Source organism: Stenella coeruleoalba, assembly GCF_951394435.1.
Source record: "Stenella coeruleoalba genome assembly, chromosome: 1".
NCBI classification, from domain to species: Eukaryota; Metazoa; Chordata; class Mammalia; order Artiodactyla; family Delphinidae; genus Stenella; species Stenella coeruleoalba.
In genome coordinates, this window is record NC_137169.1 from 106,800,749 (window position 1) to 106,916,435 (window position 115,687).

General features: G+C 43.1%; 6 protein-coding genes across 17 annotated transcripts in view; 3 read left to right on the top strand and 3 right to left on the bottom strand.

The window, feature by feature from the left end:
* Positions 1-33, top strand: part of CD160 (CD160 molecule) — a gene marked incomplete at its 5' end in the record, with an annotated part of 4,983 nt that extends 4,950 nt beyond the window's left edge. Inside the window, 1 exon segment of the mRNA XM_079942415.1 lies at positions 1-33. This exon segment is cut by the window's left edge and continues 182 nt beyond it.
* Positions 34-7,389: 7,356 nt separating this feature from the next.
* On the bottom strand, positions 7,390-66,120 carry RNF115 (ring finger protein 115). 2 transcript variants are annotated; one of them, XM_079902737.1, is made up of 9 exons: positions 65,986-66,120; positions 48,055-48,113; positions 44,122-44,164; positions 35,759-35,970; positions 14,797-14,847; positions 13,550-13,622; positions 12,520-12,613; positions 9,873-9,988; positions 7,390-8,672 (listed from the first exon to the last, which is right to left on the bottom strand). In XM_079902737.1, the coding sequence occupies exons 1-9, from the start codon at positions 66,085-66,087 to the stop codon at positions 8,541-8,543; spliced, it is 882 nt and encodes a 293-aa protein (XP_079758863.1). In that variant the 5' UTR covers positions 66,088-66,120; the 3' UTR covers positions 7,390-8,540. The 2 variants fall into 2 exon arrangements, with proteins under 2 accessions (XP_079758863.1, XP_079758864.1); XM_079902738.1 differs by lacking the exon at positions 65,986-66,120 and adding an exon at positions 65,448-65,725.
* Positions 66,121-66,457: 337 nt separating this feature from the next.
* On the top strand, positions 66,458-83,377 carry POLR3C (RNA polymerase III subunit C). Of its 6 annotated transcripts, none has more exons than XR_013824791.1 (15): positions 66,458-66,591; positions 67,598-67,764; positions 68,674-68,929; positions 69,040-69,225; positions 70,270-70,358; positions 73,745-74,071; positions 76,055-76,135; positions 76,371-76,422; positions 76,777-76,837; positions 77,274-77,424; positions 78,177-78,278; positions 78,393-78,442; positions 78,873-79,022; positions 80,520-80,659; positions 83,293-83,377. XR_013824791.1 is itself a non-coding variant. In XM_079902650.1 (15 exons), exons 2-15 carry the CDS (start codon positions 67,618-67,620, stop codon positions 80,599-80,601), a joined length of 1,623 nt encoding a protein of 540 aa, XP_079758776.1. In that variant the 5' UTR covers positions 66,458-66,591; positions 67,598-67,617; the 3' UTR covers positions 80,602-81,612. The 6 variants fall into 6 exon arrangements, 4 of the variants coding, with proteins under 4 accessions (XP_079758776.1, XP_079758777.1, XP_079758775.1 ...); XR_013824792.1 differs by lacking the exon at positions 83,293-83,377 and adding an exon at positions 82,249-82,510; XM_079902650.1 differs by lacking the exon at positions 83,293-83,377 and having other exon boundaries at positions 73,745-73,849; positions 73,961-74,071; positions 80,520-81,612.
* Positions 82,613-87,986, top strand: NUDT17 (nudix hydrolase 17). 4 transcript variants are annotated; one of them, XM_079902696.1, is made up of 8 exons: positions 82,613-83,054; positions 83,254-83,437; positions 83,681-83,706; positions 83,844-83,936; positions 84,172-84,270; positions 84,499-84,635; positions 85,004-85,156; positions 87,754-87,986. In XM_079902696.1, the coding sequence occupies exons 1-8, from the start codon at positions 82,866-82,868 to the stop codon at positions 87,755-87,757; spliced, it is 885 nt and encodes a 294-aa protein (XP_079758822.1). In that variant the 5' UTR covers positions 82,613-82,865; the 3' UTR covers positions 87,758-87,986. The 4 variants fall into 4 exon arrangements, with proteins under 4 accessions (XP_079758822.1, XP_079758823.1, XP_079758825.1 ...); XM_079902697.1 differs by having other exon boundaries at positions 83,290-83,437; XM_079902699.1 differs by having other exon boundaries at positions 82,613-82,910.
* PIAS3 (protein inhibitor of activated STAT 3) lies at positions 85,199-95,048 on the bottom strand. Of its 3 annotated transcripts, none has more exons than XM_079902631.1 (14): positions 94,903-95,048; positions 91,841-92,258; positions 91,597-91,681; positions 91,310-91,360; positions 90,983-91,073; positions 90,376-90,510; positions 90,051-90,156; positions 89,404-89,477; positions 89,109-89,269; positions 87,990-88,123; positions 87,741-87,909; positions 87,459-87,592; positions 87,178-87,215; positions 85,199-86,611 (listed from the first exon to the last, which is right to left on the bottom strand). In XM_079902631.1, exons 2-14 carry the CDS (start codon positions 92,253-92,255, stop codon positions 86,345-86,347), a joined length of 1,860 nt encoding a protein of 619 aa, XP_079758757.1. In that variant the 5' UTR covers positions 92,256-92,258; positions 94,903-95,048; the 3' UTR covers positions 85,199-86,344. The 3 variants fall into 3 exon arrangements, with proteins under 3 accessions (XP_079758757.1, XP_079758756.1, XP_079758758.1); XM_079902630.1 differs by lacking the exon at positions 94,903-95,048 and adding an exon at positions 94,212-94,295; XM_079902632.1 differs by lacking the exon at positions 94,903-95,048 and adding an exon at positions 93,801-93,942.
* A 4,090-nt stretch (positions 95,049-99,138) lies between these two features.
* On the bottom strand, positions 99,139-114,931 carry ANKRD35 (ankyrin repeat domain 35). The gene is made up of 14 exons (XM_079922856.1): positions 114,643-114,931; positions 109,188-109,318; positions 108,318-108,406; positions 107,882-107,946; positions 107,003-107,060; positions 106,740-106,810; positions 106,315-106,421; positions 105,486-105,670; positions 104,823-104,860; positions 102,603-104,657; positions 100,811-100,900; positions 100,496-100,561; positions 99,820-99,920; positions 99,139-99,279 (listed from the first exon to the last, which is right to left on the bottom strand). Exons 1-13 carry the CDS (start codon positions 114,679-114,681, stop codon positions 99,858-99,860), a joined length of 3,057 nt encoding a protein of 1,018 aa, XP_079778982.1. The 5' UTR covers positions 114,682-114,931; the 3' UTR covers positions 99,139-99,279; positions 99,820-99,857.
* Positions 114,932-115,687: the final 756 nt, after the last annotated feature.

Below are 115,687 nucleotides of genomic sequence, written 5' to 3' on the forward strand. Positions count from 1 at the left end.
AGAAGGGTGGAAAGGAAGCCCAGAGTGGGACAGGGAAATGCTCCTTAGGCCCTGGCTGTCCACATGAAAACATCACACCAGTATGAAGGCAAAATCGGTCCAAAGGGACTAAAGACTTCATACTAACTAGGGGATGATAGATGAATCAGACTTTCCATTGGGTAGGAGGTCACACCCATGAGGAAAGAAAGCCTGTGGGAGAGGCAAGCAAATACAAATACCTCTACTTACTGGATGAACAGAGGGCTACAAGTTGAGGCAAGAGATGTTTGGCTATAATGTGCTGAGCAAGGCAAGAAACAGACTTGGTCTGGAGGTGGGTTTTAAACAATGCAGCTCTTCAGCAAAGGTTGATGGCCAGATTGAGTATATAAAACCCTTGTAGTTGAGTCCTCTGAGCATCATTTATCAATGTCAATTAGTTTTCCCTATTAGATAAAAATGATATTGGAACTTGCAATGACACGTTTGCATAATCAGTAACTGATGCAGGTTTTTGCCTCTCCTTGGCATTCTTAATTCCAAGCCTTATTTAGGCCTTCCTCAATTCAGTAACTACCACTGTGCCACCAGAATGTAAGCTCTATATGTGCAGAACCTTTGTCTTGTTTACCCCAAACAAAAACAGTACCAGGCACATAGCAGGCTCTTAATAGATTTGTTTAAAGAGTTTGTATGACAGGTTAGGCTTTCCATATGGTGACTCTAACCTCATGCAATGCTTCCAGGTAAATATTCCCCAATTACTCACCAGCAAATGGGTACAAGGAGGTTAAATGTTGCCCCAGTGCATGGGAATTAATACAGGACTTTCTCACTCCAAAATCCGTGCTCTCAGTGATTATCTACTACATGCTAAGCACTTTCTCTCTCAACTCCATCACCACTCTCCCCATTCTGAGATTGCTTCCTCCTATTTCCAGAAACAGGACCACCTAACACTCCCTTATTCCAGCCCCTTAACTGCAAACTATCAAAGGAAAACAAAGACCACATCTGTGATCCTTGGCAAGCCCCTGACAAGTGTAAGCCTACTCCAGTTTTCAGGGAGAAACTGGTGAACATCAAGCAGTCTGACCCTTCAGACATAATTCTTTATTGAATCTGAATCTTCTCAACGGTTAGGCTATTTCATTGGCAAATTCAATTTTATTTCTTCATACATATTAAAAACTCTAAAGAGAAAAGGAGATTGGGTCTAGCCATACAACCTACTATTGACTCCCAAGTTATGCGAGAGGAAAAAATCTCTAAGCTCTTTTTCCTTTTCTAGTCAGGTGAGGAGAATGAACTTCTGATAGGTCATTCCTTTTATCACTCTTCCCACCTCAAGACTCAGCAGAATTATGGAAGTGGTAGTGTTCAGCAGTACCAAAGTACACACATTTTCTCAGGACCAGAGAAATCATGTAGGTCAAGTTATCATGCTTACATGTGATAAAATAAGGGAACTTTCCTGGATCTCTATGCCTCCCTCAGCTCATGAAACTAATTGCAATGAGTATCCCTGTCCTATCACTGTGCTAGCCACTCAGTGCTATACACGGAAAACCAACCTTGAACTTGTTGAGTGGCATCTATTTCTTCGATTGTCTTACCTTCCAGCAAGAAGAGATCAAAGGTTGGCTTCTTTCCCACTTGCATCAGGATCAGGTAGGTTTCACAAGATCACAACTGCAACTTTAAGCAGTAGACACAACACATACAATACCTCCCCTTCTTTCCTTTTCCATTCCCTCTAGTCATAAGGGCCTATCAAACACACATCCCAGGATGAATTACATCAGGTATTTTGTTACTATTCTAAGTTTGTAGCATAAAACAAACTTAGCTTTTTCTTTCTACAGCTTTGTAAGCCTTGTGCCAGAAGAAACTTAAAAAAAAAGTTATAGAGGGACTTCCCTCATGGTCCAATAGTTAAGACTTCGCCTTCCAATGTAGGGGGTGTGGGTTTGATCCTTGGTCAGGGAGCTAAGATCTCACATGCCTCGTGGCCAAAACACCAAAACATAAAACAGAAGCAATATTGTAACAAATTCAATAAAGACTTTAAAAACGGTCCACATCAAAAAAAAAAAGTCTTAAAAAAGTTACAGCAAGATAAATCTGACTCTCTTTAGCTTGGCATCTTTCACATTACAATATGCATAGAGAAGGAAATAACAGGGCACAGGGGAAGAGATGCTAAATATGCCAGGAATCTGGAGAACACAAGATGGGCAAATGAATGTGTTCCCTGACCTCCCCTCCTCATTGCCAGAGCAAACCTAACTTTCTTCCTACCTCAGTCACCAGTAAATAAAAAAGCAGCTCTCACAAAAGCAGCTGGTGTACAGTTCTCACTCAAATATTGGATAAGTGTGTTTTTGTACCCAAGAAGAACTTTTCCTCCCTCCCCTCCAACAAAGTAAAATAAACAAGTGAGTCAAATAAAATGAGAACACCAATGTTTTTGGAAGAAATTTTTATTTGACACTGTTAAGGGAAGAGAGAGGAAACAAGCAAAGACAGGTAGGATAGGAGAGGAAGGGCACCAGACCCAGTAACTGACTTGGCAGAAAATGAGGAAACGAAGAGACCCTGGTGTTGAACGGCATCCACATAACAGTGCTGGAGGAAGAGGAAGATTTGTGCAGACCAGACCAGGTGCTCCACAGATCTTAACTGTCTAGCTTCAACTAAGTACTTGTCAATCTCTCTGGTCATTTCTCTCTTTTTTTTTAAGTAAATGTCAAAGCAATTATCTGCAGCCTTTTCTTTTCTCTCTAAATTCATAAATCCTCTTGTCTCTTTGGACAGATAACCTCTTGTCTTAGTTAAGCAGAGAGGTGGGGGCAGGATATTCCTGCTAGGAGGAACTACATGAATAAAGAGGTAGAAACACAGACAATTTAACTGGGGCTAAATGGCAAGCCATCAAAGGGAAACAGACACCTTACCTGCGATCCTTGGCCAGGACCTGCCAAATGGGGGAGCTAAGGTTTGTGGGACCAGAGAGACAGAAAGCTGAAAGAGATGGGTAAGACCCTTATTAGTGATGGCCTTGAACCTCAAACTAAGGATTTTGGATTTTGTGTCTTATGGAGGTAGAAAGCTAGGCATGGAGTCAGAAGATCTGGATTTAAATTCTGACCCTGCAACGTACCAGCTACATGTCCTTGGGCAAATGAAGTTTTGAGATGCTACTTATCTGTAAAATGCGGTATTTCCTACTCTATCTTCTGTTTCCACAGGACTGCTCTGAGAATCAAATGAGATTCTGGATTTTAAACCCAGAACCACTTGAATTCTGACTCAGAAGTCTCCAAAGCTTTCTCCACTGTACTACACTCACTTTAATCTTTACCTGTTTTATGTGTTAGTTTTGTTTTTCTAACTAAATTTTAAGCTCACATGAGTAGAGATGTCTTTTACTTTTCACTATTCAAAGACTCTTCTGAAACCACTCAATATTATACAATCACTGGAAGTCTCACACAGAAGCCATGTCTAACTACAGAAAAGGTTTTATCCATTGTGCTATTATGCTAATTATAGTCTACATAAAAAATCTGCAGAAAGGACACATGATTGCTGGCCAAGTTTATCAAGACATTCAAGAGCATTAGACTACTAGCTCTGACTTGAACTAAGCAGAATAAACAAAGCAACAGCAAGTCAAGGGTCCCACTTCTAAAGAATTTATTTTATTTATTCTGCTTATCTCAAGATGGTTAAACAAAAATTTGAAATACTTATATCTCGGCTTTCAAAGTGTATTGATACCACTCCTTTCAAATAAGTCTATAAATTTCCATGCATGAATAGGTAGACTTCTGGACACACATCTTAACCTCAATCTATATGAGTGATTCACAACCCAAGGAATTTGAACCTCTGTGAGGCCATGTAGCTATTTTAAGAGGTCTATGTAAGCATTATCTTCAGTCTGAATAAATAATATATCTTACAAATATGTATATACTGTACTTCAACTGGATATAGATTCTGGTGTGACTAATAAAGACAAACTGATTTAAAAGCATTACTAAAATCATAGCAGCTTTTTGCTATGTGTTTTTTCCATCAAAAGATACTAAAAACACAACTATAATCTCGTCGGGAGCGAGTCTAATAATTTGGGGACCTTAAAAATGGTATATCTTATTAGAAAAGGTAAAGAACGACAAGCCTACATCTCATGATTTACAGATATAAGTGTTTCAGGTGAGAGAGGAAAGGCAACATATAGACTCCACTTCTGTGGACACCATCTAAGTATAATCTGGCAAAACACAAAGTTTATATGTATAAAATTAGAGAGTTGAGTGCCTGTAATTCCACTTATCTGGCAGGTATGAGAGATCAAAACCTCTTAATGTCCATGAGCTAAGACATTTTGATCCTGTCTCGATCCTGGAAAAGATCTCCAGTTGTACTCATTGTATTCTACACATTCCATTTTAAACCCATGGCGCAGACCTGGGGTTCCCAGCCTGAGTGCTGAGATGCTGACATTACTGCAAGCTATAATTTCCCACTGTAGGATAAACACCTGTGATATGTTTACCCCACCAAATCTTTCCCCGAACTCCCTACATCAGAACTTATGTTAGATTCATTTTGGAAACTCTCAGTAGGAGTACTCTCTCCTGCTAGTCCCCCCGCAAACTCCCAAATCTCCACTGGTTTATTCTTGTAAACAGCACCTTTATCTTCCCACCTCTCTACCACAGAGACAAAAGAGGGATTTTCCCTAACATCCAAATATTTATTCACCAGCCCTGTTCCTTCTCCTCCTAAAAATCTGTTTTCCTTCACAGATGTCAGTGGCCTGCCTAGATGAGCTCTAAGAACAAACTCTGAGGTACCCTTCACCTCCCAAAACCCCAGGGGTTGTTTTGTTGTTGTTTAAAACAGACAAACTATGATCCCCTCCTGATTAGTTTTTGTTAAGTCTGATATATCTGTATTCCTTGAGGAAATAGGACTTGGACACCAGGAAGAACGAAACTGAAGCATGCAGAAGTTCATGTGAGAAGTCAAGTTGTCATCAATAACTTATCAAGAAAATTTTTTGAAAGCAATAGATAACTGTGTCTTAGTTCAATTAATTATAATACAGAAACAAGAGATGACCAACACCCTTTCCTCAAAGCCATTTATCCTCAACCTTCAGAAATGACCAGACTTTTAGCTCCAGTGAATCCATTTGCCACACCACATAACGGGGTGCCTGCCCAAGCTAACAGTGCCCTGTAACAGAGAACTACAGAAACATGGGCCTGAGGCACATGCAATGAGAGAATCAGACTAAAGCTCCAGTCCTCTGCTGTACCCCTGCTCACTTTATCTACTTCGGTGCCCACCATATCCCTTCTTCCTCTAGAGTGAAATGTGCATATATGCATATGTCTATGAATATACATATATACACACACACACACACACACACACACGCATATATACAAATGTGCAATACAAAGACATAAACAAGGAATTTTTCTCCTAATAACTATTTAATCCAACTGAGACTTGTTGCGGGGGGGAAGAAACAAATTCTTGCCCCCAAATCCTCCTTCCAACTTGAGAACTAACTATTGGACCAGAAGAGTACTGCTCAAGGAAAACATTTAACAAGCACTTGCTCAATTGTTATGCGGCAAATGTTGACAACTAAGGAAGCTATCTGGATACTTCAGGTTTCCCAACTCTTCAGAGAACTGGTAATAGGAAATTTGCAGGAAAATTAATTTTTAATACAAGGATTATTCCTTCTCTCTGTTGGAGATATCGGTTAAATGTTCACCACTCTGCCCTGCCCACCCAACTGCCCAGTTCTGTCCAGCCAGAATAACCCATCTGGAAACTACCCAAGAAGCAATAATCACTTGGAGGCCAGCAAGGAATTGCCCTACATAACCTCTCAACTTTCAGGTCTACCAACCTCTAGCAAGTCCCTCCTAATTTTGTGCTAACATAGTTTTACTTCCTCTTTTATTTCAAATTACAATGAACGAAAGGAAGAATAAGAAAAAAAGACATTCATGAATGGGAAAACAATCTGTTTATCTATGCATGGAACTCAAAGGGTAGGCCATTTAGTACAAATCTAAAGGCCTCAAGTCTAAGGGCCCAAGATTTGAAATGGCAACTTTTTTCTATTCTCTTTGACTCCTAGTAAGGCTCCAGTTTCCTGAGTCTGTAAACCCTCCAGCTGTAAACGAATGAACACCTGAGAAGTCTGGGTTATGTAGTCCTCTGCCTTGGGAATTATACACACACACACACACACACACACACACACACACACACACACACACACACACACACACACACACACACACACACACACACACACACACACACACACACACACACACACACACACACACACACACACACACACACACCCTTACTGGTTCTGTTTCTCTGGAGAACCCTGACTAATACACTACCTAAATTAACCTGGAACTCTGAGATGCCTCCTATTCTAGGAAGAAACACGACAGATTCATTAAGTAGGTGGCGTCTCAGAAACAGCAAACAGATTTATGCACTGTATCTAAAAGCACAAAAAAAGTGAAGAAAATTTCAGATAACTTAAGACTGATGCGATTTGCTCTTCCGTATATTGAAAAGTTAAATCCCTGTCCAGCACTTTGTTTGCATCCTTTTGTAAAGCTACTCAGATTCTTTCTAGTTCTCTAGTGTTAAGTAAAAATACACCTGCCTGTTCTGGCATCTCCAGACACTAACAAGCAGACAAAAACTTCCAGGCTGGCATCATTTTTCTGAGACAGCTGATATTGTTCCACTTGAAAACTACAATGTGCTCCAACTTCAGCCTAACCATTCTCCATCTAAGTAATGGCCATTAAATATTCACAATATACCGCCCATGTCCCCTCAGCCTCATGACCCCTCACCATTCAAAACCAGTGTGTATTTCTGGGCTACATTTCAATAGCCATAGTAAATAGTTCACATTCTCCAAAGAAACAATCTCTACATAGGATAACATAAATATGAGAAAACAGCTTTTATGCTCTCTGGGCCCAACCTGAATCATAACTTATGGTCACAATTTTTAGAGGTAGGCTATTAAATTAAACTCTCCCACTTTCTCTCTTCCCTCTCCTACTCCTCTGTCCTCTACTAAATTACAAAGATATCTCTAACCCCATCCCTCACCCCCAAAACCAGTGTACAACAAGTCAACAAAAACCGAGGAAAGACTCCTAGCCAAGAGAGACTCACCAAAGAGCAGCCTTCTTGTTCTGATCATTCCAAACTATGAAGGGCTGATATGACCATACCACTGTTGCCCCTCTGTCACCCTTTTTGGTGCACCAACAGTGGTTACATGTCCCCATCATTTATTTTTGAGACTTTGAAGTTCCAACAACATTCTTAATCTTCTTCATTTATTCAACTTTAAACACTTAAATGCGCCAAAGAGCATGTGCATGTGCATGGGACACTGTTAGGCTGAAAAAAGAAGGCCTACGTCTCCTAGGCCAAGTTGTTTGGGCATGATCACAATAATCAGTATGACTCCAAGTACAGACAGAACCAAGCAAACAGAAAGGTTTCAGAGATGATAAATGGGCTTAAAAAATTAAAATGGGACAACATAAAATCTCAATTCCTGAAGACCAGTGAATTACAAAAAACAATGACTTAGCTGTAGAAGCAGTAATGAAGTAATTCTATTTCTGTGAGGGAAATTATTTTAAGGTCCCCAAGATAAACAATGAGTTGAGGATCACTAAAAAACCTCGGAACCAAAGATTTCAAACATCTGTCCTTCTGTGCCTGTATGCTGCCCAACTCATTCCCAAAAAGGAACCAGAATCAGATTCCTCCCAACATAAGACTCCTAAGACATGTCAGGTTGGTTTCTGCAGAAGCTGCATCTTGTGAAGTAGTCTTTAAAAATAAAAATGAGAAAACCAAAGAATGCAATGATAAGCCACTTTCTCCTTCCCACTATAATTTTTCTTTGATTTGCTCTCTGAAAATTTAAGAAAAAACAAGAATCATTAGTGTCTCAGATTCTTGAATTAATCTGATCTCACTTCATGGCTAATGTGGCCAAAAGTAGATGCTTTTGTACAACTAAAACAGAAGGACTTTATATCAGCAGGACTTTAGGGCTCTGGTTCCACTGTATTTAGTGTAAAGTACACTTATGATAGGGTGGAGGTTGGAGAAAGAGGTGGAAACATCCATCACAAGGTAACATGACAGACAGCAGGACCCTAGCTAGACTTTAAGGAACTGATTCTATTCTGGCAGGGGAAACTCACATAATTAAGTTTCGCACTTACAAAATTATCGCTCTGAATTCAAGAATGAGAGGCATTTGGTTGTAGATACAATTCCATCTGTAGATACTAACTTTAAATTTAGAGAAGAAAAACACTCAATGAATTAATGTTATGGGTTGGGGTTTCTTAGGTGATTCCTAAATTCACCTACGACTTTTTTGTTTTGATACAATTAACAGCTGTGATAAGAGGTCTACCATAGCCCTGGCTCAGAGGCGGTCTTTAGTTTCAGAAAGTCCATCGGTCATGTAGCTGGCTGTCACTGCTAAATCTGTTGCTTGCAGAGGACCCAGAGGTCTGGGTTTGCTGAGTAGAGTCCTCACCATTTAAGCTCTTCCTACATACAGGACATGCGTCGTGCTGAAACAGAAAGATATCAGTCTACATGAACAGCCTGACCCGAAAGCTGGAAGAACTAAACACTTAAGAAACCCTGAGAGTTAGCAGGTAGAAAAACCAAAAGGGCATGAATTCTCACATAGTGCACGCTGGGCTCCATGTGTAACACCGGGACATCGCCCAAACAGAATTTCAACAGATCTGACAGAGAATTCTAGGCAGCAACTTAACAATAGCTAACACATATCACCAAGCAGAACTAACTAGAAACAATGACCTGAGATGGTCTAGAGCAGGGGTCAGCAAACTTTTCCTGTAAAGGAAAAGGTAGTAAATATTTTAGTCATTGCAGGCCACACCACCTATGTTGCAACTACTCAGCTCTGCTGATGTAGCACAAAAGTAGCCATAGACAATTTGTAAACAAATGGGCATGGCTGTGTTCCAATAAAACTGCATTTACAAAACTAGGTGGCAGGACACAGGGACCTGCAGGCTGTAGTCTGCTAACCCCTGGTCAGGAAGTTCCAAACAGATTAATAATCTAAAACACAGGAATGGTGCTACTAGGAGTTAGCCAGGGACTAAAATCTGATCTGCCTGGCTCTCTATTAACTGTTTGGTTTTTTTGTTTGTTTTTTAAAAAATTTTTATTGTTGTATAGTTGCTTTACAATGTTATGTTAGTTTCTACCGTACAGCAAAGTGAATCAGCTACACGTATACATATATCTCCTTTTTTGGATTTCCTTCACGTTTAGGTCACCGCAGAGCACCGAGGAGAGTTCCCTGTGCTATACAGTAGGTTCTCATTAGTTATCTATTTTATACATAGTATCAATAGTGTATACATGTCAATCCCAATCTACCAATTCATCCCACCCCTCCCTTTCCCCCTTGGTATCGTCACATTTGTTCTCTGCATCTGTGCCTCTATTTTTGCTTTGTAAATAAGATCGTCTATACCAATTTTTTCAGATTCCACATATATGCGTTAATACACAATATTTGTTTTTCTCTTTCTGACTTACTTCACTCTGTGTGACAGACTCTATGCCGTCTGTACAAATGACCCAATTTCATTCCTTTTTATTGCTGAGTAATATTCCATTGTATATATGTACCAATTAACTGTTAACTACATCCTTACTGTGAACCATCCCCCCAAGAAGATATGACTGGCACCGTTGCCCCATCACAGATGAGAGCTGTCTGTACTTACCAGTTCTAACCACGGCACAATACAACTGCTGTGAAAGAAGTGGTTGCAGGGTAACTGCCGGACTTTCTCTTCAACTGTGTAATCCTCTTTGCATACTGGACACTCTAAACCCTTATCTGTTGGAGGAGGAAACGCCTTTTAAAATAAACAAGCAAAAAGAAGGAAGAAAAAAACTAGCCCAATGTCTTTAACAGCCAAAGGAATACACAAAGTAAAGACAAAGTGCACCCAAGGTGAAGGCAGATAGGAAGCATGAATTTTATTTCAAACTGGGGATAGAGGTGGTAGTAGACAGGGTTATGAGGAGGACTGATTAATGGGCCTGTTCCAATAAGGCCCAGACAGGAACTATATAAGGCCTACTTTTCAATGTAAAGAGTTGGAAGAACTGGGGCTTAGATTATCTTTTAAGTGAAACAGGAAAAACATCTTCCCAAGTGTGTGAAAGCCTTCTGGCAGTTTCTACTTAGGAAACACTGGCAATCTGTCCACCACAACCAAAGAACTCATCTCGGCAATCTTGGCTGTTCCCATTCAGTGTCTCAAGCCACTTTTACCCTACTACTTTCTAAATTACACATCCTATTTCATCATGGTTACCCTAAAGCCTCTTTTACAAGCTGTTCATTAAAAGCTGTACCAGGAGATAGTGCTACAGAACTGCAAGGCCCAAGGGTAGCTCAGGCTCTAAGTCCAGAGACAGGAAGCCCTCTTCTCAGAGAAAATGGCTACAAACTGAACAGGGGATACCAGGCAGTAAATTCCAAGTTTCCCAAGTTTGGCTAGTAATACCAGCTAGTCTATCGCTTCAGTAGCTGGGCTATGTATGTTACATGCTCCACAGTACTCAAGGCATTTGGAGTAAAATACCACTTAACAGATTCACTCCTTCCTCTCCATTCCCATCACCTGAGCCCTAATTTTAGCTTCTACTTCTCATGCCTACTCTACTGTAACAGCCTCCCATGTAGCATCCCTGACTCCAGACCTTCCAGATATATCCTATATTTTGCTACCAGCTAATTTTCCCTAATATCAGCTTCAGAGCAATTCCCAGCTCATCTTCACTTGGATTCTCAGCTGGTACCTCAAAATCAACAAATTCAAAATTAAAAACATCACATCACCTCCTTACCCAAACCAGGGCCGGCTCACAATTCCCCCATCCCTGATGTCAGCACCACCTCTGTGGTTATAGAGTTGCAAAATCTTAGAATCATCTTTCACCCTTTCCCCTCCTTTATCCCCTTATGCAATCAGTGATAAAAGGCTTTCTTCGATCTGAGTCTACCCCTTCCTTTCTGTTAGCATTGCCACCGTCACCTGAACCCCATCAGGATGCTGCAACAGCCCCTTAAATCTCTGTTTCTGCTTCCTCCCTCTTTCAATCTTTTTTTTTTTTAATGATTGCTTTTTAAATTTATTTATTTATCTACTTTTGGCTGTGTTGGGTCTTCGTTGCTGCACGTGGGCTTTCTCTAGTTGCATTGAGTGGGGGCTACTCTTTGCTGCAATTCGTGGGCTTGTCACTGCGGTGTCTTCTACTGTTGCAGAGCACGGGCTCTAGGCACAGGCTTCAGTAGTTGCAGCACGCGGGGTCAGTAGTTGTGGCTCACAGGCTCTAGAGTGCAGGCTAAGTAGTTGTGGCTCACGGGCTCTAGAGTGCAGGCTCAGTAGTTGTGGCACACGGGCTTAGTTGTTCCGCGGCATGTGGGATCTTCCCAGACCAGGGCTCGAACCTGTGGTCCCCTGCACTGGCAGGTGGATTCTTAACTGTTGCGCCACCAGGGAAGTCCCTTCCCATCTATTTTAGACACTACCCTCCAAACTAATCTTCCCTAAAGACCACTTAAATTCCCTCATTCCTCCATTTGTGGACCTACAAAACTTACCTACTACCTAAACTATCCAGCCCTAACTACTCTGCCAGTTTCAGGGTCCTCTACAACAAGGCCCCACCCTTCCTATCCAGTCATACCTCTCACTACTCCCCAAATCAGATTCTATTTCAGGTCTAATGAGGTTACACTCCTTATACCTGATCCAGACACCATGTCCATGCTGACATTCTTCACTGGTTCATACTTTTCCATATATAGAATAATCTCTCTAATATGGCCCATCCTGTCTTTAAAATCTTCTGACTCTAAACTGGAATTTATGGGGAAAGAAACTCCCAGTCCAAAATAATGTCCCTTATCACTAAGTTCTTTTAGTGCTTATAAATAAAATAATGTCTATGTCTAATGTACCTGAGTACAGGGTAGATGTGAAACAAATGCCTAGCCTCCCATTTTTTCTCTTCCTTTTCTCCCAAAGTCAGTATCATCTGCTCAACCACTTTTTATACTATTGTCTAATCATTTGGTAAGTTTTGCTTCCCCTGGTAAGTTCTTCAAGAAATCAAGTATTCTATACCTTTGTACCTCTTTATTTCCTGCCTGGCATCTAGAAAACCAACATGGTAATTGCTCAGGAATTACCTGTTGACTAACCCTAATGAAGGGGTAGGTACCTTCCATACCTGGCACCCAGGTATAAATTTTAGGAGTGCTACAGCTTCACGTGAAGATCTTTAGTACAGGAAATGGCTCAGATTCTGAACAGAGATAACAAGATGACAAAATACGTATGAAAATGAACCTACCAACTTGTTCCTGAGTTACTGTCACTGTTGGAAGAGATGTGATCTTTTCCTTATCAGCTGGGGGAGGCCCTGTGTTTTCCAGTTGTCCTAAAAGCTACAAAAAAAGAAAAAAGAAAAAGAAGAAGTGGTAGACATCTAACTATCCCTAGGGAGGGAGCTGTTCCAGCTGAGAACAGTGCAGATATTAACAATGTTAGTTGCTCTTACTTCTGCAAGGCTATGAGAGGCTTGGGTTTTCCCTTTACTGCTGCCAGAACACTCATGATTGCTTTACAATTTCAGAGTGACATTAGTATAAGCCCACAGACAGATCCATCATTGCAGGGCCCACCTCTGGGCATAAAGCAACTTCGGAGACAGCAAAAGGGCTGTGATGTCACGAATAAAACTACAGCGTAACAAAACGTAATACTTAACCAGTTCAAAAACTTCATTTTGCTGAAAGGAAGAAAAGGGTCTGAGTATGGAAAAACAGCACAAAGTAAGCCAAGAAATAGGTAAATTACTGCCTACAAGAAGACTTAGATATAAACAACATGCTTTCTATTCTCAGCAATCCACAAGGGAAATGAAAAACCAATTAAATTAAAATAAACATAAACAAGTGGAAGCAATTATACATAGCATGGGAATACCTTTTTCTCTGCTTCCTTCCCCTACTTTGTTCCATCTAGCAGAAATCCCTGCTTCAACATATGAGGAGACCCTTCTTTTTTGTGAAGTACTTGTTAATAGGATCCTCATAGGACTGAACAAGAGGCCAAAAATATAAAATATTGTTTGTTACAGAAGTCTTTTCTTCCTTTGGAGTTGAAGCTGTCTTCTAGAAAGTCCCTAGGACCAAGAAAGTACATGGATGCTGAGCTAAACCCATAAACCATCTATCCCTTTAGTAAAATGGAAACCCACAAGCTCAAACTATTAGGGAAAGCAGAGTGACTGCCGTTTCAGAAAGTAGCAGAAGGAAAGCAGGAAGCCTGTGGAACCATGAGACACACTGAACAGACACCCTCAAAAGGCAGCTCCTCACCTGAGTTACAATGGCATCAAGCCCTGTCTGACCCCAGGCATAGTCCCCAGGGTTGGAGTGCAGCATCCCGCTCCTATACATGAGATGAGACACAGAGCATTAGATGGAGTGACCAGGCTCCGCCTTACACCACAGAAAGATTGGCAGAGGAATCCTGTTCTCTCTCAGAGCTGGAAAGTCACCAGTTCTCTAGAATCAAGTGGCAAAGAATTTCTCAATAATTTCAAGGTCAAACAGATTATCCAGAGGCAGTCTCTCATTCTCTAGGAATTTTTGCTTAACTGTATACAACATAAAATGTGAAGCTACCTAAAATACCACGTGACAAACCAGAGCAAAAAGAGTGACTCATTGCCTGTTGGTTAAGAAAAGTTTGTCTTCTCTGTGCCCATTTAACTTAAACATAGATGGAGCTGCTTTTTAAGGAGAGTTTTCCCTTCGTGATCAGCGAAAATCAACAGCAGACTTCCCTCATTCTAAGACTCGGCCTTTGGTCCTGGACAATGAGGAGCTTTCACGTAGAGAAGCAGCCACAGCAGTGTCTCTGAATCACAACTTAGAGGAATCACAAAAGGGACTTGGCAGCACCTCTTTCTGGAGCTGTTGGTGTACTAGCCTGGATGACAGATATCCAGACTCTGGCTGGAACACGTTTAAAGAAACTAGAGGCTGGAAAATAGGGTAACTGTGTGGAAGGACTGAGGTCCCTTTGAGCAAAGAAGCCTTCTGGGGCAGAGTCAGAAATGGCAAATAACTGTCCAGACAAGAGGAAATTCCATCTTTAACCCGTATCGTACGTGTCGCTCTGATACTCTTATTTCTTCTGAAAAACCTTCTTACTTAAAAAAAAAGGAAGTTAAGCAGTATCTTTTCAATTTCAGAAATTCTTAAGGAATAAAATCTTCCCATATGATCTACAGGAGAAACACACAAATCAGATACCAAGCCTGGTAGGGACCATCTCATTCCCCACCTCAACACAACCCTCACACCTGAATATGAATGGAATCAGACACACCCAGTACCCAGACATCCTGTGGGACCAGGATAGCCCTCATGAGCCTGAATTATAATGAATAAGTTCTGATTAAGTTTGGGCTCAGCAGACAATGGCAGTCTTTAACAGCCTGCCAATTACACCTATATACTCACCTATGCAGCTTTCTTTCTCACTATGGCACAGATACCACCATACCTAAAATGATGCTACTGCAGGAGAGTAAGACAGAAGGCAATTAATTACTTACCAAGAAAATGGGGATCCAGGAATGAATCCTGCAATGATTTGTTGTAGTACTCTGTTGAAGGGAAAAAATTAGATAAGAGAACAGACTAATGAAAGTACTCTATAGATATCCACGGCTGACTAATCACCAACTCCTTCCCCAAAACACAATGGCTTTTCACTGACTATTATACAATAGAGAGCACCAGAAATCAGTCCACTACATGGTAGAGTGCTACTCTGCTATTATGGCTGTCTTCCTGAGCTCTGCTACTTTATGTATTAATAGATTTTTATGAATTAAGCTGGAAAGGAATCTGATTGTATGGTTAGTTTTCAAACTATGATTCTTAGATACTTGGCAGCAAAATGAGAGGCTGAAAGGGATGCTAAGCCAGGGAGATTCTGGACCCACCTCCCTACAACAAGGGTAGTTCCATTTTTATGTGTTATGCACATTGTGCAAGATACTATTTAAAGGGCCCTTTTGTAAAAGTTCAACAATAGCTAACTATACTATGTGTTTGTTTTGAAATATATTCACAAGTTATTTTATACTCCTCCTCTGGGTGTAGGTTGGACTTAATGACTTACTTTTTTTTTTCCTGAGGTATAACTGACATATAACATTATATGATTTTTTTCAGGTGTACAACACAATGATTTGATGTTTGTATATAATGCAAAGGATCACCACAATAAGACTAATTAGCATTCATTACCACACATAGTTATAAAATTTTACTTTCTTGTGATGAGAACTTTTAAGATCTACTCTCTTAGCAACTTTCAAATATGCAATACAGTATTAAAATGATAATACTGTAATGAACTATAGTATCTCATTGTGGGTTTGATTTGCATTTCCCTGATGATAGAGTCACCGTGCTATACATTATATCCCCATTATTTATTTTATAACTGAAAATTTGTCCCTTTTGACCCCTTTCACCCATTTCACCCACCCCCCCAACCCCTGCCTCTGGCAATTCACCAATCTATTCTCTATATCTGTGAACTCGGTTACTGAATTCTTTTTTTTAGATTCCACATATAAGATCATACAGTATTTGTCTTTCTCTTTGTCTCATCTATTTCACTTAGCATAATGCCCTCAAGGTCCATCCACGTTGTTGCAAATGGCAAGATTTCATTCTTTTTCACGGCTGAATAACATTCCACTGTATATATGTACCACAATTTCTTCACCCATTCATCCATCAGTGGAGCCTTAGGTTGTTTCCATGTCTTGGCTATGGTAAACAATGCTGCAATGAACAGGGGGATGCATATATCTTTTCAAATTTGTGTTTTTGTTTTCTTCAGATGAATACCCAGAAGTGGAATTGCTGGATCACAAGGTAGTTCTATTTTTAATTTTTTGAGGAACCTCCATATTGTTTTCCATAGTGGCTACACCAATTTACATTCCTACCAACAGTGAACAAGAGTTTCATTTCCTTTTCTCTACATCCTTATCAACACTTGTTATTTCTTGCTTTTTGATAATAGCCATTCTAACAGGTATGAGGTGATATCTCATTGTAGTTTTGATTTATATTTCTCTGATGATTAGTGATATTGAGCATTTATTCATGTGCCTGTTGGCCAACTGTAATGTCTTCTTTGGAAAAATGTCTATTCAAGTCCTCTGCACATTTTTAAATTGGGTTGTTTGTTTTTGTTGCTGTTGAGTTGCATGAGTTCTTTGTATATTTTGGATATTAACCGCTTGTTGGATACAGCATTTGCAAATATCTCCTCCCATTCAGTAGGTTTCCTTTTCATTTTGATTTCCTTTGCCATGCAGAAACTTTATATGGTTTGATGTAGTCCCACTTGTTCATTTTTACTTTTGTTGCCTCTGCTTTTGGAGTCATCCAAAAAAATCATGACCAAGACTGATGTCTTAGAGTTTACTGCCTGTTTTCTTATAGGGATTTTACGGTTTCAGGTCTTATGTTCAAGTCTTTAATCCATTTTGAGTTAATTTTTGTGTATAGTGTAAGACAGTGGTCTAGTTTCATTCTTTTGCCTGTGGCTGTCCAGTTTTTCCAACACCGTTTATTAAAGAGACTGTCCTTTCTCCACTGTATAATCTTGGCTTCTTTGTCATAAATTAATTGACCATATATGCAAAGGTTTATTTCTGGACCCTCTATTCTATTCCATTGATTTAGGTGTCTGTTTTTATGCCAGTACCATACTGTGACTTACTTCTTAACAACAGAATATGGTGGGATAACTGTGACTTCCAAGGCTAGTTCATAAAAGGCACTGTGGCTTCCTCCTTGCAGCCTCTCTTGGATTACTTTCTCTGGGACAGTGCCATATCAAGCAGTCCTGTGCAAAGGCCCACATGGTAAAGAACTGAGGCCTCCTGACAAGAGCCAGAACAAACCTGCCAGACGTTGAGTAACTCCCAGTTGATTCTTCAGATAACTACAGCAATGGCCAATGTCTTGACAGTAAGCTCATGAGACCCTGGGCCAGAGCCACCCAGCTAAGCTGCTCCCAAATTCCTGGCCCACTGAACCTATGAGATAATAAATATCTGTTGTTTAAGCCTCTAAGTTCTGGGGTAATTTGTTATACAGCAATAGATAACTAATACAGATTTTGATACCTAGAAGTGAGTACTGCTATAACAAAAACCTAAAATGTGGGAGTAGCTTTGGAACACAGCAGAGGGCAGAGTTGGAAGGACTTTGAGGACAGAGTGAGTAAGTTTGAAGAGCCTTTAAGAAATTGTAGAAGCATGATGGCTTTTGAGGAAGTTATAGGTGAGTACTTGTGGGAAAGTGAGAAAAATCTTTTTGGAAATGGGAGGGAAAGGGATCCTTGTTATGTAGTGACAAAAGCTGTTGCCTGACATAACATGGAAAGTAGAAGTTGTGGCTCATGAATGGGGTGATAATGTAGCTAACAAGATTTCCAGAGTGTTGAAGGTTCCTTTTGACTTCTTCTTGCTGCATTAAAATGCAAGAGAAGAGGAATAAATTAAAGGAAGAATAGTTAAAAAGGAGTTAAGACTAGATAATTCTGAAAATTCCTGGCCTCTCCAGATGGCAAATGATACTAAAATTAAGAAATGGCTTTAAAAAAAAAGAAAGAAATGGTTTCTGAGCAAAGATCAAATCATGGGCATTGCCAAGAAAATGGTTAAAGAGGAAGCCAAGAGTGTGGCTATAAAAATTCTTTGTTAAGACCTCAGAAAGAGGGGCTTCCCTGGTGGTGCAGTGGTTGAGAATCCGCCTGCCAATGCAGGGAACACGGGTTCGATCCCTGGTCCGGGAAGATCCACATGCCGCAGAGCAACTAAGCCCGTGCACCACAACCACTGAGCCTGTGCTCTAGAGACCGCAAGCCACAACTACTGAGCCCGCACGCCACGACTACTGAAGCCCGTGTGCCTAGAGCCTGTGCTCTGCAACAAGAGAAGCCACTGCACTGAGAAGCCTGCGCACGGCAACGAAGAGTAGCCCCCACTTGCTGCAACTAGAGAAAGCCTGTGCGCAGCAACGAAGACCCAATGCAGTCAAAAATAAATAAATTTAAAAAAAAAAGAAAAGACCTCAGAAAGTTCACATAGTGCCTAGAGAGCTATTCAATTAAACAACTGAGCTTCTAAGAAGCTTAAATGTGTTGTATTGGTTTCCTAGGGCTGCCGTAACAAATTCCCACAAACTGGGTAGCTTAAAACAATAGGAATTTATTCTCTCACAGTTTTGGAAGTCAGAAATCTGAAACGGAGATGCTGTTAGGGTTAGTTTCTTCTGGAGTCTCTAAGAGAGAATCTATTCCATGCCTCTCTCCCAGCTTCTGGTGGTTTCCAGCAATCCTTGCTGTTTCTTAGCTTGGCGACACATTATTCCAATCTCTGCCTCGGTCGTCAAACAACTTTCTTCTCTGTGTCTTCTGTATCCAAATTTCTCTCTTCTTATAAAAACACCATTGGATTAGGGGCCACTCTAACCCAATATGATCTCATCTTATTTTGATTACATGTATAAAAGATTTTATTTCCAAATAAGGTCACATTCACAGGTACTGGAAGTTAGGACTTGAACATTTCTTTGGGGGTGGGGGGGATATAATTCTATCCCACTACAAGTATTGTCCTTCAGCAATCCCAGCAGAAGCCCAAAGTAAAAAAGAGATTATATAAAAAAGATTTGTGGACATAAGTTTTGTTAATGGCATGAATCTCAATAATAGTAAAAAGAAACACTGCCAGCTTAAACTGAAAGGTACAGAGGCAGTACAAAATGAAAAGAGACCCTCTGGGCCCTCAAAATTCTACTGGCAAGAAGCAGGCTAAGAAAACTATGAAGTTGCAAATCTGGACTACTTTTTATGGAAAAGAATGACTCATAGGGTGGAATCAAGAGCCAGGAAGGAGGAAACAAGAGCTACAGAGAAGCATTCCTGGGTAGAAGTAGAACTAAGTCCTAATCAAGGAACGTCCAACACTTATCCAGACAAACATTAAAATAGCTACGCATCAGTGACTTCTTTGTGCCTTTCATCTTCTCCCTTTTTAAACAGAAATCTCGGGCTTCCCTGGTGGCGCAGTGGTCGAGAGTCCGCCTGCCGATGCAGGGGACACAGGTTCGTGCCCCGGTCCGGGAAGATCCCACATGCCGCGGAGCGGCTGGGCCCGTGAGCCATGGCCGCTGAGCCTGCGCATCCGGAGCCTGTGCTCCGCAACGGGAGAGGCCACAACAGTGAGAGGCCCGCGTACCGCAAAAAAAAAAAAAAAAAACAGAAATCTCTATACCTCTTTATTATACGCCTGTCCCATCACTATATGTTGGGTATATATGAGGGGTAGAAAACTTGCCTCTTTGGTTTATAGATCTCCACATCAAAAGGAATTATGTCTGAGGAACTACACGCAAAGAGCCTCATCCACACTTGGACTTAAGTAAATGACAACCACCTGGATTTCAAGTTGATGCTGTACAGGGACAAGACTTTTGGTGGGTATTGGGAGGAGGTGAATGTATTTTGCACATGGGAGAAATATAAGTAATTTCTGGCCAAAGGTTAAACTGTGGTAGTTTTCAAATATGTCCACAAATTCTTTAATACTCCTCCCCTTTAAGAGGCAGAGCTTAATTCTCCTCCCCTTGAATGTGGACTGGACTTAGTGACTCACTTCTTACAGATAAAGTGTGGCTGGAAGGACAGTGTTTGGCTTCCAAGATCAGGATATAAAAAGGCTTTACGGTTTTTCCCTTCTTCCTTTCTCTCTCTTGGATCACTTACTCCAGGGGAAGCCAGCTGCCAAGTCATGAAGACACCAAAGAAGTCCTATGGAGAAGTCCACACAGTGAGGAACTGAGGCGTCCTGCCAACAGCAATGTTAGTTGACCCATCTTGGAAGTGGATCTTCCGGCCCCAGTTCAGGGTTCAGATGACTGCAGCCACAGCAGACATTTTGATTATAACCTCATGAAAACCGTTACCAAAAACACCTAGCTAAGCTGCTCCAAAATTCCTGACCCTCAGAAACTGTGAGATGATAAATGTCTGTTGTTATAAGCTACTAAATTCTGGGATAACCTGTTTACACAGCAATAAGTAACTAATATACCCTCCCTGCTTGCTAGTACAGATATACCTCAGAGATATCACAGGTTTGGTTCCAGACCACTGCAATAAACAAATTTTTTGGTTTCCCAGTGCATATAAAAGTTATGTTTACACTATACTGTAGTCTACTAAGTGTGCAATAGCATTATGTCTAAAACATTGTACATAACCTTAATTTAAAAATACTTTATTGCTAAAAATGCTAACCATCATCTGAACCTTCAGCAAGTTGCAGTAGTAACATCAAAGATCACTGATCACAGCTCACCATAACAAATACAATGAAAAAGTTTAAAATATTACAAGAATCATGAAAATGTGACACAGAGACATGAAGTGAGCAAATGCAGTTGGAAAAATGGCACCGACAGACTTTCTAGACGCAGGGTTGTCACAAACCTTCAATTTGTAAAAAACGCACTATCTGCTAGGTGCGATAAAGTGAAGTGCAATAAAATGGGGTATGCTGTACATCAGCCCTCTGTATCCACGGGTTCTGCATCTACGAACTTAACCAACCAAAGACTGAAAATATTGGGGGGGGGAAAATCTCCAGAAAGTTCCAAAAAGCAGAACTTAAATTTGCCATGCACCACCAACTATTTATATAGCATTTACATTGTATTTATAACTATTTACATAGCATTGTATTAAGTGTTACAAGTATTCTAAAGATGATTTAAAGTATACAGGAGGATGTACATAGGTTGTTTGCAAACACTACACCATTTTATATCAGGGGTAAGAATCCTCAGATTTTGGTATCCGCGGGGGTGGGGGTGGGGGGTCCTGAAACCAATGCTCCCGATGGATACTGAGGGATGACTAATTAGAAGAACAGTTTATCACATGCTTGAACTAACCAATAAGTAAATGGTAATAATCAAGTTTGAGAGAGAGCCTAGTTCCTTGAAGCTCTAAAGCTGACCCTATACAAATACTTGGAATTGCCAGGGACATCTCAATGGATCAGCTGATTTCCCCTTTATCGGCTGCTTACCCTCTGGAAATGAGATGTTGGTTCCACCTCAGCAGTGACAGAGAGAGACCACTCAGGGTGACCCCAGTAAGTGTATGAGCTGTTGTTAGGAGATTATCTTCACTTGATACATACAGTATTTACGCTGAATTTTTTTTTAAACAAAAACTTTTTCTTGTTAAAGTACTAGGTAGCTAAAAGGGGTAGGGGAAGAGGTGTATGTATCTAATTTTAGCAACCCACAGAAGAGAAAAATCAATCCACAGGGTCTGGAGGGGTATGCTAAGACCAGATAAGAGTATTCACGTAGTCTCCAAAGCTGTAATCTCTCTAGGTTTTCCTCCTAGCTCCCTTCTCAGACTCCTCTACTTATTCCTCCTATCTTCCAAACTTCTAATCAATGAGGGCCCAGAGCTCAATTCTCTGAGCTCTTCTATTTTCTATCTTGACTCTTTTGGCAATTTCATCCAGGTTTATAATTTTAAGTATCATAAAGAGGCAACAACTTCCAGATTTTATCTCTAGCCAAGACCTCTGCCTACTCAACATCACCACTTGAATGTGTAGTAAGCACCTCAACCCTGTTATGTCCAAAACTGAACTCTTAGATCTTCTCCCCCAAACCTGTTCCCCCTAGTATCCCACATTTCAGCTGATGGTGGCTCCACTTTTCGAGTTGTTCAGACCAAAAACCTTTTTGTCATCCTTAACTCTTCTTTCTGTTATACCTCATATCCAATCTGCCAGCAAATCCTATCATGCCCATTATCAAACTTTATCTAGAATCCAACCATTTTTTTGCACTAACCCTCATCCAAGCCGCTAGTATCTCTAACTTAGATTAATGCAACAGCCTCTTAAATAGTTTCTCTGCTTCTGTCTTTGCCCCTGTGCCTCTTGTACACACACATAGCCCTGGCCATTCTATTATCAACATAGCAGTTAGAATGATCATTTTAAGACATAAGTTAGACCATGTCATTCTTCCGCCCTAAACTTCCTACTGGATTTCCACTGCACTCAGAATAAAAGCCTGTATAACAGGCTACCAGTCTCTACATGATCTCATACTCAGCTTCCCAGCCCCAGCCCCAACAACTGCTCTGTGACCTCATCTCCTACTATTCCCCTCTCTTACTCTGCTCCACACTAGACGCTCCTGTTGGCACATTCTTGGCTCATCCCCTCACTTCCTTTATGTCTATTCAAAAACCTTCTCAACAAGGCCTTTGCTGACTATACTTTTTGAAACATCACTTCTCCCACACTCCCTAACTCCCTTCCCTGCCTTTTTTTCCCCAAAGCATTTACTACTGCTTAACGTTCTATCGATTTAATTTATTTTGCTTGTCTGTCATCCCCCATTACTACGTAAATTCCACAAGGGCAATCATTTTTTACTGTTTTGTTCACTACTGTATGCCCAATATCCTGAATAGCACCTGGCATAGTAATACACAAATGTTTACTGAATGACTTAAGAGACCCCAAGATGGGGTCCAATCAGATGGACATTGAAAGACATATATAATCTATTAAGATAAAAAAAGGAGATTATAAAATAGGTATAGTATGATTCCATTTCAATTATATAGATGTAGATATCTCATATATATATGGGAAAAGGTCTACATAATTATGTATCAAGGTATAATAACTGTGGCTATTTCTGGGTAATGCTTTTTTAATCCATGCCAAAAAAACAAAACAAACCTATTACTTTTAAATAGCAACAAAAAAAGTTAACAACCGAAAAGAAGTCATTTCTCAAAATCTGAGTTGTGATCAGTGGTCAGAAAATGTTAAGTCCCAGAACCTAGGGTTAAATTCAGGAAAACATATTCTTAAGGAAGGAAACCTTAAATGTTAAGAGTACCACACTGATGGGCTTCCCTGGTGGCGCAGTAGTTGAGAGTCTGCCTGGCGATGCAGGGGACACAGGTTCATGCCCCGGTCCAGAAGGATCCCACATGCCGCGGAGCGGCTAGGCCCGTGAGCCATGGCCGCTGAGCCTGCGTGTCCGGAGCCTGTACTCCACAACGAGAGAGGCCACAACAGTGAGAGGCTCGCATACCGCCAAAAACCAACAAACAAAAAAAAGAGTACCATACTGAAACAAAAGATAGGTTTTAATGTAATAAGTGCAAACTAAAGGGTGGTAATCTCTATGAAGCCAGGAAAATACGAATGTATTAGTGTTGATCTAATACAAAGCAAAGGAACAAATGAAAAACATAAATACTTTTCTATCCTAAAAAAAAAATCATTAAGATGAAATATGAGGACTTCCCTGGTGGTGCAGTGGTTAAGAATCCACCTGCCAATGCAGGGGACACGAGTTCGAGCCCTGGTCCAGGAAGATCCCACATGCCGTGGAGTAACTAAGCCCATGTGCCACAACTACTGAGCTTGAGCTCTAGAGCCCATGAGCCACAACCATTGAGCCCACGTGCCACAACTATTGAAGCCCGCGCACCTAGAGCCCATGCTCTGCAACAAGACAAGCCACCACAATGAGAAGCCTGCGTACCACAACGAAGAGTAGCCCCTGCTTGCCACAACTAAAGAAAGCCTGCACACAGCAATGAAGACCCAATGCAATCAAAGATAAAATTAATTTTTTAAAAAAAGATGAAATATGAATAATTCCTTAGGCTTATCACAATCCAAATGAAATTTCTCCAAAAGACTATGCAATTTCCTTTGCTGACTCTATACACACCAAGCAACCATCTGATTGCTTTTGATTTCTTGATATCTAGGAAATTCAAAGACATTATTAAGCTAATAAGCAGCAATGAGTTTTCCAGTCACTGAAGTAGAATTCCCCAAGTTGTAAATTAATACATTACTCTTCTGGCACAGGTCAGATAATTATTTAAGGTTAGATAAGATGACCTGATTACACCCAGATAGACTATCATTTGAAAGCTGCAGATTAGAGGACTTTAGGCACACTCAATAAATATTTGCAGAATGGATGAACAATTGAAGACTTACCCTTCTTTATATGAGCAAAAAAGGCTTCACTCATGTCAATGAAAAAGCCAAAGAAAATACATCTCATTTCAGGAGAGCTCCTTAAATTTGTGTGAGGAGCACATTAATAATAACAATTAATAATTAATAATAATAACTAGTAACAATAATAATTAACAGTTAATAATAACAAAGGCTAATCTCTGACATCTGATTTCTTAAATGACAAAGTACTCTGTCTACAGCAAAATGGGTGGAATGATCAGAAGGCTGAGATGTAGCCCATGGAAACCACTAGCTGAGAACCCGACGAGCAGGATAAAAAGTTATACTACTTCTCAAATCAACAGGACAAACTGTTATCAGGAAGAAGCCAAGCCAGGATTTAATCAATAAAAAAACCCTATAAAATGCGAAATTGTAAAGTGTTTTCAAAACACTGGGTGACATTATAATGACAACTACTGCAAAGTAATAACAATCATGCAGAACAATCTGAGTAGACCTGCTAATCAGGCAGAGTAGTAATATGCCCCAAAGATGTGTTGTGTTCCATTTACACTTACGTGAAAGAAAAGAGAAAATAAACTGAATTTAAAACTTCCCAAGTTCTACTTACCGACACACTAGTATGTGTCTCTTGGAAGAAAAATTTCTGAGAAAGTTAGGAAAATGCTTAATTCTTTTTTTTTTTTAATTGGGAAGACTATAAGATACTGTTAAAATTTTTCAATTATTTTGAAACATTCATAATCCCACCAAATACAAATATCATCATTTTTGCCATATCCTGGCTCCAATATTTAACTGGCTTCATACCCTTAGGCAATTTACCTAACCTCTCTGTGCCTCAGTTTCTACTGTAGAACAGAGATATTCACAGTAACTTCTCCAGAGAGTTATAGTGAAGATTAAATAAATACCTGAAAAGCACTTAGACTAGTACCTGGTACAAACTCTTAGCTATTATAACTACTAATTCATATGTTCCATACATACCTCTTAGCAACATAATTACAATTAATCATTCATTCAACACAAGTATATACAATGTCCACTATAAAACAGACACTACCTAGAAGCTGGGAATACAAAAACAAACGAAATTCCACCCTAGACCATTAACCCTAGAAGTAACTGAAAAGGTTGTAACAGATCTGGTCCCCCAAAAGATTCTAGGTCCAGATGAAATTACAGGTAACTTTTACCAAACCTTTAAGGAATAGATAATTCCTTATTTAAACTATTCCCAAGCCTAAGAACAAAGCAAGATTTCCCAGTTCATTTTATCAAACTAATACAACCGTGATACCCAAACTTGATAAAGATAACACAAGAAAATTACCAGCTCCCTTATGAATCAATGCAAAAATCCTAAAAAAGATTAGGAAGAAATCAACTCCAATAGTGTATTAAAAGATTAACACTCCTTGACAAAGTAGTTTTTATTCGAAGACTGTTGAATTCAAACTGTTGGTTCAACGTGATAAAATCAATTAGTTAATATAATGCATTAATTGTTTGAAGAAGAAAAACTATAAGGGTCATTTTCATAGGACTGCAAAGGTCATTTGATAAAATCACTAGTCATCCTCAATTAAAAGCTCATAATAAATTAGGAATAAAATAAACCTTTCTTAATGTGATAGGAACCATATTAGGAACCAAAAGTGAATATGCTTAATAAAGAAACACTAATTCACTCTCATTTAAGTCAGGAAGAAGATAAAGATGGCTACACTTAGAGAACTTTGTTTTGATAATATAGTTAATGCAACAGATAAGAAAAAATAATGAGGCATAAACATAGGGGAAAAATACAAGCAATATTTGTATCAATCAATTGATACACCTGCTAATCTAGAAACCTTAGAGAACAAAATGAAAAACTATTAGAGCTAATAAGAGAATTCAATTAAGTAGCACGGGGCTGGGTAACAATCTATCTAATAATCAGTTTAAAATTAAGTGAAACCATAAAACTTTACTGAATAACATAAAAAAAGAACCAAACAAATTGAGATATGAGCCATGGGCCTAGATGAGAAGTTTCAATATTATAAAAAGTACCAACTGTCCCCAAATTAATATGAACTTCCAATCAAAATCCCAATGGGATGGGAGAGAGGTCAGAGATTGACAAATTGCATTTAAAATTCATTTGAAAGAGTAAATGTAAGAGAAGCATCCAAAAATTTTTGCAAAGGAACAATAACGAAGTGGACTTTCACTGCTAGCTATCAAATCATACTATAAAATTATAGAAAGTAAATCAGTAAGACATAGGCACAGGAGTACACAATTAAGATCAGACCATAACAGAGAATCCAGATAGAGATGAATATGAAACTCTATATATAACAAAGGTAACATTTCGAATCAGGTGGATTATTCAATAAATGAGAGGGGACAGACCCTTAACTCAAAAAATACACAAGAATAATACACTCACCACCAGACGTGTGGGCACAAAACACAAGCCAAGCCAGAGATCCTCCCTGGGAGTTGACAGATGCACATATCCTCTGGGATGAATGCTCTAATGTTCTTATAAACTTGGAACTACCATCAGCTACCTTTCATTTTACACAGGAGAGCTATCTAATAATGATGCCAACAAAGAGAGAGACAGATGAAGATAACATACTGATTGACCACCTAGATCCATCTAAGAACATCTAATTTACATCCGTGGTTCTTAATATTGTCCCTACACAGCAACTTAGGAATCCAAGGAGATGGTTTTGCTAGTTACAGTAAATAGGGTAGTACCATTTGTATTTAGTAGCAAGGAAAGAGCAGTGCTAGTCACCCTGCAAAGAAATGGGAGGAAAGCCAGGACCAAAAAGGAACTGTCCTCCAGCATGCATAATTTTTAAACATCCTGCCTGGACGTTCACTTGGGGAACATCTGTCTATAATTAACTGAGCCTAAACTCAACTCCATTCTACACAAAGTATTTCCAACTTGGTTTTAATATATACTGAATTAATTAATTAATTTATTTATTTATGGCTGCATTGGGTCTTCGTTGCTGTGCGCGGGCTTTCTCTAGTTGCAGCGAGTGGTGAGCGGTGGCTACTCTTCGTTGCAAATCAAAACTACAATGAAGTATCACCTCACACCAGTCAGAATGGCCATCACCAAAAAATCTACAAACAATAAATGCTGGAGAGGATCTGGAGAAAAGGGAACCCTCTTGCACTGTTAGTGGGAATGTAAATTGATACAGCCACTATGGAGAACAGTATGGAGGTTCCTTAAAAAAATAAAAATAGAACTACCATATGACCCAGCAATCCCACTACTGGGCATATACCCTGAGAAAACCATAATTCAAAAAGAGTCATGTACCACAATGTTCATTGCAGCACTATTTACAATAGCCAGGACATGGAAGCAACCTAAGTGTCTATCGACAGATGAATGGATAAAGATGCAGCACATATATACAATGGAATATTACTCAGCCATAAAAATGAAACAAAATTGAGTTATTTGTAGTGAGGTGGATGGACCTAGAGTCTGTCATACAGAGTGAAGTGAGTCAGAAAGAGAAAAACAAATACAGTATGCTAACACATATATATGGAATCTAAAAAAAAAAAAAAAAAAAAGGTTCTGAAGAACCTAGGGGCAGGACAGGAATAAAGATGCAGACGTAGAGAATGGACTTGAGGACATGGGGAGTGGGAAGGGTAAGCTGGGACGAAGAGAGTGGCATGGACATATACACACTATCAAATGTAAAATAGATAGCTAGTGGGAAGCAGCCGCATAGCACAGGGAGATCAGCTGGGTGCTTTGTGACCACCTAGAGGGGTGGGGTAGGGAGGGTGGGAGGGAGACACAAAAGGGAGGAGATATGGGGATATATGTATATGTATAGCTGATTCACTTTGTTATAAAGCAGAAACTAACACACTATTGTAAAGCAATTATACTCCAATAAAGATGTTAAAAAAAAAATAGACACAGAGGTGATCCAGATACTGAAGTTACCAAAAAAGGGCTTTAAATTAACTATGACTAGTATGTTCAAATAAAGATGGAGAATATCACCAAAGAATCTGAATCCATACAGCAATCAAATTGAAATTTTAGAAATGAAAATCATCATATCTGAAATAAGGAATTCCTTTGATAGGTTTAACAGTAGATCAAAAACAGCAGAAGATAAGACTAATGATACTGAAGGTGGGTCAATAGAAAATACCCAAAATGAAGTACAGAGAAAAAAAGAATTAAAAATACGGAAAGATAGATTCTCATAGACATACAAAAATATATAAATAAGGAGGAGTGTTCAATGCACTATAGTTTATAATGATGAAAAAAGAAAATCTAAAAGCTCTCCAATGTTCATCATTAGGGAATTGTCTAAATTAATTACCAGACATTCATAAGATGGAATTCTATTCATGTGTTTAAATGCGACAGATCTGGCAGGTCTATAAGTAACGACATGGAAAGTTCGACAAAATATCCTGCTATGTGAAGAAAATTAGATAATAAAGATATCTAATTAGATATTGTCCCTACCCCCGTGGAGCAGTGAGAAAAAACTACAACAGGTATAAACGGGTACGTAAATTGGATTTTTTATTTTCCATATAAACACAGCAAAATCCATTTTTACACATCTCTAATGGTTGGCTATTTTCTTCCTAAGTGTGTACTTAGAATGAAAATATAATATCTGACATTTTCTGATCCTACAGCAGGAAGTAGTCTCTACTTAAGTGGAAAAAAAAAAACCAAACAAACAGCTAATGACTATACAGTCAATAATGTTTACACAGATAATACTGTGAAGTTTCTTTTCACAGCACATCTAAATAAGTGTAACAGAAGGACCCTATGGGGCCTTCCTGGGACAGACCCCACCATGTCCTCTGCCTGTCTCTTGTCTCTAGAAAAACTTTAGAATAAAATTAATCAGAGAAATGGGAAAATACAGAAGCAAAGGAAAGCAGTCAAACAAAACCAAACAATAGTTTAGTCGTTAAACAAAGTCAAGGACCTTTAGTTCCTCTTCAAGGGCTACAGATAATATTCTGAGCCATAGCTTTTGAGCTGTTTTGCAGATACTGAAACCCATACCAGGTGGAAGAAGTTAACTACATGATGACCAGACTGTAGCCATGACATAAGCTGCTCCATCTTAACAATTCTGAGAACTGGCCTCAAGGAAATGGGAATAAACCAACCCTGGAACTGAAGATTAACTGTGCTTAAAACAATCATGATGCTGATCAGATCACCACATGACCAACTTCAAGATGACTGTTGGAGCTGACTGTGCTGTTCTGCACATAGGCCCCTCCCTCCACCTATACAGCCCTGAAACTCCCCTTTCAAAGCTCTTGCCCCCTGATCAGAAGCAGGAGAGTTGACCTTTGAACACAAGTCTGCCTTCTCCCCAGGTTGCCAGCCTCCTAAATAAAGCAACCTTTCCCTTCCTACCAACACTGGTCTCTCAAGTACTGGCTTTTGAAAGGCAAGCAGCTGAACCTGAGTTTGGTAACACAGGTAAAAAAAAAAACGTAGGTCCATTTAAAGAAAACATTAAATAATAATAATGATGATGACAGAGAGGAAAAAATTCATCAATACAGTACTTAAATGACTAAAACGCAGAAAACACTGATTTAGAGCCAAAATCACTGAGTTCATGACATCCACAAAAAAGGGGTCAGGGAGGGGTGCCCATGGTTAATATATTTTACAAGCAATAGGATTAAAATCTTCAGAAGATTGCTATAACATCGTTTAATATAAAATAATGAAATAACATGCCACTTATTCTATTAGCTGAAGTAGCTAATAAAATAGCTAATTAGCAGACACTGACAGGCTGACCCCAATCCATTCTCAACAGCCTTCTCCCTTGCCACCTCCTACTACAAAGGACAGAAAAGCTAAATCCATGCTCTCCTAGCTTTCTTTACAGCTGAGTGTGGGGAGCATGTGACAAAGTGCCCAGGGAATAGAATTTTCCAGGCAGGAAGTGAAGAGGTGGAAGTGGAGCAGTGAAAAAGATGTTCCTTTCCTTCAAAATATGGGACAAATAAACTGGTGCTATCCCTTTCCCCTTTCTTCCTGCCTGAAGTCCTAAGGCAGTAAGCATGAGGGAAAGACCAAGAGAATCACAGAGATCCAACCCTAACATGGTTGACACACTGAACTAATTTGCTGTGACCTACCTACAGACTTGTTATGTGTAAGAAAAAAAAAAGCTTGTTTGAGCCATCATTAAATCAGGTTATTTGTTGCTTGCATGTTACTAAGGTAATATGATTATCAGTAAAGGACATGTGAGAAAAGGAAGCTCATGTCTTTCTCCCACTCTTACTATCAGTTAAAGAGACAATGTAGTAGCAGAACAGACCACAATTTCCCATGGTATGAAAAGGCAAAGCAACCAAGGAGAACTGATTCAAGCTAATATCTTCACATTGATATTTTATTAGTCTGGCAAGGAATTTTTGAGCAAAACGTTTTAAAATTTGACCCCTGTCTTCTTTAACTGTACATGGCCCAGCTCAACGGCTCTGTGAGAAGAGTGTATACAGCCTAGTGCCTAAAAAATCCTAGGCATTTGGTAAATGCTAGTCACCTACGTCTCTAGTAGATTGCAGACAGGACATATGGCTGCCTAACCGCATTCATATTGTTTTTAAGCATTCAAACAGTAGAACTGACAAATTAGGGTAAATCTCCCTGTTCTTATTTGACAACTAAAAAAAAAATCTTCTTGAAAGATTTTATTTCCATTAAAGGAAACGCAGCAGAAGCTCCATTTGTCCAACTGGCAAGAAATTATCAGCTAATAATCAGAGAAACACAGGATGATCACTTTACTTAGATGTCCCAACTCTCTTATTAATTTAAGGGCTGTGAACAAGGGCTGCTACCTAAAATGCTTAGATCCAATTTCTCTGGCCAAATTGAGATTATTTGATCATCAAAATGAATAATGATTAAAACAAAATGCATGAGTCTGGGCTAAAATAAGTAGACAGATAAGGTAGGGCAGGGAGAGAGAAAAACTTTATTTTTTTTAACAACAGATTGTCTAATAGCTGTAGAAAGAATCAAAGAAATAGAAAATCATTATTGTATAGCCATTATAGTAATAATTCAGGCAAGAATCATCAATGGAGTCTAATATCATTAGGTAAAAAGCTATTAGAGAACCAGATATTTACTCAATCTCCAAGTATCACCTCAGATTATATATTAATTACAAAAGAGAAAGGGCACCTTTATAAGAAAAATTTGGCAGGCACTGCCTTAACCAAATGGTCAAACTTAACATCACCCATGAGTCAAGCTGACATCATGTGCACCCTCTGTTGTGATACACCGAGAAGGATACATCATTTATTTTGTATTCTTGCTCAGATATTTAATCTGAATGAAGAAACAACCAGACAAATCCAAATTAATGGACATCTTGCAAAAACCCCAAAAAACAAAAAACTTGTCTTGACTCTTCAAACTAAGGAAGGTCATGTGTGGGTTTTCCAGCTGGCAGCACGAACTAGACCCCCAGCCACAAGCAAGCATTAACCACCAGACATGTAAGCAAATAAGCCTGCAAATTCCAGTCAAGTCTTCAGCTTTAAGTCTTCTAGCTGTGGTCCCAGACATCATACAGCAAAGACAAACTATTTCCCCATACCCTATCCAAACTACTGACCCAAAGAAACGGTGAGAGAGAATACATGATTATTACTGTTTTAAGTCACCAAGTTTTAGAGTAACCTGTTATGCAATAATAGATAACTAACAGAGGCTCTACTAAGGCAGAATCTCAATTTTCCTCAATAATACCTACCTCATAGGGTTACTGGGAACATTAAATGGGCTAATGAATGTCAAGCCTGGCACAGTATGTATTCTTCATGAATGCTACCTAGTATTAAAATAACTTCAATTTGTGTAGTTAGAAGTATGAATAGAAGAATGCATAAGGTGCTTTGGGGAAGCACAAAAGAAGAGCGTTTGATACAGTCCTGGGGGTCATGGGAGGCTTCCTAAATTCAGCGAAGGACTGATTAATTGGGTTAAAAAAGCAGTAGAGGTACTTCTGCCAGAGAAAACAGATTAAGAAAACATATAGAAGCATGAAACAGTATGGCATATGTAGAAAACTACAAGTTTCGTATTGGTAGAATAAAAAAAAAGCAAGAAGTGACCAGAAACAAGGCTACAGAAGTCGGGAGAGTTCAAAACCTCTATAAAGAGGGCCTTGTATATGAAGTTATAGACCCCATGACAACGGATTTTAAGGCAGGAAGTGATACAGATCTGAACACTGAGGCACATAATCCTGCAAGGGTAATATGGGAGTAAATTTAAGAATGATAAAGCTTTGAAGGAGGCTAATGCAATAGTGCAGGCAAACAAGAAAAGATGTAGATATGAACTAGGGGGAAAATGGCTGGACAAAATGGGAGTTGAGAAATAGGAAAAAAAAATCAGAAAGACTTAATGTTTGATTGGATGTGTATATGAGCTGGATGAGACAAAGAAAAGATTCTAGATTAATGCCTAGGTAGAGAGTGGTACTTCCAATCAAAATCAGAAATAAAGAAAAAGGATCAGGTCTGGAAGAAAAGAGTTTGGTTTCCATTTTTGTGAGTTTGTAGTACCTATGGAACATCCAAATAGAAATGTCTAACAAGAGGTTATACATTCAAATCTTAAATTAGGGAGAAAAGTCAAAAAGAAATATAGATTTGGGAGTGTTTGTATACAGGTAATTATTAGAACTGTGAGAGAACCTAATAACGGCCAGAAAACGCTTACAGAGCAGTATTCTCAACCAGAGACAATTTTGCTCCCCCAGGGGAACATCTGGCAATATCTGGAGACATTTTTGGTTGTCATAACTTTGGGGGAGGGGGGGTTGGTTACTGCATGTAGTAGGTAGAGGCCAGGGATGCTGCTAAACATCCTACAACATACAGGAGAGCCCTACAGAACAAAATTATCCAGCCAAAATGTCAACAGTCCCAAAGTTAAGAAACCTTGTTGAAGGGTAAGAAGAAAACCAAAATGAAGGAAACACCTTAGGAAAACAAATATACAGAAATACTATCCACAAGAAGGAGAAGTCAGAAAATAGGTAAGTCAAGAAAATATACTATCATGGAAGTCACAGAAGTAGAGAATTTCTAGAGGGAAGAAAAAGACCAAAAATGTTGAATTCAGTGAATTGGACCCATGCGATAAAAATTTTAAAGTATCCACTGGGTATGTAACCAGAATAGAAGGTCACCAGGGATTTTAGTGAAAAAAGGGCCAGACTATAGGAGCAGAAGCATAATAAGAGATGAGAAAGTACATAAAATAAACATAGGCTCCCCTTAAGAAATCTTATTCAAAGGGGAAGGAAATAAGATTAGGCAGTAACTAAAGCAGTGGTTCTCAACGCTGGCTACAATCAGAATAACCGAAGGAGCTTTTAAAAATTACAAATGCTTGGACCTCACCCAGAATAATTAAATCAGAATCCCTGGGGGTATGGCCCAGGTATCTGTATTCTAAAAAATATCCTCAGTGACACTAATGTATAGCCAAAATTGAAAACCACAGAGCTAAAGGAGGAGGGAGAGGTATAAGGGGACGGGGCAGGGAGCAGTAAAGGGGGAAAAGAGAACAGGGAGAAGAAAATGAATGAAACAAAATCCCAAAAGAAATAGGTACATGGGCTGATGGAGTTGCTTTGAAAAAAAGAAAGGATACCTCATCTCAGGAGACTGGAAGGAAAAATAAATACTGATGTCAAAGAAATTGGGCACAGGGATTTGGGGAGTTCATGCCTAAAGTCCTAATTTTTATAATGAAGAATACAAATAAGCTGCTGAGAATCATCTACTAGATAGGAAATTCAGAGACTGAAATGTAGTGATCGTTCAAAATATTTGCAGAGGGAAATGCAAATTAAAAGCACTGACAGTTTAATGGAGATTAAATGCCCTTTACCAGCTGCAGGGGCACCAGTGGGCACATTTATATGATTTTCCTCCAGCAGTACTTATCCATTGCCAAGTAAAGGAGCATGGAAAAGTGGACCACAGCACTGACTGGCAGTTTAGCGGGTGGGAGAAAAAGCACAGGATGTAAAAGTTTAGATGAACTGTAGTTGAGGAGTTCAACAACAGGGTCCAAGCCAGGTAGTAAAGGGAAAGTAATACAGATACAGTTTAAATGGCACAGGAAATGATGGATTTACCTCTGAGCACCATAAGTTATTAAAAGTCTAAGATATCATTGGCTTTTGTCCTAGACAATCCCATTAAATCAGACTTCCCATAGCCTATAATTGTCCTAAGAAAGACTGTCTGCAACTAACTTTGAAATTTACAAAATATAAGACGAACTAATGGACAAATCAATGGATAGATATGTGATAACATAAGTATAGTAAAATATTAATAGTAAAATCTAGGTGTGTGGAGGGGAGGGGAGTGTAGACTCTAGAACAGCAGTGTCCAATAGGACTTTCTGAGATGATGGAAATGTTTATAACCTGTGCTGTGAAATATGGTGTCTACTCGATATCTGTGGCTACTGAGCACTTGAAAAGTGGTGAGTGTGACTGAGGAATTTTGAGTCTTTTGAACTTTTAATTAATTTAAATTGATATAACCGCATGTGGCTAGCAGCTGCTATCTCAGTGCAGCACAAGATGCATATATCCCTGGGTTCAAGTCCTAGATTCACCATTGATCCAAGTTACCTTACTTCTCTGAGTCTTTGTTTATTCTTATATAAAATGAGAATAGCAACAATACCTACCATTTTATATGGATTAAATGAGATAAGAGAAAAAGCATGAAGCACAATCCTATGCATACAGCAAACACTTAGAAAAATCAGTGTTTATTATTCCTACTAAAAGGGATCCATGAGATCAAGTAGCACCATCTGTTTTGCTTACCATTATATCCCCAGTATCCAGTACAAGTGTCCCAGCATAAAAGACACTCAATAAATATTTGTTGCATGAATGTTTTGCAGAAGACTATATCATTATTAAATTTCATATTAAGTCCATTGCCCTAATCTATTGAGGTCTTTTTGAATCCTAATGTCATCCAATATATCTGCTATCCCTTTCAGTATCTTCTGAAGTTTTGACAAACATATCACTGATATATTAATCTGAAATATTAATAAAAATATTAACCAGAGACCTATATCATTAGTTTTATCATCCGTCAGTTTATCATCAGTAAATTATACTAGTTGAGTATAGACACTCAATTTAGCTTCATTTTCATTCTGTATATATATCCCCATCTTGTCCACAAAGGTAATAAGTATGAAAACCTTATAAAGATTAGGTTATGTCAATATGTCCTTCATTGAAACTACCCTTTAAAAGAACTTAAATAACAACTTTGCACTCACCTTTCAAAAGCAGGGGATCTATCAGGACGAGTACTTCCTCGAGATCTGTATCTTTGAGTCACTGACAGCCGTGGCGGCCGACTTGGTCCCCAGAAGTCAGTGTGAGTTTGGTGACCCCTCTCATTGGCTCTATTATCTTGGTCCAGTAGACTGCTACTTAGAAAGGGTCTAAAATCTTGGAAAAACATCGTGGGGTCCAAATGGTCCCAGAACTAGTAAAAACCAGAAATAAAGCACATGTTACTGGTTTTAAGAAAAGGAGAAAGAGGAAACAGGAAGAAGAAATACTGAAAAAAGAGAGGATTAACTTTTAACACTTCAAAATTCAGCAGTTCCGAATTAAAGAAATGTATGCTTCTCCAATTTCATGGAGGAGAAAAGAGAAGTCTTTCAAGTATATGCACAGGGGGAAAAATTTATATACCAAGAAACTACTTCCTTCATATAGAAACAAGCCAGGACTTCCCTGGTGGCGCAGTGGTTAAGAATCCGCCTGCAAACGCAGGGGACACGGGTTCGAGCCCTGCTCTGGGAAGATCCCACATGCCACGGAGCAACTAAGCCCAGGAGCCACAACTACTGAGCCTGCACTCTAGAGCCCGCGAGCCACAACTACTGAGCCTGCGTGCTGCAACTACTGAAGCCCATGTGCCTAGAGCCCGTGCTGCGCAACAAGAGAAGCCACTGCAATGAGAAGCCCGCGCACTGCAACAAAGAGTAGCTGCCGCTCACCGCAACTAGATAAAGCCCGCAACGCAGCAATGAAGACCCAACGCTGCCAAAAATAAATTAATTAATTTAAAAATAAAAAAAGAAACAAGCCAATGTCTGGACCTTAACACTGAGCTCAGATCCACATGCCTCTGACCAGTTTCCCATACTAAAAATAAAAACTTGAGCCAAAGGTGATCATGAACTTCTGTCCTAAGCATAGTCAACCATCTAGATCAACATTACAACCTTGTGTTTTGTAACAATGACATCCACATTTCCACCATAGAATAAAGATTAAACAAAATGGATGTATTTATACACTTGTAAAAAAAAAAGGCAGCATCACCACAAAGTGAAGACACGTGTCTATAAAATACTTAACTTATAGAAGGTTCATCAGAAAGCTGTGGCAAAGCTGTGACAAAGCAGTGTAAGAATGCCTGATAAGACTATTCTATTGTACACACTTTTTACTAAAAGGGTCTTGGTGGGGGTAGTGTTTGTTGGGTTTGGCCAAGGAATCACTAAACAAAGAGTAAATGGAAAAAAAACAAATTACATCTGAAATAATTTAAATTTTATTTATCTGTTTATCCATCCACCTGTTGACAGGCATTTGGGTTGTTTCTAATTTTTTATTATTACAAATAGTTGCTATGAACAATTATGTACATATCTTAGAGGAGTGGAATGGCTGAATCATATGGCTGATGTATTTTTATCTTTTTTAAAAAACAGCTAGCCTGTTTTCTAAAGTGGTTGTACCATTTTTACATTCAATTTCAGTTGCTCCATAGCCTCACCAAAAGTTAATATTGTCAGTCTTAAATTTTAACCATGCTGTAAGTGGTATAGTGGTATTTCATTTTGGTGGTTTTTATTTTTTGGCCATGCCACGCGGCATGTGGGATATTAGTTCCCCAACCAGGGACTGAACCCATGCCCTCTGCAGTGGAAGCAGAGTCCTGACCACTGGACCACCAAAGAATCTCCTCATTGTGGTTTTAGTTTGCAATTCCCTAATGACTAATGATGTTGAGCATTTTTTTTTTTTGCCATCTATATATCTTCTTTGGTGAAGTAGATTGTTCAAATCTTTTGCCATTTTCTGAAACTGGGTTGTTTTCTCATTATTCCATTTTAAAAGGTCTCTACATAGCCTGGATACAAGTTTTTTTTTTAAATAAATTTATTTATTTATTCATTTTATTTTTGGCTACATTGGGTCTCTAGAAAATAAATTTATTTGTTCAATAAATTAAGGAAAATTAGAATAGTTTTTTAAAAAGAATAAGAAGCACTAGAATGACTACCAGGAGCAGTGGATATTGAAAGAAAAATAAAAACAGTGCTCATCCTCAAATCAGCTCACGGATGCCTGGAATATAAGGCTCAAAAATAAAAGGAAATTAAGAGGTTTATAATATGCTGGCTGGGAAAGAAAGGACTCTCAGAACAAATCTCAAGACTATGGGTGAGGGGTTTCCCTGGTGGCATGGTGGTTGAGAATCCGCCTGCCAATGTAGGGGACCCGGGTTCAAGACCTGGTCCAGGAAGATCCCTCAGGCTGCAAAGCAACTAAGCCCGTGTGCCACAACTACTGAGCCTACACACTAGAGCCCGCGAGCCACAACTACTGAGCCCACGTGCCACAACTACTGAGCCCACGTGCCACAACTACTGAAGCCCGCACACACCTAGAGCCCATGCTCCGCAACAAGAGAAGCCACAGCAATGAGAAGCCCGCGCACTGCCACCAAGAGTAGCCTCCGCTCGCAGCCACTAGAGAAAGCCCACGCACAGCAACGAAGGCCCAACGTAGCCAAAAATAAATTTTTTTATAAAAGGCTATGGGTGACTATGGCAAATTCCTAAATTTTATAAAAATAGAGTATTCAAATGTCATTCACAAAGAAAAAAATACGATGTCCAATGCCCACCCACCCCCCAAAATGTAAACACTCTGCCATAAACAATCTCTTGAAAGGCACCTTTTCCCAAATGAGTTTAAATTTAGAGGCTATGGACTCTGGTCAACTGGCAGTCACTGAACAAAAAACTGGCAAGGCTGACACCAAGACTGTTTTCTGTTTCACTCTTCTTCCTTCAGCTACCATTGAGTTTATGTTATGATCTTTGCTTGGCAACAGTATTACTGGTGTGAACTTAGTCACGAATGACATAAACATAGTTATTCTTTGAACAACTGTTGAAGAGCTCAGGAGTTTTACTTGATATTTCCAAATGGACTGGATGTGAAGTAGGCAGCACTGTGAAATGAGCTATTTTAACCCTTCATACTAAAAAGTGAGACAGATGAAAGATTTGGTTGAGTTAATTCAACCTTTAAGATCCCATCCAGGCTGCAGCTGCTCAAAGAACCCAAACTCTACCTGGCATTTGAGTACAAGCCCTCTGGCTGAGACTGGGAAGAACAGCAAACAGGTAAAGGATGATTTACTTGGTAAAGGAAAGTTAAAGGTTTGAAATGTTTGACTTCTTTTCACTAGGTTTAATCATTTAAAATTACCATCTTTGTAGGTCAAAAACAGTAGAATATCAACACTTTTATTTATTGTAGTTCAATTTAATTTAACTTTATGTTGTTCTTGATTATTTCAGAGCTTTCTCCACAGGTCCCAGGAGCACACACAAAAGAGCATGAGCTGGTAATGGAGAGAACCTTCATGAAGGTGGAAGTAAAACTGCCCTCAAAGCCTACTGATCTCCTCCCCTAACTACCAGAGGTACTAGTCCCAATCCCCTGCTAACTATAGACTTAAATTACTAAACCCAAAGGGGAGGAGGGAGGAATCAGAGCTTTCATGTTCACCTCTGACCTCTTCATTCATTCCTCATTACTCCTCCCTACCAGAGGAGTGATGCATCTGATTGGTGAGTGGCAAAAGTTTTTGCTAATTAGCAAAAGTTCTGCTAATTCGCATTTCTCCAATGGATGGAGTTCATTTATAAGGAGGCTGCATAAATGCAAAAGAAGTGGTTCTGAGTATTTGTGCCTGCTCAGCAGCCTCTGATTCTCAAGTGGGTCATCCTGTGCAGACTTAGGATGTTCATTTGGCCACAGATCAACTGTGCTCTCCATTTGGCTGAATAAAAACTAAATCTTTATTTCCATCTGCCTGGCGTCTATGTTTTATTTCTCAGTATGTTCTGGACGCTCAGATGGAGGGAAGAGGTATGATCAATTATCAACCATCACATATAACCAGACAGGTTTTAACACAGGATAACAGTTTAATATAGCACAGGCATGAAATAATATGAAGTCATAAAATATATAATTCTTATAACTATGAAGAGATAAGAAAAAAGATTTATGACATAATCCTAAGTAAATTTTAAAAATCAGAAATACAATACAGTATATCCTATGATTATATCTGAAAAGTTATGAAGCATGAATGTGAGAAATGGAAAGTATTAAAAATAAATAAATAAATAAAGTAAAAATAAGGTAATGAGAATATGGAAGATTTTTCATTTTTAAAAAATCTTCTTAATGTTGTTACAATATTTTTCAGTATCTATGCCTCAAGACAAAACCTGAAAGGAAATGTATGGAGAAAGGGGGCTCTTAGTAGAGCGGGACTCCAGATGCTTTTTAATACCTTTTTTATTGCCCATTGTAATGTTGCATATGTAGCAAAACAAACTTTATTTAAATAAATATAAATCAGACTGCTCAGAGTACCCTGCCTTCTTGCACACCTGGGAGTTCTTTTCCTAGAAAGCCATCTATCTTATTTTCTGCTAATCTGAGGCAGCAGCTACAGCCGCTCTTGCACTGAAGTGATAAAACTGAGGTAAGTTGAGACCTTCCGATCAGATGTCTCACTGGCACCAGGTCATGGTCAGAAGCTTTCAAGTAGTCAATGAAACCCCTCAGATAGCCATGGGCTCCATTCCCCAGGTTATCAACAGGAACCTCAGTATAGCTATGTCCTCTCTCTATACAAACTGCTAGCAACATTTCTAGATTCACTCTCCACTGACCCTCACACATCACTCACAGTTCCCATTTAACTGGCAACACTCCTCCATCCTCATACACCCTCCCTATCTCCCCCACCCCAGACCCAATTCAGAAAAAAAAATCAATACCAATTATATGAGAAATTTTGCTTGGACTAAGCCTCTTCTGATATATCTAGTATTTTAAGAATTCAGCTATTAGTAAATGCTAATTAAGAAAATAACCTCTTCATTGTACAAGCAACTCTGGCTGAAGAAAAACAGAGCAAAATTGAGCATAAGCCTTTGCTGAAATTACCAACTGAAATATAGAAAAGAAAAATAGCTTTCGTTTCCACACATAATTTTCCTTTTATTGACTGACTGATTGATTGATTGACTGATTTTTGGCTGCATTGGGTCTTCATTGCTGCGCATGGACTTTTTCTAGTTGCAGTGAGTGAGAGCTACTCTTCGTTGCGGTGCGTGGGCTTCTTATTGCGGTGGCTTCTCTTGTTACAGACCACGGGCTATAGGCGCGCGGGCTTCAGTAGTTGTGGCACACGGACTCAGTAGTTGTGGCTCACGGGCTCTAGAGCGCAGGCTCGGTAGTTGTAGCGCACGGGCTTAGTTGCTCTGCGGCATGTGGGATCTTCCTGGACCAGGGCTCGAACCCATGTCCCCTGCATTGGCAGGCGGATTCTTAACCACTGTGCCACCAGGGAAGCCCTCTCCACACATAATTTTCTTTCTAAGTTTTTCCTCCAGGGACATGGGTATAAGACCTTATGGCCTATGAATACTATCTTGCGATAGCATTTCTCACCTCTTTGCTTATCTAAATTCCACATACCCTTTAAGGCTCTAGTACTTGAAGCCTTGTTTTACCTTCTCCATGAAGGAGTTTTACCTTCTCCATGAAGTCTTAATAATGGGTAAAATTTATTAAGCGCTCACTATATGGCAGGCACACTGGCCCACACACCTGGCATGTATCAACTCACCTAATCCTCATGACAACCCTCTGAGGTAGGTATTATTATTTTCCCCAACTTATAAAGGAGAACACAGAGGCACAGAGAAATTCTAAGTAATTCTGCCCAGGTTACCTAGTCAGTAAGCAGTAGACCCAGGGTTTAAACTCAGGCAGTCTGGATCTGTGCATATCACTATGTCATTTGACCTCTTTCCTAAAGATTTTAGTCTTCCCAAAGACTGCAGCCCACCTAATCTCTCCCTTCTACTGTACTTGTTACATCCCCATAATAAGTTTATTATACTCTCTGTACACACTTGTTTTCATATCTGTTTCATATGTTTGCACTTGTTCCTCAAATAAATTATAAGTTCCTTGCTGGCAAGGCAACCATAACATTTGCTTCTTGCTCCTACTTCTAGCAGAGTGCTGGAAGTGCACTAAACATATACTTCTTAGATGATTTTTTTAAATCCCTGACAACTTCTACAGTATTAAAAGAAAATACTTTTTTTTTCTATTTTTTAAGTGCAAAATATCGTTTAAAAAGGAGAAAACTGAAATATTCAGGCATGATGACAAGGGAAAACTGGGCATAATCATGCCCTTGCTACAAACCCTTAAGAACATGAAGTCACAGGCTATGACTAAGCAAAATTACTTCAACACCTGAAGGATAACTTATGCAGTCAGTGTCAGATTTAGCATTACTGAAGTTAGGAAACTGACTATATATATTTATTTTTCTTCTGAATGCATCTTCTCCTGGTGAGTCATATCTATAAAACTGACAGACCAATGTATTTCCATCTCCTAAAAGAGAACTAACACTTAAGGAAAATCAGATGAAGTCTCTTCTGATGCATATGCATAACCAGTAAGTGAAAATCTGTGTAATCAGGAATAGCATACACAAGGAAAAAAATTACTAAAACCGGAAAGGCTTCCAGGCCTGGTTAGCAGAATCAATTTTAAGTAATATTTTTCCATCCACCAAAATAAGAAAGTGGGAGTTCAAAGACATAATCTGTCTTGAATCACACTAATCAACCCATGTACCAAGGCAGTTCAGAGTTAAGCAAAAAGCTGAATGTTGGATATTAAGAAGTACCACAGGGGCTTCCCTGGTGGCGCGGTGGTTGACAGTACGCCTGCCGATGCAGGGGACTCGGGTTCGTGCCCCAGTCTGGGAAGATCCCACATGCCGCGGAGCGGCTGGGCCTGTGAGCCATGGCCGCTGAGCCTGCGCGTCCGAAGCCTGTGCTCCGCAACGGGAGAGGCCACAACAGGGAGAGGCCCGCGTATCACAAAAAAAAAAAAAAAAAAAAAAAAAAAAAAGTAGTACCACAGACCATAAGTAGAAGAAAATACCTTAATAAAACAGGACTGTTACCCAAAAATTTCATTAAGTTTCTTGACTATAAATCTAACAACGGAAAAATCTGGGGAGCTGGGAATTCCCTGGCGGTCCAGTGGTTAGGACTTGGCGCTTTCACTGCCAGGGCCCAGGTTCAATCCCTGGTTGAGGAACTAAGATCCAGCAAGCTGAGCAGCAAGTCCAAAAAAATTTTTTTAAAAACCTGGGAGCTACAGGTCTTAAGATGATTTTCAGAGGATAAAGGAGAGAAGCTTAGGGTTTTATGGGTTTCTTATTGAATACCAGTTTTCAAATACACTGCAAATACAGTTTTAATTTATACACAAATAACTACCAAAAAGTTTTGCTAGTTCTTCAGGTACTTGAACTATCACCAAAAAAGGCTAATGTGATCCTGAAACACAAAGAAATTCTGATTATGGGATTTAAGGGTTTTTTTTTCTTTTAGCATCTGTTAGCTTTCTAGAGCTAACCAAGCTGTGCGGCAATAGGAGCAAAAGCAAACCAGTGTTTTTTGTAGGCAGAGCTGGTCTGTCCCTTGTGAGGTAACAGTCTCTAAATGCTAATAAACAAAGAGTACTTAATGCCACTTAAAATTGTACACTTAAATTGTACACTTAAAAATGGTTAAAATGGTCCAAAAAAACCAGATTTTAAGTCAATGGATTAAATGAAAAAGAAAATTACTGCGTTTAATTTAAAATGGTCTTCAAGGATACAGATTAATGTCTTATTTTCAAATCCTAGTTAAGATTATTTTTCCCAAAAAATACGGATGCTGCATTATATAAAGAACTGGAAATTAATTGTAGGTCCCATCTTGAGACCTGGAAGGCAAGCAAATATCTTATCCTTAATCTAGCCCTGAAATTCCAATTACAAACTACCACAATCATTAAAGGTAATCTCTAGAAACCAGTACCTCTGTGTAAAATCATAGACTGTGCCTCATTGTGACTTCAATTACAACTCATCCTGGCCTGTTCTTTACTTGACTGTCAGACCATTAAGAGTCTGCAACACTGTTATTTAAAAAACAATACAAGCTTTTTATTCTCACACCATATACACAATATAGAAGCAGAAAACAGAACTGAAAACACCACGAGGTTTCAAATATAGCACAGCTCTCTCCTAATCAAAGGTTTACTAAAAGTAACATGCCAAAGCCCCAACTATTGAACACAAATCTTTCTAAGACTACTCTTGCCCATATTTTTCTTATACATTCTGATGTTTTGCTGCACTGGGAAGTGAAAATCTGTCATGGTTTTAACACCCACCCACTATCTAAAGAATCCATACAGCCAACGGAAAACTTACCTCTGCAAAATGTGTTGATGTGCTGCTGCCACCACCTAAAAAACTGAAGAGAAAAAGCAATGAGTAGTGATTCTATTCCCAGGAACAAGCTTCCCTCCTGGAAGCTAAATATAGAATGGTACAATGAGAGCAAATCCCAATAAGGAAAAATAACTCATCCCAACATGACACCCTCAAAGGAAATTATGAAGAACTGGCATGTGGATTAATCTATGAAAAATATTATAACAAACTACAAAATCAAGGGTAAGCCAAATGAAAAATTGGGGAGAGGGCTTCCCTGGTGGTGCAGTAGTTAAAAATCTGCCTGCCAATGCAGGGGACACAGGTTTAAGCGCTGGTCCAGGAAGATCCCACATGCTGCAGAGCAACTAAGCCCGTGCGCCACAACTACTGAGCCAGCACTCTAGAGCCCGCGAGCCACAACTACTGAAGCCTGCGCGCCTAGAGCCTATGCTCCGCAACAAGAGAAGACACTGCAATGAGAAGCCCGCACACCACAACGAAGAGTAGCCGCCGCTCACTGCAACTACAGAAAGCCCGCACACAGCAACGAAGACCCAACCAGCCAAAAATCAATAAGATAAATAAATTTTAAAAAAAATTGGGGAGAGAGACTATCACAGAGAAGGAAGAAGGATCCACAGCCAGCAATGCAGCTCAAATCTGAGCAAAGGAAGAAAAACATCTATTCTCAGAAGCTAAGAAATAAAACAAGATTCTCAAAATAATATTTCATTAAAAAACCATTTAACCACCAGATGAAAACAACATTTGAAACTATTGGGAATGATTAAATGTAGTAATGCAAGGGGTCTGATACTATATTTAGCACCTTACAAAAGGGCTCAATAAATATTTTTTCTTCTTCTGATAGCTTATCCTATTCTATGATTATCCTACCCACCCTTCAGGGCCCATCCTCCATTAAGTCTTTTCTAAACTCACCAACCAAACAAGACTCCTCCACACCCCTCTGCACTGACTTTGATTCTAAATTCAACCTTTTATTATAAATATCTAGGGCTTCCCTGGTGGCACAGTGGTTGAGAGTCCGTCTGCTGATGCAGGGGACACGGATTCGTGCCCCAGTCCGGGAAGATCCCACATGCCGCGGAGCAGCTGGGCCCGTGAGCCATGGCCGCTGAGCCTGCGCGTCCGGAGCCTGTGCTCCACAATGGGAGAGGCCACAGCAGTGAGAGGCCCACATACCGCAAAAAAAATAAAAAATAAAATATCTAGAATTTTCCTCATCCATTTCTACTTGTTCCCCTCCTTTCATAAACATAAATTCAGAGGGTAAAGGCTGTATTTTATTAATACCACAAATATATGTGTTTATTATGTATCAGCCATTATACAGAGCACTCACCACTTGTGAAAACCCTGCTTTACCATATCCTATATTGATGACTGGAAAGTAAAAGTTGTTGAATTAATATCACATGTATAAAACTATTCCCAAAGACTGGGGAAAAATATTTGATCCCACTGTCCCCACGAAATCTGCAAAGAAGAGAGGAAACTGGCTAACACACTTTGGCGGAAACGGGATGGAAAGTATCACAAGATCTGCTGGATATCACTTTTACTTCAAGAGACACACACATGTGCACCAAAGTACACACACTAGCACACAAGCATGCACACACTCACCTCAATGAAATAAAGTCCACAAACTATTATAAATAATTTTCATTTTCAGAATTACAATACCAATCCAGGCACTGCACTCAGCTCATTGAAGAAACAAACACACTCCAGTTAGTCTGGAACCAAAAGTGAAAAAACGAGGCTAATGCCATTCTCTACGTCATCATTCTCAGGCCTTATTCTCTAATTAGAAACCATTTAACAACTGTATTTGCTTCAGAAGTTAAAACATCTTTTGTAAAAAACACTTCAAATGTAGAACAAGCCCAAAAGTACCAGTACATCTATGCTAAATAAATAACTGAACTACCACTATGTATCCATTTTATTACTCAAGCCTAGATAGGCTTCCAGGGCTCCTTCCTGACTTTACCATACAGTTTCAAGAATTCAAACATCTTTGGTAATTAAAGCTATCAACTCTATCTTTTGGGCTTCTTCTCCCCCTGAAACTCCCTCAGCATTCCCTTTCCTTAAAATTCCTTTGCATTTTAAGAATGATAAGGCTAATCATAGAGAAGGGATAATAACAACCACAACATTCTGAGAAATGTTACAAAGCTTAAGAAAACTTACAAGATGCCCCTCTAGCTGAAATGTCTAATAGCAAATGGAACCCATTATCCAGTATTTACATAAGGACTTGCTCTCATTAATTTTTACCATCCACTACTTACTACTGTAATTGCTAAGTATTCAAATAAGCAAATGTTTATGAACTTTATAGAAGGGAATACCATGCTACATCTAAGACTGATTCTAAGACAAAGATTTCTTCAACTATTTAAAACACTGATATTTCAAAAGACATAATCTTTGCATTTGAATATCTGGTACCAATAGCACCTGTACAGGACAACCTTTGACTTACAAAGGCACAAAGAAAAGAATTAAGTCAAATGAGAGCAGGAGCCATAGAATTCATAGTTCCCCGCTAGAAAAGATTCATCCTGCAGTTACTCACAAACCTCATTTATAACCATACTTTGTATACAGGGCTAAAGAAAGCAGGATTAGTATTTAAAAACTTTGAAAAAATCGCCCCCCAACAACCAATATGCTCTTCATTCAATGCATGCAGAGCATACCTGCTTGAAATAAGTATTAGATGCAATTATAATAGCACAAATAAAAAGATATCCCAAGTTAGCATGCCATCCACGCAAAATTGCTAATTTTGCTATCAAGCTAATCTTTATAGATTTAGAACTGGTATTGTGTTATTTAAAACCAAGATTATTATATCAACACTTAAGTGTTTGTACCAAACTAGATCCCATGCCATATATTGCCTTAGAAGCTCCAGTTCATTTACACATATATAATCACTGATCATTAATAAAGTTAAACTAATTGTACATACTGTAAAATGTGTAGTTTTTCCTGGTTGTGGAAGGGACCTTCAACTTTATATTCTGCCAACAGCAACAGTAAAGGAATTATTTACTGCCATTATTTTTTACTGCCCCAAAGTCATCCCAAGATTAAAAGAAGCTTCAGATTACAGATTCTTTTTACCCAGTCAGTATTTCTTCAGTTGTCCAACCAATGTTTAACCAGATAGCCAAAAAAGAACAAATGTGTTATTACATTTACCCCAAAAAGGCCCTCCTATCAACACTATTCTACTTTTTGTTAAGCTTTCATAGTTTTAATCATATTGACCAAGAAGGAATACTTAACACTGTCACTTTCAGAAATAATGTCCCCTTTTTATAGGTTTTATACCATTAGTAAAAGCAACAAGAGCCAATATCAAGCATTACCAGCAAACTGATATTACAGTGGCAAGATGGCATAAATTTGACCGCAATAATCCTAATAAGGACAAGGGACCCAAGGCTTCCGCAAGAATAACAACTCAGTTTCCCTGGCTAGAACAGCCTGTTTATCTTACTAGATATCTTTGTCAGAAGTCACTCACCAGCCCACCAAAGAGGTATAACAGAAATTTACCTTCAGGCCACAGAGTGGTCACTAAAAACCAACCAATAATCCAAGAGATCCCCAAACTCTTAGAAAATATACGAAAACTAACCAGATTTACTATGATATGGATACAGAGGTTTCCAAGGAATGCCACAGTAGATCTCATCACACCCACTATCACATCATTTTCCAAATTTTCCCATTTTTCTTCCCCTTCGCTCTGCCACTTTTCTTCTCTCTCTCTCAATAGAGTATGTTATAAAACAAATTCCCTTCTATTCATTCAGTTGATGCTGAGAAAAATAATTTTGATAACAGAATGCCTGATTTATTCATGAGCTTGTACAATACCTGGAATCATCTGTCATTTCTTCAATAAAGCCTGATTCACATCTGGGACAAATATATTCCTATAAAAGAAAGGAAGACAAATAAAAGTTGTTCATCAGAAAGCTAAGCATATAGTTTCAGAATAATATGCAGTACACAAGCTGATGCTGTGAAATGTAGTATGTACTTGCTGACGCCCAGGACAGTTTTTTCTGTTATACTCTGGCAAATAAAGAATTCCATGAGATGTCTACAGAATGGCTTCACAAGCAGTTCCCACTGAGAACTAAAACAAGAATGTCAAAGTTTTTTATTTTTTTAAACTGGAATGAATTCATTATCTAATTTTCTATTCAAATCTACTGAAAAAGTTCCACTACATATATCAGAGCAGTAGAAGATTATAATATTCATGGGTACAGAAATTGCTGTATTTTTTTTACTATGTACATACAGGAGACATAAACTGAATCACAGAATAAATCAATTTGTAGACTAGGAATTTACAGTGAAGTTTTACAATATTTCTGATCTGCTTTTTGATTATCAGTGGTTCCAAATAAAACAATGTTCTCAGGTATTCTATAGAAATGATCATTTAAATAACCAGAACAATCCCATTAGATCAGCTTCTATTTCCTAAACTACCATGAATCTTTCTTTTAAATAAGTAAATATTTCTTTTAAATATCAAGCTTTGGGGCTGATAAGAAAGAATATAATTTAGAGACTGCCTTACCATAGTTTTAAAAAAGTATATTTTAACTACCTATTAAAATAGATCTGGGAAAGACATTTTCAACTATTTTCTTGCTCTCTATTTTTCTAAACCTGAAAGTTTGTCTTATCAGAAGGAAATGTAAGCTGTATTTGCCTACTCAAACAAAGACAGTCAGAATGGTAACTCAAATATTCAAATGCTTTCTTAAAAGAGATATAAAGAAAAAAGACCAATCCCTTCTGTCAAGGAGATTAGTTTGGTGAGGAGACAGTCAATGCAAGAAACAGTAAAATTTAATAAAAGACTTTCTTTAATCAGTGCACACTGGGAATATAAACAAATACCGAAGTCTGCCTGATGGAATCAGGGAAGGCTTTATCTGAAACAGAGACTTAAAACAGTACTCTGTTTGCTCAATAAAAAAGGAAATTAGGGGTTAAAAACTGTAACAACAGAATACAGCATGCATGGAGGTTGGAGGGGAATGGTATGATGAGTATGAATAGGCAGGCTGGAACCAGACTGTGGAAAACTTCACATTACCATGAACTTTACCCTGTGGATTAGAAATCTCTCAACCTTTTCTCTCCTCTATACACATGAAAGACGAGAAACACTCATAATGGGCATACTGTGAACTACTCCAGAAATGAAATAATCTGGAGACGATATGAATCCCTGAGCCCCTCCCTCTACTCCTTCATCCCCCACCCTCCCAGGCAGCAGTAACTACATTCCTTTCTCTCCCACTAAGAAAGTTTATCTGAAAGGAAGTGAGATTGACTTTAGAAGGCTAACCTTAAATCTATTCTAAAGTTAAAAAGAAAAAAATATCAATTACAAAATGTGATTTGTCACCATCCCAGTGCCAGGCCCTCCTCTTTCTTTTCTCTTCCTCTCTCACTCATTCCCATTGCTTTAAAATCCCCTGTATGAAAAAAATTAAAAATAAAAAAATAAATATCCCATATGTGGAACAACTCCCAAATGTCTCTCTCTAACCCAGGCCACTCTTCTGATTTCCAGATTCACTTATCCTCATACGTATTTTCTCTCATGCTCTTTCTCTCTCTTACACACACACACACACACACTCTCTCTCTCTCTCTCAAGAGGCGGCATTATCAGTTTGTTCATACCAGAAAACTGGGAGTCGTTCCTAACAGCTCCCTCTCACCTTCCACAGACAACCATCAAATCCTGGCACTCCTACCATGAACACATTTCTCAAACCTACTCCTTGCCCCACTGCCTTACTATCTTAACCCAAGCCAACACTGGCTCTAGACAATGAATAACTTCAATCTTAAGTGTTGTCCTGCTTCTCTTCTAGCCTTTTCCCATCTGTTCTGCATGAAGAAGTCAGAATGATCTTTTTAAAACATAAAATGGACCATATATCATTTCCCATCTTAAAACCTTTCAACTATTTCCAAAAACACTTAGAATAAAATCAAACTCTTAAACATGCCTTACAAGGCCCTAATTCAGCTGGTCTCTGTTTAACTTGCCAACCTCATTTCAGGCTACCCTCCCTCAGTGAATTCCAGCTACAAGGACCTCCTTTCAGTTCTTCTAACACATCAAGCTCATTCCTACCTCAAGCTTTCATACATTCTGCTCCTACGACTGAAACACTCTTCCCCTAACTTTTTGCATGGCAAGGGACTTATAGTTCTTTAGGTCTCCATTTTAAGGTCATGTCAGAAAGTCCCTCTTTCATCATCCAATCTAAAGTGGTTTCCTCTTATTATTTTCTCCTATAGCACCCTGTTCATTCCTTTGTTGTAGTTTATCTTATGACAGGGCCGAAAGTAAGCTCATCACACAAGATGAATTGTGCCGAAGCACAGCAGTAGAGGGCTGCCGCTCGCTCAGGCAAAACAGCGCCGTCTGTCCTGCTGTGGTAGCTTTTATTAAAGCATTATCTATGTTTACATTTTAAGACTTATTTTCTTAACATTCCAGAAGTGCCAAAGCAGCAACATATGCTTCTATTGATTATACAAGCAATAATGGGCTTTCTTGAAAACATGCCGTGCTTCGTCCTTGAGCGCAAAAGCAGCACAAGGTTCCCACCATTATTTTGATTATACTGAAGTAGCACAAGGACATTTCCTTGTGTTCCCACCATTCTGATTATACTGAGGACATCTCATGGATCAGTGCCCAAAGCACTCAATGCTTATTCGCAGGCCCCCGGTTTGCCGGGGGGCGGGGGGAGGCTCAAAGCATTCAGGACTGTTTGCAGTTCTGGCTTATTCGCCAGCTCCCAGTTTGCTGGGGGGGGGGGGCAGGGGGGCTCATGGGTCACGTCTCCTTTCCATGTCCTCAGTTATTCCACTACATTCCTTTATAGCACTTATCACAATTTGTAATTAGATATTTGTTTAATGCTTTTTTAATGTCTGTCACCATTCAATAAGTTTTAAGTTTCATAAAGGCAGGGTCCAGATCAGTTTTGTTTACCATTATATCCCTAGGACAGAAAGGTGTTCAATAAATATTTATTGAATAAACAAACATGAAATTACTTGCCACACACCTCACAACTAGGAGTCAAAGTACCAGGATCTAATACAATTAGAGGACGGTTGGAGTGGAAGTAAAGAAAAGAGCTGGAAGCTTAAGAAGTTGTGGCCTGCTCATGGGAGAGTGAAGCCTAAGATTTCAGAAGTAGCAATGTTCTGGATGATCACAAAGTCCAGGATACAGCTATGGGGGTAGCTGGCTAAAGTGGAGTAGGTATGAAGGTCTTTAGACTTAAAGGGTGGTCTACATTGATACTAAACTTCCAATAATGTTTAGAGCCGTGGTAGAGAGAAAATAATTTCAAAAGACAGATATTACAATTGGGAAGACAAAAAAGACTTGAAGCAAGAATCACACTGATTTAGAGTAGAGAAATGTACAAATCCTCTCTTCATGATCCCAGTCATGGTTCTAGGAATCAGGCTGTCAGCCATCATAGATAGCTGAACATGAAGTTGTAAGAAATAAGAAATAAGAAGTTGAACATGAAGATAGATAGATAGCTGAACATGAAGTTGTAAGAAATAAGATAGCTGAACATGAAGTTCATAGATAGCTGAACATAGATAGCTGAACATGAAGTTGTAAGAAATAAGAAATAAGAACATGAAGTTGTAAGAAAGAAAGAAATAAGTTGTCTGTGGCAGATTTGATTTTCCAAAGATGGCACCAACAAAATCTCCCAACCCGCATGCTGTTCTGCAATGTAACCCTCCACTCCACCCTCTTTGAATCGGGAGGGCCCTGTGACTTCTTTACCTGTAGAATACTGAGTCAATTCCAGACAATGCTCTTAACTGCCTAACAGTTTCTGCTTCCTGACTCTTAAAGCCCTGAGCAGCCACAAAAGTCTGGGCTACTCTGTTGGCGTAAAGGAGCACTAAGACATCAGAGAAGGATTGGATTGTAAAAGGGAAAAACTATCTTGAAGGTCCATCCCAACAGAGCCTTCAGATGGCTCCCTCTCCAGGTTCTGTATGACTACAAATGCATGAAAGATCTCAAGTGAGAACTGACCAGCTGAACTCTGTAAATCCAGAGGAACATGAAAGATAATACTGTTTTAAGCCACTAAATTTTGGGGTGATTTTTTAGGCAGTAACAGAAAACCAGAAAATTGCCCAAAGGATGAAGAAGAGCTTTGAATCTTGGTCTTTCTTGAATTCAAAACTCCATATTCTTTTCATTACACTTCACTGATTGAAAATAACTATTCTTTTAGAGAAGGGAACAGGAACTATAATTTGCTGAGGATTGAATGGAAACGTTTATGTCAAGGCCAAACGAGGACTTGGGAGGTTCAGCAGCCTTTCAGCCCCCTCCTTCCCTTACAGGGGAGCAGTACCCTGATGAACATACCGTCCAGGGTCTGAAACCTTCAATCTTACAAGCTCAGAAATACAATTTAGCACCTAGAGAAGATCTGTCTCTTAGAGGAAGAGTCGCATAAAACCAAATTCAGAGGCCATCTCAGAATGCCCACTTAATTTCAATGAAAAAGAGTTATCAAGTGGCCCATTTACTTTTACAATTCAGCACAGTCTTCCTCAATAAATAAATCCACCTAAATAGAGGAAAGAGGCATACGCATAGAGGAAAGATTTTTGGAATCAGAGACCTGAATTCTAATCTCAGGTCTCTATTAGATATGAAGTCTTGGGAGAGTCACATTACATTTCTGAGACTCAATTTCCTCATCTGTAAAATGGAGACGCTTGCTTCGATGCTGTATTACTGTAAAGTTTAAGATGTTTGCAAAATACTTAACTCAGTGACTGCCACATTAGATAGTAGACATTTAATAAGTATAGCTATTATAGTTATTCCAGATTATAATCACCTGCTAAATAAGCAGAGAATCAGAGCAGTAGGCAACTGGATATATAGCTTGTGTCATCATGCTAGGATAGCCTAATATATCCATTCCCACTATGAACATAAACCACATCCTCAAAAATCAATGATCTGGGTTTCCTCTCCCTCTGGGCAAGAAGAACACAGCATATGTTTGCCTCTGACTCCTTTTCTATTCTTTCACTGCTGACCCACAATTCCCACACCCTCTTCTAATAGACAAATTCTTTCTCCTGTTAGAATATAATACAATTACTTGGCTGTATTTTCTTACTTACAATCACAATTTAGTCCTGCCCTTCACTGAGATTACAACCAGACTGGACTGGATTTTAAGATTGGATTTTAAGTATTTATCTCTTGGATCACTTCTAAAGATGGCTAACTTGGCATTTCAATTTTTCCTAATTTTTCTTCAGAGGTACTATTAACTTCAATTTGGGTGAACATCCATGAATTAAGGAGAATTTGTAAGAAGATCAAACCAGAACCAAACAGTCTCTCTCTGACTCTACACTCCTCCCACACCCAGGCCTTGGCCTTATGATCATCCTCATATATTCATATAACAGAGTTCTGTTTGTTTTTTTTTAATATCTTTATTGGACTATAATTGCTTTACAATGGTGTGTTAGTTTCTGCTGTATAACAAAGTGAATCAGCTATACATATACATATATCCCCATATCTCCTCCCTCCCACCCCTCTAGGTGGACACAAAGCACCCAGCTGATCTCCCTGTGCTATGCGGCTGCTTCCCACTAGCTATTTTACATTTGGTAGTATATATATGTCCATGCCACTCTCTCACTTCGTCCCAGCTTACCCTTCCCCCTCCCCGTGTCCTCAAGTCCATTCTCTACGTCTGCATCTTTATTCCTGTCCTGCCCCTAGGTTCTTCAGAACCTTTTTTTTTTTAAGATTCCATATATATGTGTTAGCATATGGTATTTGTTTTTCTCTTTCTGACTTACTTCACTCTGTATGACAGTCTCTAGGTCCATCCACCTCACTACAAATAACTCAATTTCGTTTCTTTTTATGGCTGAGTGATATTCCATTGTATATATGTGCCACATCTTCTTTATCCATTCATCTGTTGAGGTAACAGAGTTTTAAATTTTAAGCATAATATAGGTTGGGGGGGAGGGAAAAACCAAGGATAAGAGTGAATTAAGGGCCCATTATATGTCTGGCACTATGGATATCTCTCCTCTACTTAAATATGAATATATCAAATCTTCACACCAACCCCTCCCCCCAAATACTGCCAATGTATGTAGTCCCCACAGTCACTAAGTCTTATCAAAAAATTTCATTAGGTCGTTTCTATCATCCTATCTGTAAAAGAGAAGTATAACAACCCTAAGTTACTTACCCAGAATCACTGGAAACAGGAACCCAGTTGTTTCCACTAAACTAAGCTGCTTTCCTCTAGGGTCTGAATGTTTACTATATACAACCTAAGTGAGGACACTCAGTAGCAGGTACACTTGAATGAACTACTTCAGATGTTCCACTGTCTATTTCACCTAAAAATACCCACAGGAAGAAATATCTTTCACCATTAATAGCCTGAATCAGGGACAACTCCCTAAGTACAGCTTAGCCCCGATGCTTACCGACTTAGAAGAACAGTACTGGAGGACACAAAGCACTTGGAATACAAGAGAGAAAGGGAAAGGGTGGTTTTAATGCATTATTTTCTTTTCCTTCTTATATTTCAAGGGATCAATTATAACAAAATGTGAGGTCTTGGTAGAACAATGACCTATAAGCCAGGACTTATTTATATGAAGTCCCATGCTGTGAAATTTACATACCCTTGAACTTTATACAAATTTATATCCAATGTTTATTCAGAATATGAAATACAAAGGCTTACTATTTATTTCCTAATTCCACAGCTTTGCTTTTCTATACAGTCACGATCAAAGTCTATTTTTTTAATTTTATCTAAAAGAGAAGCCTATTTCCTGTGTCATTTGACAGAGTCAAAATCTAAGATCACAATATTAAGTCAGTCATGTTCTATTGTTCATATTCTCTTTGAGTATCACAGGCAAAACTGTTCAGAAACTCCTAACTAGAAGGATTAGGAACACAAACTGTTTGAAATACATCACAGTTCCTACCTAGGCTAGAACCCACCACACCATGAATTTCATGCCAACTCACATCTCTAACATCAAAGACACTACTTTTTTCTAGAGACTTTTTCCATAATCCCCTATGATTATCCCTTTACAAGCCAGGCTGCACTTCCTCCCTTTTCAAAAGCATCAAGTAAGCCCCAAAACAAAGATAACAGAACTGAGATAGGCTGGGACCTGTGACCTGGAACCCCTTACTGGAGTGCTTGCACCTGGACAAACTAAGGAACTAAAAATAACTGCACAGAGGCACAGTTGGGGCAATTATCAACAGTAAGATACAAAAAGGCCACAAACCAACTGACTCTTTGGAGGTGCTGGGTACAAAAAGCACATGATCTCTACACAGGGCACCACCTGTGGGCAGACCAACCCGCCCCTACACTCACCTCATTTAAGGAACCAGCTAGGCCCCACCTCAGAAAGCGAGCAAGGGCACCTGTTTTCTTATTTTCACTCCCTCATGCTGGAGTCCCAATAAAGCCTTGCCTGAATTTCTCGTCTGGCCTCTTATCAACTTCTATTGATTGAAGAGTCCAAGGACCCAGGTCAGTAACAGAATTTCTGAGTTCTATTCCCAGTTCCACCAGTTCATGGTCTTTGGGAAGACCTGTTTCTCCATCTGTAAAACTAGAACACAAATGCTGTCCTCATTTACTTGTCTCCCCTAACTCTCCTTCAGGAAAACAAGAAGTCTCACTCATTCAATTCTTCTTTTGAGGATAAGTACTTAAGATTAGGATATTCACAGAAGTTTGTTTTATGTGCCTTTACTTCCCTAAGTGTGATTTTATTATTACAACATAAACTATGTACATGATTTCAGTGACTTTTAATCCCAGGTTATTTTTCTTTCCCCACCAAGCATGCTTTTCTTTCTGCACAATGCTTGGAATTTGAGCTTAGAATATATTTGCTGAATGAATGCTGTCAGCTTATGTAAGAAGATTCTATCAGCCTAAACTGAACATAAGACAAAATTTTCCTCCAAACTATGATGGTACACAACAGAACTAAGGGCAACCTTTTAGTATCATTTACCATTTTATATCTATGCCCCTGAGTTGTTCTCCTTTTTGCTGCCTTTAGTGTAAGCAAGCAAAGAACACTGTAACTAAATCTTTTCTGGCTATGTTGTGTTAACTTTTTCTCTGATAATTCTTATAGTTTAGTCTTTTTTTTTTCTTAGAAAATTTGGCTTCTTGTCCATCTGATCAAGCTTATATCAAGTAACGCTTTGTCTCGTGACCTGATTTTCTGCCTTGTTACACAATGAACTAAAGAAGGTTGGTTGATTATACATTCCTATTTGGAGTCCCTGATAATGTCAATGTTCAATCACGGCCTGGAATGAAGGAACAAAATGATGATGGTTGTTAATGTTACTATTCTTAGGGAGTGAGACCATAAATAAAGGCAGTTCTATTGGCCTGGAACTGAATCACAGCTCTCCAAACAATATTTAAACTATATAGGTATCTTTGTACAACACTAAAAAACTGTGGCCTAATGGTGGTTTTTTTGTTTGTTTTTGTAAACTGGTTTTCTTCCTGATTAACAGCCAGGGAAACAATCACTAAAGATTTGAGTTCAGAGAAATAATTCACACTCAGGATTAGAAACAGACATACTTCTGGAACCCTTTTACAACACTAGTGTTGCAAGATGAGAAAGACGTATGTTACACTACTGACCTTATTAAAAACCTTGGGAACTCTGAATCTGCTCATCTAATACTGATTGTATGTGAAAACAGAATGCTAGTAGGGAACAGTTCTCACAGCTTTCTGGGAGTCTGTTCCAGGATTATAATCCTCAATTTGGCTCAAATAAAATTTTGCATTTCAAAAACAAAGAACCAGGGGCTTCCCTGGTGGCGCAGTGGTTGAGAATCTGCCTGCCAATGCAGGGGACATGGGTTCGAGCCCTGGTCTGGAAAGATCCCACATGCCGCGGAGCAACTAGGCCCGTGAGCCATAACAACTGAGCCTGCGTGCCTGGAGCCTGTGCTCAGCAACAAGAGAGGCCGCCATAGTGAGAGGCCCGCGCACCATGATGAAGAGTGGCCCCCGCTTGCCACAACTAGAGAAAGCCCTCGCACAGAAACGAAGACCCAACACAGCCAAAAAATAAAAATAAATAAAAATAAATAAATAAATTTTTAAAAACCCAAAGAACCAGAATGCTAGTATATTATTAAAACAGGACTCCCTAACTGAATCAGCACCTACACTTGGCACAGAATAATAAACCAATAATTTTAGTGATCAGGAAAACAAAGTTGAAAAATTTAGGGAATTAAATACTTTCCTTATTCTCACTTGTTCATATTACTTCCAAACACTTTTTAATCTAAAACATGCAAATTAAGAAGAGCAGTGAAAGCTAATTTGCTGAATTTGCCTTTTACATGTTATTAAACAAAAAGTAAATGTACCATTATAAATTTGTTTTCACACCACGTCAACTATCAAAATAACAGTATTTTTTTTTTTCAAACCAACAGGCTTAAGGTACAAAATTTCCATTTCTCCACCTAACTTGTCTTAACTAGGAATACGAATGCCTCTAACCATTCAGCAGTGACTGTATTACAGATCAGAACCTAATAACTGGTACTATAAAATAAAATCAGGGAATCAACAGCTTCATAAGTTCATTTGAGAATAAAGTACCTCTGACTACCACTTAAATTACAGAAGATTCACTAGAAGCAGCTAAGTTCCATTCAACAAGTTAGTCAAAAATGATGACAAGAGTGGTGAGGAAATGAGAAATTTAAAGGCATATAGGAGAAATTGTCTAAAGGAAAAGTAAATCAAGTCTAAATGACAAAGACTGAATCTTGCAATATGTTAAAAGTACTACACTAAAGTAGTGAATAATAAGCAAGAGAAAAGAAGAGTGATAAAACAGGAAAATGTTTTCCTGTGACTAGCAGTCATTCTCAATGAGGATAATACAATCATCTGTGGGACATTTTGGACATCTACTGAAGTGTTGTCACAGCAATTAAGAAATGCTACTTAATTTAATGGGCAGAATCCGTAAGCATAAGAAACTCCAGCACAATGAAATGTCTCTATTCTTAAACTTCCTATGGATAGTTAAGTAGATAAAAAATATCTTTATAATTACCAAAGCCTAGAACCTAACTCCATTTTATATATAAACACCAACTCTTTCTATATATAAACACCATGCACTGTATGTCCAGAAAAACAACTACTGAATAAAACAAGAGAAAATTATACTTTATTTGTACCTTTATCAAGAATTGTTCACCATTCTGGTGGCTTACCACTCATGCTATTTAAGGTATAATTACCCTTATAGCTAATCTCCTTGGGTAGCTGTTATGCCTGTGTTTGGTGCCAATATCTACTACATTATATATATCTTCCTATAATGGACTTCTCTGAGTATTTACACATTGAAATGCATATTATTTTGTCATGAGTTACTTTCTTTTTATTTATCCTTTACCTTACATCTAGAGAATTTTTTAAATGTATATGTAAGGAAATTGTATTACCTAAGAATTTCATTTCATTAAAGGTAGTGTCAAAATGTTTATTATAAAAAGAGGGCACTGGGTCTGACAAGTATGAGAACTATCGGGCTAGAAGATCAACATCACTGTAGAATACCTATAGGTTTTAGTCAATCCAGAAAAAGAAAAGAAAGGACACATAACTATGGGATTTTTTCTTTCTTCTGAGAATGTAAATTCTAAGCATGCTGAAAAGTAAACACAATAAAACCTTTATTGGAAGACGGTCCTCTAGGTTTAAGTCTATTCAAATCTGCACAACATGAAAGTGAGTGGCAAAGAGGTGAATATAGGATACATTGCCTACTAAGAACTTCCTTGTGACACTGTTGAAATCATCAAGGAGAGAGATTATCTAATTTAACAGCTCTTCAAGGAAAACAAAACTAACTGGCCTATTTTGGGAAAAGAAGCTGGGCAATCTATTTAACATACAAGAAAAGTGTGCCTAGTTTAAAATCACCACTTCTATTTGTTATATATGCATCTGGAGACTTCTAAGGAACCTTGAACTGCTAACAATTGAACTTAAAAGATTAAAAAAAAAAATCCTTCAGAATCTAACCTAAACTTCTTTATGTGAAACTATAAGAACTACCTAAAATGTTTCTCCTATGTAAAGGCCTTATTTCTCTACAAATAAGGACTACTCATTCCTACACAACCTTTCAATCAAAGATTACATAGCTCCATTTCTCCGAATACCCACTCAAGCTTTCAATAGGCACACCTCAGTAGTATTTTTTTTTTTTTTTTTAGCTGTACCTGGGCCTCTCACTGTCGTGGCCTCTCCCGCTGCGGAGCACAAGCTCCGGACGCGCAGGCTCAGCGGCCATGGCTCACGGGCCCAGCCGCTCCGCGGCATGCGGGATCCTCCCGGACCGGGGCACGAACCCACGTCCCCTGCATCGGCAGGCGGACTCTCAACCACCGCACCACCAGGGAAGCCCCACCTCGGTAGTATTTTACAGTGGGATATACTAAGATAAACTGAGAGGGTCAGATGACTTAACTCCAGCCCTTTGAAGAATTAGTATTAGAACAAGAATTGATAACTTTAATTCACCCACTCGACCAAGAGTTTGAAGAAACAACGTCTAAGCACAACATCTCCTAAGCTCAGGAAAACTTTCAAGAGCAAGAAACACTGAAAGTAAAACTTGATTAATGCTAAGATGAGCTATAGAAAAACTAAGTTAGACTTGTCTGCTTTTTGCTTTGTTTTCAAACTGGAATTTCCAGATGTCATACTAAGTTACATGTGCTGTTACCACCTCAATTCCCAATTGACAAAAAATTTGGATACTTTTCTTTTAGAAGTTGCCCCACAGTGTGTAACTTGAGAGGAGTGATCCAATTCCTCTGGTCTCAGTAACCACAAGGAAAGAAAGTGACCCCAAGAGATACTGCTATAATGGAATAGCAGCCACTTAACTCCTGTTCTAAACAATCCCAACCATCAGGGCTTTGGCTAAAATTATATGGTCTCAATTATCTTCCTGAAAATTCTCAACAGGATCCCAAAATTCGAAATCAAAACTAACCCAGGACAAAACCTTAAGCACGACTGACACGAGAAGCCAATGACTATCCCTTTATCCTTCTATACCCAGGGCTCCTGAACCTCAGCGCTCTAGACATTTTGGGCCCGATAATTCTTCGTTGTGGGGGGCTGTCCTGTCCATTGAAGCATGTTTAGCAGCATCCTTGGCCTCTATCCAATAGATGTCAGAAACAACCCTCCCCTTCCCCCACTAGTGACAACAACCCAGTTGTAGAAAATGTCTACAGATGTTGCCGAATTTCCTCCTAAAACGCAAAACTGCCCCCCGTTGAGAGCCACTACTCTACATTATCTCCTTTATTTATCAATATTAAGCTGTGGAGACATAAAAATAAGTCAGTATCCAAAGGCTTCTTATTCTCAGACCCCTTCTAATTTGACTACAGAGAATAAGAAACAATCCACTTTTTTTTTTCCTCTTCTAATAAGATGGCTGTCTGAAAGACCTTAGCATCCTCTCCCTGGACGTAAGCAAAGGTCATAAAAAGCCACGTAAACATAAAGAAACACAAAGTGTTAGCAATCAGCTGGTACTTCCCCAAAAAATATAAGGAATTTCATCTGCAGTGAGTTTAAAGATTCTTGTTCTTCCTCATACTGAAAAAAATCCCACAGATTTACCCAAGATATACATGTCTATTTATCAGTAGAATTTCAAGACCAGAACTAGCATTCTACCCGTAAGAATACCTATTTCTTATTTCTAGATCTTTGCAGGGAACATACTTACTGACACTATATGTTCAAACTTCACATGGTAGTACCTGCATTTTCTTCCACTGAAGCCTTTTAGATAAAGATCTCATACCACTAACACCACTACTTTTTAAATATAACTACGGGGTCAAGAGACTATCATTCAAGAGACTTTTAATAAGCAATTGCTATATAGCACCAGAAAGATGCTAGATAATCAAGCACACTTTTTAACTGAAGTCACCAGTAGCAGAATTTAAGAAATCTAATTATTGGGACTTCCCTGGTGGCGCAGTGGTTAAGAATCTGCCTGCCAATGCAGGGGACATGAGTTCAAGCCCTGGTCCAGGAAGATCCCACAGGCCACGGAGAAACTAACCCCATGCGCCACAACTACTGAAGCCCATGTGCCCTAGAGCCTGTGCTCTGCAACAAGAGAAGCCACCGCAATGAGAAGCCCATGCACCGCAACGAAGAGTAGCCCTCGCTCACCGCAACTAGAGAAAGCCCGCGCGCAGCAATGAAGACCCAACGCAGCCAAAAATAAATAAATAAAATAAATTTATTTTAAAAAAAGAAATCTAATTATTAAAACCTCTAAAACCCAGCTCAAATCACTGTTTTGTTTCCTCAGCTCAACAAAACTACTAACATTACTTAGACACCGTTCTAGGATCTTTCTAAGAATCATGCAACTTTAAAAAGCAAGGTCAGTGAGCTTAGAGTTTTAAGAATCACAAAGTCTTTAGGGAGTCTACTTTTTACCTACTCTTATGGGGTGGTTAGAAAGTTTTCCTGTATTAGAGTCATTACAAGCACAGCACAATGACAATGACTTGTATAGCACTTGGTAAAGAACCAAACCAATATTACTTATTGATAAGGATGACATTTCATTAGATCAAAGGTGATATAATAAGGAGACGTGAGAGGGAGAGAAGCCAGCTACTTCCTTCAGACAAAGCCTCAGAGGTGAGCAATACACTTGCAGTCCTTAATTACACTGGTCTCTTCTCTGGCTTTGGATACTCTGATCTCCATAAAACACTTAAGAATCACCCTAGTTTCATCAATACCAAAAGTAGTTTACTCTGCATATGATTTATCTCACCTGCTTAATGACGCTACAGGATTTAATCTCATAAGGTAATATTCCCTGACCTTGATTTAAAAGTGGGGGAAGGTAGTATGGAGATGGAATGACACCTTTACATTCCATGACACAGCCCTCTGTGGCACTACTCAGTCATCCCTAAGTGTCACATAGTTAACTCCATCAGTCTTGGCTTCATTGTCTCTCAATGGGATAGTCAGGTGAGGTAGAAGCTTCTGCTGTATTTTCAAAATAACTTTAAGTTACTTAAGTATTTCCTTTGTCATCTGATGACCAAAAAATATACAATGGCATTTTACCCAGTTATATATATAAACTTGAAAGACTAGGGCTTCAGACCATATATATAATCAAAATCTCTTATTTTAAAATCCAAGTTTAACATTCACTAAATTTTACTAAAACCATTTCCACTGTAAACAGGAAAACACTGTTAATTAAAAAATAAATTCCTAAATCATTACTCACTTCTAGAATAAAGGCTTTTTAGAAACCTAATGATAACAATACCACTGAATGTATTTTCATTCTAAAATTCCCTTCATGATTTCCCCCTCATTTCTTAATATCTTATTTCTAAAAGAAACTTTTGTCTTCTTATCTGGGAGGATCCAAATCAAAAACACACAAAGCTGAGATGGATAGATCAGGATTAGGAGTAAGGAGGTTATTTCATCAAATTAAATTAATTCAACCAAATGTGGCTTAACCTACATAGCATTAGACACACTCCAATCTCTCTCAGAAGTTATAACCAAAAAAAAAAACTTTTATAACAGCCATTGAAGTTAGCTGGGCCTGTGAATCTTTCAGAGTAGCAGAACTGACAAGAAAAACAATAAAAACCTAAGGGTAGTTTCAGGGATGAACATTGAGCAAGCTATTGCTATTGCCTGTATACTTCCAAATGTATCATGAAGTGCTATAACCTAAAGATTGGGGAAGGGAAAAGAAATAAAGAATTGTAAAACCTTGCAACCTAGTCCCAATGAACAAAATTATGACTTTATGTGGTGAATAAATTGGCAAGAGATGAGATGGCTCTGAAGCAGTTCCTCCCACTGACTGGGTGAAGAAACCTCCCTAGCAATAGCTCACTAAAGGCTGATGTAAAACTCAATACCAGCCTCTGGTGTTCAGAGAGAGCAACACTCCTGGGTAATGGATCTTGTGATCCAACTACCACCAAAGTACCCTCTTGAGATGTAAATTAACCCCAGACAAAGAAAAACTTTATTCTGGCTATCTGCAGAAAGACATTCAGGTTTACCACAACACTGATCCAGTTCAAGAAACAATGCATGCCTAATGAATGCTGAGTACTTACAGTGAGAGAATCCCAAGTTTATATAAAAAATTATTTTTAAAAAACTTCAATGTTGTCCAATATATATGATATTATTACTGACTAACCAGTGCTGAATTGGTTTTTCAGTAGCAGAGATTGATTTGTACTGAATCAGCCACTTACTAACCTGGTCATTCTTATAATCAACATTTTCAAGATGACAGTCTAGGGTTAAGGATACAGAAATGGCCATGAAACATGAAACTCACTGGCTCATCCACAAATCAAAACTATATTCCTAACCTCACTGCACCTTTCCTAAAAATGCATAGCAACACTGATTTACTAAATGTTTCTCCCTTCTTCCTCAACTCACTCTTCCTTTTCTACCTCAGTCTATGCTGTCTCCTCAGTCTGAACTCTACCTATCCTTCAAAACTCAATTTAAATCCCATCTCATCTGTCTTCCCCGACCTCACATCACCAATGCTACCATGTCTCCCCCTCTCTGAATTCTAAACCACATTATTATCCATCCTCATTCACCTTAGCTGTTACTTTTTCCAACAAAACTGTGAGGTGCTTAAGGGCAGAAACCACATACTCCTCAGTATCACCTCCAGGACATTCAGCTGAGAGAACCTGGTATGTCTGCAGGAAGTATTCAGTTGCACTTAATAGTGTTAGGCCTCAATTTACAAATCAGGCATGACAGATAATAAATCAGGCTAAAAAGATCAACAACTTCCCCTCCATGTATCAAACTAAGGCTTAGAAAAACACCTAAAAAGTCTTTCAAATGATCCCTTTTCAAGAGCACTTTTAAGTGAGGACTTGAGATGGTAAGAAGAAAAGATATAAAAAGTTGCGGAAAGTTAGACTGTTTTCTCACTCCTAAAGGCAAACAGTGAACAGCAACTTAAAGCTCAGAAGAGCTGAGGCCACACTGTTCAATAGGACATCACATTCAACATGTCACTGGTCACACACATACTGGCTGAATTCCAGACTCCTTCTCAGTAGTAAGGGAGCATTCTGGAGGCTCTGATGTCCGCTGACAAAAAAACAAGGCACCTGCTCTTCTCAGCACTGAAGTATGGCAAAAAGCACACAAACACAAACACAGCCGAATCAGCAAGCAAAACTAAAACAGCATGTAGATGACACTGCAACTATGAAGTTGGCGGTCGGGCAAAAAGAGAAGAAAAGAAAATGCTGTAAAAGCCTGAAAACGCACAACCTTTAGGTGAAAAAGACTAAAATAACTTTGGGCACTTTTCACTGGACTCCGTTTGTGTTTCCAAGAAATAAGACATACAGACACACTTTAGTAGGCTTTCTTACAGACTGTATGAGGCACTATAAACACTGAGGGAAGTTGTTAGACAGGCACCCTGTATTAAGGCTGAACACAGATACTTCTAAGGAAAAGAACAAACATAACTAGTTCTAAAGATGTGGCCAAAGGTAGGATTAACACTCACCCTGGTGGGTCTCCCTGTGGTAGCTATAACCCAACCCCAAGCAGCCTGTGCGACTGGCGTGCTGTAGCTGGCTAGCATGCTGCAGCAGCACTTTTTGTCACAGCCATAGCACTACCTCTCTAGGGGCTAACACAGTCTGGCAGATAGTGGTGAAAACCAATTTTACATCAGATGATGCGGTCCCCAGCATTCTGTCCTAGATCTTTTCTATTAAGTGAAGAGATAGAACGGCGGAGGACGGGTGGGTAAGGCAGGTGGTGCTAAAGACACTGGCAGCATGACAACTAAAATAAGCAAGTTGAAACAGTATGTTCTGCCTTCTTCCTAAAGCCATTTCCTTCAACAGTGATAGGGAGCGCAGGCAGTCTGCAAGTCATTAGTACACTGCTGTTTTCACTTTCACAAGAACGCTGGAAACCCCTGAATAGCAAAATCCCCCTCTCCATCCCAGTTACCTTCCAACCCTCTCTTTCTTTCCGTGCTTTCTTCCTCCTTTCTTCCCTAGAGACAACCGAATAAGGACAATCCTCAGCAATCCGCTATTTTGCTTCAATGAGGATGGGGGAGGGGAGGATCTGGTGAAAAGTGGAAAAGGAAATAGAGAAAGGTGAGAAGCAACAGCGGAAAGAGTATCGAGTGGGGGAAAAAGAGAGGTCATCGTGGGAAGGAGACAAGGTGAAGAAGAGTGCAAGAAAACTGAGGGGATGTCAGAAGAGAACTTGCTAAAGAAGACCAAAAAAAAAAAAAAAAATGGAGGGGGAGGGCCGGTCAAGAGGGGAGAGAGAGTGAGGGGCAGGTGGAGCATGCGAGCGGGAGTTACGGAGCCAGGACCGGGACGCCCGAGGTTTGGGGCCAGCGACCGGGAGGCAGCAAGTACTTGCGAGACCGATGTCAGGGGAGTCGGGGATGGGCAGGAAGCTTAAGACCTGTTCCGGGATATCGGGGCGAGGAATCCAGGCCGATGCCCGAGCGCAGAGGACACAGAGCTCTTACCGGTAGTTTGGGGCTGACCTCGCCCTTGCAAAAGTGGCAGAAAAACCGGTGCGCGGCAACCGCGGCGCCCGCGCCGGCCCCGGCCGCCGAGGCCTCCGCCATTTTTCTCTTTCGCCGCGGCCGTCCGAAAGGGCAGCCGGCCGGTCGCTCTCCAGGTCGCTACCTCCCAGCTGCTGTCGCCGCCTCTACCGCCGCCGCCGCCGCCGCCGCTTCCTTAGCGCTGCCAGCCGCTCCAGAGCCAGCGCGGGTCACGTGAGTTCGCCCGGCCCACAGAGGCGGCGGCGCAGACAGCGACCCCGAGGCCCGCCTCCCAGCACCAAAGAGGTGCAGGAAGGAGAGTCCGCCAGCCGCGGCCCGCCCGCCGGCTCCTCAAACAGCCCCTCGCCGGTCCTCCAATCTCCCAGCGAGAAGAAAGAAAGAGCGTCCCCGGAAACCACCGAAACGCTGGGGTAGAGCGGCACATGTTTTGCCTCTTTGCCGGTCCTCCTCGGTGACCGTGCTCCTGCGCGAAAGGACCTTGGGCTCCCCCTCTGCCCGGGCGGCTAGCGGGAGCTATACGAAGCTGCAGTGGGGAAGTCGGCGGCGTTACGTGGCATTGACCCAGAGGTTAGTGGAAAATGCGGTCTGAACGAGGTGGCCCTGTCTCTGGACCCAGGGACCCAGTCCGGGACAGGAACCTGCGGTAAAGAAGTGAAGAGCCAGGAGCCGGACTCCTTGGAAATACTTTCCGGGGATGGCAGAGGGTCTGGGGATGCTTCCCCAAAGACCTGTGGATGGGGATAGTGAGACTGAAAGGCAGAGTCTTGGCTTCTGAGGAATTGGGAGAAATAAGTGAACAAACCAGTGTTTGATAGCACTTGTGATAATAAGGAAGTGATTATACAGTGGACTATGTCTGTTTCTCTTTGTGTATACTTTGTCAAGGAATAGAAATTTCAGAATTAAATACTGCCCTGCCAACAACATACTTCATCCCCTATTTGAAACACCTTGTTGAGAAGCTCTCATTTACCTCTTAGTTTATTTTGCAAAGTTGTCATTGCCTGTTCAGTCCCAATAGTCTGTGAATAGTGGTCTTAATTCTTCCAAACAATGAAGTATAGAATCTGAGGTCTGTGACAGATCGCAAAACCATCTACATCCGATCTTTAAAGTAAACTAGAATCACACATGATCCCATAAAGATAAATTTGATATATAGTCTTCCAGTCTTGTTTTTCATGCATACGTGTGAGGCTATTTCCACAGTAATTGAACTTTCCTCTACATTTTGCTTTGTAATGAACAATTTTCTACACTAATACATATTATACTTTATTGTGAATGTTGGCATAGTATTCCATTATATGAGTATACCATAATTTATTGAAATAATCACTTATGAGGTTGTTTCCAGAATATCAGTATTCTAAAGTGACATGTTTTTATTATTCCCTTGGAAGAGAATATCCAAAACAAAAGTATTAGGTCAAAGATATGCAAGATTTTAAGGCTTTTGATATATCTGCTGTCAAATTGCTCTCCAGAAAGTACATGAATTTACACTCAGCAGCTCTACTCCCAACATAAAAGAAAAACTTCCCATCATACCATCTTTTTCTTTTTTTCCTAGCTCTGAGACTCCTCAGCACAATGACTCAAGCAGAAATTAAACTGTGTTCTTTGTTGCTGCAAGAGCATTTTGGAGAGATCGTAGAAAAAATTGGAGTCCACCTAATCAGAACTGGCAGCCAGCCACTAAGAGTTATTGCCCATGACACAGGAACATCGTTGGATCAGGTATGTTTGGATCACAGTAATTTGCTTCCATTTCATTAATTTCTTTAACCTACCTTTGAATATTGTTACTCCCCACCCCACAAAATGGAAAAGAAAGCAAAGTCTGTGCTAGGATCAGAATAGTGTTATTTGGGAGGGGAAAGATGATGAGACATAGTGCCCAGGGTTCTGCTTCTCAAAGTGGCTCATCGTGGCTTCTGAGGCAAATCTTGCTCCCCCTCTGCCGTATGCCATATTTCATTTATTCATGAGTCTATTAATTTCAGTACTGTGTTTAAGGAATAAGAATAATAGAGGGGATGGGACTTCCCTGGTGGTGCAGTGGTTAAGAATCTGCCTGCTAATGCTGGGGACATGGGTTCGAGCCCTGGTCCGGGAAGATCCCACATGCCGCGGAGCAACGAAGCCTGTGCGCCACAACTACTGAGCCTGTGCTCTAGTCCCCGCGAGCCACAACTGCTGAGCCCGCGTGCCGCAACCACTGAAGCCCATGAGCCTAAAGCCCGCACCCCGCAACTAAAGAAACCACCACAATGAGAAGCCCGCACACCACAACGAAGAGTAGCCCCCGCTCACCGCAACTAGAGAATGCCCACATGCAGCAGGAAGACCCAAATGCAGCCAAAAATTAATTAATTAAGTAATTAATTTAAAAAAAAGAATAACAGAGGGGAAGTAAATTGTACTTTGAAAGATAAAGATCAGAGGAAATATGAGCATCATAGCAAGGACTCTTCCTGATTTCTTCCATTGACATTTGCTTCTTATTAGCTATTCCAACGGAGAGAGGGAAGACACACAGAGATTCCAGCCATCTCCTGATGTTTAGGAAACTGTTGGACAAAAATTGCCAGCAGTAATGAGCTGCATCTTCAGATTTTTCTTCTCTTTCTTCTGTGTTTTCTCTAGGTAAAAAAAGCCCTTTGTGTCCTCATCCAGCATAACCTGGTGATATATCAGGTGCACAAACGTGGTGTGGTAGAGTATGAAGCCCAGTGCAGCCGGGTGTTGCGAATGCTTAGGTATCCCCGGTACATCTATACTGCCAAAACACTGTACAGTGACACTGGCGAGCTGATTGTTGAGGAGCTCCTGTTGAATGGCAAGATGGCAATGTCAGCTGTCGTGAAGAAAGTAGCAGATCGACTCACAGAGACTATGGAGGGTCAGTACTGTATCCACAGCTGTTAGCAAAAGCATAGATTGGCTGGCTGCAGGAGAGGACCCTTAGCTATCTGAGGCCATCTCACTTGCCTCTTTTCTCCTGTCATACAGATGGCAAGACCATGGACTATGCTGAGGTCTCAAACACATTTGTGCGACTAGCAGACACACACTTCGTGCAGCGTTGCCCCTTGGTGCCTGCCACTGAGAATTCAGACCCTGGGCCACCGCCACCTGCCCCCACTCTTGTCATCAGTGAAAAGGACATGTACCTGGTTCCTAAACTGAGCTTGATAGGTAAGGAATTTTGGCCCCTAGATCTGTGATTTGACCTAATTGTAGATTCTTCCTTAATGATTGTTAAATGAATGACTCAATCAATTAAGCAGTTACCAAGGATTTACTCTATGCCAGATACTGTGGTATAAAGAGATGAAAAAACCATTATGGTCCCTGCCCGTATGGGGCTTAAGTCTAGTATAGGAGGCTTACATTAATCAAATAGCCTGATGGATATATAACTAACAAACTGCGGTAAGTACTATGAAGGTAAAATATGGGATGTTATGAAAATATATAACAGGGGACCAGATTTACCCGGGGACTTGGGCACATGCTTCTTGGAGAAAGTGGCATTTGAACTAAGATTTGAAGCAGAAGTAGGAGCCAACCAGTGAAGTAAGGTATGAAGGGGTACAGAGGATAAGCATTTTTGGCAAAAGGAATAGTATGTAGTGAGGAAAAAAATAGGAATTTGAGAAAGTAAAAGAAGATCAGTATAGTTAAAGTACAGTGAGGAAAGGAAAGAGAGCCATAAGTTAAGGTTAGACAGACAGTTAGGGGCTAGATCATGCAAGACCTCGTAAAGCACCTGTTCTTTATCCTAAGAGCAAAGGAAAACTACTAAAGGATTTTAAAGGAAGTAACATGATCTAATTTGCATTTTTTAAATATGTTTCTGTCTGTAGAAAGGATGGGGCAGTTTTTCACAAACCAGTGAAAAATTAGACATAGGAAGGGTGAGGAAGACAGAAATCAAGAATGACATCTGTGTGTCTGGCTTGAGTATGTGGGAGGATGATGGTACCGTTCACTGTGAAAGGAAGCATTGGAGCAGGAGCAGTTTGAGGGAGAAAGACTATGAATTTCTTTTTGAACTTGTTGAGTTTCAGATGACTTCATCATTAACTTGAATTTCTTGTAGTTCCTGAGTCTCCTCAACATCTCTAACCTAGAGGTAGCTACAGATGTCTTTGGGATAGAGACACCTGCGTTCACCTTCGGTCATTTCCTGTTATCATATGAGGTGTAGCCTAACTGTGTAACTGTTTTGTTTGGCAGGGAAAGGTAAAAGGAGGAGATCATCTGACGAAGATGCAACTGGGGAGCCCAAGGCCAAGAGACCAAAACATACCACAGATAACAAAGAGGTAATGAGGCTTCTTGGTTAGGAGTCCTCACCCTGAGGCAAGCCAGAAAGAGCACTAAGATGACAAGCCCCAAAAGAGCTTAAACGTTCTTGGATCGAGAAGTAGTAGGATTACGAACTTCATTAAATATTGCCCAGGGATAGACTAACAAAGAGTGAACTCTGTTGCTGTGTCCCTTCTGAGGCTTAACTTACTTCAGTCATTGGACAGAGGTAATAGATTAGGCAGAAAAAGCGCCTAGAAAAGTTTAAATTGGTCAGTATGACTGGACCATAGAGACCCATGGGGATGAGTGGTGATAAATGAGTTTAGAAAGATACGTATAGGCCTGAGCTCTTATATTCAAATGCCTTCTCAGCATCCCTGTAAAAACATCTGATAAGCATCTCAAAAGTAGTATGGCTAAAACAGAGTAATCGATTTCCTGCTCCCAGATATCTACTCCCTCCTAAGCTTTCCTCATCTTAGTTAGGGACACCACCAAGGCCAACCACCCAGGACACCATTTGCTTAGGCCAAAGTCCTAGGAGCCATCTGATCTCACAGTAAAACCTGTCAACCCAATTTCTAAAAATAATTGAAATCCAACTATTTCTTATCGTTTCCACTGCCATCACCCTAGTCCAAACCATTATCACTGTAGTCAAGACTTTGCCAACACTCTCCTAAGTGGTCTCCCTACCTGCATTCATACCTACTTAAGAGCCAAAATGACTTTCTAAATTGTTCTTTTTAAAAAATCCCAACACATCACTGATTTTTGACTCCTTTAATAGCTTCCCATTACTCTTAGAAGAAATCCAGTTCTTTACTATGGATTATGAAGCCTTACATGAGCTGGGTCTTTTTTTTTTTTTTAATGAATTTATTTATTTATTTTTGGCCGTGTTGGGTCTTCGTTTCTGTGCGAGGGCTTTCTCTAGTTGCGGTGAGCGGGGGCCACTCTTCATTGCAGTGCGCGGACCTCTCACTGTCGCAGCCTTCTCTTGTTGCAGAGCACCGGCTCCAGACACGCAGGCTCAGTAGCAGTGGTGCGCGGGCTTAGTTGCTCCGTGGCATGTGGGATTTTCCCAGACCAGGGCTCGAACCCGTGTCCCCTGCATTGGCAGGCAGATTCTCAACCACTGCACCACCAAGGAAGCCCGAGCTGGGTCTTTACATGATCTGCTGGAGACAAGGCTCTCCAACCTCAGCTCTTCCTACTCTGTCATTCACTATGTTCCAGCTTCTATCATTTTTTCCATCCTTCAAATGTATCATACTCTTTCTAGTCTTCAGGCTTTTGCCCTTAGGATTTCTTCTGCTTCAAATACTTTTCCCTCAGATCTTCATGTAGTTGCCTCTTTTTCATCATTCCGATCTCAGCTCAAATGCTACTTTCTTAGAGCTCAAGCACCATTGCCCACCCTCTACTCCAGTCTCTACCACATTTTCGCATTTCATCTTCACAGCATTTATAAGTAGCTGAAATTACTTATTATTTGTACAAGTGTTTGTCTCTGTACTCCCAATAGTCTATAAACTCTTCAAGGACAGTATCTTGTCCCTGGCACCTGGAATACTCGCAAGACACCAATAAATATTTCTTGATTGACTAACTAAGAAGTTTGGACTTCAACCTGAAGACAATGGAGAGCCATTGATGAATTTTAGGCAGGTGAATGAAGTGGCTAGATTTACATTTTAGAAATATTACTATAGTACAGTGGTTTATAACTTGTACAACTCCATGGATGCGTTTCAGAGAGTCCACCTGTACTATGCATTTTTCTATAGAGCACTCCATAGCTTTCTTCAGGGGAACTGTTGAGCCCAAGAGGTAAAAAGAAGCACTGCTCTATGAGAAATGGGGAGAACGATGCAAAAGGAACAAGATTAAATGCAGAAAACCCAGTTGCCCTTTTTTATAGTGTCCACTATATGAAAAAGAAAAATGAAAAACAGTTAGGAGGCTACTGTAGTAATCAGGTGAGTCAAGATTAGAGCCTGAAATAAGGTAATGACAGTCAGGATAAAGAAAAGTAGACTTCTGATTAATATAAAGAATAGGTAGGGGGCTTCCCTGGTGGCGCAGTGGTTAAGAATCCGCCTGCCAACGCAGGGGACATGGGTTCAAGCCCTGGTCCTGGAAGATCCCACATGCCATGGAGCAAATAAGCCCATGCACCACAACTACTGAGCCTGCACTCTAGAGCCTGCGAGCCACAACTACTGAAGCCCACGCGCTTAGAGCCCGTGCTCTGCAACGAGAGAAGCCACCACAATGAGAAGCCCACGCACTGCAACGAAGAGTAGTCCCCACTCGCCGCAACTAGAGAAAGCCCACTTGCAGCAACGAAGACCCCACACGCCAAAAATAAATAAATAAAATAAAATTTAAAAAAAAGAATAGATAGAACTGGGTAATTGGATAGTAGATGAGGGAGAGCAAGGGGTTAGGGGTGATATTCAAGTTTCTAGCTTAAAAAACTGGGTTGGTTGTAGTGTAGTTAGCTGAAAACTTAAAAGAAAAGTTTTAAGTCACAGGTGGAAGTAGGCAGTTGAGTCTATGCACCTGGAACTTAATAGAGAGTTCTAGAATTAAAATAGACTTGGAACAGTTGAAACCTTGAGAGCAGATTAAATCACCTAAGTAGAATATGTAGAGTGAAAAGAAAAGAAGGCTGTGGACAGAACCCTGGGGAACACCAGTATTTATAGATGGGATCTGCAAAAGGAATCTGTGGGGACTGAGGAAGGGTAGCCAGAGTGGTTAGAAGGAGCACCAAGAAAGAATGGTGTCATAAAGTCTAAGGGGCCACATAGAGTTAAGGAGAAAATGTCCAACCATGTCATATGCTTTAGAAATATCAAATAAGATTGGAACTGGACAGTATTCTTTGAACTTAGCAACAGGTTCCTCAGGAACTTTGGCATTTCAGTGTAACGGTGGAAATGGGTTGAGTAAATCTGTGAATGGGGATACAGCTGGGATGACCAACTCTTTGAGAAGCTCAAATTTTTTTTAAATAAAGAAATGTGGTGGGGATGTGTGCACCACGCTGAATGAGTTCTGGCCTAATGGCTTCTATTTGCTCTCTGAAATAAGAAGCAAGGTCATCTGCTGAGAGAGAAGGGAGGGGCAAATGGGAGATTTTGAGAACACTGGTAAAGAGTTAAACTAGACAAAGATTCGAGGTAAGCAAAGAGAATCTGTTTGAAGTTGGGGGTTGTGAATTTGTCATTGTGGAGGCACTAAATCCACATGGTTGAATGGTTTTTTCCTCCAACCAATTTAGTTGCTACTATATAGGAAAAGAAACGGTGAACAGTTAAATCCAAGCTTCTCACTAGAAAATGCTTCCTTGTATCTAAATGTTTCTCTCTAATCTTTTTCTCCTCCTCAGCCCATTCCAGATGATGGGATTTATTGGCAGGCCAACCTTGACAGATTCCACCAGCACTTCCGTGACCAAGGCATTGTCAGTGCAGTTGCCAACAGGATGGACCAGGTGATATCTAAGTGGGTGGGACAGTGGCTATCAGGAATATTCACTTATTTGCAGATGTGGCCATTGGCATATAGCCAGAGCCAGCACAGCAGAGTGAATTCTGATTTCCAGTTCACTTTTCAAACCCAGACAAGCAGCGAGATCGTGCGGACCATGCTCCGGATGAGTGAGATTACCACTTCCTCTAGTGCCCCCTTCACCCAGCCATTGTCTTCCAACGAGGTGAGCTTCATGTTCTTGTACTAGTTTTCTGACAGGCTCTTGGATATAATAATCATTATACATAGAGCCTGCGATTAGGTTGAGGTCTGAACTTTGAAAGGAAGGGTTTTTGCTATTTGAGGAGGGACGGGGATTATTCTTAGGTGGTAGGTACTGAAATATTTGGTCTCTTGGGAATTCAACCTTTAAAAACCTAAACCATTACCTTAGTCAAAGTATAAGTAATTCTTTTTTTTATTTTTAATTTATTTTATTGAAGTATAGTTGATTTATAATGTTGTGTTAATGTCTGCTGTATAGCAAAGTAATTCAGTTATACATATATACATTCTTTTCCATATTCTTTTCCATTATGGTTTATCACAGGATATTGAATATAGTTCCATGTGCTATACAGTAGGACCTTGTTGTTTATCCATCCTATATATAATAGTTTACATCTGCTAATCCCAAAATCCCAATCCATTCTTCCCCCACCCACCTCCCCCTTGGCAACCACAAGTGTGTTCTCTATGTCTATGAGTCTGTTTCTATTTTGTAGATAAGTTCATTTGTGTCATATTTTAGATTCCACATAGAAGTGATACTGTATGGTATTTGTCTTTCTGACTTCATTTAGTATGATAATCTCAAGGTCCATCCATGGCTGAGTAGTATTTTATTGTGTGTGTATACATCTATATATATATATATATATATATATATATATATATATATATATATATATAGTATAAGTTATTCTTAATTGTTCTAAGAATCCACTGTTTGGAATCTGAGCCTTGGTACTCAGGACATTATATGGCCCCTTATATTTGTTTTTTTCAATATATTTTGTATATTTTAAATTTGTTTAAAATGCTTTGTTCATTGTTTTGTTTATTGAATATTTAATATTTCAAATGTTTTATTTGTAATTATACTAATTTTTTGTAATTATACTAAAATTTATCCAAATTAAATATAGTTATATTATTTAAAATTTTTTTAACTTACTATATAACAAAATTTAAATACAAGTTTTTTTTTGATGACAAAAGTAATTACATGACCTGTATTCAAACAGCATAGAAATGTATAATTTTTTTAAACTTGTAGTTCCCCAAACTTTCAGGAATGCCAGGCATGTTCTATATCTTGAAGATGGTAGTTATGTGGGTATATACAATTGTCAATACTCATCAAACTGTACCCTTAAAATCTGTGCTTCTTGTATGTAACATACCCCAGTTTAAATAAATATATAGTTTTGCATAATCCCAGCCCCAGAGATCCTTGTCCGTAGTTTGGTACATATCTTTATTCAGACTTTTTTATATGTGTAGTCTCACATAAATGTAGATATTTATTTATTTATTTATTTATTTATGGCTGTGTTGGGTCTTTGTTTCTGTGCGAGGGCTTTCTCTAGTTGTGGCAAGCGGGGGCCACTCTTCATCGCGGTGCGTGGGCCTCTCACTATCTCGGCCTCTCTTGTTGCGGAGCACAGGCTCCAGACGTGCAGGCTCAGTAGTTGTGGCTCACAGGCCCAGTTGTTCCGCAGCACGTGGGATCTTCCCAGAACAGGGCTCAAACCCGTGTCCCCTGCATTGGCAGGCAGATTCTCAACCACTGCGCCACCAGGAAGCCCTGTATTTTTTAACAACAAAAAAATATGGGGTTATACTCTATGTACTGTTCTAAACTAGCTTCTTTCATATGACAGTATACGTAAACTTTCTTTTCATGTCAGTATTTTTAGATCTGCCTCATTCTTTATAATGGCCGTATCATATTCCACTTAATGGCCATGATGTACTTTATTTTAATGAATTCCTTATTACTGGACATGCGAATTGTTTCTAGTTTTTTACTCTTATCAACAATGCTGCTGTGCTTTTGGACATTGTTATACTTGTGATATCTAAAATTAGAACATCTTTATTTCAGCAATGTCAGCAGTTCTAAGTTCCCAGACCCATTTTCACTGTATCTTTTGCTCCACAGATCTTCAGATCCCTACCTGTTGGCTATAACATCTCTAAGCAAGTTCTTGATCAGTATCTCACTCTGCTGGCAGATGATCCAGTAAGTCTTTTCTTTCTTTTTTCTGCTGTATTTACGATTAATTTTTGCCTGCTACCAGTCTTCTGTAGCCTCATTCTCTACCTAGCCAGCTCAGACAATTTCTCTACCATCATCTGATAGGAGGGCTTCCTGCTGCAGACTCTTGGCCAGATTTGCTCTTTTGGAAAAAGAATCACTGGACTTTCCATTCAAATAACACAAGCTCTCTTTTTTTTTTTTTCCTTTTTTTTAATAGCTTGAGTTTGTTGGAAAGTCTGGCGACAGTGGTGGAGGAATGTATGTCATCAGTATCCTTATGGGTGGTTATTTCCTTACAGTCAGGCAGCGTGAACTGTGAAACAGAATGGTGACTTAGAAAAGATTTGATGATATTTAGTATACTAAGTAAGTTAGAAAATTGAACTAAAACATTGATGATAAAGAAGTGAAAGGGACTTTTAACGAACCAAACTTTAGTTAAGCAAAACTCTGACTTAAGCACCTTAGTTAATTAAGGTTTCGAAATACTTACATACCATAAGTGAGACTAGTGTGAAAAACAAAATAGTATTTAAGTTTTAAATTAAAGACTCAGGGATAAAACTAAGATCACAATGACCAGGCCAAAACATTACGGAGTAACCTTAACCCTCTACATAAAGACCTACATAAGGCTCTAGGATCTCTAGCCACAGCCACTCTGGAGTCGGTCATACAAGAGAGGTAAGGGGGTCACCCTGATTGGGTTGGGGGTCAGATACTTCCTTTCCACACCCCATTTGAACAAGTGACTTGGTCATTATGTCAGTAACCAATATAGACATACCTTGGCACATCCTGCCCCATTTTCCGCTGGACTGCTGTGGATCCCACCTACTACAGCTCTTTACCCTAAATACCCTGCTGCTTCATTCCCAGTGAGGCCAATGAACCATCCTTCCTAAAGCCTTTAATTACAAATGCAGGAACTGAGGCATTCAGGTGAGTCAGCAGTTGGTGACTCTTATGATTAGCAGTATTGTCATCAGTCTGTGGAGTTATGAAGGAATTCTCTGATTGCTGTTCCTCTCTGGTCCTGTCTCCACACGTGGAAACTGAACAAGCACCGTCTGTGACTAAGAGCTAAAGCATGCCATTTGCTTTCTTTATTCCTTTACAGATTTGGGTCTCGCTGTGCCAGAATATTCCGTTTAGTTTTACAAAAGAAACACCTGGAGCAGAAACAGGTAGAAGACTTTGCAATGATTCCAGCAAAGGAGGCAAAGGATATGCTTTATAAAATGCTCTCAGAAAATTTCATATCACTCCAGGTAACAGTAATCACCAATGAACAGAGCTGACCTAGGATGAGAGGAACTCCTGAAGCAAACATTCTGAACCCCAAACAAACTGTATCTAGCTCTGAGACAGAAAAAAAAAAAAGATTAACAAAGACATAGCAAGCACTTGAAAGATAACTGTGGAGCTTTAACCGGCCTAGTAAAAAAGAGGCATAGCCAAGAAATTACCCCAGAATCACCCTCCCTTTTTTCTTTAACTCCTAGTCCGTGTGATTTGTCCTTTCCTCGAGCCTTAAGTTTATTGTAGATTAACTCTATCGGGTCATCACTACATGCAGAGCCATGTAGTATACCCTACGAGGAAACAGATAGAATGGATTTTGGAGTCAGAATCACAGCTCTGCCTCTTACCCAGTTACACTGAGCAAATTACCTACCATCTTTTTTCCTGTCTACAAAATGGTGATGGATGGTGGTAACAGAGACAATATGGCTTGTTATAAGATCAGATACAATCTACCTGGCACATAAGAGTTGCTTAGTAAATGTTAAGTGCCTTCTCTTTCTTCTCCACTCAGGATGTTGACAGTCAAATGGAAAAAACAGGGCAGCCCAACCCTCCATGTGGCTGATTGTACCATAAACACAGATGCTGTATGACTGGGGAAGACTGAAAGTATAAGTGAAAGAGAGGGCTGAGTAGCTCCAGACGGGACAGGTGTTTACTTTGCCATTTCTGAAGAAAAGTATAAAGTCTTATTTTTCTTTCTATGGACAAATAGGAAATTCCCAAAACACCAGACCATGCCCCATCCAGGACCTTCTATTTATATACTGTGAACATCCTGTCAGCTGCCCGAATGTTGCTGCACAGATGCTACAAGGTAACTCCTCCCCAGTCCATCCACAGAGATGTCTCACCCTCATGCCCCCTTTAGCCATTTTGCCTGAGCTGCTTAAATAGAACTGTGTGCATTTCTTGTCTTCTCTCCCCTCAGAGTGTAGCCAACTTGATAGAAAGGAGGCAATTTGAAACCAAAGAAAACAAGTGAGTGACATTTTCAGTTGAGTAATTACATTTTACAAGGCCAAAAGGCTTATGGGGAAATTTCCTGTAGAAGTGGAAACCAACAGAGACAATAACCAGTCTGGTTGCACTGAATTATTGGCTTAGGTTGGCATAAAGATGCATTAGTATACACTTTTCTAGTATGTCCCCAGTGAAATAATTTTGCAGATTAAATTTATGAGCAACGTATAAACTGGCACCAAACTTTAAGTACAAATGAGAGGCAGCAAGAGTTTCAGGAGTGAAGTCACATTTCTAATTAAGCTTGTAGAAAATTTCCTTCCTTAGAGAGTGACATTATCCACTTTGACCAGGAACATGGTAAAAGGGGGAGCTATGCCCCAGGGCTATGGGATAAAAGAATCTCCAAGGCTAGAGGACATGCCTCAGAGTTGCGTTTGTCTGACAGGCGTCTACTGGAAAAGTCTCAGAGGGTAGAAGCCATCATTGCATCTATGCAGGCTACAGGTGCAGAGGAGGCACAGCTACAAGAAATAGAGGAGATGATCACAGCCCCTGAACGCCAGCAGCTAGAGACCCTGAAACGTAATGTCAACAAGTAAGCATCATAAACTTCAAACGTATGTTTCAAAATACCTTGCAGACAAATCCATCTTGATATCCTGCTACCCCTCCAACTTAAGGTGAGGAAACCGAAACTCACTCTCTTCTTCCCCACCTCAATTAACAGAATTTAATCCACCTATCTCCCTAAGCTAAAAACTCTGAAGACATGTTCAGCTTCTCCTCGCTCACCAGCCGCCCCCCCCGCCACACACACACACTCTCTCATTCACCAAAGCTGCTGATTTTACTTCAGTGTGTCCCAAATCTGGCCTTTCATCTTGCTTCCCATGCAGGCCCTCCTCACCTCTTTGCCAGACCTTTGCAAATCACCTCCTGCTTCAAACCATTTCTTATAATGCTTTCACAGTTAGTATCTTTAAAGTGATTGACAATATCACTCTTCTGCTTTAAATGCTATATTGACTCCTCGTTTACAGTATAAAGACCAGACTCCTTGGCATAACATATAAGGCCTTTCACAGTCTCATAACAGCCTATCTCTTCATCCTCATTTCCTTTCACTGCTCACTGTTGACCTTCATAGGGATTTTGCTTTGAATCTGTAGATCACTCTGTGGAGTATTGCTTTCTTAATGATACTAAATCTTCCAACTCATGAACATGGAAGGTCTTTCCATTTACTTAGATCTTCCTTTGTCTCTTTCAATGAGTTTTGTCGTTTTTGGTATTCGTCTTGCACTTTTTTGTTAGATTTATTCCTAAACAATTGTTTTAGTGTTTTCTTAAATTTCATTTTTGAATTGTTCATTGCCAGTGTATAGAAATAGAATTGACTTTTGTGTTTTGATTTTATATCCTATAATTTTGCTAAATTCATTTATTAGCTGTGGTAGGTTTTTTTGTGGATCCTTTGAGCTTTTTCTGTATATAAGATCATGTCATCTGTGAATTAGAAATAGCTTTACTTCTTCCTTTTCAATCTGGACGCCTTTTATTTGTTTTTCTTGTCTAATTTCCAGACTAGAACTTCCAGTAAAATGTTGAATGGAAGTAAAAGCAGACATCCTGTCTTGTTCCTGATCACAGGAGGAAAGCTTTGTCTTTCACCACGAAGTATGATGCTAGGTGTGGGTTTTTCCTAGATGGCTTTTATCAGGTTGATGAAGTGTTCCCTTCTATTCCTAATCACTTTAAGCCTTAGCCACTCTCCGCTTCTATTTTAAAACACACTAGGTCCTTTTACACCTGTGCCTTTAACATGTACTGTCTTCCTCCTCATTGCAAGTTAGAATGTAACTTCTCCTGGGACAGAGGCCTTATCTTTTGAATCCTCAGCAATTTCCACAGTACCTGGCACATAAGAGATGCTCAGTAAGTGGGAGGAATGATCTATTGGTTCTCTTGCTTTCCGCCCAGTACTTTCAGGAGTAACCCAGCAATTCTCCATGACCACACCCACTCCAGCCTCTAATCTTAAATATGCTAATGAATGTTCAGTGTGGGCAAATGCTTTCACTTTTTCACTCAGGTTGGATGCCTGTGAGATCCAGGTGGATGAAACCATCTTCCTGCTGGAGTCATACATCGAGAGCACCGTGAAGAGGCAATGACCCAGAAGAAGAGTCTTCCTCAGAAGATCTGAGGGGATTGGAAGGAAGAATAAAGGAGGTGCCTAGATGCATTCTTTGCAGTAGGATAAGTTCCAGATTCTTGTACTGAAACCCTCTCTCTCTCCTTACCACCCAGAATACACCAGAAAGAGTTTGACATATTTTTTTAAGTTTGCTGATGCTGTTTTAGAATCATCACTATATTCTACCGTCATCAAATCTTGGCAGGGGAAAGAACCTTAAATCAACTAGATTAATCATCTATCACATGCATCAGTTCCCACCAAGAAGTCAGCTACAGCTGTGTTTGAACATCCCTGACAGTGAGAAAAACTTCTCCCAAAGCTGTTCGTTCCATTTTCAAAAGGCTACACCTGTTCTTTACTTTGTTAAACTGTAATCTTAAACACACACACACACACACACACACACACACACACACACACACACACACACACACAATGTAGGGAATGTGAAAGACTACCACAGAGGGGGGATAAAAGCTATTTTCAGGGCTAGCAGGTGGATTGGCCCAAGCAGTCACACTAGAATCTATGGATAAAAGTTACATTTGCCAGCTCCGGGCTTCTAACACGTCTGAAATTATGTATGTGAAACACTTAGCACAATGCCTGGCATGTGGTAAGCACTCAATAAATCACTGCCTTCCTCTTCACCATGGTTCCTAAAAACTGGCAATTCTAACTTCTCTCTCCTAGTACCATGGACAGATGACTAATCTAGTTGACATAATTTGTCCCAGCAGCTTCAGTTTCATTTAAAGCAGGTGTTGTTTTATAATCTCTTCAGTTTCCTCTTACCAGTGTTAGTTCTAATTCATTAAACATTTGAATGCCAATTAATTGCCAGCCACTATACTAGGTATAATATACAAAGATAAATACAATACCATCTCTGCCTTCAAGGCACTTACCATCATTTACTGAGCACCAGTTATGTGCCCGGTATGTCCCCAGGCCTTGGGGATGCAAAGATGAATAGCCTTGAGCATACAGCCTAGTGGAGGGAGACAGATAAGTACAAGGAAGTGTTGCGGGGGGGGGGGGGGGGGGGGGGGGGGGCTATAGTGGGAAAGTGTCATACAGAGGCAAAGGGGAAAAGGGTCAGGCAGGAAAGGGAGCGTAGAGAGGGTGACACAATCCGTATTTTGAAAGATGGGGATTTGCCAGGTGGAAGGGAAAAAGGATCCCAGAGGGAAGCAGAGCCTGTTTCTTGGGGGAACAGGGAATAACATGTGACTGAAAAACAGGGCATATGTCCTGCCAGAATTGACAGGCAGGGGCAAGGACTGGTGGGTGTGTAGCAAGGATGCTGTGTTAAGTAGCTTATCTTATCCTGAGAGCAGTGGGAAGCAAAGTGAGCAGATCTGTATTTTAGAAAGATCACTCTGGCCGCACTGTAGAGAATGAATTGGTGGAGGCAGGACTATTTAAAGACTTGTAATAGTATCTCAGGCAGAATATGAGGAAGGCTTGAACTGGGCAATGGTGGCTGGAGATTAAGACATCGATTTGAGAAAGTTTAAGGAAGTAGAATCTGCTGCACTTGGTTGCCATTTGAGTGAAAAGAAAGGGAAGGTGGGACTTCCCTGGTGTTCAGTTGTTAAGAATCCGCCTTCCGATGCAGGGGACTCCCGGCTCCATCCCTGGTTGGGGAACTAAGATCCCACATGCTGGGGCAACTAGGCCCCTGGCTCTGGAGCCTGCATGCCACAACTATAGAGAAGCCTGCATGTCACAACTATAGAGAAGCCCACAGGCGGCAACAAAAGATCCCACATGATGCAACTAAGACCCCACACAACCATAAATAAATTAAACGAGAAAAAAAAAAAAGGGAAGGTGTCAAAAATGTTTCTTGGGTGTCTGGCTAAGAGACAGATGTAATTCACTAATTGGAGGTGTTACCTGCTATACCAGATAGGTGTGCAGAGTGCCATGGAGGGGTGCTTATCGTTCCGCCCATGGCTGGTGGGAGGTGACATGTGAATCCAGAAATCATTCCGTCTGGGGATCATTTTCCTAAACTGAAGATGGGAGGAAAAGAGGAGCTGAGGATTTAGAGGTGTTCCCCTTTGTCATTTACCTATCACACCCGTGGTTCATCCCCAAGTGTCTTGCCTAAATTTCCCGGGGGAAGTCCCGAAGCCGGGCTTCCTTCCCACCCGGCGGAAGGCTCCGAGGGGAAGCCCGCTGGGCCACTAGAGGGCGCAGAGTGGGCCGCAGAGACCCCAGAGCCGCGTTATGGCGGCGGCGAGGGTGCTTCTCCTGTCCGGACGGCCGGAGTCGGTGAGCTTCGCGCAGAGCGTGTGTGGCCTCCTGGGCGCCGGGCCGGGGCTCGGGCCGTGGCCCACGTACTGCGGCCTCAAGCGGGGAGAACTCGTCCTCTCGGACAGGCCGTTCCCAGGCGCCTCCGCCAGGCTTCCGCTCCAGGTCCGGAGACGGGGGCGCACGGGGCGGGGGCGGGGGGTGAAGGGCCGAAGGTAGGGACTGGGATCGGGTGGGGGCTGGAGGCGAGAGGCCTAGGGGCCAGTCGCCTGCCGTGGCCTCTTTCCCCATCGGGGTGTCGCCCAGTTTTTGAAAGCCACGCCTCGCTTCTGAGATATTAACCCCAGCGGCTCCCTCCCCCCAGCGACCCCCTTTCTGCCCTTTTTCGGCCCTGGATCAGCAGCCCAGGGCTCCTGGGGCCGAGCTGCCCACGAATCGAGGTGTGGATCTGGCTGTGGCGGTCGTTCTGCAGTCCAGCGATCAGACTGTCTTGCTGACCCGAAGGACACAAACTCTCAACGTTTCCCCCAACCTCTGGGTACCCCCAGGTGAGCGGTCTGAGGGCAAGGCCCTAAGTCCAGGAAAGAAATCTGCCCTTTACCCAACAGTGCTATTCCCAGTCTCAGAATGACAGAGAAGTAGGCCCAGAAATGTGGTATCAACAGGTCCCATAATCACAAGGGGCTACAACTGCATCTGTGCCCACTGGAGGAGGGGGCGGTGTAAACAGTGAGTGCGTGTCCCTGACCAGGAACACCACCATTCACCTGCTGGTCCCACTGTTGTTGCAGGTGGGCACGTGGAGCCTGATGAAGAGGTAGCCAATCCACTGACCCAACCTGCACCCCGCCCTGAAGGAGGGACCACCTTGGGTGTGGGCTGAGGGAAGGGCAAACACAGGACTTGGAGGAGTCAGGCGGTGGCCTCTCTGACCTCTTGCCCCCTCACTCCCAGCTGCTGGACGGAGGACTTCGAGAGCTTTGGGAGGAGAGTGGACTACAGCTGCCCCAGGGCCAGTTCTCTGGGGTCCCTCTGGGGTTATGGGAGGTGAGACAGGGACCTGGGAGCCCTTAACAGCTTCTAACCCACCAAAGCCCAGAGAACAGCCACACTTGCCTTGACCACATGGGACCCGATGGAGTGTGGGTGGTCTGGAGTTCCCAAGCCCACGACCCTTACCCATGTCCCTTCTCCACCACTTCTACTCTCCACTTCCTCAGCTGCATTTACAAAGCCCCAAAAAGGGACAGGAAGTTCTCATTTTTGTTTTCTTCTCTCTTAGTCTGCCTACCCTCCTAGGCTGAGCTGGGGTCTCCCCAAATACCATCACATCATTCTCTATCTACTTGTCATTTCCCAGGAGTCACAGCAGCAGCTACAGGTAGGGCTGGCAGTAGAGGAAGAAAATGCGGCTTAGGACAACCAAACAGACTGGTTCCGACTATGACTAAGGAGGGGGAGAGGGAAGGTCAGAGATAACCAAGAAATCCAGTAGCCTCTCCCCTTGTCCCTGCCCCAAGTCTCTCCACTCCACCTGTGGGTGGGCTGTGATCCAGAACAGGTCTTCTGAGAGAGGCCATGACTAAGGGATCAACATGTCTGGCTCCAGGCCCGGATCCAACCAAACCCAAGAGAGGTGAGCGCCCTTATGTGGCTGGGACCAGATGTAGCAGCTGCGGTGGCTGCCACAGAGGATGGGACAGAGACACCCAGACATCTTCCCCAGGACCTACCACCTTCTGTCCTGTAAGTAGGAGCTTCTCCCTAACCCTCCAACACACCAACACATACACACTGAGAAGTTCAGAGGAAATTTTGTGCTGTGGGGGAGATTTAGGGAGGGAGTGGGTCAACTGATAATGAAGAGAGCACATGAGATCAAAGATATTGCCCATGATACTCCAAGGGTTCCTGTCCAACTGGCTAGCACTGAAGACCTGGGTTTCAGTCCCACTCTCTCATGGGGGCAAGTCATTTAACTCTTCTTTCTGTAAAATGAGGTTAACACCCACCCACCCCTCTCCTGTGGTGGTTGGGAGGATCAGATGACCTTATGGATACGGAAGTGGGCTAAGCCACAAGGCACAGCCCAGACAGGAGCTGTCGTTCTGCAGTGCGGTGGAACTAGAAGAGAATGGAGGAGCTCGACCTCTGGTCTTGCCCACGTCCACACTGCTGCGGACGACCCCAGCCACGGCAGATAGCAAAGAGAGGGTCAGCACTGGGACCAAGTTTGCCCTCAGGCTCTGGCTACAGCATCTGGGCAGGTAAGGATGAGGAAGGACTTAAGGACTCCACAGTGTTGGGCTGAATGGTCTAGTGTTTTTATGGGTGTGGGGGAAAGAAAGGAAGAAAGAACTGCCCTTGGAAATCCTCAGTGTGACACCCCTACCATGTGGAAGTGGAGCTCACTCGGACCCAGGGCCTGCAAGGGAAGAACAGAACGTGGCCCATCCCACCCCCCACAAACCAGGGATCTGGAAAGCAAAGTGCTTAATCCCCTCCCCAGCCCACCTCCGTGACACTCACAGAACATCCACAACCTTTATTATGGGTAAGAACTTTGCTACAACTGTGGGAATAGAAAGTAAAATTACAACATAGATCCTAGGCCCTAGAGGAGCCTGAAAAGGGAGACTGGAGAGAGCACAAGGGTGCTCCCACCTCCCAGGAAAGGTGCAGAATGAGCCAGACCTAACGACAGGGCCATGGGCCTTTAGAAGCTCAGGCTCCAGGCTGGTCAGCATAAGCATCATTGTGAACTTACTTAAATATATAAATAGAGAGACCCAGGCGATTGGCCAGGCCCTTCTCCCAAACCCCTGGGGATCAGGGCTAAGGCCTTATCTCCTCCTCAGTCACACTGGGAAGCAGGAGGCAGGGAAAGTCATCTTTGGAGTATTTTGGTTTTTCTTGTTTACACACAAAAAATATGCAACCCAAAATAGAGTTCTCTGTCCATGTGTCTGCCTATCTCAGTTACTCCAGCTCTCTGTTTGGCCAAAGAGAACGGAATGGACGTGAAGAGACAATGGATATGGGGAAGGAACACAGCCGGCTTTGGGGAATGGGAAGAGAGGGCATCTGGGGGACACGAGAAGGGCCCCTTCCCCACGAGGCTTTAGACAGTCAAGGCTGAGGATTCAGCCCTTTCCCCAACTCACATCCCATCCCATTTGCCTCCCACTGCCTAGGTTAACAGACCCAAAGGAATAGGCTGGACATCAAAGAACATTTCCAAAAACAGACCCCAAATGTCCTTTAAAAGAGGTTAAATATTAACCCTTTGGGTGCTAGCCTTGTCAGGCAGAGATAAGGCCAAAAACAGGTGTCCATGAAGATCTTTCTGGCCTTGACCAAAGCCCTTCTGATGGGTCAGAGGGGCCAGGGTTCCAGACTCCACAGCATACTTGCTCAGTGTTGCGAGGCGGTGAAGGCTCCATGATCCAGGGGACTCAGTCCAGGGAAATGATGTCTGACCGACAGCCAGTCAAAGAGGGACCTGAGGGCAGGGGTCCTCCATGCCCCTCCCTTAAGTTTCCCCCAGGGGCCACAATGCTACTGACACGGCCAGGAGGGGGTGCCGGAGTGGTGCTGCGGTGAGAGCTCCCCAACGTGGGGCCTAGCGGGCCCAGGAAGTGGGAAGGGGTTCCTCGGTACTGGAAGAAGTGGCCCAGGGCATCCTGTTCGTCTAGCGAGGTGATGACGGACGGACCATAGTGCTGGGAGGAATCAAGAGCATGGTTTAAGATTTTATCCTGACTTTACAAACCGCCTCCCAGTCACTCATCTCAGAAATATCATATGGGATAAATAAACCCCTCAGGATCCCAAAGTATTCTCTGAGAAGCAGGAGAGCCTCCCTCTGACTCCTTCCCCTACTTCCCCACACCCCACCCCTCTTCCCTGCCTGGAGACAGCCCCACCAGCTTGCTAGATTCTCGGCCCTGTGGGCGTCTGAAATGTGTGGAATGTCCGGCTGGGGCAGTCATGGTGCTCAAGTGCACATGGGTTTGGGGGGGGTGGGGAGGGGTGAGCAGACAGGCACAGAACTACACTAAAAACTCTGGAGACAGAACAGTAAGTAACAGAGGACAGAGGAAGACATGGGTGAGAATCCGAAGAAATCCCAGTGGGGCCTAGGAGGGAAATAAACTGCCTGTACCGCAGTTTCCTTCCTTCATGGAGAAGCACATTAAGGTCCCCGGGGAAAATGAGAGAGTAAGGGGGCCCATCAGTGCCTAGAAAGGAGGCTTCAGCAATCTGAGATGGAGAAGGGACCACTTACCTGACTCTCAGTCTGAAGGAAAGAAAATAAATCTAAACCTGGTAGGAGAAGAAAAATTAAAATCAACCTCCTATCTGACCCCTTCACCACACACACACACCCACACGCACGCACACACACACACACCCGCACGCACACACACACACACAATATCAAAGAAGTTCCTTGGATTGTGGCCCTTTGCAAAACAGCCAAAAAGCGCTGAAAAGGAGCAAGGGTTGTGAGCTGGTTTGGGGGAGGATATGGCAGTGCACGGCCCCACCTTGTGATCAGTGTCATACCTTGTATATCAGCCCCCAGTGGGAAGGCAGGTGGGTACTCATGTAGTGGGAGACTGGACAGGAAATCCCCGCCCAGCGTGCCCATAGCAGGGCTCCGTAGCACCGAAGATGGCTGGTGACCAGATGTCAGGACTCTGTGAGGAGACAGAAGGAATCACAGGTGTCCTCACCCAGCTCAGCCTCTCAAGTCCCCTCTCTGCCCCCGAGTTTGCCCAGTGATCAGAAAGCGTTCCTGACTTCTTCCTCTCCCTTCTGCTATAGATTCAGCCTATTTCTTCATACCCTTTGCTTCCAGGTAGAGCTGGGATAGCAGCTGAAGTGACAGGACAGTGCTTCTTCGTCGGGGGCAGGTCCTCCTCGTCTGATGAGCTTTCTATTGTCAAGTCAATAACTTCAACCTTCTTCTTATTCTCTGATGGATTGCCCTCTTGGACTGGGCTATACTGGAGGCCTGTGGTTGGTAAGAAGACTGTGTCTCAGAGAAGAGGCGATACAAGACTTAGCTCAACTGGGGGACAGGGGGTCACTCACCATCCAGCCCATACCCTGGCGGGGGGCAAACCTCAGATGCCTCCTTCTTGGGTTTCATTGGGCACCAGGATCCATCTTCCATGAACTGGATCTCATCACAATCCGAGCAGGAATTAAGAATCTCCATGAATAAACTAGGGGAGGGGAGAGATAGGAATTCATGTGGCTGGGAGATGGCTGCAACAGTAGCCAGGGAGTTCTGGGACTCACCTTCCTGAACCTCAGTTTCCTCACCTGTAAATTAGGGATGTTATCCACCCTCCTGACCTCTCTGAGTTGTTGGAATCAAATAAAGTAAGGTGCATAAAAGAGCTTTGAAAATTTTAAATGCTGAGTTTTAAAATAAATACATTCTAAGCACGTGTTCCATGTAGTACTAGGAACAAAACAGAAGGAGCAGAAATAACAGAACTCTATAAGCTACCTCAAAAAGAGGCACTGGGGGCTTCCCTGGTGGCGCAGTGGTTGAGAGTCCGCCTGCCGATGCAGGGGACACGGGTGGGTTCGTGCCCCGGTCTGGGAAGATCCCACATGCCGCGGAGTGGCTGGGCCCGTGAGCCGTGGCCGCTGAGCCTGCGCTTCCAGAGCCTGTGCTCTGCAACAGGAGAGGCCACAGCAGTGAGAGGCCCGCGTACCGCAAAAAAAAAAAAAAAAAAAAAGAGGCACTGGGAACAAGAACCATAATGTAGGCTCTGGAAGCAGGTTAGGAGTCGCTAGATCAAAAGAACTTTATTGCTATGTTCAGTAAGAGGTCAGGTAATTGTTGGATGTAACAGTTTGATACACTGGCTCTGCCACTTACTAACACTGTAACTTTGAGCAAGATACTAGGTCTCAGCTTCCTCACCTGTAATGACCGTACCTATCTCACAGGGTTACTGGCATCTCATAGGACTCAATGAGATATGGCATGCAAAGTACTTAGTACGGTGTGTAGTGAAGTCCTCAATGTTGGAGGGAGAGATAGATAAATAGATAGGTAATATTTATATAAAAGAGACAGGTATGTTAAAAGTTGGGAGGGGAAGTAAGTTACAGATATATATTTATATATGGGGGCAGGGGCCAGTCCTAGTGGATGTCCTAGGTAGAAGGAAGCTGAATGCAGAACAGCCCTACCCATCAATGATAAGAGATTCATAGGGAGCCTTCTTATCACACACAGGACATGTCCACGTTGGCTTCTTCTCATTCATCTGTAGATAAAGGGCAGCATCGAAGCTCTGCAGGTGGGCGCAGGTGAGGGCCCGACAAGGGACAGTCAAGCGCATCTTCCCTAGCTGAGGAGAGACGAGTTCTCTGGTCAGAGTCCCCATGTCCCAGAGAGCCTCACTCTAATAGCCCTAGGAACCCTCATCTGAGTCTAGAGGTTTAACCCACCACTCCTCCCCCTTCTCTTCTCCCTTGTACCCACCGGGCACATGAGTGACACCCGGAGACTTGTAGTGGCCACCTCACTGTCCGGGTCAGCGGTCAGCTTCTCCTTGACTGAAACAAGAGTGGGGCCAGAGCCATGGGGTCAGCAAGGCTGGAGAGAAGCCCGGGAGGTGGTGAGGCCAGAAGCAGATGGCTCTGGCTGAGAGGCGGCTGGGTAGAGCGCCTTTGGGGGCCAATGGGATGTCACATGGGGGTGGTCTGGGATCTGCATTACGAAGGCTAGGTGGCGGGGAGAGATTTCCCCATCCCTGAAGATGCTTAAATACAGCTGGGTGACACTGTGGCAGAGATGACCTAGAGGGAATTGAAGCAGCACAAGAGGGTTAGTGTTGATGATACTTAAAGACACTTTCTAGTCTGGAGAACCCAAATTCCAACAGGGCTGGAGTTAAGGTCTGCGAGGTGCAAAGCAGATGTATAATTGGGAATGCAAGGGTGTCAATGCCTGAAGTGGCCCCACTTTTCAACCACAAAGATTGGTAACAGGGGTACGGCACGGGTTGGGGTTCATGTGAGAGGTGAAGTAAGTTGTCCTAAGAGGGGTATGAGTTTTAACTGTAAAGGCTCGAGGGCCAGGAAGAATTGGATACTGGTCAGAGAGAAAAGGGACGGGATGTTACTCACTCAGTGCCCGGGAATGGTCTGGGTTCCGGATGCCCTTTGCTCTGAGTTTTTGTAGAAGGGTTCCTGCAGTCAGCTGCCTCACCAGGTACACAGACAAGGAGTAATTCTACTTGGAGGTGCGGGGGGAGACAATCAGCCTCTGCTTCGTACACCACTACCACCACCACCACCAGCAGCCCCCCACCTTGTCACATGAGGGCCAGAGACAGCAAGTTAATGCAGAGAGACCCACGAAGAGAAAGATGTTTCCCCAGCCCAATGCACTGGATGATTCCCTCTCACTCCCTGCAGGCTTCTCCAGGCCCCCAGCCTCAGCCACGCTCACCCGTCCAAACTCAGATGACCAGTTGACCACGATGGTGTTGGGAACAGTGGCCGAGAGTCGAGCCAGGGGTGTGATGTTGATGGGGCGGCTGGGCCTCTTGGGCTCAGCCCCATTCTTGGTAGGGGGAAGGTAACCCTGGGGGAGGGAGGGAGGGAGGGCCTGGTTAAGACACCTTGTCTTAGGTCACTCACTGAGATGAGTGAGACGGGGGCCCATTCAGTGACAAAAAACTGGGGCACTCTCTAGGGTTGGCAGCAGGGTTCATTCCTGGGGAAAAAGGAGAACTTACTCACTGACCAGATAAATAGAAACCTGCTCACTGAGTTCTTGAAGAGGAAGAGTAGGGATACCCCACTTCTTCCAACCCTCAGCTCTAGGGTCATCACTTCTGAGAATCTTTCCTGAACCTTTGAGTTGAACTAATATCCCCCCTCTGGGTTCTGAGAGAACCCTTGTTCAGCCCTATCTTGGTACTCTCTAGATTATATTGATTCAGTCAGTAAAGTGAGCACCTACTATGTCAGGCATGTCTCTTTCATAAAAGATGTAACATTTAGGAACTAAAACAGGGAAGGGGTTACTGCCAGAAGAAGGGAAGAGCATTTACCGGCAGGGGGCACAGTTTCCCATTGACCTTGACAAAGAGGTTGGGGGGGAAGTAATCCTCTTGGGGGCAGCTGGTCTCACAGAGACAGAACCTGGTAAGAGATGAGAGAAGATGAAAGGGTGGGAGGCAGTTCTTGCAGAGAGAGGCAGGCAACCTCAGAAAATCAGTCATGGATATCTGTAGCCTTCAGCTTCCAAACAAGAATCCTAGGGCTGGGGTGGACGTGGCAGAGCATGTCCTAATAGTAACCTCCTAATAGTAACCGTCATACCCTTACTTCATTCCCACCCTCAGTGGGAGCCCTGAGGGGAGGGAGAATCAACTCACCTTAGCTGCACCTGTATGGTATAATCACATTTCGCTCCTGGCAGAACCTCTCTGGAAGAGGGAGGGAGGAGAGATGTCAGTATGTGGCCCCTGAAGGGCAGGGGTGAAAAGAGACACAGAAAGTTAGATGTCCAGAGAATAGAGAAGGGACATACAAGAGAATGAGGGACAAAGCAGGTGCAGGAGGATGGAGAGGAAGGAGGGCAGGGCAGAAGAGAAGAAAGTCAGAGAGCAGAGTCTAAGGGTAACCACCCAAGGATGAGGCAGGACGACTGAAAGAGATGTACCTGGATGTGAGAATCTGCTGCACTTGCTGGGGAGTGAGGGCAAAGGTGAAGTGCGCTTCCTCAAACCGCTGGCTAGAAGTGGATGCTGAGGACACAAAGGGGCAGTTATTCCCAAGCCCATGCACAGGCAGCCACAGAAGTTGCCCCTATTCCAGGGTGCTGATCCCACAGGACTAAAGCCTAAGAAAGGCTTGGGAAAGAGGCATGGAGTCCAGGAAGACCCAGGGATCACAAAGAGCCATACCAAGGGTGGTGGGCCGGATGAGCTCCCCGTAGATTTCATAGAAGGGCAATGGTTTCATGGTGACATCAGGGTGCACAGGCTGGGGCAGAGGGGGGTGCATGTCCACTTCACGCTTGGGGCCCAGCAGGGTGCCAGGGGCCAAGAGGGCTGGGGGGATGGGAGCTAGAGGACCAGGAGAGCCTACAGGAGGGGTGCCAGGGGGCAGAGAGAGCAGAGAAAGATCGGAGGGCCCCAGGGTCTTCCGGGGAAAGCGTCGGCGGTAAAGCTCTTTGATCTTCATCTGGACGCTGGGGGCACAGCTGGACTTGAGGAGGTGCAGGGCCTTGGCCAGGAGCTCGTGCTTCCGTCCACTCTTGTTCCGGCCAGCGAAGCCGAGGAGCACCTGGAGCTCAGACACCCGGAAACTCATCACCATGTGCTGTGGAGACCAGAGAAGCGTGAGAATCCTACCTTGCACAGGGCTGTCCTGCCAAAGACACTGGGGCTGAGCTAGTAGGTGGGCAATGCACTTTCCCTCCAGCACTAATCAGAAAGGTGCTTTGCAGCCAGTGGATTACTGCCAGACAGCGAAGCTGGCCAAACGGACATCTAGGTCGCATTTTAGCAACCCTCAGATCACCTCACCACTGCCCCCCAGGCTTGAGCAGCCCTATCTCCCTGTGCCTGGCAGTTTAACAGGTGAGGGCAGGGTGCAGACAGCATGCCACCCCAAAGCACACCTCTCAGTCCACTACAGCCTTTTCCCTCCATCCCTGCGGTGAGCCTGGACCCTCCTGTAAGCTGCTTATCTCCTCTCCTGCTCTTTCTCAGACACTCAGATCCATCCCAGCTCCTGGGAAGAGGATAGGAGACAGGGAGAAGGAGGGGGGAGAAGAGGATTCAGGCCAGACAGCCCCATAGAGAAGAAAGGGGCCAGGTGGCTGGAGGATTGTGCCCCACGGCCCACCCCTCCCAACACCTCGATCTACCTCAGCTATTTTCCCCAAGCCTCTGAAGCTTTTGTGGCCAGGGTTTTCAGGTCAGGGTTCAATGCTCATAACTCCCCCAAATCCTTTCTCAGTGTCATTTACATAACCACCTCCCCTCAGTCCTATTTCTGTGGGAGAGAAACAGGACCAAAACTTGGGGTGAGAGGTTAACAGCGAATTGTGAAATCCAGGTATCCTTCCTGTTTACCCATTTACTCCATCTGCCAGGAACTAATATCCTGCTTCTCTCCTACCCAGAGAAAATAAGTGATCCTCCCCCTCCTCCACAGGGGTGGAAGAGGGAAGAGGGAAGCTCTAAACAGAGGCCCTGGGAGGGTGAGGAGAAGGTGAGCAGCCCCTGAGCCAGGGTGCAGAATTGCATGCTCTCCTAGGCAGCTAGACCCAGTAACTAGACCTCAGGCCCTCCCAAGAAAATGGCTCCATTTCAAAAGGCAGAATAAAGCCAGGAGACAGGGGGATGAACCCCATGGTTTTTAAAGGTTCTGTGAGATGTCCTCGGATATGGTTATCCTCAAGTCTCTGGTAGTGGTAAGCTCTCTCTTTAAAGGACTCACTTCTATGAATCTCTAGGAGACCCTGCCACGGGCAGGCCTTCCTAGCCCTTCACAATTCTTCCCCTCACAGGAGACATTATGGCTTTGGGCCCCTTTTGAGGAATATGATTAAAAACTTGCTCCTCTACCTTTCTCCCCATCCTAATTTCCTCCGTCCTGCCTTTATTTCTCCACTAGCTTTGTCAAGAACTTCTCCCTTTCTATCCCATAGTTTCACTCCTCTGCCCAAAGATACCGACTCACTAAGGCAGGACCTTCTTCTCAGCCTCCAGGATGCTTCTGCCCCACCCCTCGATCTAGCCCCGCACAGCCCCGCCCCCTAGATCTCAGCCGCCTACTGGTACTTCCCAAGGCTCAGATCCCAATAGCAGCCCCAAAGCCTCTATCCTCTCAGCGCCTTTCCCCCGAGGAGCCTACCCGTAATCTGCCCCCCAGTCACATCCAACATCTGCCCCCTACTGTCGCATCTCTGGCCCTTGATCGACTCGCCCCCTTTGCCTCTACAGCAGCTTTTCCTCCTGGCCCAACTCCTACATCTGCCCCTACTACCAAATCCGACTTCTACCCCGCGTCCCCGCCCCCTGCGCCTCGGCCCCCAACTGCGGCAATTCCCCTCGGCCCCACCCCTATATCTGCCCCGCGGCCCCGCCCCCGGAGCCCCGCCGCAGCCCCTTCGTCGCCCACAGGCACTTCTCACCATCCCCGGCAGCCAGTCCCCGCCACGTCTCCGGCCCCCACCCGAGCCCTCAGCACCCAGTCTCGGTCGCTTCCCGGACTCGGCGTACAGCCGGGCTCAGTCCCGATGGGGATGGGGGAGGGGGCCGGTACCTTTAATTCGCCCAGCTCCGCCATCTTGAGACATCGCAGGCGCCCGAGCCCGAGCCCGAGCTCAGGCCCAGGGACCGGCGCACAACTCTCCACCCCGGCGCCGGCCGCAAATGCCGCCTGCTCCGCCCAGTCCGGCCCCCTACACCTCCCCTTCCCGGCCCCGCCCGCCGGGTTTTGGACCCAGCCTCAGCCCCTCCCTCCACAGCCGAACCCAGCCCCTGCACGTCTTTGGCCGGTGTGCCAGACCGGTAGACCCGGAGGGAGTGTACCGCCCGAAGGATCGCGGGGTCCCAGGGGGCATGGGAAAGGAGGTGGACCCGAAGCACCTGGGGGAGGGGGCTTTGCCACGCCGGGGTTGAGAAGGGATGAGCTTTTAGGGAGCCAAAGATACTTGGAATATGCAGAGAAAGTATCGGGAAGGGCTAAATCTCAGAGAAATGGGGGAGGGGGTAGCGAAGTTGGAGGAAATACCCTCAGCTCCTTATCTACAAGTTTAACCATCTAAATTCAAGAGTTCTACTAATTCGGGAAATGGGGGAGATCTGATCCATTTTAGAGAGGCTATGGTGTCGTGAAGAGTTCATTCTATTCTCAATTCACCCCCTCCCCCCCAATTACATTGTATCTCGTGGTCCGGCGGTAGGACTCAAACTCGGCAGCAAAAAAGTTTGGTGCGGAGAGTGGGACTTACCAGCACAGTTGCAGGGAGCGGGGAGGGGGCTCGGGAGGCTCAGAGGGTGGGCTGGAGACGTGGGGGGAGGGGGCCCGGCGCCGCTCCCGCAGTCTGCCCGGCTGGAGGTCGGTCCGGCAGCTGGACGCTGCAGCCGCAGCTCCGCCTGGGCGGGAGCTCCGCCCGGCCCAGCGCTGGGGCTGGGGCCGCCCCCCTCCTGGGTAAGCCCGCCAGGACCGCGGGAGAAGTGGGGAGGGGGCGGAGCCTGAGACGGGAGGGGCAGGGACTCAGAGCCTGGCCGGGAGGGATTAACTCCTCTAGTGAGTGGATCAGGAGAGAAGTTCTTTTATCTCCCATTCTCACTACCGCTGTGACCCTTGCAAAGTCGCGTATGCGCTTGAGGTGGAAGAATGGTGCAAATAAGATGGTGTGGAACTGGAATCTGATCGCATAAAGAGGTTCCTACTTAGAGTCTCTCTCCCTAAGGGTAAGAAAACATGGGCTGCTAAAATCCAAAGTGTACCTAAACCCTAACTTTGCCTGTGGTCCCCTACCCCCTACCTCAAATACACTGTCACCAGAGACCCCACAGCTTTGAAGTAGCTGAAAGTGAACAGAGGGGAGGTTTTCTCACCCCAAAAGGGCACCCTTCTGCCACTCTGAACTGCCTGCTCTCCTTCCTCCAAAGCTGTAGACCTTCCAGAGGCCCCATTCTCAACTAAGCTAATCACTCGCAGGCAGGTCCCTTGAAAGTACCAACGTGAGAGCAGTTTACCCAAACTAGGTACTGGAAAAATTCATAGCATTTTATACTTAGTCGGCTGGGACCTAAGTGATAATGTCATTTGTTCAATAAATATTTGAATGCTGTTCAAAGATTGTTAGGTGGTGAGGACATAAAATCCTTGCAGGAGTTCTCAGTCTAGCAGCAGCAAGATGGTTAAACCAATAATTGGCATACAAAAAGAGTGCTTTAATAAATTATATGAGTAATCCTCTCATTTAGCTTAAACCTTCAGTATAATCCTTCCCATGAGACCCCACAGCTGTAAGACTGAAGGTGCCAGCATACCAACATCCCCAGGTACCTGTTGAACTGGACCATACCCAACTACTTTGTGGATTTTGTCCCTAGGGAGGATGTCTGCCCTCTCCTGACACTCAGGTTCTTTCCTTGCTGCTCTGCTGCCAGCAATGGTGGAACCTCAAGCTCCGGTATTTGGTTCTAAATCCCAACTGCTCCCTCCAACACTTGAATCTTTATCAGGCCCTGAGCTCTTTTTTTTTTTTTTTTTTTGCGGTACGCGGGCCTCTCACTGTTGTGGCCTCTCCCGTTGAGGAGCACAGGCTCCGGACGCGCAGCGCGCAGGCTCAGCGGCCATGGCTCACGGACCCAGCCGCTCCACGGCAGGTGGGATCTTCCCGGACCAGGGCATGAACCCGCGTCCCCTGCATTGGGAGGCGGACTCTCAACCACTGTGCCACCAGGGAAGCCCCCTGAGCTCATTTTTTGTTCTGTTAAGTCCTCTATATCAAAAGTTACTATGGACTAGTTTGTATCTTCTAGAATTTTCAGGGGAAGGAGAAGAGGGAAGATTAAAAAAAAAAGAGAGAGATGGGGGAACTCTGTGGGAGTGATGGATATGTTCATCATCTTGATGGTGTGATGGTTTTATGGGTGTATACATATGTCAAAATTTATCAAACTGTACCCTTTACATGCAGCTTATTGTATGTCAGTTATACCCAAATAAAGCTGTAAAAATGTAAAGAAAAAAAAATCAACCTCACCTTGATTCCTAGTGACTTCATAAAGGAGGGATCTCCTTTAATAGTTAATTTGAGTCCCCAAGAAAAAGAGGAAATTCTCTTCCAAGGAGGAGCCGCTCAGCAGTGGACCTAAAGAGGCTGCTGATAGCAAGAGCAGAAGCTCCAAGAAAAAGTTCCAAAAGCTATTCCAGGGAGATTAGAATGGACATTTCTCTGATGGGGCATAACCCATGGAGATATTTCACAACCCATCCCCTATATCCCAATAAAAACAAATTCACAAGGAAAAAAAAAAAAGAGTTAATTGCAGTTATAAGTGCTAGCATCCCTACAGGATAACATAAAACTAGCAACCAGGGCGCCTGAGTCTGATCCTGCCTGCAAGCTCTCTCTATCCCCAGTGCCTGGCACTTAGTAGGTCCTTTAAATATCAGTTTAATAAAGTAATGTTACCAGACAAAGGAGGGAACCTGCAAATCAGAACCAAGTTTCAGATCGAGGGCATTCAAAAACATGGTCTGAACTGCATCATGGCTCACCGAGCTTCACCTACTCTCATGCATGCACTCACATCTGAAGCCTGGAGCACGAAGGGGAAGTGAAGCAGGAGTAGTAAGTCCCTACTGAAGTCCGACTTGAAGAGACAGCCCAGGAGGAAAGAGGGGAACATTAAGACTAGAGTTACTTTGAGAAAGAAAGATTTATTTATGAAATCAAGGAAAATTTCAGGGATTGGGGGTGTTGGGGTAACAGTTTATGGGGTTGTATAGAGGGAGATTGTTTAGGAAGACCAGGGGCTGGAGAAGGTTCCACTTCTGTGTTATCATTAACATCACTGACCATTCCCACAGCCATCCTGGGATCAGCTTCCAGGAGCTCCAGAGGAAGCCAAGGGCCTGGCTTCCATTACCAGAGCTGTTTCCTGACTCATACTTGAACTTAGCAAAATGATCTCCCCCTCTCTGGACCCTTCTCTCAGCAGTTTCTTCATTCTTCCCACCCCACACTGCATATATAATAAGGAATGTAACAGTCCTTTTCTATTCTTTGGTAACTCTAAGGGTAGAAAGGAAAAGAGAGGTTCTGTTCCCCTTAATAGAAATGACTTGGACATTTTGATGCTCTTCTGGCAGCTGCACCCTTCTTTTTCCCCATCAATTCCTCCTCTCTTCATTCTCCCAACCTTAAAGCAGTCTTGTGCCCATCCACATAAACCCCGAAGCTGACCCTCATCTTCTTTAGGACCTAATCTACATAGCTGCTCTTTTCCTGGCCAGACCCTGGAGCGAGGCTCTGCAGCCCTCCAGTGGCCCCCTGTCTTCCACGACGGCCCCTCCCCACTATTCTCTCAGCCCAGTCAGTCTCCACTGCCAAACCGCTGCTGCCTGACCCAGCATAACCCAGCGGGGGGGTGGGGGGCTGCGAGAAGGAACTGGGAGGGATCAGTGCGGCGGCCACCAAACAGCAATTCCAGATTTTGGAAGAACTCAGCTGCCTCACTCTCACCTAGCAATCTGGCTGGTGAAGAGGCAGGAAGGGGAGGAGACCCAGGGGAAGTGGACCAGAGAGATACACTTTTTCAGTCTGAGAACAGAACTGGGGGCAAGAAGCCAAAGCTGAGTATCCTTTCTTCCCTCTTCCAGGAATCAGACTTTTCATCCCTCTTTGCACCTGGGGCAAAGAACACTGACTACATAAGACCATGCACCTCAAATCTAGACACACGGTTTAACACGATAGAATTTTTTTTTTTTTTTTTTTTTTTTTTTGCGGTACGCGGGCCTCTCACTGTTGCGGCCTCTCCCGTTGCGGAGCACAGGCTCCGGACGCGCAGGCTCAGCGGCCATGGCTCAAGCGGCCCAGCCGCTCCGTGGCATGTGGGATCTTCCCGGACCGGAGCACGAATCCACGTCCCCTGCATCGGCAGGCGGACTCTCAACCACTACGCCACCAGGGAAGCCCGATAGAATATTTTAGATTGTACATCTTGAAGAAAATCTAGGTCTCTCCATCTATCCTTCTTAAAAAAGATAGTGGACTGAGGAGTCCCAAGGTAGAGAAAAAAGATTAGAGGTGTGTCAGTCAGTAAGAAGCAGATTTGAGAAAGAGAAAGGAAGAATGTCAATCTCCATTTTTACAGAGGGCTGTTTTTCAAACTGTGAGAATGCTGTTTTTCAAACTGGGTCTTGACCCATTAGTGGATGTATTGTAACCAATATTTTTTGATGGAATATAGAACAGAATAGAAATAGTAAGGGTAAATATTATTTCAGGTATGTACACACAGGATGTAAAATGTATTTGTTACTATGGATCATAATCAAAGTGTGAAAGCAGCTAACTTATGGGGCCATTTGTGATCAAAAAGGAATGAAAAAGATTCCTTCCCCCATGCCCCTTTAGGCAGAAAAAACGACACCCAATATCATCCTGCCTCCTGCTTTATTCTCCACAGAGCTGGCTTCCATCCACACCTCCTCTGATCTCATCCACGCTGAGTCCAAGGTTCAGGTTCTCAGGTCTGGGGTCCATAGCGTCAGGTGAAGCCCCACCCACACACCCGTAGTGGCCAACCCACCACCCGCCACAGCCTGTTGGAGGCTCTGGCAACCAGGGATGCTCTATTCCCTGAAAGAAGAAATTCAAGGATGAAATGCACACACTTCTATACCCTCTGTCTCCTCCCACCCATGCCAAGATGCTAAAGATGATCCTCATCTATCTGGACTGGAGAAGGTGGCTGCCTGCGTAGGGGCAGGGAGAAGGATGGAGGATGACTACACTTTGAATGAATGGTGTGGGAGTGAAGGAGAGATTCTGGAATCTGTAGAGTCCCACACTAGGAAACAACTGTGCACCACTATCCCACCATCACTCATCTTTCACTGGCATCTCTCTACCCCAGACCTTAGGAGAGTCATTCAACTCCTCTTTTCTGTCTCCATCTCATAAGTCAGACCCCTTCAGTCTACCTGCTCACTGATTCCTGACTCCACCCAGTGATTCCCCATATCATATCTTCTCAATTGACCTCACCTCAAACGCTCTATGCCCCACAGGACTCCCTAGTGTCAGCTACCACATGGGGCAAAAGGAGACTCCAGTTTCTATCCTTAAGCCTCCTTTCTCCCAAGTTCCTTCCCTCATCACCCTCAGACCACAACTCACAACAGAGAGATCCCATATTCTTCAGGACACAGGATGCCTCACTCCTCCTGGATGCTGAGGATTCGCAGTAGGATACTGTACACATCCTGTTCCATGTAGCCCTGTAGGCAGCATGAAAGAAACAAAAGGAGATGAAGAAAAGGAAATGAGAGAGACAGGAAAGGGAGAGTTTCTATGGTAGAGTAGGATGCTACTTACTAACTACGTGCCCTCACTTATACTACTGACTTCTCAATAGCTGTTTCCTAATCTTCACAAGGAAGATAATCTTTTTAGAACTGCTGTGAAGGTTACAACTGTGACTATGGAGCAAAGCACCGGGTACACAATAAGTGTTCGATTCTTTGTAGTTATTATTGTTCCTAATAAAGGAACGAGCCACCCACCTCTTCTTCCTTGGCGAGGGATAAGCTGGCTCAGGAGGACGCTGAGAAGTGGTGTAGGGGACAGGAAAAAGCCTTACAGTCAATCAGGGAATTGAAAAGGAGGGGCAAACACCTCTCCCCCTCACATTCATGCATAACTTCTCTCAGTCTGCCTAATGATATCCAGAAACCTGGTACTGGGACATCTAAAGTCCAGCTTCCTGAGAGACGAGTCTGTGCAGGTAAGAGAAGGGATGCCAAATGCAATGCCCCCTGGCCAGCTCTCTGCCTCTACCTGTCCCCAGGCTCACCTGAGCGGCATTCAGCAGATGATTTCTGTAGGTGGAGATGATCTCTTCGTGGTTCTTCTGGGAATCCTGGGAGTGAGCATCAATGGGAAGTCATGTGCCCAGTCTCTCACACTCACCCTCATCCCCCAAGCATGAGGAACAATGAAGTGAAGTGCTCAGCTGTGCCAGGTAGGCTCCCTTGGCCCATCACTGGCTCAGCCTAGACCACTGCCTAGCCAGGCCTCTGGAATCCCCAGAATCTCTCCCACAGGTACATCACTTCCACTGTGCACCCTCTTCTCTAGCAGTGTCCATTCCTCCGAGAGCCAGACATACCTGCAGCTGTCGGGCAAGGTGAGCATTTTCTCCCCGAACTACTAGAATCTCCTCTGAAAGCTGCTCCAGCTTCTTCAACAATTCCTTGATCTGAGGTCAAAGGAAAGAAAAGGAACCAATGAGGCCCCAGTCATTTCCCACCCCAACACCACCCAAAGTCAAGGTGAGTTTCCTTTTATTGGGTAGTTAATATCTGCCAGATACTTTTACACACATTGTCCCACTTAATACTCAAAACAGCTCTTCTTCTGTTCTGAGAAGAACAATCCTTCTCTGAGGGAAGTATTATTATTCACATTTTGTAGATAAGGTGCCTGAGTTAAGTAATTTGTCAAAATCATACAGCTAATAAGTGATGAAATCATAATTTGAACCAAGATCTCTTTGAATTCATGGGACACACTCTTAACTCTGTACTGGATCCTGACCTACTTTGGCCTACTGACCACTGAGGGAAATGGAGATGAGTTTCTGTGGTTTGTGAGACTGAGGTACAAATGCAGTTAATGATAACCAGCAGTAATAGGAATAGTGGTAGTAGGAATAATAAAACTAGCTAACTTCTACTGAGTACCAGCCATTTACCAAAAATTGTCCTGTTTTAAATATAATGTCTTATTTAATGTAATCCTCACAACAACTCTGTTATTATCCGCATTTTATAGATGAGAAAACTGAGGCTTAGATAACTCACCCAAGATCAATCAGTTTTGGTTTTTTTGTTTTTTTTTTTTTTTGGCCACACCGTGCAGCTTGTGGGATCTTAGTTCCCCGACCAGGGATCAAACCCAGGCCACCTGCAGTGGAAGCCAGGAGTCCTAACCACTGGACCGCCAGGGAATTCCCAATCAGTTCGTTTTGAAATTGAAATTCAAATGCAGACAACCTCAGTTCGGAGCCCACTACACTATTTTTTTTGCTCATTTGTCTACTTTTATCTTCCCCTTCAACACCAACAGAAAATTCCTTTCTTTAATTAGCCCCACCCCACACTGATTCCTATTCTGTATAACATTCCTTCTATTTTTATGTCCTTTATAGTCTGTAAAATATATATTCCCTATATTTTTTAATCCTTCCAAATTTGATCATGTACACAAACTTTGATAAGTCTGAATTCACTCACTGCACAGGTAGTTCTACAATTACTAAATTCATTTGTAAATTGATGTTTTTGAATTTGTAAAACATGTCTGTTGGAAGCCTGTAGACTTATATTCATTCACCTTTGGAGCAATCATTAGGAAACTCGGGTATCTAACACAATGGTTTTCAAACTTTTGTTTTTCTCTGCATTGGCACCCTCTTTGCCAATGGAAATCTTTTGTAGAGCCCACTCTGACTGAAGTGGGAGGGGAGAAAGGGACTACAGTCTAGTCTACTTCTCTTAACCCGTCAGCAACCCCTAGCCCAGGCACCTCCTCAGAACCCTAGCAAAACCACAGCGACTCACCACAGCATCCGCTGTCTTCGCAGGCTAATACATTACCTAAGTCAAAATGCCGATTAAACCATAGTACCCCAATGGTGGTAGCCCTGACCACACTGCTTCTGAACCCTGCGTCCCAAATTCTAATACCTAAACCCCCTTCTCTCTTGTATTTATAACTTACCTCACCTCCAATCTCAATCCCAGACCCCCTCAGACCCAGGAGAACATATTGCGGTCCTTGCAAATGACTGGTGTTCTGTTTGGGGTATTAATCGGACGAACCAAAGATAGATTCCGGTCAGCCAATCCTAAACACACAAACCTGCCCTGATGCTCCCTTCGGCTACCCGGTCTGCTCACCTTGGCCTCCTTGTCCCGGCCAGCCCCGATGAGATGCTCCACCTTCTCTTTCAGCAGCTCCGCCGTTTTCTCCAACTGCTCGGACCGCCCGCGCAGCTCGCTGGCCTGGCGCTCCTGCCCCGCCGCACGCGCGGCCAGGTCCCCGCTCCTGCGCCGCTCCTCGGCCACCGCCTCCCGCAGCCGTCCCATCTCCCTGCAGGCCGTATTATACTTTTCCAGCAGGGCCTTTAGCTCCCGGCCCCAAGCCCGGGCCTGGGCCACCAGTGAGCCCCGAGTTTGCTCGTGCTGCTGCAGACCGGCCGCCTCCCGGGCCCTCAGCTCAGCCACTTCCTCCGTGGCTTGGTAGAGCAGCTGCTTCAGCTTCCTGATCTCCTGGCTCTTCCCGCTCATCGTGGCCTGAACCGCCTGCAGCTCTTCCTCCAGCTTCCCCAGGTCTTGCTCCAGAGCTTCAACTTGGGGGGACGCTGAGGCCTCTGAGGAGGCGCCCGGTTCCCCACATCGGGCAGGGAAGCCCCGCAGCTGCTGGTTTTCCTCTTCTAGCCGAGCCAGCACCTGCTGGGCCTCGCGGTGCCTGGCCACCAGGGCGCTGACGCAGGACTGCAGCTCCTCCAGGCGATCGGCCGCTGGGCACCGTGCGCTCCCCCTGCCCACCAAGTCTGGGGGCAGGCAGTCCCACAGTCCCCGGAGGCCTCTGCTCTGGGAGGCCAGGCGCTTCCGCAACTTCTCGGTGGCCTCCTTCTCCAGGGCCAGTTCATCTGTCAGCAGCCCCATGCTCCACTGCAACTGCTGTAGCTGGACCTGCACCTCTGGCTTGGGCACGCACTCCCGCTGTAGCTGGACCTGCGCCTCTGGCTTGGGCATGCACTCCCGTTGTAGCCGCTGGCTCAGGGACGGCAGCTCCCCCTGCAACCACTGCCGCTCCTGGCCCAGCTCCCCCAACTCCTGCAGCAAGTTACTGTCGCTCAGCCTCAGTGCTGACACCTCCTTCTCCAGCTGTCCCTCCGCCAGGCGGCCTCCTGGCATCTGTTCCCCTCCAGGCATCCCTAGAGGCTCTCCCCAGGCCCCAGGAGTCCCTTCCTCCTTCCCTTCACCCTCTTTGGTGATGGCCCCTGGGCCTGCCTTTGGGGATCCCTCTCTGGGCTCCTGGGCAGGGGCCTCAGGTTTCATCTGTAATCCTGCTTTTGCCCGATCCAGCCTCACCAGCACCTGCTCCAACCTGGCCTCCATCTTCTCCCAGGCTGCTGCTGCAGCCTCAGCCCGGGACGTCCCCACAGCTCCCTCCAGGTCTGGTCTTGATAAAGCCCCCCGGGCTGCATCCTTTTCTCGCCACACCGCAGCCAGTTCCTCCCTCAGCTGTAGCAGGAGCTGGTTCATGGCTGCCGTGTGCACTGGTTCAGCCACTGTGCCTGTTGGTTCAGCCCCTGGGGCCTGGGGCCTCGGCTTCTGGCCAGCATGCAGTTGGTCAGTGTGATCAGGGCCAAGGGCCTGCCCACCATTGGCGGTCAATTGCTGTCCTGTGGCTCTCCCAATGGTCTCAGACCTTGGGCTGTGGGGTGGCTCCTGTTCTGGTTGGGACCTTCCATGGGCGTCATACTGGATCACCCCTCCAGCTGAATCCTCAGCCTTCTTGGAAGCTAATACTGGCTTTGCTGCAGCTGCGGCTGCTGCCTGTTGTTGCTTCTTTAGCTCTTGTATGCACTTAGCCAGCAGGTCGAGGGTACAACCCTGCTCCATGCCATCTCCTCCAGGCCGGAGACTAGAGCGCAGGTCTCCCGGAGTTCCGGGCTCTTGTGATAGGAGGAGCCCCAGCTCCCGAACCTGTTCTTGAATCTGGCTCTCCAGGCCCAGATAAGCTGCCGATTGAGCCTTACGCTCTTCCGTATTTCGCAGCAGCTCCTGCTCCAACTGGGAAACTTTCCTCTGCTCCTCTTCGTACTTCCACTTCCACTCCTCTGAACAGGGATCTTCATCCTCTTCTTCCTCCTGCTCCTCCTCAGGCTCTGCTCTCCATGGGCTCTTAGGTGGAGAACCCACCTGAGGCTCAGATGGGGAGGCCTATGGAGAAAAAGGAACAGTGAAGTAAACCCAGGCAGCTAGCCCAAGAGGGCCTTTCTTCTCTTAGACTGTCTCGATGCCCCGGTGATCACTGCCTGGGAGATATCCCAGCAGGAAAGCCTGGGGTGGGTCAGAAGCGAAAGGAGAAGGCACTTAGGGTCTTACCTGGGATGAAAGATCTGGGTGTTGAACTAACTCCTGACCTATATGAAAAGACATGGGGAAAATGAGAGAGGAGACAGGGCCCACGTGCTTCTAGCCCACACTCTGCCTTCAGACTTTCTCTGAAAGGAGTGGCCCCTCAGTGTTAATCCTTTACCACACATGTCGAATAGGGAAAGCCACCCCTATTTGATGGATCCCTAGCTGTCCAGCAACCTTCATTGCCTATCTCAGAGATATGCCAGCTATTCATTTCATTCACTCACTTATTTATTGGACACTGTGCCAGGCACTGTTATAGGCACCAGGACCTCAATGGTGAGCAAGACAGAGATGGCCTGTCATCTGAGGGGGTTACAGTCTAGTAGGGGAGAGAGAGAGATTGACCATCAAATCACATAAATAGATGTACAATTGCAACTCGTAAATGCTAGCAATAGTACTAGCCAGAGTGGCCTTCAGTGAGAGACAAGGCTGCTTTGAAGAATTTTGTGACTGTGCTTTTGGGAATTTGGAGTCATCTCATAGCAGCAGCAGTAAATAAGTATACTCTCAACTAAAGTGACAATTATTATCGCCATGGAAACAAATGGGATTCTAAGACGCTTCTCTGATTCTAAGGCTATCGAGGAGCATCTTGAAGTTACAAAAGGGTATTGGCTTTACCTCCCCGCCCCTGCCGGTTCAGGGCCTGCCGCAGCAGCCTCCACAGCACCTTGTCTTGTGTGCGTACAGCATAATGCAAAGCGTCATGCCCCGTGCTGTCCACCGCCCCTGCATCTGCTCCATAGCTCAGGAGCAGTTCAGCCACCTCAGTGCTGCCTTTTTCACAGGCCAGGATCAGAGCCGATCTATGGGTTGGGACAAATCTGAGCATAAGCTTTTCTCATGGAACCCAGGAGTCCTGGTTTCAAAAAATCCACTCACAAGGTCAGCTCTCACTCAGTGTGGTCAGGAGAACCACAGACCAACACCAGCCAGTGACAAAGCATGAGGCCAGACCAGAACTTTTCAAATGTCATTCCTTGGAGCTATAGCATCAGAAAGCAGGGGGCCAATTAGAAGGGCTCCACTTCCATCTGCTTTATATATTGAGGTTCTGCATAAATTCTTTACTGGGGAAAAAGTATTCCATTGCTTAGAAGATAGTTCGAAAACCAGTAAATTAAACTAGGGGATCCAGAGGTATTGATTCTACTTCCAGAGTCACCTATGCTAGGAAGATGGCAGTGTCAGCAACAGCATAGGAAAGTATAAGGAAAACGTGCTCAACTCACCAAGAGGAAAACAGTGAAGCAACAAGCAGTGCTCTTCTGAACCACCACTGCGAAGAAGAGAGGTTCCCAAGAAAACAGAGACCAACATGCCTTCTTCCCCAATACACACACACACACACACACACACACACACACACACACACACACACTTTGCCCAGTGGCTCCTTTCTATATTGGTCAGGGTCGGGATTTGGGGTGGGAAGACGGGGAAGGCTCACTTGTCATTCTTGTCAGTGACATTAACCCGGGCGCCTCTCTGCAGTAGCTGTGAGCAGATAGCTGCATGACCACCCAGCGATGCAATCATCAGGGGTGTACGTCCATCCTGCACAGATTGTGGGAAGGGGGTTCACGAGGAACCGGGGGAACCAGAGCTTTGACACAATGCAACCAACTCTCCTGTTCCCGTACCTCTCCAGGAAAAAGCCCCGATCCTGGGGCTAAATACTCCTTCTCAGAGGGTTAGAAGCTCTCCAGAAGATAAGCCTTAACCTCTCTGTGTGGAAGAGGAGGAAGGGCATGGGGAGAAGGAAGAGGAGGTGGTGCTACACAACCCCTGGTCATGGAACTTGGCTAATTAAGTTCAGAGAAAGCAGCAGTCTCCCCATGTAGGGCCCTGCCCAGCTGCCCAGCTGACACTCACATTATCCAGGACATCCAGGAAGGCTTCGTGATCACACAGGAGGAGCACACTTGAGGCACAGCCAGAGAAGGCTACGGAGGGTTGCGGGACGATCGGGTTAAGGGGAAGCAGGAAGGACACCTAGTCAGACCATGACGCAGCATTCCCTCCGACCATTTCAGCAGTCAGCTCTGGCCTGCTCTTCCCACCAAATGTTATCCCCCCCTCCCTCCCCATCCTCTGGTCCCTGCAGCCCTGTTTCCCACCAGTCCCCTGGCACACACCTGCCCAGTGCAATGGAGTACGATTTTCCACATCTACAGCATCTTCATTGGCACCATGCTGCAAACAGCCACAAAGGGAAGCAGCATGGAGCGTGGTGTTAACATTCTCATCCCATAACCCCCTGTTGGGTCACCAGCTTTCACAGTACTGTGGGGAGGGGCAGGAGGGCCATGACTTTGGCTACCTACTAGGCAAGTCCAATTTATTCCTTGCAGGTGATAGGCAGCCTTGAATTTCAGCCCTGGTTCATAAACCTAGGGCCTAAGAAAAATCATATTATAGGTAAATAAACATGTTAGGGAAAATGACACCTGAGTCTATGTCTGGTATTTTAGGATCATAACTGGGAAACTTGGAAAGGGCCAGGAAGAACAAAGCAGAACATCCATTTGCACAGTGGCCTGTTGAACTGTGCCTTTGAACTTTGGGAGGCTTATTTCTGAACTGTCCATATGTCATTTCACATGTATATTTCTCTTTGTACTCCTACACCACAAACTCCTCAAAACAGACAGCAGGCTTTGGGTTTAATGTGAACACCTCTGCCATCCTTCCACCAGCCCATGATCACAGCAGTTAGTCTCTGCAGTGCCTCTGCCAGTGGCTGAGCTCAATACATGCATATTAACTGACTGGCAGTCAGTCCCTGGCAACGCTGCTTTACGACATGCCCTCAAGGGCAGCATTAAGCAGGGTGTCTGCACATAGCAGGTGTTAAACAAATGTTGGCGAACTAATGAATAAGTGATTACTAGCTCTCTTATTGGGAATGAGAGGGGTACATTTGACCAAATATTGCTTGTGAGTACAAGACAGAGTAAGGCGTCTCTGGGTCCTCTTCTTCCTTTCACAGGAGTAGTATCAGAGGTTGCTCTTACCTGCAGCAGGACCTTGACACATTGTGGCTGGCAGGAAATAGTGGCCGAGTGCAGGGCGGTGCTCCCTGGGAAGCGAAAGAAGGGGAGAGGGAGCGTGGGTGGCCCCATGCATACCGATGACTCACAGGGAGGGAAGGCAAGAGACGCACATATAATCAGAGGGAGATTAGAGAGAGAGGCTCTCAGCCACATGGGGCCAGAAATTCCTGTTCCCCAAGTGCCTGGTACCTGCGGTGGAGGTGGGAATGGGGGTGAGGTAGGCCCAGCTTGCAGGGAGCGGAACCCCTGGAAGGAGACTGGCCAGAACTTATGAGGAGAGAAGCAGGAGGGCTACAGTTGGAACCTCCAGCAGGGCCCAGCACTGGCCCCCCACCCCCCGACTGCTGCTGTAAAGGGAAAAGCAAGCAGCATGACCCAGTGCTTTAGTCTAACTCACCATCCTCATTCTTGCTGTTGATGTCAGCCCCATTTGCAAGTAGTACAGTCAGACATTCTGTCAGGCCTTTGGAGGCTGCCAGATGAAACCTGCCAGAATCAACGCCGAGAGGCAGAAGGATGAAGGGACCAGGGGATGAGGAATGGGAGAACCTTAATAAGCACTGCCTACTAAGCTCCGTCACCCCGAAGCCAATCCCAAAAGCAGAGAGGGAAGCTCCCGTAGCCTGACTTTCTGAGAAAGAGAAGCCTATATAAATGGCCTACTGTTAAAACTTCAGAGGAGGCTGGGAGCAAAGGTAGGAATAAGAGCTACAGGTCTCAAGCAATCTCAGAGCACTGCAGGGGCGTCCAGGGAACACATAATTACCTGTAACTCAGCACAGGACACTTAGCAGACTGGAAGTGTCACAGAGTGGGCCAGAGCAGAGGGCTGGACATTTGCAGGCTGACTTGGGTAGAGACAAGGGCTAATATCCCTCTTGTTCTAATCACTCCTTCCAGCCACATGACTCTCACGGCCACCACTGCACTCCTAATTTCTCAAGCATACACACCCTCCTATTTGTACAATGAAGAAATACTCTATTTAGTGTATGTTTCAGTTTTCCGTTTGTTTCATGGGCTTTATGTCCTTTTTTGGTCAATTTTGTTGATGTGGGTCATGAGGTGTGTGGACCTCAGGGACAATATCTTCTTCCCCCACTTTGTGCAGCACTTGATATGTAGCAAAGATTTATTGATATACTTGCTAATTAAGACAAAAAAGGGCTCTGACGTTGTAGGCATTTCCTGGTCTTACATCATACTGGGGTTTGGGTTTTTAAAGAGAGCCACATACCAAGGGTGGGGATCAAGAAGGCTTACTTACGGGGACTGGCCGTTCGAGTCTAGCTTGGTGGGTCGGGCAGATTTCCTGGAGGCCAGGGCAGCCACACATCCCACGTCCCCCCGCTGCACTGCCTCCAGAAGCTTCTGATCACGGCGGTTCCATCTCTCCACCTGGTCCAGAGCCACAGATTGCGTGAATATAAGAGGCGGGGGTAGAGTGGAGAAAGAAAAGAAGAACATGTTTAGGATGCCAAGCAAGGGAAAAGGGACATCCCTGAGATCCTTTCAGTGTTCCACAAGTCGCTCAGTCTAGATCATTTAGTCCTTCTAGGTGAGCCAGTTAAATAGTCACCAACTCATATGCCACTGGGGACTACTGCCCGTTTTTGCCAGCCCTGGACCAAAAGGTGCTTGGACTACTGAATTAAAAATCATTTTTGAGGACTGAATGCATAGTAATTCAAATGTCTTTTTTTTTTTTTTTTTCCCGGTACGCAGGCCTCTCACTGTTGTGGCCTCTCCCATTGCGGAGCACAGGCTCCAGACGCGCAGACTCAGCGGCCATGGCTCACGGGCCCAGCCGCTCCGCGGCCCTCAAGTATCTTTTTATCAGCATTATGATTATTGTTGTTAGGTGCACAACCTCCTAGCAATCGTAGCCATGATTCCTTTCCCTTTTGCTCTTTAAGTCTTGCTGGAGCAAACTGAACCAAACTGACCACTCTGGACTGGGTTCACCTTGCCTCTCAATGCCCCAAGCCCCATGCTCCTCTGTTTCTTTGTTCTCAGATATTTGAGAAATCAAGGCACCTGGCTTTGGGTCATAGCTAGGAGTCCAAATACCTATCCATAGCATCTCTACCCATTGGCTTTGGAGCCCAAAACTAGGAGCAGAAGTACAGAGTTTTCGTTTTCCCTTCTCATGCCTATGCCCTCAGGCTAGTCCTTCTTCCCCTTCCATGGCAACAACAACCAAAAGGCAAAGACAGGTTTCTAGCTCGGCTTGAGGAGGCAGCTCCCCTCCTCCACCCTTCCCTCCCTCCTCATTTTCCTGGCAGGGAGCAGCTGTCCCAGACAACAGCCATACCTGGGCACGCATTGTTCTACCATGCCAGCTTGACTTTTTCAGGTGGTGGGGTAATTACAATAATTGAAGTATCACAGAACATGAAAGAGCTGTGTAAAAACACCCAGAGCTGAAAGCACGGAAAAGCCTGGTTTGGTCCAGAGAGGAAAGGAAAGGAAAGGAAGAAAGGATGCAAAAATCTGTGGAATGGTGAAAAGGGCCCTAGGTGAATATTTGTCAGCAGGCCTAAGTTCACGGCCTTGTTCAGCTACTTCAGTAATTCACATACTTCAGCTACCTAGAGTAAGTCATTGAACACCTCTAATCTGTTTCCTCATCTATAAAATGAGGAAAATAATAACTACCTCATCATGCTGTATTAAATGAGCTAACGTATATAAAATCTCTCTGTAAACTGTAAAAAGCTATACAAGTGTATGGCATCCTTATAAAAAAACAGGAAGCAGTGGGGGACTGGTGGCGGCACATTGCATTTTATGAGGTGTAATTGCAACAAGAAGAGGCTATAGGAGAAGGTGGGGAAAAAAGGGGTCTATGGAAGCCAACTCATTTTCAGATACATAGCCAGGGCAAATTATTAATCAAGAACAGGAAAGACTTTAAATGCCTAAACCATACAATTATCTAAGGTAGATGGATTCTGAGGTAATACTCGTGAGGTAATTCCTCGTAGCCCTTTTAAGTGCTATTTCAATTACCCTCTCAACACCCCTAGAAAGTAGTTAGGGCTGATATTATTTTATCTAGTTGACAGAAAAGAAACTGAAGCACACTGAGGTTAGATAACTGTCCAGGGTCACACCACAAAATAGTGGTAAAATTGAGATTAGAACCCAGGCCATCAGATGCCCTATTCTAGTTCTCACCACCAGGCCATTTACTACGGAGCTATGGAAGGTTTACTTATTTTCAAATAAACAGTCTAAGACCGCCTCCAGGGTAAAACCACCCACCTTCAGACACTCCTCTGTACAAGGAGAAGAGTCTCCAAACAGGTTAATTCTCAAAGGACATAATAAGCAAAATGACTGCTCCACATACCAACAGACTGAGATGTAATAACACGTTATCCAATGCCCCATGGGGGGCCATATCACCCTCAGAAAAAGCAGACAGCTAGAACTACACCTCCACCACAGGACGCCACCATCAGCTGACCTCAATCTGAAGTTCTCTATTTAAAATCCTGATTCTAACACTTTCTATCCTTGTGAATTGAGGCATGTAAAACTTTTTTGAACCTCAGTTTGCTAATAAAATAACACTATATAAAGCACCTAGAACTGTCTGTCACGTAGTTAAGGTACACAATAAATGTTAGCCCTAATCCCCAGCCTTCCTAGCCTTGCTTGGCACATTTTGGGTGTTCCTGGGCTCAGAATTCTCCATCCAGGGGAGTGGGAGGAAGGGATCTTGATCATATCGGGTAATGTATGACAGTCAAGCTGTATAGATGGTAAAGGTGCTTCTTAGCAAGGTAGATAATTCTCTTTCCAGCTAGATAGTTCTAAATCCACCCAATTTACTTCCTATAATTTTGTTATACCAAGAAGAATTTAGTATAGGTAGAAATTCTTCACAGCCAAACCTCTGCAGAGCTAGGGTGAAGAAGAACAGAGGGGAACTTCCCTGGCAGTCCAGTGGTTAAAACTCTACACTCCCAATGCAGGGGGCACGGGTTCGATCCCTTGTAGGGGAACTAAGATCCCGCATGGCCGCATGGCAAGTACAAAAAAAAAAAAAAAAAAAAAGAGCAGAGGGATGCTTCCGAATTTCAAGATCCAGTCTATTGTTCATCACAGCCTCAAGGGAGCAATCACCAAATTAATCAGCAGACTCAAAACAAGGATAAGCTTTGTATCTCCGTAGGATTGGGGGTGGGGGGGGTGGCTTTGTAGAAGTAATTGCAGCCTCTGCTTATCTCTGGCCATGTGTCTATGACCGTCCTATCAAGGTGGAACACACCAACAGTAGAGAGAGAAACAGCAGAGAGAGTGGGTACCTCTGTAGGACAGGTGAATGGAAATGGAAATGCTGTCCTGGAGGAACCAGGAGCTGTCTCTCAATTTTTAAAATGCAACTGACATTCCTCTAAGCTGATCCAGTGCCTACTGTTTAAAGCTATTTTCTGACTTACTTCCTACATACGCAGAGTAAGCTGCCTATGTAAGACACCCTCAAAGGTATCCTCTACTTGACTAGATCAAAATGAGATTATAGGAGCTGGCTTTTGTTTTTTTGTTTCTTAAACTTCCTATATGTATTCTGGATGACTTAGATTAATTTTTAAATGATCACAGATCCTTCAGTCCTTATCTCAATCTGAGGGTGCAATCTGGATCCAGGGGTGGGAGCGGGTATGGAAAGGGGCAATCTTCTGCCATGACTGGGAAGCCAGGCTTTGGGAGTGGTCAGGAAGGCTGTCACACTATTTCTCTGACAAACTGGTTCAGAGCGGTTAGCCACCCAGGGAGTGGAGGAATTTATCATGAGAAGTGTGGGGAAGTTTCAAGAGGAAACAATTTACAGCTTAAACTGGTCTATTTTCAATCTTGTTGGATCCATACCCTGACTGAGGAAACACATTTCTTTCCAGCTAAGTAGTTCTAAATTCACCTAATTTACTACCTATAATCTTGTACTAAGAAGAGTTTAGAATGGGTAGAAATTCTTCATGGCCAAACCTCTGTAGAGCTGGGATGAGGAAGGACAGAGGAATGCTTTAGAATTCCAACATTCAGCCCATTGTTCATCCCAGCATCCTGGAAAGTAGGTATTGACCAACAATTGGAGAATCAGGATGAATGAGATAGTTTCCCCATTCCTAAGGAGCAGGCAGACTCCACAAACCTGAAAGGGCAAGGCAATGTGGAGGACTTTCAGTAACTAAGAAAGAGTCCATGTGAATAAGAAAATCATCCCGAGTTAAGACATTCTGGATAGCCTCAGTTTCTGGTACCTTTAGTAGTCATTCAGTAAATGCCTTTTGATTGGTTGATTAATGTGTGGAAACTAAGTGGGGAAGCAAACATTAAGTGGGATGAGAACAGGCCTCAACAGAGTTCCTACTCTTGCCTCGTAGGTCACTTCCAGGCTTCTGTGGCCTGCCCATGCAGGGTGAGCTGAGCATTTCTCACGTTTGCTCAATGAATGACACCACAAAGTCAAGTTAGGCTAAGCAATATTACTACAGGTAGTTGGCTACTTCACTTCAAAATGAACTGTCATCCCAGTCTCCACACAAAATTTCATCCCTAGATAGGGGGTCTCTCTGTAAGAGATCTTCAGAGAAGAAGAAGCTATACCCTCCCTTAGCCACTCCCTTCTGTAGTCTTCTCCCTGTGTTTTGTTCTGGGAGAACATGGGGAGGACAGTGACTTCTACTGGGAACTCTCAGAGTGAATCCATTTTATCCTCTTCGCCTCTCACCATTACCGTTCCCCAGCTCAGTCAAAGGAAGCAGAGAGTATAGGCCCTAAACAACTGGGTGAGGGTCTAGAATGAAGGAAGATTATGGGGAGAAGCAGGCAGAAGGCCTTGAGTGGCCCAAAAACCAGTATGATGACCAGGCACTGCAGTGAACTGGCCAGAGTGGATTCTGCAGGCAATTTACCCATTCCTTGGGGAGCTGCCAGGCAACTGTCCTCCTCTGGCAGTGCCTGTTGGGCCGGCCAGGCCGGACTGCAAGATTAACCCGCAGAGAGCAGGCAGAAGGAGGTCGGGGAGTTGAACAGCCACTGGACAGAGAGGAGCAGAGCTTGAAGGGGAGAACAGGAGAAGGCTGCTGCTGTCAGAGCACCGACTGGAAAGAGGTTTGGAGTGATGTCTGAGAGCCAGTGGTGCTGATGAGAGAATGGAAGCGGAAGTGGCATGGGGTGAGATGGGGGCAAGGACAGAGAAGACTCTATGAGGAAGTGCTAGGGGAAAGCACGGGGCTGGAAGTACTTGCTGGACTGAGAGCAAGGATTAGGCCATATAGGAGGGCAGGCTTGTGAGGACAAGGCAGGGCTGGTAAATGGGGCGTGGGGCAGTACTTGGGAGACAGAAAGGGGCTTGGGGCTGAGCAGGGGCTGGGGATAGGACAGATACTTGAAGGCAGTTCAGTACTGGGAAACAGAGAAGAAGTAGAGAACATAGCCTTTGGGAGGCGGCAGGGGCTGCCGGAAACATATCATTAGTTGGGGGTGTAGATGCTTGGAGGACAAGAAAGGGCCAAGGGAAAGGACCTTGTGGGAGACAGAGTCTTGAGGAAGGCAGGGAGGGAGGGCTGCACTGCGGGAGCGAAAGAGCTAGAAAGACCGATAAAGAGAAAAGGCGACGGTGCGTGGAGATGGGACTCAGGACTTCTGTCACCACAGGGCTTGGACCCCAGCCCCATGCCCATCCTCCCAGACATTGTAGCACATACCGCCACCTGTGAGCTGGAGCAGGAGAAGATGCGCTTCATGGCCGGGGCCGGGGCCACGGGGGGACGGGGACGCGCGGCGAGCGGGGTCACAGGTTCCTGAACCCACCGGACTCGTCTGCAGCTGTGTAAGAGAGCTGTCAAAAGCAAACCGGGACCCGCCCCAGGGGGGGCCACCCCGTTCAATCAGAGGCAAGAATCCGAGGGCTGGTCTTAACACTCCGCCCCTGGCCCAGCCTCACTCCGCCGTTGCGGAGACAAAAATCCTGCAGTCTCCGCCTGGGCTTGGTCTCAAAACCTCACCCTCCCAAACCGAACCCGCCCCCAGCTCCGACCTGCTCAATCGTAAAAGGGACCTCAGGTCCCCAGACCCGGGATCCGGCTAAAACTCCTCCCCCTGCCCCGCCCCGCCCCGCCCCGCCCCGCAGTTCCAGGCTGCGGCTCCACCCCAAGCCCCGCCTCAGCCCCGTCCCCCGGAGCGCAGCCGCAGGAGTCTCCCGGTGTGCACGCCTCTTAGAAACTGTCGCATTTAACCACTGGTGACGAAGATTTGATTATATCCAGAGATATTTGCCGACTTAGTTACCTCTGCTTCGTCCCCCCATTCCGCGGCCAAAAACCCGGGCACAAAGAAGGATTTGAAGAGAGCAGTTTGGAAACGGGAGGAGATTGTAGTGCCGAGCAAAGGACTGAGCGTGGATGATGCACGACCCACCGCAACGTGGAGAAAGGGGACCAGGCCTAATATCCCAGCGCACCTCTACGTTAGTAAAGGGCACAGGGAGAGGAGCGATTTTTTTTATTCTAAGCATTCCCTTCCACAAAAATATGCACAAAACCGTCTTCATTATTTCCACTGCCCTTTAAATTCAGATTCTCAGAAATTCGTGCTTGAACAGTTAGTCTACCCGTCTCTCTTTTCTCCTCCCTTCAGCCAGAGAGAGCACACTCAAATGCATGTGAAAGCCTACAGGATAAAGGTCAGAGTTCTTAACGTAGTTTACTAGGCTCATCAGGAGCTGCACTCTGCCTGTTCAAGTCTCATCTC

What these genes read in the sequence shown, in the direction of transcription:
- RNF115 (XM_079902737.1), bottom strand. Translation starts at nt 66,087, where the DNA reads ATGGCGGAGGCCTCGGCGGCCGGGGCCGGCGCGGGCGCCGCGGTTGCC. An exon ending in AGGTCAGCCCCAAACTACCG is followed by an intron (nt 48,114 to 65,985) that starts GTAAGAGCTCTG and finishes TTTCTTTTATAG; the next exon opens with GAATATATTTGTCCCAGATG. An exon ending in CCTGGATCCCCATTTTCTTG is followed by an intron (nt 13,623 to 14,796) that starts GTAAGTAATTAA and finishes TCTCATGTATAG; the next exon opens with GAGCGGGATGCTGCACTCCA.
- ANKRD35 (XM_079922856.1), bottom strand. Translation starts at nt 114,681, where the DNA reads ATGAAGCGCATCTTCTCCTGCTCCAGCTCACAGGTGGCG. An exon ending in GTGTCAAGGTCCTGCTGCAG is followed by an intron (nt 107,061 to 107,881) that starts GTAAGAGCAACC and finishes GGCTGTTTGCAG; the next exon opens with CATGGTGCCAATGAAGATGC. An exon ending in TCCTGGATGTCCTGGATAAT is followed by an intron (nt 106,422 to 106,739) that starts GTGAGTGTCAGC and finishes CAATCTGTGCAG; the next exon opens with GATGGACGTACACCCCTGAT.
- POLR3C (XM_079902649.1), top strand. Translation starts at nt 67,618, where the DNA reads ATGACTCAAGCAGAAATTAAACTGTGTTCTTTGTTGCTGCAAGAGCAT. An exon ending in TCCTAAACTGAGCTTGATAG is followed by an intron (nt 69,226 to 70,269) that starts GTAAGGAATTTT and finishes TTTGTTTGGCAG; the next exon opens with GGAAAGGTAAAAGGAGGAGA. An exon ending in TGCTGCACAGATGCTACAAG is followed by an intron (nt 78,279 to 78,392) that starts GTAACTCCTCCC and finishes CTCTCCCCTCAG; the next exon opens with AGTGTAGCCAACTTGATAGA.
- PIAS3 (XM_079902630.1), bottom strand. Translation starts at nt 94,235, where the DNA reads ATGGCGGAGCTGGGCGAATTAAAG. An exon ending in ACCATACAGGTGCAGCTAAG is followed by an intron (nt 91,074 to 91,309) that starts GTGAGTTGATTC and finishes ATCTCTTACCAG; the next exon opens with GTTCTGTCTCTGTGAGACCA. An exon ending in GGAAACTGTGCCCCCTGCCG is followed by an intron (nt 90,511 to 90,982) that starts GTAAATGCTCTT and finishes TCCCTCCCCCAG; the next exon opens with GGTTACCTTCCCCCTACCAA.
- NUDT17 (XM_079902696.1), top strand. Translation starts at nt 82,866, where the DNA reads ATGGCGGCGGCGAGGGTGCTTCTCCTGTCCGGACGGCCGGAGTCGGTG. An exon ending in CAACCTCTGGGTACCCCCAG is followed by an intron (nt 83,438 to 83,680) that starts GTGAGCGGTCTG and finishes CTGTTGTTGCAG; the next exon opens with GTGGGCACGTGGAGCCTGAT. An exon ending in AGTCACAGCAGCAGCTACAG is followed by an intron (nt 84,271 to 84,498) that starts GTAGGGCTGGCA and finishes GTCTGGCTCCAG; the next exon opens with GCCCGGATCCAACCAAACCC.